We start from the raw sequence: 121,896 nt of genomic DNA on the forward strand, positions 1-121,896 counted from the left end.
GGAACTCTCCTAAGATGTAAATATTCAAGGAATCAGTATCCTTACGATTTATATTGATATTGATTGTTTCCTGGTTGCTTATTTGTACCCTATGATTATCATGAAGTGTTGTACCTTATGATTCTTGATGAACGTATCTTTTCTTTTATATAAACTGAGAGCATATGCACCAAACACAAATTCCTTGTGTGTCCAATCACACTTGGCCAATAAAAAATTCTATTCTATTCTATTCTATTCTATTCTATTCTATTCTATTCTATTCTATTCTATTCTATTCTATTCTATTCTATTATTTGGTCTTGGACCATCTTCTCAAATGGATCCAATGGCACTACAGACAGGTAAATTTCCATTCTTGATCCCTGGAAATATTTTCTCTCATTTAATATAGAATGTGGCATCCATTACAATTCTCTGCAACTCATGCTTTTTACATATAGTACATTGGGGAAGACTGACATTCTAATTCAAGACAGAAGATTGATAAAGACTGCCATATTTAAATAGACATTCCTATGAGGGGAAATATGAGAGAAGTCTGTTCTATAAATATCTTTTAGCTTCATCCAATTTAAATCTAGAATCTACTTCTTTATATTAGTTGTTCTACCTATGTAGATCATTATGTAGGCCTGTGTAGGTTTTGGACAAGATCATAACCCCAGATTGTTTTAATTTGAAAATGTGAACAACTAGTTTTGGCAATCACTACTACTTCCTCCTCCTCCTCTTCTTTTCTACTTTTAGTATAACTTGATTTACCATCCTAATCATTCCTACCCAGCAATCCATTAAAGTTTAATTATTCAACTATTAAATCAGCCCAGAGTATGGAGGACCATTATTACAAAAACAAACACACACAAATAAGCCTCTTTACCTTTTAGGAGGAAAAAAAAAAACACAGTGGACCTGCAAACAGTTGCCTGCCCTCATTACAGTGTTATGCCTAACATTTCTCGGGCAGTTTTTTTTAAAAATAAAAATAAAAAAGGAGCCCATCATTCAATTGGAAGCCAAGAGGAGGAATTGAAAATGAAAATGTCTATTCCTCAGGGATAAGAACTTCCCACAGCAAAAAACCAGCCCATTAGGTATGTCAAGCAGTCAGGTCCAATCTAATTGGCCCTATGTGGGTTTGAAACAAGAGATTCTTCAGCAAGCTGAAATGGTTATCAGCATCTCTAGACTGAAATTGGCACAGGTGAGCCTGTACAGGGAGGGCAGGATAGATTAAAAGTGAGCTCCTGAAAATAGGATCTCAGAGAAATGTTTCTAAGTTTGACTCCTCCTGATATATTTTTTCTTTAGCCTGACTCTGGATCTGCCCATATTTTTCTAACACAACAAAATTCAATGATGAGAAAAATAAAGTTGTACACTTAGGCAAGAAAAAACCAAATGCACAGGTATAAAATAGGTGGTACCTGGCTCAGTAGTAGTAACTGTGAGAGAGATCTTGGAGCCCCAGCGGGTAATCACTTAATCACTTAAATATGAGTGTGCTGCAGCCACCAAAAAAGCAAAGCATTCCTAGGCTGCAGTAACAGAGGGACAGAAACAAGATCATGTGAAGTGTTAGTACCACTTTATAATGCTTTGGTAAAACCACACTTGGAATGCTACATTCAATTTTGGTCATCACAATATAAAAGAGATCTTGAGACTCTAGAAAGAGTGCAAAAAAGAACAACAAAAGTTATTAGGAGACTGGAGGCTAAAACCTATGAAGAACGATTGAAGGAATTAGATAAGTCTACAGTAGTTCAATGAAAAGAAAGACTAGGGAAGACATGATAGCAATGTTCCTAAAAGGTAAGGAGTTTACCAAAGAAGAGGGAGTCAACCTATTCTCCAAAGCATCTCAGGCAGAACAAGAAGCAATGGATAGAAATTAATCAAGGAGAGAACCAATCTAGAATTAAGGAAAAATTTCCTGACAGAACAATTACCTCAGAAATTGTGGGTGCTCCATTACAACCACTTTTCTGAAAAGATATAGATTATCCTGCTTGAGTAGAGGGTTGTACTACAAGACCTCCACAGTCCCTTCGAACTATATTATTCTGTCCTGCTTTTTAAGTAGCAGGAAATCCTCAAAGAGTTATCTTTGGGGTCTCTTTGCCAGATATGTAGTGGGAAAAACAGTGAGCAAGCAAACAAAAACTCGAAGGAAGGAAGGAAGGAAGGAAGGAAGGAAGGAAGGAAGGAAGGAAGGAAGGAAGGACACTGCATCATCCACCCACTAACGTTTAGATGGGCACCTTAACATCTCTAGGGAGTAGAGTAGACAATACAGTATCACTTGCTGTTCTGGTGGAAAAGCTTGACTAGGAAGACAGCAATTCCTTTTAAACTGTCACCTTCAGAGACTGTCTAGTCTGGAGATACATCTAAAAACTAATCCAAGCCATAAGACAGCATTGGTGTTCAAGATTGACATTATCCTGCTTTCTTAGCCACATTTCTTTTCTTTTTCTTCTTATGCTTTTTTCCAGAAGCACAAACCACAATTTTGTAGAATTGCAGGGTTATTAAAGAATCTTAATTCAGATTAATGTCAAGCTGTACACTTTCTATTGTCAATGTGGCATGCGGAGTTACTAGTTACTATTGAAGTATATATCAAACTTCAGAGGCACCCCACCCCCAGTCCTTTATTACCCATTCACTAAGCTGTAAAAAAATAATAATAAATAAAATAAAGTTTCATATTGTACAGTATATGAGCTGCTGGTGCCCTCTTGTGGTCAGAAATTGACACGACTTAGCTCTGTGATTGTGTAATGCTCCACAATACAATAAATTATGAATTTTGCTGATGGCTCTGGTGTACAAATACTTCACAGTGCCATTTTCAAATAACCTAAATAGTTTAAAATGTGTGGTCTTGGTTGACCTGCCTTTAGAGTTCTAGCTGGGTCCTAAAGGCAGTCAGTCAAACAACAAAAAGTTTTTAGAAAAGTCCTAGCAAGGTCTCTCAAAGTTTTTTCTTCAGAAAGATTGTCTTTGTTCGCTTCACATGCAACCCATGTCCCACTTAATGACCTGCACGGTCTTTAACGTCCTCCTCAGGGAGACAGGGATGGGAGTCATTATGCAAGGCAATCATCTGGGTGCCCCACCTAATGGCTGTCATGACTTGCAATCATAATGGCAGGCTCTGTTACGACCATAACTCAAGAACTATCTGTTCTGCTTGGCTATCTGGAGGTGAAGCTTCTATAGGAGAAGTAAGAAAAATGTTCAAGCAATTTGTTTTTCTTAACCTTTGGAAAGAAGGCAAAGAGGGTTGCAAGAAAGTTGTGCAAGGACTAAAAGCACAGGACCATAAAATGGCCTCTCCACTCAGAAGCCATTTTGAAATAAGAACAGTAAATATCTAGTGACACATAACGTCCTTCAATATGCTGGAGTTACAAACATGGATTTCTATAGGTAACCTTCAACTTACAACTGGTTGCATAACAACCATTCAAACATCTAATGGACCTGGAAAAAGTACTTACGTCCTGGATTCTTAGTTCCAATGGCCCCTCCCCCCTACCATGTGACTGCATTTTGGATGCTCAGCAACTCACCCACATTTACGGGTTCACTTAACGACTGCCAAGTTTGCTTAATGACCGCCATGTTTGCTTTACTGCCACAGAAGTTGTAAAATTGGGCCTGGTCAGGTGATAAGACGCTCGACAACTATCATGACTTACAATTACAGGCTCAATTATGGTCATAAGGACTACCTGTACATCTAATCAGATATGTAAATCATGACACTATTTATTTATTTATTTATTTATTGAAATTTGTCAAACAAAAATGAGAACAAGAATAAAAGAATAAAAATACAATGACAGGGACGATAGGCACGTTAGTGCACTTATGTATCGTAAAAAAAAAAAATTCTCACTCCCTTTTTGCAAGTTCATCTGAACTGGATGTTCAGATGAGTACATTTCTGTGAAAGCACAACTTAATTTATTGACAGTTACTGATAACGGGCAGCAGGAAAGAATTGCCTAAAAATTGGTTAGGTTACCTTACAGTCTCTCTTTATAGACATATGCAAATTAAAGTACATTAAGATTTGACAGAGCAACCAAGCATTTCATAGGATAGAACACATCATCTGCTCATGAAGTCAGTGAGGCCATTGATGTAATGGGGCAGGACTATAAAATCAATGGTGGGGTTGTATTAAGGACAAAAAGGCAGTTACTTCATGAACATTTTTTCTTTCTAGGGAGTTGTTTACTTTTGCTTTCCCAGAGCTCTGCTCATCACCCAGTATCTTTTCCTAGTTTATGAGAATTTCTTGGCTTTCTAAATGTTTAATGGCTAAATTAACAGCTTTGCTTTTCTGAGAAAATGTTCTTGGGTTCTCAGGCTTTTAAGTTGGCCTCAAGAATTTTCCTTCAAATGCAGGGCATTGCGATACACTGTATTGTTAGTGTCTGCAGGAAGTTCAACCAAAAAGAGTCTGCTGGAACTGAAGGGGGGAGATTTAAGCCATAATGTAGGGCATTTGATTTTGTTAATACGATATGCAAACCTTGCTTTAGGGATTAGCATATTATTGGTCAAGAAACAGAGATGAGAACTGTACCTTAGAGTCAGATAGGACTGGACAGGGAAATCTTTACCTTTACCTTTATAAAAACCACCCAATATGGCTTATTCAGTAAAAAGCAATTAAACAAATCGTGGTTTAGTGCACTCAATGTAGTTAAATGTGTAATAGGTCACTTATGTGTGACGGTATTTAAGGCTGAGTTTGTATCATTCTTACCCTGCCTCTCTATATGACAACTCCTAGCATAATTGGGAGACAAACATTCTGAAAGAACTCATTCTTACACATTGGGAAGACACCAGATGGAAAAGCCTGCCCTGGTCAGTTGCATCTTCTAGAAAATAATAGGATTGTGGAGAGAAGAGCAGAAACTTGTATTCCAGCCACTTCTCCATCTTTAATTACAGGGGGCTATTTTGTATGGTGTATATTGCCCGGTTCTGTTTAAGGTTACTTAAGTACATAATCCCTACACCAATGTTGACTGCCCACTCGAGATTTCTTCCTCCAACATCTGGCATTATCTCAAGCAGATGTAAAATTTTCATCATTCCAGCCATACAAATTATTCCAAAAGAATTGGCAAGCGTCATCAAGGAAAACAGGGTCACTGATTTACTTACTGTACTCAAATAATTAAACAAATTAAATTATCCCCCCCCATGCCATATTTTTATTTCTATCCATAAAAGTTTTCATCAGCCTCTTCCTCCTTCTCCTTCTCAGTGCCAGATAGCTTTCTAAAGACCAATAACAAATGGCTATGCAATAAGTCTTCCTCTAGGATGTTTCCAAATTTCTCTCCTCTCTTGGAGCTCTGTCGTGCCTTCATCCTCTTCCATAAGGCGGCAACTCAAACCAAGGATCAATGAGCCACGGTGGCGCAGTGGTTAGAGTGCAGTACTGCAGGCTACTTCTGCTGATCACTGGCTGCCAGCAGTTTGGCAGATCGAATCTCACCGGGCTCAAGGTTGACTCAGCCTTCCATCCTTCCAGGATGGGTAAAATGAGGACCCAGATTGTTGGGGGCAATAGGCTGACTCTGTAAACCACTTAGAGAGGGCTGTAAAAGCGCTGTGAAGCAGTATATAAGTCTAAGTGCAATTGCTATTCATGCACAGAATGGCAATACACTCTCTCCTCATTGACTAACCATTTCAGAGTGCCCTTCCTTCACGGGGAGAAGATTATATTTGAGGGGATTCTGTCTACAGCACAGAAACCTGCAGGCTGCTACACCTGCTAGTTCTTTGCCAGGTTTTGCATGCAGGAATTGCACAAAAAGCTTTTTGTAGATTTTGTGGACGCCTCCTCCTGCACAGAAAGGTGTGCTGCCTGACTCTTCCTTGATCCTGGCTCAGGTGTTTATGATACCCTGATCCGGGATCTTCTTTAACAAATTTAACAGATTAACAGAGTTGGAAGGGACCTTATAGGTCATCTAGTCCAGGGGTGGGTTCTACTTACCTTTACTACCAGTTTGCAACGGGGTCGTGTGCGCGCTCTTCTGCATTTTCATGATGTCAGGGTCAGTGGGCGGAGCCTCTCGCCAGTTTTACTACTGGTTCTATAGAACCGGTGCGAACTGGGGGCAACCCACCACTGATCTAGTCCAACCTCTTTTCAAGCAGGAGACCCTAAACCATTTCTGACCATTTCTGACATTTTGACATTTCTTTGAGCTTTGCCAACTCTCCCTTCACCCCCACCTCCGGTCTCTCTTCCTTTCAGTTTTCCCTTTTAGCAGCCAGAAATTTTCTTTAGGATTGCACAATGAAACTCACATTTCTGCTGCAGCAAAAAAAATAATAATAGTCGTCTCCCTTCTCTCTGCTATCTCTGTTGTTTTCTTCTCATCTCTTTCCAGCTTTCCCCAACTTGCCCTTTGGTGTGGCTGTAGCACTTTTACCAATGACAACAGATCTCAGTCAGCGTTTTCTGCAACCGTGCTCTGAGTATGTTATGCAATAGTTTGGGGGTCGGTCGTTCCACTCTGGTTCCTTCTATGGACAAACCTTTGAACAAAGCACCGGATACTTTTTTCCACTTTGGGTAAAGTCTAAGAATGCAAGCTCATGGGAATTAGGTTCAGTTCCTATAATGAGCCAACCAAAGATGGAAATGTTTGTTTTCTCTTAACTAACATTAAAATGCCAGTCACATGATCGTAAGAATCAAGTTCAGCCTTCTCGGATCATATCAACCAACCTATCCGAAACCTCTAGCAAGTAATGATGAACTATTCTGTCTCTCAGCACCTGCTGACTAAGAGTTTCAGTGTCCAGCTTTCAGAATTAAAATTCACCAGAATCTTTTTTGAAATTCTGCAATATCAGGAGCTGAAACAGCTAAAAGAGGTAAGAGATCCATTTATCAAAGGATTTTTTTTAAAGCTTTCCGTTAAAGAGAACTACATGCTGAAAAGGATATCTGTCACTGTCTTTGTATAGTGCCAGAATTGTACATATTTACTGAAGTATCTTTTTAAGGGATATCTCCAGTCTCCAATCCCAGGTAATTTTTGGAGTCACAAATACCAGGAATAAAACTGTAAGAAAAGTTGAAAGGGAATGTGATATTTTTAGGACTTTCAAGGTTTTCATGGTTTAAATTCTGGAAATATCTTTTCACTTCCCAAATCAATCTTAGGAATTTCTTGGTGGCTTCCTATCCCGAGTCTTAAAAAGATCCATCCCTACTTTACCCACGAATGTTGCCACCTCTCTCAGCCTAAAAGGGAGAATTGTTAAACCAGTGCTTTTCAAACTTGGAACTTTAAGATGTGCGGACTTTAACTTCCAGGATTCCCTGGATAGAAAACTGGCAGGGGAATTCCAAAAGTCCACTCATTTTAAAGTTGACAAATTTGAAAAACAATGTGTTAAACTGTATTAATCTGAGAATATTCTCGGGGGAGACTTCTGTTGTATAATCCTGCAGCTTCAATCAGAGAATGGGAATTAATCAGCAACATTTTCCACTTACAACCATCCTATTTTCCTACCCCTTCGTCCAATGTTTTTCTTACCTCACAAAATCTATCAAGGAGGAAAGCTGTGCTATGTGCCTAGTGGGCACATTTGGGATGCAGAGAATATGGTGTGCTACCCTCCCCAATGGTGTGTTTACTGCCCATTTATGTCATTTGTATCTGTATGCAAATATTGTACAATTCCCACAATGCTTTGCTCTCTGATGTGATCCAACAGATGTTCTTGAATAATGAACACTCTTCCAATCAATTTGTCTGTTAAAAGGCATTATTTTTTTTAAAAAATTACAAATTTTTGCAAATTACCAATTACTACTTTACAAATTTCAGGTACTCCTCAACTTATCACTGGTCACTTAGTGACCATTGAAAATTCCAACGGAAAATTCCAACGGACATATCTGGGGGTACTTACAACCCAGATTCAAAGTTTCAACGGTCGCCACCACCTCCATGGACATGTGACCGCACTTCAGGCACTAGCAAACAGGCCACATTTACAGTCATTTGAAGTGTTTCATGGTCACATAACCACATTTTATGATAGTTTTGCCAAAAAACCATCATTTACTTCTGGTAAAAAACCGGCCTATAGTGAAACATGGGTTCGCTTAATGACTGTGGTGTTTGCTTACCGATTGCCATGAAAAAGTCATAAAATTGATTCAGTCACAAGACCAACTCTCTTTACAACTGTCACAAATTGCAACTGTGAGGGGCAGGTTCCATTACAGTCAGGTTTCGATGCTATCACAAAATAAATGAACTTCCAAACTGCCGATCTTTAAGGAAATTTTCTCTTTATTCGAGCACAGCAACCTGATCCTGACTCTTTCGCGGTCAGTACTGACCTTTACCCCCCAATCCCTCCCTTTCCGATCCCCAATTCTCTGCTTCTCATTGGCTTTCTTCCAAGTCACTTTCCTGATTTCTTCTTCGTCAGGTCACAGGAATGTCTCCCCCCTCCCCATCTCCAAGGAGACCGAATCTTCAAAGGGATTTAGCAAGCAAAAGTTCAGGCTTCTCCTCCCTTTTCTATGTCAGTTCTGAGACGCTGACACATAACTCAATGACCATAGGAACGGAAAGATAATACAGGATTAGTCTTGGAGCATAGAGTAGTTGGCCCTCAACCAACCGAAACCTTGCATGCAGTTGCTTTGGGCCAGTGATTCTCTTACAGCAGGGGTGTCAAACTCAATTTCATTGAGGGGCACATCAGGGTTGTTTTTGACTTCAGGGGGCAGGGGTGGGTGTGGTTGGAGTGGGTGTGGCAAGCTCAACGTCACTCATGCCGGGGGCTCCTGTGGTGGCCTGAGAGTTCTGCCAGCGAAAATGGCCTGCTGACAGAGGTGAAATGCTTCCAGTTCAGACCAGATTGCTCGATCCGGTAGCGATGGCAGCGGGTGGTTCGGAGAACCGGTAGCAAAAATCCCTACGCCCCCCCCCCCATTCCCAGCTGAGTCGCGCAATCATCAGAGGCTTTTTTTTTACTTTTAAAGGCATTTTTTCTACAACCTCTTCAGAGGAAAAAATGCTTTTAAAAGTAAAAAAAAAAGCCTCTGATGATCGCGCAGCTCAGCTGGGATTGTCAGAGGCTTTCAAAAGCATTTTTTCTTGCAACCTCTTCGGCTGAAGAGGTTGTAGAAAAAAATGCCTTTAAAAGCCTCTGACGATTCCAGCTGAGTTGCCTGATCGTCAGAGGCTTTTAAAAGCATTTTTTCTTGCTACCTCTTCAGCCGAAGAGGTTGTAGAAAAAATGCTTTTAAAAGTTAAAAAAAAAAGTTGGCCATGCCCACCCAGTCACATTAAACATTACCACCACCACCAAGCCATGCCCACAAAACCAGTAGTGACAAATTTTACATTTCACCACTGGCTCCCGATCTCCATTTTCAGTTGGGACGGCCTCCTGCAACCCTCTCTGTTTTCGCTGGCCGAGGCACCATGGGCTGGTCCTAGGCTGTTTTCAGGGTGGCCCTGTGGGCCAGATCTAAACACCCCACGGGCCGGATCCAGCCCCCAGGCCTTGAGTTTGACACAACTGTCTTACAGCATCACCAACTCCCCACTGGGAAAAATAGGAGAAGGGAGCACTAGGTGTGTTGCTTTGAGCTTTTGGGCACACAGTGGGACATAAATCAAATGTATATCAACATACAGTGTGGAACTACTCTCTGAATATAGTTTTGATACTGGGTGATTAAAGGCACTACCTGGACACAATTGCCATTCACACCCTGTATGGTTTTGTGGGAAGCCCCCCACCCCACCTTCCGAGAAGAATGAAATATTTTGTGAAATATTAAAAAGGCAGAATATTATATTTCCCTAAAGGCGAAATGGAGAAACAGGCTCTTAAAGACAGAAAGCAGATTCAGTCTTTCTTAATAGCCCATAGCAGATGCCAGCACTTAAGAGATAAAGAGCTTATTGAAAGAGGAAGTGAGTATCTAGATAGCTCTGTTCATAAGCAAAGCAAATACTGCAGGCAGAAATCAATTTAAGGCAGGCTATTTCGAAACTCCTTGGCAGAATGGTAGGATTAGAAAGCAGCCCCTCACCCAAGATCCAACACAGGACGAAAGCCATTAGCCACAATAGGAACTGCCCAACACCTTTTCAGAACACAAGCCCCTTCATTGCACCACCCCCAGAACAGTCCAAACTTCAAAGTCACAGAAACCTGGGAGCTCACATAAATAATATGCCCAAAGGTTGACCAGATTAGCTCAGACAAACACTTAGGATTTGCATTTCCTCTTTTGCCTATACTGTAGAGCCAGCTATGACCTCTACGTAACCTCTACGTGATCCACTTCCCATAGGAATCTGACAACAGCCAATAGAATATTAAAGGACAAGTTCTTACACAGGAACAGGAAGCTCAAATACAGAGCCCAAAGAAGGTGTAAAAACCTACTCACTCTCAATTCTCATTTTGTCAGCTGCCCAGAATCACATGTGGTTGGTGGTTCTCCTTCATCAATAAATGGACCTTCTTTTCAAGCCTATCCCTCCCAGCTTTTTTTTTTTTTTTTTTATTGAAGAAATGTCGCTTTTGGAGGAAGGCAGGAAAGGCGTTAAGGAAAGAGAAAAGGTAAGGTTTTGGGAAGCTTGCTGCCTTTTGTGCAAGGGCCCTCTTCCCAAAGCCTAGAGGCAGGAGAGCTTTGAAGTGTGCTCATGGTCACCTGATGGGCGGAGAGCTGATTAGCTAAGAAGCTCCAAAAGGCTAGAAAACTGGTTCTTTTTTTTTTCCCCTAGAAAAGTAGGGCATCTTGGCAGGAGGAAGGGCAGAGACAGAATTAGGAAAGGCAGGTGCATTCAGCGTTTTCCTTCCCCATTGTTTCACAGGCCGGCATGCAAGACATTCAAGAGGTAGGAAGCCTGGCTATCTCGGGGTAGGGGAGGCCTTGGGAGGCCTGAGGCAGGTGGGCTAGTGCCTGCATTATGTAGTGCAGGGCTTTCAAACTCACAGCCCAAGCGCCAGATGCGTCATGCGCTGGCCACGCCCATGCCCGGTTTAGCAAAGGGGGGGGGAAGTCCCAATATGTCACATGACGATGCTGTGATGACGCAAGTTTGACAGCCCTAATCTAGTGCCTGCATTATCTCCCCCATTCCTGCTTAATGACCCGTGCATTCGTTTAATGAATACACTAGAAAGAACACCGATGGTTGATCATTACTTGAGCCAGTCCATTTAATATTGTCCTGACCTTCAAACCGAATGGGCGGGCTCCATTATAACTTGAGGACTACTTGTATGGATGCAGTGTCTCACAGTCACATTTTCACTCTTTGCATCTTCCTGCCAGCTTCCCCCTTGACTGTCCCTGACAGAAGGAGGATTTTGAAGGTTAGAAATGGTTAACGTATGACTATGGGATGCTGCAATGTCATAATTGCGAGCCAGTCACCAAGCGTTCAAATCATGATCACATGACTATATGGACTATATGATGGCCCCAACCATAGGGACCTATGAGGACCTATCATAAGTATCTCTCATTCAGTGGCATTCTAACTTCAAATGGTCACTGAACAAGGGGACATTAAGCAACAACTACCTGTATTAAAAGCTCCGGAGAAGTAGAGGTAGGTATTAGAAAGAGTATCCTGATGGTAAATGCTGCCATCCAGTGGGAAAGGTTGCCATGTTCCCTTTCATCAGTCCTTTTAGGAAAAGCTGAGATGGTGCAACAAAATGCACTTCCAGTCATTAAATTATTGCCAATACAAATCGGCTGCTGACATTTTTAGATTCCTGAAGCTATTTCATTAATACACAGGATTTTTCTGATTTGTAGTTCATTATTTTGCAGGTTTCAGCTATGTGGCTCTACCTGGTTGCCCTGGTGGGCCTTTGGCTCTTTTGTCGATGGTACCTGGAAAGACAAATGGTGGAGAACCTGACAGAGAAATACGTCTTCATCACGGGCTGTGATTCTGGCTTTGGGAAACAGCTGGCCAGGCAGCTGGATGCTCAGGGTCTGCGGGTGTTGGCCGCTTGTTTCACTCCAGAAGGCGCAGAACAGCTGGAAAAAGTCACGTCGGCTTGTTTGAAAACCACCCTACTGGATGTCACCAGCACTGAGAGTGTTGCAGCAGCAACTGAGTGGGTGAAGGAACAAGTAGGAGACAAAGGTACAGTCTAAATACTGTCCTTTCTGCATGAGGCCAATTGGACCTAACCATTTTTATTTATTTACTCCACCTTTTATTATTTTTAGAAATAATTCAAAATGATGAATGTACATAATACTGTTTCTTCCTCTTATTTTCTCCACAATAACAACTCTGTGAGGCGAGCTGGCCTGAAAGAGAGTAACTAGCCCAAAGTCACCCAAATAGTTTTCATGCCTAAGGTGGGGCTCAAAAGTCACAGTTCCAACAAATATCAGACTAAAAAGTTTCAAATAGTCTATGAATGAAAATAGAGATTTTAGAAAAGTACTAATATTTAGTTAAGTAAAAGGGGAGTTAAAGCACAAAAGGAAGATAGGAGTCTATAGATGGTTAGCTTATGTTAGTATATGTTTGTTGAATGCTATACCCTGTATTTTGCTCTGGGAAGTCGGTGGGGAGGGTTGGGGAGGGAGGGGGGAGGGGGGATGGGAAAATATTTGTAAAATTCTTTAAAACTTTTCAATAAAAAAAAAAGTCACAGTCCCCTGGTTTCTAGCCTGGTACTTTAACCACCTAGCCAACTTCCTTCCATTCCGCACCATCCAGTCAGAGCTAAAGAAGCTTCTTGGATGAGAAGCGAAATGTCTTCAAAGAAAAACCAGAAAGTCCAGTTGCCTCTTGAAAAAGCACCTTTGGGATAACCATGTCCTGGATGACTGAGAATCTCCACAGACATTCAATAGAATATTTCAACCACCTTAGAATCAAATTGCCTTTCAAGCTTTGCATAACCTACTGTATTTTTCAGAGTATAAGACGCACCTTTCCCCCCCCCTAAAAGAGGCTGAAATTTTGGGTGCGTCTTATACTCCAAATGTAGCTTTTTCAAAGCTTTTTTTCAGCCCTAACAAGGCACTAATGAGGCGCTAGTGAGTGAAGTGATCTTCCCAGCTTTGCCTGCTCCCTAGACTCTCCGCTGTGCTTTAACAAGGCGCTAGCGAGTGAAGCGATCTCTATGCTTTGCTCTGACTCTCAGCTGTTCTTTAGAAGCTTTTTTTCAGCCCTAACTAGGCGCTAGCCGGGTGAAGCGATCTCCCCGTGCTTTGCCTGCTTTTCTCATTGCTGCTTCCCCTCAGCTGTGCCTTAGAAGCTGTTTTTTATCCCCAAGCAGGGGATTAAAAACCAGCAAACTAATGTGCTGAAGCTGACCAGACTAAGGACGCTAGCCAGATGAATATCTGGTAGGTAGTTTGTTTGTTTGTTTTTTCTATTTTCCTCCCCAAAAAATAAGCTGCGTCTTATACTCCAGTGTGTTTTACACTCCGAAAAATACAGTATTCCATAGTGAAACTAATATAAGCAAGCAAAACTCCCACAATATTGCTCACAAAACTTACTCTAGAAAAATCAGTGGAGTTATCGTATCACTATTTCCCAAGTATCAGCGTCCTAAACTGAACAGATTCCATGGCTACAACTTTGAAAACTACTGAGAAATCAGGCAGAAATAAAATAGCTGTACTCTCACTAGCTTTCCTCCTTAGCACCTCTTCCATAAAAACAATCAAGTTTCAATGCTAAATCCCAGTCTATACCTAGGCTGAGAAAGGTCCAATTCATCAGATTTATCCAATGGCAGTTGTAGTTAGTCGGTTATGTTTTTCTTGAATTTTTTGCCCCCAAAATGTGCTAGTTAATAGCTGGATAGTCTTCTCCTGAGACCATTTTTTGTTCATAAGGAATGATTTTCCAATCTTTTTCAAGACACCTGGAACAATTTCTTTTCTTCAGAAGATCTTAATTTCTTTCTGAACCATTCAGTCAAATGTCAGCAGTTTGAAATACTTTACTTCAGTGACAATGGACTGAGTCTTTAAAAGGTTAGATTAATGACTCAAGCTATCTTGTTACTATCCTCTGCCAGGCCGCTTCAACTGAAAATGTAAAAGTAGTTAATGTTCAGAACATGACACATATTTTAAAGATGTTGTATTATTTCAAGAAAGGTAAAAACCATATTCAGTGACAACAGTGCCAGTAAAACAAGGCTTCTAAACTTGTGATAGTATGACCTCCTAAAATTTAAAATACAACTGAACATTCTCATTGCTTTGAAATCACACTCTCAGAAATCGATTCTAAATAATACTATTTAATAAAAGAGTCTTGAAAATATCTTCCATGTAAATAATTCTCACTAATCTTAGTAATAAAAAATTAGAAAATTTGTTGCTGGCTGCTTTACTCAGATAACTAAAGACATAAGAAAAAAATAGCTTGATGGATCTCTTGAGTGCATGGTGAAGATATAAGCGTCTAGAGAAAATATATATATATATATATATATATAGAGAGAGAGAGAGAGAGAGGGAGAGAGAGAGAGAGAGAGCGCCATCAATTCGATTCCATATAAGAGAAGTAACGAGTCTGTTTCGACAGGTCTCTGGGGCTTGGTGAACAACGCAGGAGTCGCTTTCCCATTGGCTCCCAACCAGTGGCTGGCCAAGGATGATTTTGCAAAGGTGCTAAATGTCAACTTGCTGGGAGTAGTTGATGTGACGCTCCACTTGCTGCCCCTCATCAGGAAAGCCAGAGGTAGAGTGGTCAACGTGAGCAGTTTGGCTGGAAGAATTGCCTTTAGTGGAGGCGGCTACAGCCCTTCAAAATTTGCATTGGAAGCCTTCTCTGACAGTCTCCGGCAAGTCATTCCCTCGGATATTTTTTTCATTCTGTCTCTCCTATGCCTGCTATCACTATGGGAAAGAAGAGATGAGTCTAGAACTCATTTAGCCTCTCATCTCAAAACAAACAAGTTTCAAACAAACATATCACCACCATCTCATGTTTGGACACTGTCTCTTTGGGGGGCTTGGACAAAAGAAACATTCATTTCATGTGCAATAAATTAAGTTCAAGAACATAGAAATCTTGAGCATTTTCTATCCAGGTTTAAGTCCAGGTGCCTTACTTTCAAAATGAACCATTGATAACCCTTGATTTGGTTTCTCTTTCAAATTCTCACACCCTAGCATTTAGATTTCTGGTTCTTGTTGTTTTTTAAATACACGCCGTTTAATGGAAATCCATGTAATTGCATTATTAAACACTTACCCATTAGCAGTAAAAACAAAATGGATATTGAAAAGAAAATGGTCATTCGAGTGATTTGCTTTTAATTTTCTTAATTCTGCTTTTGGTGGTGGTGGTGGTGGTGGTGGTGGTGATGATGATGATGATGATGATGATGATGATTGGCACGGATTCTTTTTTAAACTGCACCCAATTTTGATTGATGCAGACTCAAAAGATGCTGAGTCAGCTGAATTTTTATATCTCCTAATAAGGGATGGGAATATCTTGGTTTGGGAGAAAAAACAGATATAAAGGTAAAATGTACACATTTTTTCAGTGTTTTCTGTTGTTATCATATCCTATACTATTTCTAAATTGTATTTAGAATAGAATAGAATAGAATAGAATAGAATAGAATAGAATAGAATAGAATAGAATAGAATAGAATAGAATAGAATAGAATAGAATAGAATAGAATAACAGAGTTGGAAGGGACCTTGGAGGTCTTCTAGTCCAACCCCCTGCTTAGGCAGGAAACCCTACACCACTTCAGACACTTCAGATTGGTTATCCAATCTCTTCTTAAAAACTTCCAGCGTTGGAGCATTTACAACTTCTGGAGGCAAGTCGTTCCACTGATAAATTGTTCTGTCAGGAAATCTCTCCTTAGTTCTAAGTTGCTTCTCTTCTTGATTAGTTTCCACCTATTGCTTCTTGTCCTACCCTATTTTCTCTATACTTTATTCTATTATTACTTCTATACTGTTTATCAGCGTCCGAAACAGCGCGCTGTTCCAAGTTGCCACAATGTGTTCGGGGTTGCCACACAGGCGCAAATGGGGTGCAAAGGTGGGTGATGGGACTCACGCTGGGAGAGGAGCCACAAAGGCAAGCCAGCTGCAGTCGGTTCAGAAGCCATCCAGGCCCGAAGAGTAATTGCTGAAGCCGGCCAGTGAGCAACAGGGAACAGGAGGGTGGGGCATGCCGAGTCCGTAAAACCAGCTGGCTAGCAGAAGCCAGTAATGCTGGCTAGAAACTCTTTTACTTGTATTGTTCACCACATGCTGAGCCAAGACTCCAGTAAAGAGACCCGTTCTGCTCAGTGTGGCCTCTTCTTTTGCTGGCTTGGCTTGGAACTGTGACATTGTTTTTATTACCTTTACTATTACTAGCATAGAGCAGTGCTCTCTTCTTATACTGTTCTGTCTTTAACTCCCTCCACCCTCCATCTTTTTTTCTTCTTCTTAATTAATACACAGAATGTTAAGCATTAGCACCTTCCATGAAGTGGTTTGTTTTGCTTTGTTGTGCCTCTTTTTTTCCCTGTGGACAATTCAGTTTCTGTGAAGAAAAAAATACTTCCATCTATTTGGCTGTTTCCTATTTGTTGCTAGCGGCACAACTTCCAAAGGGCACATCTCTCTCCCCTACATCTGTTTCACTATTGATTGATTGATTGATTGATTGATTGATTGATTGATTGTATTTCTATACCGCCTTTCTCCCATAGGACTCAAGGCGGTGTACAGTCAAGAAAAATATAGACACACAAACATCATAAAATTGCTAATTAAAATTATTACTTAGTTTGGTCAATTAAATAAAACCCAGAATTAGATAACATTTAAAAAATCATTCACATGTTCATATGTTTAGCCCCGCCTGTTGGAACATCAGGGTCTTGAGGGCATGCGGAAAGCATGGAGATCAGGGATATTCCGTATCTCCGGGGGCAGTTCATTCCAAAGGGTTGGAGCCCTCACAGAGAAGGCCCTCCCCCTGGGAGTCTGTTGCAATATTTTGAGGATCAGACTCAATAAATGATTCAGGAACAAAATATTCAATCAAAGAACTGTTTATTTACAATAGGCATTCTATGTTCTCTGAATAATCACAGATAGAAGCAAGAAGGAGGTGCATACATCTCCTTTTATATCAATAAGGCGGAGTAAAGGATGGGAGTGGTTACATATGAATATATTAAGGAAGGAAGAATAAATTAACCCCTGATACCCTGTGTATGTACATTTTCCTCATTAGAGAATAAGGCATTTACTTGTGACAGAGTCGCCAGTCGGCATAATTTGACTGACAGTACCCTGAGTAGTCCCTCCCTGTGAGAACGAACTGGTCGGTGGGAGGCTATTGATGGCAAAAGACGGTCTCATAGGTACCCAGGTCCTAAGCCATGGAGCGCTTTAAAGGTGATAACTAACAATTGCAGTTTTTATTGGCAACTCTGCTGTGCTGCTGGGGAGAAGCCTTAAATAGGAGGGGGAAAAGGCAGCACAGGTGTCTGCAACTTTTTCAGCATCCTCCCCTTCCACCCTTTGTATCTGATGATGATGATGATGATATTTCTAACCCCACATACCCAAACTTGACTGATCTCAAAAAAAACCAAGTAGCTTTCAGTTTTATGAAAATGTTATTAGACTTTAGGGTGCCACGAGATCAAGTTTTGTTTTTAGCGTATATAGAAACTGAATGTGTTTGCAAAGTCAGAAGAATTGAGTTCAGCTTTAAGATTAGAAGAAGACTTCCTATGAAAGGTAGCCCAGCAGCTGGCATCCAAAAGCCAACTTTGGCTGATCTCCAAAAATTAAGACCTGTTTCATTCTTGGTTAGTAGGCAAATAGCAAATCCACAATGTAGATGATAGTCAAAAATATTCTATGGAAAAATATTCAAAAATAATCAATGGAATATTTTATGAAGGGTATAAATTAAAATCTCTTTCATAATGAGGTTATTATTTAAATGTGTTTGCTGCCATCCTCCAAAGCTGCAAATGTCCTAATTAAATTTCTCTTCTGGATTTTTTGGTTTGCCAATAGCAAATTGGCAGGGCCTGGTGGCTCAGCAGACTGATAGCATTGTGATTAACACCAGCTGTCTGCAATTACTGTAAGTTCGAATCTCACCAGGCTCAAGGTTGACTCAGCCTTCCATCCTTTCTAAGGTAGGTAAATTGAGGACCCAGTTTGTGGGGGCAATAAGCTGACTTGGTATAAATATATAAAAGTATGAAGGCTATTGCTTAATGCATTGTAAGCTGCCCTGAGTCTCCGGAGAAGGGCGGCATATAAATCAAATTTTAAAAAAAATCACTTCGGAGGATAGAAAGGACAGTATCTTTTATCTCCTTCATTGTTTGAGTCACTTTCTTTCATTCAGCTCTTAGGCCAGTGATTGCTAACTTTTTTGCCATCACATGCCAGGAAGGGGGGGGGCGTGTGCACGTGTGCCCACACCCATAATTCTATGCACCCCATCCCCGCGCATGCGTGCATGACCTCCCGCTCCCCCCCCATTCCTGGCACGTGATGACACAGTGGGCCCAGTAGGCCTGTTTTTCTCTCTACCCAGGCTCCAGAGCCTTTCTAGGAGCTTGGGGAGGGTGAAAACGGCCTTCCCCCCCCCCCCCCGGAGGCCCTCCAGAGGCCGGAAATGGCCCATTTGCCAACTTCCAGTGGGACCGGAAAGCCCGTTTTTTTGCTCTTCCCCAGGCTCCAGAGCCTTTCCAGGAGCCTGGGGAGGGTGAAAATTGCCTTCCCTACCCCCCCACCCCCGGAGGCCCTCCAGAGGCCAGAAACAGCCCATTTGCTGACTTCCGGTCCCACCGGACCTGAGCTCGCGTGCCCACTGATATGACTATGTGTGCCACCTGTGGCACGCGTGCCATAGGTTTGCCATCACGATCTTGTGCTATCAAAATCTTGTTTTCATAAATTCTGGCTGAATTCTGGGATTATTCTCGGGGGGGGGGGGGAAGTCTTCAGTTAAAAAAAAGTAAGTAGAAGAAAAGCACGTTTGGGGATCTAGTAAGATGGAGCAAGGAATAATACTAATTGGAGGCAGGAGGAAAATCCCTACTTTTTAAAGAGTTCTTTTTTGTTGTAGACGTGAAATGCATCCTTTTGGAGTCAAAGTCAGCATCATCGAGCCAGGTACATTTTCTACAGGACTAGATAAATGTGCAGCAGAGTTCTTCACAACCCTCTGGAGCAAAGTACCAGCTGATATCAAAGAACTCTACGGCCAGGAATTCTGGAGAAAAAGTAAGTTAATAAAAACGTGTAAAATTTTGTAAACCAGGAAGGTAACATGGCCAGCAAAAGGTAATCTTGCAGGACCTTATTTCCAGTGGTGGGATTCAGCCGGTTCGCACCACTTCCAGAGAACCGGTTGTTAACTTTCTGAGCAGTTTGGCAAACTGGTTGTTGGAAGAAATCATTAGGGCAGAGAACTGGTTGCTAAATTACTTGAATCCCACCACTGCTTATTTCTCATATCATAAGGTTTCGTGAACTACAGTTCATTTCATCAGATGCAAGAATTATTCCTGAGAGACCAATACGTGAGTCTAAGTGGGAGCATATTTCCATTTATGTATCATGGTGGAAAGAGGATATATGGAGTTAGGGGGCTGGTATCTAAAGCAAAAAAACCTGGGTGGCAAGAGAAAGAGAGGGATGATCACTTTTGTCGGTGGTACTTTAGAGCAGGGGTCCCTAACCTGTGGGCCGTGGCCCATTACTGGGCTGTGGCCAGCCAGTGCATGTGTGCACATACACCCACTCACACTAGCATTGCCATTCACGTGTGTGTAAAGGCACCTGCCCCTCCCCCTCCACTGGGCCACCAACCCAGAAAGGTTGGGGAACTCTACTTTAGAGTCACATCTTAGATTCAACCTCTGCTGAAAAGCAAAATCCCACCGAGTACCAAGGGAGTGTTCTGACCTAGGCTTCCCAAGAGCATGAAGCAGACTCCTCGTCTTGATAAAACCTCTTTTATTAAAGGAAAATTCCTCTCAAGCAAAGTCCGGGCAAACAGTCTTTCATGAGATTTCACAGCTACAGACCTTTATTGGGCTTGGAGAGTTGCCAGGCCGATATCTTCCAAAAACCACGCTGTAGCAGTAATTACTTGGCAAGAAGTCAGGACTCTTCACCCTAATGAATTGAACTAATTGTCTCCTGCAAACTCCCCTCCCTGTTCGCTCCTCTTTATTCTGGGAGGGACCATTCACTGTCCACCTGTGCCTTTACTCCCGAGTCGGCCCTTGTTCCTTAGCTGTTCTCTTCTCCTGGTAGCTCTGCGCATGCGCACATTGGGAACAGGCTCCAGCTGTTCTTCTGCCCCACTGATATCTGACTCCGAAGGCAGCTGATAACTGTCGGATGACCCTGGCTCTGTCTCTGCCTCCGAAACAGAGCATTCATCAACGCCTTCCCCAGACTCCAGGACTGGCCCATGTTCCTCTCCAACCTCCTCACTGTCTGAGTCTGCCACCAGCTCCGCTGGCCGCTGGCGGGCCAGAACAGTGGGCAGGATTTTGCTCATAAGAAATGTGTGCAGCTGGTAGAACTGCATGCAACTCTGTTAAGGAAAACCGCACCCTTCTTGGGGTCTTTATGATGTAGCATCCCAGTGAAGTGAGAGAAATGAAGAAATTTGTTTTGTTTTGTTTTTTCAAAACAAAGAGCATCCCACTACCACTGCTGCCATCATGAGGTCTTGCTTTGGCCCAAAAGAATTGGACCAGAGGATCTCCAAATTACCTTCCAACCCATTCATTCAATGGTTCACCAAATAAACATGATAGAACATTTTCAATTGTTGAGGACCATCCCCAGAAAAAGGATGCTGTTTTCTTATTGATTTTCCCCAAAAAAGGTGGTAGCTCTGCCCCCACCCTCAAAGTAAAGCTCTTAACCATATCCTGTATGTTCTGTTAAATTAATGGGTAACTTAAGCATTCCAGACAGTGCTGGTGTAAGTTACTCATTACCATTCAAGGCAAAGCTTTTCCTATTGGCAGCACCACTTTTAATATTTTTTTTTTATCAGCAATACCTCATATGTTATTATACCTGCTACTCTGAGACTTTACTTTGAGTATAGCTTTGCAACTTGATAAAACAGAATTCAAGTGGAAGCATTTTTGTTCGATACAATTGACTAGCCTAACTGCACTGCATTGTTTCTTCAGGCACTTTCCATCTTACAACTAAAGTGCTTTTTCAAGAGACAACTGGACACTTTCTTGTTTTTCTTTGAAGATATTTCACTACTCATCCAAGAAGCTTCTTCAGCTCTGACTGGATGGTGGGGAATGAAAGGACCATCCAGTCTGAGCCAAATAAGCTTTTTAGATAAGAAGCAAAATGTCTTGAAAGAAAAACAAATGAAACCAGTTGCCTCTCGAAAAAGCACCTTTGGGACAACCATGACCTGGATAACTGAGAATCTCCATAGACCTATAACTACAGTAGCACTAGCTCTGGCTCGTAGTTGTTAGCTTGGTAACCAAAGAAATAAAGTGGGGAAGAAGAAGGTATCATGATGTCAGCCAGGAAACAATAAATGGAAAATTATACATTACCTAATTCCTGGTCCCGTCTATTTCATTTTCATTTTCAAAACAAAAGGTGTGTGTATGTGGCTATGCATATAATACTTGTTTTAAAATTGATTGACTGGTTATGTGCCATTAAGTCAATGTTTGCCCTTAGTAATCACATAGATATTCCCCATGACAATCTGTCTCCAATTGGATTCTTCAAGTCTCCAGACAGTGTAGCCATTGCTGCTGTAATGAGCCAATTCACCTTTCTGCTGGTCATTCTCTTCCCTTCTCTTCCTCTAAAATATTTCTTTTAATATGAACATTCTTATTGTGGTTACATGGATTTTATCAATCGTTGCCCTGCTCCAGCTGCTGCAACCACACCAAAGTTTACACTTTATTGTTCTAACGAACTCTGCTTTGCATTATCCTAACTAGGACACAGCTTTAAACAATATGAAAATCTGCAAAAACGAATTAGGCTACAAATGATACTGAGACATGTAAAAAATTACAAGTAGATAGCAAACTTGTTTCTTTGCAGTTGGAAGACCATAGCATAGAGTAAAGGAATTCAACAACAGCAGAGTAACAAATGTTCATCTAGTAAGTAAATTAGGTTTATATGCTATTCAGATTTTAAAACTATGCCCCAAAATTATCATGCTAATGTTATAACTGATCAGAGACCAAAAAATGGGAAGTATGTGTAGATAATACCTAGCATGCATGGATCTAATTTGCATATTAGATTGAAACTTGCAAACGAGGAAGCAAAATAAAATGTACTTTTCCTGTTTTTCTTTCTCCTCTGAAAATTGTGACATTAAATACAATTTAAATCTTTAGATCTTTATTAACTACTTGCACCCTACTTAGAAATGGTGGAAAAGGCCAGTTATTCCAAGATTTACTCAGGGCTCCATTTCCGTAGATATATATTCAGAGGTGGGATTCAGTCCACTTGCACCAGTTCAGGAGAACTGGTTGTTAACTTTTTGCCCAGTTTGGAGAATCAGCTAATCCCACCTCTGACTGGCCCCACCCACCCACCTCACCCCTCCCCTCCCATCGCAGGAGTCCCCCCACGTGCCCCGTTTTGGCTTCCAGGTTGGTGCAGGAGGCCATTCAGGCAGGGGTTGGTTTTACTTAACTTTACTACTGGTTTGCATCATGCCCGCCTGCGCGCTTTAATCACTATTTCGGTTCGCAAGTGCAGATCACTTATGATGACATCCAGGTAAGTGGGCAGAGCCTCCAGCCAGTTTTACTACCTGTTCTATAGAACCAGTCCAAATCGGGGGCAACCCACCACTGCATCCAGGCCCAAAACTCCTGCTCTAGGGTGAGTTGGGAATGGGGATTTTGTATGATCATTATGTGGCGTGAGTTGGGAATAGGGATTTTGCATGATCATTACTGTGGGGTGAGTTGGGAATGGGGATTTTTGCATGATCATTACTGTGGGGTGAGTTGGGAATGGGGATTTTGCATTATGCTTGCTCATTAGTAAGTAGGAACCAGTAAAAGAGGAATCTTGGCAAGTTTAAGATGGGTGAACTTCATGCTGCCTGAGGAATTCTGGGAATTGAAGTCCATGCACCTTAAAGTTGCCAAAGTTGAGAAGCATGAGTCTACACTAAATCTTAGGATTTTCCATTCTTGTTTTAATTAGAGTTTGGTGCAATTAAATAAATCAGTTGTGGTTTTGTTAACAAATAGTGATTAAAGCGATATGAACCATTACTGGACTTTTTGTGAGAAACTGAAATTAAAAGTTGATCTGGGCTTTGATGATTAAATAAGGGATTATGGAAATAATGTAGACAAATGTTAATCTTAGAGTAAGAGTTTGATATATATTTTTACTTATATCTGTACCAAGGAAAGTTGGAAGTCATTCTTTTTCAGTTTTCCTTCTTTTCCTCTTTTTTTCTTACACTTTCACTCTTTTTCTTTCCTGAGCCTTTCTTTTTTCAAATCTGTTTTTTAATTGTTTATCCCTAACTTTGTATTTTTTTGATGTATGAAGGTTCAAATACTCAGCCATTATAATTCGACATTCCTTATTTACAGAAATCATATCACAATTTAGAATAAAATCCATCTCATATAACGCAGGCTCTGAGTCCCTCTAACCAAAAAGTGTTTATCAATAGAAGAGAATATTTGTGGCTCAGGGTTGAACTGTGGGTTCCTTGGTGCTCTCTGAGCTTGATGGTTTTCTCACAGATGTTTCATTACCAAACTAGGTAACATCATCAGTACTAGAAGGGAGTGGAGATTGCTCTTACTTTCATATACTAGTGGCTTACCCTGTCAGTGTTGATTAGTTGCTTCACAAAAAGTGTTTTGAATTAAATTATTAAATTATTATTTAAATGATTTGAATCCCACCACTGTAATATATTAAAGGAGACTTGTACTATTTTTACTATTTAAAATGCTTCAGGTAATGACATCCTAATAGATTATTCACCATAACACCTAAGGATTTCCTACAGAGAGCAAAACCAGCCTTCTGTGCCTTTTTAAAAAAAAAAAACCAGATCCAGCAAATAGCTCTCAGCTTTATATAGGTCCCATATTACCCTCTTGTGGGAAAAGAGGAGTTCAGCTCCATGAATTGTTTTTGCTTTCTTGAGTGGCCTCTATGCCTCCCAAGGTATCAGAAATTTATTATCAGCTGCTCCGTTGTCAAGTCTGCAGAGGCTCCACCTCAGAACATCACATTAATAATTCTATCTCCTAAAAAAAAAAAAAAAAACATTGGAAAGTTTCAGGCAAGAATGTTGAAATCCCCCAAAATTTTGGAATTCTGATACGAGATCATGGGAATGTGATGACTGAAATCTCATAAGATTTGCTGGTGTCCAGAGATTTTAAACACTCTAAAAAAGAATAGCTATTTATACGATAGATGCCAATGCCAAGGCAAGACTATGCAGTGGCACATGAAGATGTTGCCAATCGCTTGCACAACCTAATTTAGAAAGGAATATTAAAAAGGGCAAGATATAACCAGAACAGCAATATTCTGTCAAGTTTTCCAACTCTTTATTTACTTGTTCATTGATTCATTCATTTATCGTATTTAAGAACCACCCATCCCCTTCACAGGGGGATGTACAATAAAATATTAAAACCATAAAAACAATATGCAAAATACTATAATATATAATGTAGTTTCATCTCTTTGGGTGGTAGCTATAGCTGTGGTACAGGAAAAATGTCATCATGGCATGAAAGAAACAGTACTATTTTACAGCCGAGGGATAGATCTCAACCCAGATTGCCAATTAACTGTTTCTTATGCTGACAAACAGATGGTTTGCCCAGTCCAGATACCTGACTTATTCTTTCTTTCTATCCACAGTAAACCAAACATTTGTTGGCGGTAGATGGAAGAAAAAGAACCTCCAGATAGCTACAGACTGCATGGAACATGCCCTAATCTCGGTCTACCCTCATAGCCGTTACACTGCAGGCCGAGATAGCAAATTCTTCTTCATCCCCCTCTCTTACTTGCCAACCCTATTGACAGATTATATTCTGACCTATGGCCACCCCAGACCAGCCAAAAGTCTGTATTGATCACAGACTCATAGTTTGTACGAGAATCAGACTGCACCCACTTCTCATTCAGCAACTACCTCAGTTAAACTGAGCCAATGGACACATTTATGACCAATTTTTACCTGACGATGCATACCAGTGTGTGATATTTGCAGTGTCTCTGTCATGTGTTCACTTAGCAATCATTTCGCTTCACAAACTGATTGTTGGAACATAACAAGGTTGCAAAACAAGAGATGAGTGTATGGAAATGATGAGACACGTGGATTATAGCAAGATGTTGTAAAAAAAAAATTAATCCACTGGATAAAGGCAAATATGCAGTTCCAAGTTGGACATTTGAGCAAAAAAACTAAAACCTATCTCGGTCAGTAGGTTTAATAAGGAACTGAAATTCATTTCCTTTAAAATTGTACATAAACTTGGACCAATCCATTTTTATATTTTCACAAATATGTTCACTTTTATGTCACTCAAATCATTGATTTGGAGTAGAATATCCTTTAACATAGGATGACACCGGACAACGATTACCAAACAAAAAAGGAGAAAAATTCAGTAGATATGAATAGCAAATTTTGGCAGCTGTGTTCCTATTGATCAAGAAATGAAAGGGCTCTGGTTGTAAAGGGTCTGAGGTGGAGGTGACTTCAGAGGACCTTGTGGGATAGCAGCCTGCCTCAGAGAACAGCAGGGAGACACTTAGGGCTGGTTTAGCTGCAGAGCCTGTGAGCAGCTAGAAGCAACAGCAGATGAGGGGGTCTGATTTAAGACCTCCCCCCACATGTCGAAGAAGAGCAGGCAGAGCTGGGAGCTGGAGTCAAGCATGTCATCAGCCTAGAGTTACTACATTCCCACAAACAATCCAAGTCCTCTTCTGTTGACCCTTATCTGGTGCCAATTTAATATTGAACTTTAGTTGACCAGATTCTTGTGTATAGGTTTGAGTGATAAATGTTCTGAAATACAACTTAATGCATGGTCCTGATCCTTTGCCCCTGACACCCCAAGTTCTAAGGCATGAAGGGCTCCACAGAGGAGATCTGCACAGCTCCTTGCAAGGCAATGGTATCCCCACCATTAACTGCTTGTAACTGGTGCGGCTCTATTTTAGAGACACAGCTAGCAAGCAATCTTTCATGGGCACAACTGCTCCATTTACTGGAACCTTTTGTTTTTTGTGCCCTGAACTCCTGCCTGTGGAAACGATCAGGTGTGGGTTCTACTTACCTTTACTACCGGTTCAAAGCGGAGCCGCGCGGGCGTGCTCGCTTCGCTCGCTCGTGCACGTACTCTTCAGCACATGCGCAGAAGCGTTCTGATGACGTCGGGGTGGAGCCTCCAGCCGGTTTTACTACCAGTTCTATAGAACCGGTGCGAACTGGGGGCAACCCACCATTGGAAATGCTTCTTTTGAATCTGGACCAGCTGATGACCTATAGTGGCTCTACAAAAGTCTGGATACTGCTTGGATGACATTTCTGCCTACTGCTTAAAACCTTTGCTCATCAGGAGCTTGCTTGTTAAATTTCCAAGCGATTCTGGACTGTTTGAGATTGTGTGTGCATATCCACATATTGTAGACACTTTGCTGTAATTACTCAAACTTAAGTAAAGCCTTGGACTGGACTCCTTGTGCATGTGTGTGTTATGTGTATCAGACTTTGGACAGAACAGTTTATTCCCAACCCATTATCTTCTAATATCCATCTCTAGCTGAACCTGCACCCTGAAGACTTGCCTTCAGACCGGTTTTGCTTAGGCTTCATTATTATCTATTGTCAGAAGCTGCTGTTAGTTGGGCCACATCACTGCTATTCCAACAGAGCTCTTTGCTGGGCAGCTTGCTGAATTCAGCCATCAGCTCCAGGCATTCTGCATTCTGATCTAGTCAAGACTCAAAATAGCAAATTGTCACATTTGAGAGCTTAAAGAAGGGCACCGATGAAGGGGAAAATTCCCCACATCCCAATTTATAATTGGAGACCATACAATCTGCTCAAGTCAAATTTATTTGAATAGTGATAGGGGCAGACCACAAGGTTCTGCCCACTTAAGAAGGATACAAACAACCTTTAGAGAGTCATATAATACAGTACCTGCTGGCCAATAATGATGTCAAATGCCAATCAACTTACTATGTTTCCCTGAAAATAAGACCAGGTCTTATACTTTGGGAGTCTCCAAAATCAGAGCTTATTTTAAGGGAAACACGATATCATGGTCATCAGCCCGGCAGGGCGCCCCCCCCCCCAGCATACACACAAAAGGCTGTGAGTGCGCAAGGGTCAACATTATCTGGCAGCAGCTGCAGCCCGCTGGCCCCTTGGTCAGTGCACTCCATGAAATGCAGGTGAGTCAATTACCTGTCCAAGTGGCAGACAGTGGCAGAGGCATGGCAGGGGATGCATACAATCTGGACACACCACGCGGGCCACTAGAAAGGTGAAAGTCAGTGGGCCGGGGGGGGTTGGCTGCAGGAGACTCATCTTCATGTCTCTTGGTTTTCCTGCAGCAGTGTGGCGCATCTGGATCGCATGCCTCCCCCCGCCTCTGCCTCCTGCTTGGACAGATAATCAACTCACTTATGGTGCACAGGCTGCAGCTGCTGCCAGACATCGTCAGCCCTCACCACTTCCAATGCTGGCCACGCCCACTGGCTGATGACAACCTAAACTTGGGCTTATATTCAGGGTAGGGCTTATTTTGGGGGAAACACACTATTTTTTTATAATAAAGGTTAGATTTTCTGCTTATAGTGAAAATAAGCAGTTCTCACCTCAGATCACCCCAACCCGGTCCCTTTTACCTCACTTGGGTTGGAATAAATAAATTGTGAAGGAGATTCTGTGCACAATAGACTGTGATCCAATTACGCACACAAACGCACTAAAGCATGCAAGTCGAGAGAGGAATCTTGAGAAACTATTTGTTTTAATAAAAACACATAAAAGCAAAGCCTACGAGAAAACACCAACAGCCAAAAGCTCTCCTCTTAGCGAAGTCCATCAGCTCTTCATGGAGTCTTCCCTCAGCATAGGGAGTTCTTGGTCCTTTGTCTGCTTCCTCGGGAGCAAGGCAGTGACTCAGCTCTTTTGCTCCATTGACATGACTTCAGCCATGGAGGATCTGTGGCGTATACAAGTCTCTATCTCTCTCCTTGTCTGTGTGAGCCTCTTTTGGGCTGGGAATGCCCTCCCTTATATACTTCAAGAATGTCCATTTGAAAAAGCCTGGGAAAAACTTGAAATCAAATACAGCGGCATGATTGGCCAGTTCAAACTTACAAGCTGATAACCAATCAATAGTTACAGCTAATCCTGAGAGAACTTATCTCTCACATAAATGAAAATTTGCTTGCTGTGGGTGGGCATCCAGAATGAGCATATTCAAAGAAAATAATATTGGGAGAAAGAGATGGATGAAATTCAAAGCTTGAAATTCAAATTCAAAGAGGAAAAATGGGGACATACCAGGGGTGAAATGCTCCCGGTTCGGACCGGCTCGGGTGAGTAGGTAGCGATGGTGGCGGGCAGTTCGGAGAACCAGTAGCAAAATTCCTTGCCCCCACCCCCCATGCCCAGCTGAGCAGCGCAATCATCAGAGCCGATCATCTTTTAAATGGCTCTGATGATCCAAGCTCTGACGATCCCAGCTGAGTTGCCTGCTAACCGGTAGCAAAAATCCCTTCCCCCCCGCTCTAGCCTTCAGCTTGCTTATCTTAGCTGCTGGTCGCAATGTCTGCCTTGCTTCGCTTGCTGTAATACCTGCAATCCATTGCATCAGCAAGCAACTGAATCTCCCTGCCTGCAATCAAGCTCATCGGTGAGCAGCTCTATCTGCCTGCCTGCCTTCCTGCCTGCCTTGTACCTTCTATTGCAGGGGTCTCCAACCTTGGCAACTTTAAGACTTGTGGACTTAAAGTTTAACTCCCAGCAAAGCTGGCTGAGGAATTCTGGGAGTTGAAGTCCACAAGTCTTAAAGTTGCCAAGGTTGAAGACCCCTGTTCTATTGGGTAAGTTTTTTTCCCCTTTGGGAGCTTTAAAAAAAATAGTTAATTGGGGGTTTTTTTAGTTGTTCTTTTTTTAGACCTAGCCATTTAAAGTTTAGGAAGTTTTAAATTTAGCTGCTTTTATATAAAAATAAAAATAAATTAAAATAAAATAATATTTGTGCAGCTTTCTGAGATTTAGTGTGTTTCTGTAGTGTTTCACTCTAACTACACAAACACACAAAATCTCATAAAGCTGTATGTGGAATTTTGTGTGTGTAAAGTGTGAAAGTTGTTTTTTTGGGCTTTTTGTGGCAGTGTGAGGTTCCTGCTTGTTGCAGGGGCCATTTTGGGTCTAGCACAGCTGCTTTTACATTGTGGGTGAGCCAGTTGTGTTGTGTTGTGTTTTGTAGGTTAAAAAAGGGCAAAGAAGTGATATTGGCTTGGCCACGCCCACCCAGTCACCTTACCACCAAGCCCTGCCCACTAATTAAGCCACGCCCACAGAACCTGTAGCAAAAAAATTTAGATTTCACCCCTGGGACATACAGAAAAGGGTAAAGAACAAGGAAGCTACCCGACCAGATCTGCTGGCACCGACTAAAGATCACAAGGAAATAAATTGTCACAAGGAAATAATTCTGGAATGGGAGCTATAAAAGATAACTGCCAATTAGCAGGTCACATGCAGGTAGTCCTCAACTTACAACCACAATTGAGCCCAAAATGTCTGTTGTTCAGACATTTGTTGAGTTTTGCCCCATTTTACAACTTTTCTTGCCACAATTGTTAAGTAAATCACTGCAGTTGTTAAATTAGCAATCCAGTTGTTAAGTGAGTCTGACATCCCCAATGACTTTGCTTGTCAGAAGGTTGCAAAAGGGGATCGCATGATGCTGGGACCCTGCAACCATCATAAATATGAACCAGTTGCCAAGCATTTGAGTTTTGACCACAGGGATGCTGCAAAGGTTGTAACTGAAAAATGTTCCTAAGTCCCTTTTTTCAGTGCTGTTGTAATTTTGAATGGTCACTAAATGAACTGTTGCAAGTCGAGGACTACCTGTAATGATCAACACTGAGCAGGCATTGAAAGGAATAGGCAATGGGTGTTGGTAGCAAGGGATGAAAACTAAAGCAATGAATTGATCTCTCGTTTGGAGAGACTTCATAATTTGGGCACATTGCTAGCACATTTTAGCACCTTGTCTCTCCCACACTCAAATACATGATTGCATTTGTAATCCTTAAGCAAACTCTACAATAGAAGCTTTCTAAATTCATGGGTACTGCATGTGTATTATGTGTCTTTTCTTGGCTTTTGCATTTCCACTGAAAGTGTATAAATAATTTCCTTAACCCGCTAAATGCTTCATCTCTCCCACCCTCACTGACCAAAACTTCACACTACTAAGCTTCAGCTGCTCCTGTTTATCTCCCAATGAGTTAGGTAGGTTGCAAAGGAGGTGAAAACACTTGTCTCTCAACAGGAATGTTGCAAGAGGGGGACAAAATGATGGAATAGGAACCAGGGATTGTTAACAGGGGTTTCTCCAGGCTGATGAATTAAAACAAAACCTACTATATCAGCACAGGACAGTAGCCAGTGGACAGCAGCCTGGAAACCAGCAATGCTGATAGATCATAAAAACAGTGATCACTCTAGGAATGTCAAAATTATAATGGTGTAAGCAAAAGGCATGGCTGAGGATGGTAAGGTAAGTAATCTTGAGGCCTCAGCCTACGTGATATTGATCTCAAGAGTATTTCCCAGTCAAGCTGAGAGTTGTATTGCCAATGTACGAGTCCTCAAATATAACAAAGATAATTTTTATTTATTTAGCATACAATGAGAACATGACAGAAGAGAAGTAAACATGTACACATAATCCAGGCAATTATGTACAAAACATCTGGGGGAGGGTTTACAGCAGTGGCCTCATAACTGGATGTTCAATTCTGCTATCCAGGCAATCGCCTCTGGCATTTCTTCATACAATTCTTTTAAGGAGCCAGAGAACTACAAACAGTCAGTAGAAACAGCAGAAAACATGGACAGCTGCCAATGGCAACATAAATTGCAAAATAAAGCTGGCACAATCCAACTCTTTTTCTGGTTCAGTTCAATCCAATCTCCTGGGCACCACAGAATTAGCACTCTCAAGGAGTATAAAGCCCGAGTTGATACAGACTCTGGTAAACTTGGAAAGTGCAAAGCAAGTATTTTGCAGAAACCAGATGCCTGGTCATCCCTGCAGTCAGGCAAAAATGTCCCCTAAGGAGAGGGAGAAAGCAGCTCTAAAGTGGCATGTACTGGCAGATCCTGTTGGCTTTAGAAACCAAATGGTCAGAAAAGCATGCCAAATCGTAACCACAAAAACCCAAAAAAACCAAAAGGGCTATTGGAAGCAGTTCGAATGTTCTATTTTAAAACTGGAATGACATTAAACTGCCTCGGGGACGTTCATGAGAACATGGCAAGAAAAATGGTTACAGGATAAGGGGGAAAAAAATACTTGGTGCTGCACACTCAGACTCAGCTCCTTCTCCAGTCCTAGCCCGTGTTGGGGAATGTGACTGGGTTTTTTTTTTTCACTAGCAGGAAATCTCCAATGCTGGGTGACCAGTACCTTCAGACAAGGAGACCTGAACTCATTGGTAGCCTCAGACTACAACGAACAAAGGCACACATTCAAGTTTGCAGCTACTAAGATTGTTGGACGAGCAGGCACAAAAACAACCAGGGAAGTGATTGAAGCCTGGGAAACAGGGTCTTCGTCAGTCAACAGGAGTGCTGATTTATCACCAGCATATCAAGTACTTAGAAGGTGAGGGCTGGGCAGCACAAGCAAATGATAACCAATGATGTAAAAGCCAACCACAAACACACCCTAATCAGCATCTAAAAACCCACATACAAACAGGTATCAACACAGAGCATCTGCTAGAGAGAAGTTCCGTGAAGATGGGCTCCGGCACATGTCCAAAAGCTGGGATGACAAAAGCTTTGGCCTGGGTGACTGACTTAGATTGGGTCCTGCAGTACCTTCACTGTTTATCAGTCCCTCAAAGTCCTGTGGAAACAAAGAAGATAAGACTTTTACAACCCTATTTACTTATCTTTGCAGCTTTCCATTTATCTATCTATTCGGCCTTCCACAGAATCAATATGCCTACCCTATCAAGAATATGTCAGCCCTTTGCGATGGACCAGAATCCAAAGTTATGAATGCTAATACTACTTTTATTATAAGGTTCCAGGAACAGAATCTTGCAGAGATGGAGGTCGCCACAGTTGACCATAAACATTTATTTGAAGATCAGTGATAGAGCCATGCCTGATGATCCTGATGATAAATACACTTTTAGGTTTGTAAGTTAATTATTAATGTTTTTTGCCTGTCATTCAATAGTGGGTTTCAAAACCCAGCAATACCGGTTCGCTATGGGTAGCGCATGGGCGTGCACATTCACTTCGTGAGCGCAAGGCACTTCTGCGCATGACGTCTGGGCGGGTGGGCAGAGCTTCCCTCAGCCACCATTACCGATTACCCCGAACTGGGGCGAACCGGGAGCAACCCACCACTGCTGTCATTGTAAATATTTTTGTGTCTTTCCATCTAGTAAGCAACCATCTTTCCATAATGGGTTTCTTCATTATTAAGTGAGTTGAGCCATTCTTTACAAGGCCTTGATTCCCTTGCCTCCAACAGTTTATTTCATCCAGGTCTTTATAAGTGAAAGATTTATATGAGTTGAAGGCAAACACAGCACAGTCTAATAAAATACCTGTGGCTATGGCTCAATTTTTTTGTAGCCTCAGAAGTTGTTCATTTGAAACCATATATAACTGTGGCTAACAATGTTTATAAAATAATAAGTATATTTCAACAAATTATTGGTTTACCTCAAAAAAATGTAAAATGTAGTCAGCAGCTCCCATCTCCTCCTCTATTAAAATAGCAATCTAAACCCTGGTTTGGTAGACAGTGTGTTGCAAGGAAAGTAAGGTAACACCCAAATATGCATGAACTTTCTTCTCAGGAAAATTTTTGTACTCTAAAAAAGAGTTAGAAAAAACTTCTCAAGGAGAAGAAACAAAGGCTCAAGGTTGACTCAGCCTTCCATCCTTTCTAAGATAGGTAAATTGAGGACCCAGTTTGTGGGGGCAATAAACTGACTTTGTATAAAATATACAAAAGTATGAAGGCTATTGCTTAACGCATTGTAAGCCGCCCTGAGTCTCTGGAGAAGGGCGGCATATAAATCAAATTTTAAAAAAAAAGTTATCATTAAAGAACTGGACTAAACTCCAGCAGGTTATAAAAATATATATTTCCATGGCCTGTTTAATATACCTTCAAGTAGTGGTTGCTAAATTTTGCCACACACAAGTCCAAAAATTTCTGAAAAATAGTAAAGCCCCTGACAAAGACTAATTTTACCAAAATGTTTAAAATCTAATTCTGCTTAGGGTACATCTCTGCTAGTCCCCCTTTTTCCAATCAGAAATAACACCTTAAGGCTCTTCAAAAAATGGTTTAATTCCATCATTCTTCCTATATACCAAAAAGGGGGTCCTGCAAATTATCTCCTTATTAATCCCTTACATGTGATCAGTAAATCATACATCAGATTTTTGTGTTCTAAACTTTTGCACTGGATGCTTTCTGAGAACAATGTATCTGTTGCGTAATTTTGAGGATCAGACTCAATAAATAATTCAAGAACGAAGTATTCAAACAAAACACTATTTATTTACAGTAGGCATTCTATATTCTCTGACTGATTGTAGATAGAAGCAAAGAAGAAGGAATATGCATCCCCTTTTATATCAATAGGGCGGAGTAAAGGATGGGAGTGGTTACATATGAATACATTAAGGAAGGAAGAATAAATTAACCCCTGATATCCCATGTATATACATTCTCCCCATCTGAGAATAAGGCATTTACTTGTGACAGTATCCTTGTTTGCTCGAGCAAACAGGGTTTAAACCCAGTCATTCAACTGTGGACTAATAGTCAATATTGCACCACCTAGCCAAAAATATAGTCTTCCCAAAGGCAACGTTTACATTGTTTTCATGGACCAAAAGGCCTCCTGTGATTTTATACCATGTGAGAGACTTTGGAGAAAAGTAGCCGGAACCTTGATTGATCACCATTGTCTAAAAATGGCTTATTGGTTTAGGCAAGAAAGTCATGATAATATTGGCATTCTAATTTTTTTAAAAAATAAGAATGGGCATTATGGGATGCGCTGAGGACACAGAGTAAGAGTTAGTCAGGCATAATACCTTTGTTCCCCACACATGTTCTCACCCAGTCAGTTGCTGCTGCAACACTTGGTGCTAATGACATCCAGCAGGGAGGATTTTAAGCAGTCAATGTGACTTTTTCCAGATGTTCTGCCCTTTCCGGAGTGAGACAAGCAGCCAACACCCACAGACCCCAAGCAACCAGTTGTCTGGCCAGCCTGTTCCCAAAGCTAGAATTCACAAGTGGTGATGAATATGTACTATCTGTCTCTCCCACTACCAGTACTAACCACTAAGAAGGTAAAGCCCCACCAGGGCAGCCAGGTAGAACCACATAGCTGAAACTTACCAGGAAAAAGTAATGGATGGGGAGAAATGCACTTAGCAAATTTGTGAAGCGCAGAGATTTTATTGGGAAATTATTGTCAACCCATGTTGACAAGGGAAAAAAATCAGTCAAGAAGAACCTTTACATAATCAATACAAAATGTTTTACAGATGGCATATGCCTCCTGAAAAATTGGCAAAAATGTTTAAAGATAAATCAGCTAAATGTTGGAAATGCCACCAAATACCAGGATCTTATTATCATATGTGGTGGACTTGTCCAAAAGCTAAAGATTATTGGAGCAGAATTAAGATATGGATAGAAGAAATGACTCAACAACACATTGATTTAAAACCTGAGTTGTTCCTACTGGGTATCCTACCAGAGAAAATTAGTAAAGAAAATGTATATTTGATTATACATATAATAACTGCAGCAAGAATAGTATTTGCACAAAGATGGAAAGCAGAAAAAATCCCTTTAGAAGGGGAAGTAATTAGAAAAATTTTGGACTGCAGAGAGACGAATAGATTAACTTTAATGATTAAAGAGAAAGAGGATATGGAATATTTTAAAATATGGGGGAAATTTTATGATTGGATAAAAAAGAGATATAGATAAAGAATTTAATAAGCAAACAGGAGAAATTTACATTAAATGTATGTATTTTGGGGAAAATATTGAAATAGAAAAATGGAATTTATTAAGGGAGAAATAAGAAGAAGAGGAGTAACAAAAAGAAGAAGTCACCGAAGAAACACCGAGATGACACACGGAAGGACTGATGTATTATATGTTTGTTTGTCTTAAAAAAATAAAATAAAAAACTTTTTATTAAAAAAAAAAGAAGAACCTGTACATAACACTTTGGTTTTTTGGAATGATATTAGAATATTAAGAGCCGAGGTGGCCCAGAGATTAGAGTACAGTACTGCAGGCTACTTCAGCTGACTGCTAGCTGCAGTTCAGCAGTTCAAATCTCACCAGGCTCAAGGTTGACTCAGCCTTCCATCCTTCCGAGGTGGGTACAATGAGGACCCAGATTGTTGGGGGCAATATGATGACTTTGTAAACCACTTAGAGAGGGCTTTAAAAGCACTATGAAGCGGTATATAAGTCTAAGTGCTATTGCTATTTTTTTTAAAAAATAAAAATTCTTAGCTGAATATTCTGTGACTATGATGAGGATGATGTTATCCATTCAGTTGATCCAGGTCTCTCCACATCTTCCAATCTTGCCCTTCTTCTTTGAGTTTTTCAATGCTTTGGCTGGTGTCAACTGGTATCAGATTTAATGGTATATTCTGTGAATACACCCTACAGCAAATCAAGTCACATCCCCAGATTCCTTACTCTGTGTAGCCCTGGATCAGTCATTAAGCAATGAAATGGGGGGGGGGGGGGAGGAGCAACTCAGTGTCATCCTGCCTTGGCTGTGTCTGCTCCTTGACCAGCCTGTTTTGAAGGGCAGAGGGTAGAAGGAAATGCAGCTGGAACCACCAAATATAGGGGAGTACTATGAGGTGGCATGAAGCTGGCAAGATAAAAACCAGAAGTTCTCAGGCTCAGTGGAAGCATGCATGTAGACAAGGAGGACATGTCTCCCAGTCTTGAGGCCAGGAAAAAAAATGCTGAATTTCCCTTAATTTGAAAGGCCAGGAAAAAAAGTCCTAGAATCAAAAGCCTGGTAAGGGAATGATGTTGTCTAGAAGGTGAGCTCCTGATCAATTAAATCATTATAGGATTTATTTATTTAACACTTTTATATGACCACTCATCTCCCTGAAAATGACTATGGGCAGCATACAATCAGCAATAATCAGCAATAATTAAAATGATACCATAACTATTAAGACAATTAAAACAAACATAAATAAAAAGCAAGATTGAAGGAGGTTAACACAGACCCAGGAAACTACAGCCTAACATCAATTCCTGGGAAGATACTGGAAAAAATAATCAAAATACAGATCTGTGAACATCTAGAAACAAATAAAGTTATGACTGGAAACCAGCATGAGTTTGTTAAAAACAATTCATATCAAACCAGTCTTATTTCATTCTTTGACAAAGTGACTAAATTAGTAGACAACGAAATGCGGTGTACAAAGTATACTTAGACTCCAGCAAGGCATTCAACAAAGAAGACCACAACCTACTTCTTGGTAAACTAGAAAAATGTGGGATAGACAGCATCACCACCAGATGGATTTGTAACTGACTGATAAACCATACTAAATGAGTACTTACAGATTAACAGAATTGGAAGAGACCTTGTAGGTCATCTAGTCCAACCCCCTGCCCAAGCAGGAGACCCTACACCATTTCTGACAAATGGCAGTCCAATCTCTTCTTGAAAGCCTCCAGTGATGAAGCTCCCACAACTTCCAAAGGCAAGCTGTTCCATTGGTTGATTGTTTTCATTGTCAGAAAATTTCTCCTTATTTCTAGGTTGAATCGCTCTTGATCAGTTTCCACCCATTAATCCTTGTCTGGCTAGTTTAGACAAGGATGCCTTGGAAAATAGCTTGACCCCTTCCTCTCTATGGCAGCCCCTCAAATATTGGAACCCTGTTATCATGTCTCCCATGGTCCTTCTCTTCACTAGACTAGCCATGCCCAGTTCCTGTAACCATACTTCATGTTTTAGTCTCCAGTCCCGTAATCATCCTGGTTGCTCTTCTCTGCATTTTTTCTAGAGTCTCAATATCTTTTTTATAGTGTGGTAATCGAAACTGGACTCAGTATTCTAGGTGTGGTCTTACTAAGGCTTTATAGAGTGGTATTAGTACCTCACTTGATCTTGATTGTATCCCTCTGTTAATGCAATTTAGGATTGCATTGGTTTTTTTGGCTGACGCTGCACACTGCTGACTCATATTTAACTGGCTGTCCACCAAGATCCCTCTCACAGTTACTGCTATTAAGCCTGGTTTCACCCAGTCTATATGTGTACTTTTGGTTTTTCTTGCCTAAATGTAAGACTTTACTTTTCTCCACATTAAATTTCATTTTGTTGGATAGGGTCCAGTGTTCAATTCTGTCAAGATCCATCTGGCTCTTGAGTCTGTCTTCTAGGGTAGTGTTGGCAATCTTTTCAGCACTGAGTGCAGAAACGGGAGCATGCGCGCGCGCGCGCGCACAGGAAAGCACCAAAAACCAGTAGAGTCGCTCCCTGGCACGCATGCACATGCCAGGAAGCTGAGCTCCCAGTTTCCGGTGTGCACATGCGCGCCAGTCATCTGGTCTTCAGGTCTCTCACACGCATACGCACGCAAAGACCAGCTGGCCGGCACGTATGTGCGCACCAGAAACTGGAAGAGCAATTGGCGATGGCTGGCAGGTGTGGAGAGATGGCTTATGTGCCACTTCTGGCATGCGTGCTATTATTTATTTGTTTGTTTGTTTATTATTTATTTATTTATTTATTTATTTATTTATAATTAAATTTATATACCGCCCTACTCCCAAAGGACTCAGGGCGGTGAATAGCCAAAAAAGTAAAATATACATAATATAAACGTTAAAAACAGTATTAAAATACATTAAATACTTTGGCCAAATTTAAAACACCCCAATTATAAAACCAATTTAAAAGCATTTAAAAAGGGAGGTTAGGCCAGACCAGCCTGCTGGAATAGGAGTGTTTTGAGGGCGCGGCGGAAAGTGCGCAGATCCGGGATCCTCCGTATCTCCGCGGGGGGAGCTCGTTCCAGATGGCGGGTGCCCCCACAGAGAAGGCTCTCCCCCTGGGGGCTGCCAGTTGACATTGTTTGACTGACAGCACTCTGAGAAGACCCTCTCTATGGGAGCGTACTGGTCAGTGAGAGGCTATTGGTGGCAGAAGGCGGTCTCGTAAGTACCCCGGTCCTAAGCCATGGAGCGCTCTAAAGGTGGTAACCAAAACCTTGAAGTGCACCCGGAAGACCACCGGGAGCCAGTGCAGCTCGCGCAGGAGGGGGGTCACATGGGAGCGCCACGTCGCTCCCGTAACCACCCGTGCGGCCATATTCTGAACCAGCTGGAGCCTCCGGGTGCTTCTCAAGGGGAGCCCCATGTAGAGAGCATTACAGTAGTCCAGGTGGGAAGTGACGAGGGCATGAGTGACCGTGCGTAATGAGTCCCGATCCAGAAAGGGACGCAACTGGCGAATCAGACGAACCTGATAAAAAGTCCTCCCGGCCACGGCCGTCAAATGCTCTTCTAAAGACAGCCGTTAGTCCAGGAGGACACCCAAGTTGCGAGCCCTCTCCGTGAGGGCCAACGACTCACCCCCAATAGTCAATGATGGCACCAACTGACTATATCGGGATGTCAGAAACCACAGCCACTCGGTCTTGGATGGGTTGAGCCTGAGTCTGTTTCTCCCCATCCAGATCTGTACAGACTCCAGGCACCGGGACATCACTTCGAGGGCATCATTGGGGTGATCCAGGATGGAGATGTACAGCTGAGTGTCATCAGCGTACTGATGGTACTTCACCCCGAAACCACGGATGATCTCACCCAGCGGCTTCACATAAATGTTGAACAGAAGTGGCGAGAGGACCAACCCCTGTGGCACCCCACATACAAGGGGCCTTGGGGTCGACCTCTGTCCCCCTGTCAACACAGACTGCGACCGGTCGGAGAGAAAGGAGGAGAACCACCGCAACACGGTGCCCCCCACCCCTAACTCTTCCAGCCGGTGCAGCATGATACCATGATCGATGGTATCAAAAGCCACTGAGAGGTCTAATAGGACCAGGACAGAGGAGCAACCCTGTCCCAAGTCCTCCAGAGATCATCGACCAATGCGACCAATGCCGTTTCCGTGCTGTACCCAGGCCTGAAGCCCGACTGGAACGGATCTAGATAAGCCGATTCATCCAGGTACTGAGGAAGCTGTCGCGCTACCACACTCTCAACAACCTTCACAACAAAGTGAAGGTTGGAGACTGGACGATAATTAGCCAACACTGCCGGGTCCAGGGAAGGCTTCTTGAGGAGAGGCCTCACCACCGCCTCCTTCAAGGCTATAGGTTCGCCATCACGGTTCTAGAGTGTTAGCTATTCCTGACAGCTTAATATCATCTACAAATTTGATGAGTTCCTCTTCTATTCCCTCATCTAAGTCATTTATGAAGATATTGAAGAGTACTGGGCCTAAGATGGAACCTTGTGGTACCCCACTGCTTACTTCCCTCCATGCAGATGTAGGCCCATTAAGGACTACTCATTGAGTACGGTTTCTCAGCCAGTGTGGGGTACCATAAGGTTCTGTCTTAGACCCAGTACTCTTCAATATCTTCATGAATGATTTCTGATCCCAATTGTGGTCATAATTCAAGGGCTAGCTGTATAAGAAGTTAAGAAAAGGGTGGACTATTTAAAATTGCCATCTGAGATATTCCCCCTCACCCCTGAAAAATATCCAAAGCAGCTGGAAGAGAGCAGAGTCAGATTCCCTTTGTGCCAAATGTGAGCTGTTTGCTCCAGATCTCTCCAAAGAGAAGCTGCCTCTACTTTCAGTCAGAAAAGTCCCCAAAGAAGGGAACCTGGCTATGATGAAGGGGAGTGAATTTAGAAACAAGTGCTCTTTACAGACCAATCAGATTGCCTTATGGGTAATGCTCAACAATACTAACAGAAGCCTGTGGGGATCAAAAAAGGTCACTGCTCTATATTTAAATCAGCTCCTTTGCTGTTATCTGTAGTTTGTTAATCTTGGCAGCTGTTCAAAGTGAAATTTCTTAACATATAATCATCCACCCATTCACAGTATGCTATTTAACATAAAGCAATTTCTGCATACCTTTGCAATCTCTCCAAATTGGGTTTTGACAAGCAGTGTAGAAAACTTGCTAGATTCACCTCACTAGGCGCAAGAAGCACCAAAAGCTTTCAAAATCCTTGAGTCTCTGAAGCCCTTGAGAAGAAACTGGTGTGAAATCTGACACATATGTGATCTCATGAACAGAAGGAGAACAGTCAAGGCAAGATGGCATTATGATTAAGTGCAAACGGGGAAAGGGCCTTTACTTCTCTTTTCCTCGAAATGTAGGCCAGGAAGCATTCCACAGACCACCCCCCACCTTATAAATCATGCATGTGAAAAAATGAATTTTCTTTATATAAAGACCATAAGTAAACAATAGGGTTGGCTATCATAATATGTAAGTCTGCTAGTTTAGATTACTTTAAAAGGGGGCAAATCAAATTTGCAGAAGAAAATTTGTCTGTGGACCAATGGCTAATCATGAAATACAGGTAGTCCTTGACTTTGAACCTGTTCTGTCCCTCTTTCCCACACAGGTAAACACACAACCAGGCACGCCTGCCAAAATTTTATTAAGCAATCAGACTAGAAACCCTTGCAGATAAGAGTTTTGGCAGTAAACTGCGAAATGACTACCAAGTCAGTTTTCACTCACAATCAGCAAGAGAGAATTTCTCCTCAATCCAATTCAGTAGCAAAAAGTCATCCACGAAGCAAGAATTGGCCAAGGTCCAATTTAGATTTCAGGTAACGCGATGTGACTCTCAGGTTTTTAACTTTGACCGTCACAAAGCCTGAAGAGCAATCACACCCACTTTTATTCCTTGTGGGGTGTGGCTCAGTGACTCAGCTCAATCTCTGGCCCTCCCACGTCTCTTTCATTGCTGCGCATGCTTCTCCCTCCGACACTGCCTGGGATCAAGCCAGGATTCATCATCTTCCCTCCCTATCTGTGGTTGTTGCGGTATGCTTTCCTCCTGGCATATCCCAGGCTGTTCCTCTTGGCCTTCGGATGGAATCTGAGGCATTGCCAGAGAGGAGGGTCCTGGAGAGGGAGGCCTTGTCAGTTCCTCCCCATCACCTTCTGAGTCCTCTTCCTCTGTTAGACAGGCTCAGGAGTCGGGGTCACAACAGAACCATTTGTTTAGTGCAGGGGTGAAATGCTCCTGGTTCAGACCAGATCGCCTGATCTGGTAGCGATGGCGACAGGTGGTTCGGAGAACTGGTAGCAAAAATCCCTGCACCCCCCCATGTCCAGGTGAGCCGCACGATCATCAGAGGCTTTTTTTTTTAACTTTTAAAAGCATTTTTTCTACAACCCCTTCCGACGAAAAAATGCTTTGAAAAGTACTTTAAAAGTACTTTTTACTTAAAAGTAAAAATAAAAAGCCTCTGATGATCACGCAACCTCTTGGCCAAAGAGGTGGTAAAAAAAATGCTTTGAAAAGTCTCTGACGATCCCAGCTGAGTTGCCTGATCGTCAGAGGCTTTCAAAAGCATTAGAAAAAATGCTTTGAAAAATAAAATAAAAAAGTTGGCCACATCCACCCAGTCACATTACCCCACCACCAAGCCACGCCCACAGAACCGGTAGTAACAAATTTTACATTTCACCCTTGGTTTAATGGCTATTTGAAGTTACAACGGCACTGAAAAAAGTGATTTATGACCGTTTTTCACATTTACAATCCCTGCAGTGGTTATGTGATCAGAATTTGGATGCTTGGCCACTGGCATATATTTATGATGGCTGCAGTAACCCGGGATCACATGATCCCCTTTTGCGACCTTCTGACAAGCAAAGTCAATGGGGAAGCCAGATTCACTTAACAACCATGTCACCAACTTAACAACTGCAGTAATTCGCTTAACAAGTGTGGCAAAAAAAGTCATAAAAGAGGGCAAAACTCGCTTAACAACTGTCTTGCTTAGCAACAGAAATTTTGAGTTCAATTGTGGTCATAAATCAAGGATTACCTGTAGGAGTTGAATCATTGAATATCCATTGCTGAGTTAACATCAAAGCAGACCTCTACATAAACCCCTATAAAGTATACATGACTCAACAGCCCCACCAGGACATCTGGGTGGTTTGAAAAGTCAGATTTTCCCCCGCTCGCCCACTCTCATCTTCAATATGCGCCCTAAATTTTACCTCTTCTACATCATAATCTGTCTACTTTGACCAGACAAATCTTTTACCATTCAAACAAAGGATCACTGCCTGAATTCTTTCAGTGGAGACAACATCCAGAACAGTAGTTTTTAATCACTTTTCCATTCTGGATGACATTACCCTCAGACCCCAGCCTCTGACCACCAAGGAAGTCCTTTTCCAGAGCCAGAAACACGCTTGTGTTTTCCTTTCAGGTTTTTCATGGTCTGCGTCTCTTGGTACCAGTGGCAAAGAACATAAAATCCAGTTGGACAACAAATTAGAACCACATGACTATAGACTACAAAGCAGAAGTGCCAATGCCAAGAAAAAAAAATAAAAATTATTAATCTGTTAAAGCTGACAGTGGTGTTTATTGGCTTAGCTATTTCCTAAACAAGTAGGTCGGCATTAATGAAAACAAAGTTTTCAGTTGCTTTAGTTCTGTAAAAGAATCTCTACAATTCCCACCCACGGTTCAGGATCGACAAAAAGAAAAAATAAGCACCCACAGATCTTCAACAGAGCTAACCCATCTGCAGTCAATCAAAACAGAACTGAAAAATAAATAGATGCACACAATGTGGAAAAAGTAATATTGTAGTTACAACTGTTTTAAGCCGAGATAAAATTATGCACAGAATAATCTTGTGCAAAGTTGAAGCACAATTCTGTTTAAGTGACTGTATTCAACAACTACTACAAGCTAAAATTAAGGTGTCTGCAGGCCAGGCAGAGGTGAGGAACAAATGTCAAAAGCAGCATTACACTGCCCTGATGCTAGATCCTTTTGTAAGAAAGTCACAACATTGCAAGCAAATGTCACAGGACCGAACTTGTGCAGTTGAAGTCCTACAAATGCAACTAGACTAATCAATTCTACATTGGCAGATGATGGGAGTGGCATATGAAACTACACAAGCATGAAACCAACCCCAAAGTTTTATATTTTAACTTTATTATTTATATATTTATTTGTAATAATTCCTGCTCATACTTACACAGTATCACTCATTTGGTACAGGAAGTCTTCCTTCCCTCCCTCCCTCCCTCCCTCCCTCCCTCCCTCCCTCCCTCCCTCCCTCCTTCCTTCCTTCCTTCCCTTTCCTTCTTTCCTTTCCTTCCTTCCTTTCCTTCCTTCCTTCCTCTTCTTTAGCAGTCAAAAATCTTACTTGGCCAGCTAAGATCTCTTTTTTGAGTCATCCAGCAGCTGTTTATATGACATGCTTTTTGTAACTCCTATCAAATTCTTTGGCCAAATAATTTCTTTTTAAATCCCCTGCTATCCTGATTCTGATCTCTCCCTGAGTCACTACATCAGTTCTGAACATCAGCTTTCCAGGTGTGTCATTCCTGCAGTCAGCATTTTGCAATGTTTACCTCACTCTTGACCATATTTTTTTTACTTCTGTTCACCTTCCCATTCATCCATTAGTCAGGCAATAACTTTGTTACATTGCACTTAAGTTATAATCAGTTAATACAGGTGTTGCAAGAACAAAAATCAATTATTAGACTTTAGTAACGCAAACAATGGCACAATCACACACAAATATTGCCGGGGCGATGGATCATCAAAGGGAGGGAGAAAGAGGAGAGAGGGTGGAATGACATTTGCCTTGCTTGTCCTAGAGTTCTCTGAAGAAGATAGAAGAGATATTCCAGAGTTTCTTCTGGCTTATGGAAGAACTGGAGCAGCATTTGTTGGAGAGCTCAAATCAAAATCTAATAAAAAATAAACCCTCAGGAGAAAAAATCCAAAGAAGCAGCTGAACTAGCATTTCCCAAATCTGTCATTTGTGAAAGTTGATATAAGTAACGTCTTAAAGGGACGTATTTCCTCATTTTAAAGAAACCCCACTTAAACAGAAGTGAAGAAGACAACAGAGGAAAAGGAAGCTATTTCCAAAATTGAATCTAGACTAGTCACTGTAGCTAAAATTCAAGTGATAATTATAGTATATTTGAATTTTATAGTAATCTAATCCCTGCCTACTAAAATTCCAGCGGGCCCTCTTCAAATACTTAAAGTCAATCTAATGTTATTTCCCACTGAAACTAGGCAAATGTCGATCTTATCTGCAATAAAACGCTGCAATAGCATGGAAAATCATTGTATAACTGAGTCCAGATACTTCTTGGAGAAAAAGTTTAAGAAACATTGGTGTAGAGCAGTGATTCTCAGCCTGTCCATGATGTCATGGGGTTTGCGAAGTCTTGAAGAAATGTTATCAGGGGTGGGTTCCACTTATTTTTACTTCCGGTTCACAACGGGAGCGTGCACATGTGCCCACTTTCTTTGCTCGCACGCAGCGCTTCTGCGCAAAAGCATCCATGATGACATCCGGGCGGGTGGGCGGAGTCTCCCGCCACTGCTACTACCGAACCAAATCGGTAGCAACCCATCACTGAATGTTATGATTTAAATTTTGAGTTAAGTCTTGGGGGTCTGTGATCACAAAAGGTACTTAAATAGGGTCCATGATGAAGAAAAGATTGAGAACCACTGGTGCAGAGAATTGTAGATATGATCCTGAAGAAGGCATTCAAACGTATTAGGTAAACAGCAGAAAAAGGAGGGAAAAAGGAAGAGTTCAAGATTGTCCCAACTTGATTCTCTTTGTTTGCTCAGACTTTCAGTATTATTTGCATTGTACAATATTATTGTACTCTGAAACAATGACATAGAGTGGAATTTGTTTTCTGATCCAATCAAAGGGCTGCCACATTGGGATGTCTGCACTGAGTCAACAAAAACAAGATACAGGTCACAACCAGACAATTAAAACTCTGCTGTTTTTAAATCTGTGTTGGATATAATATATAGCCATATCATTTGAAAAGATAATTAATTATTCTTGGTGCCACAATCGATAGTATTCTGTTTCATATTTCACTGTACTTCAAACTGCACCTATAATGTATAGAAGTAAATTTTTTTCCATTTTTCATTTGGAAATTGAAATGTAAAATTATGAAATGTAATGAGTGTTTATTAGAAGCCCTGGAGCTGCTATTGTTTGCAAATCAAAACGTTAATATTTTCCTGTAATATTTGTAAAATATGTTCCACAAACCTATGCTCTTGCACAACAGCTGTATTGTTCATTGTAGAGCTATTGATATATTTCCATTAGGACTCGAAGTTCTCAGATACTCAAAAAAGCTATTCTAAAGGAGCACTGAAGGGAAGAAATGGCAAATAGCAAATATCATCAAAAATCCAACAGAGTAAGATATGGCTTTCTGGAATGGAAAAGTATCTACATTTTGCATATATTGCATAATATATTTGTATATATTGTATACATACAGTATATGCACTGATACCCTAAAGCATGATCATGCAATAGCACATAGACTTACTGTATACACTGCTTCATAGTGCTTTATAGCTCTCTCTAAGTGGTTTACAGAGTGAGCATATTGACCCCAACAGTCTGGGTCCTCATTTTAACAACCTTGGAAGGATGGAAGGCTGAGTCAACCTTGAGCCGGTCAGGATCGAACTGCTGGCAGTACAAAGAGTTAGCCTGCAATATTGTATCAGCACAGCTCATCAGCACAGCAGCAAAGCATTGCTTAAGGATGTAGAATCCATTTGAGAAATCCTTTTGAAGTCAACCTTGTTAAAAATAATATTCAAACTCTGCATATCTAATCTGCATATCTAATCTAATCTGTTTTCATTGAAGATGAAACATATTGCACCATTTTTTCATTAAAATGTTGTAATTACCTTTTCAAAAACAGATAAATTACATACTTCTTGGATTCAGTCCTTAATACCAAGAATAATATCTTTTTCCAGTTTCTCAAAATAATTCTCTTAGCAACATCCCAGGTCTGGTACAACCATAAAAATAGTCAGATTCCAAACTTCTGGGACATAATGTAATATAACATTAAATATTTAAATATTAAATGTTAATCTTTAATAGTAAAAGATCTCCCTATAAATCTACTTTTGTAAGTAAAAAAGTTATTCCAAAAAATGTCAATGACGTTTCATTTTTGTTATAACACCAGCAAAGAAAAACTGACATCTATTCTTTCAGTATATATTCTGAGATGTCTAGTAAACTTGAAATGAAATATTTTAATTACTTTTAATCCTAAATCTAATAAAATAAATTTGACATTTGTAAGACCTCTAACCTTTGATGTTCTTTATATATCTGTAGATGTCATTAATATCAATTTTGAAACATTGTTTAGGATTTTTTAATATAAATATGTTTCAGGTTTAGTTTCAGACATGAGCTCCATCAAACATAAAAACACATCAATTTCTTGGAAACAGCCAAAGCATCTGATCTATTCTGAGCCACAGATATGTGTTTACCCACAAAGTTAGGAATACGTCCCTTTGAATTCTGTGAAAATTAATGAACAATTTTAGGATTTTATTATCATGTGCCTCAAATTGCTTTGGAGGACGATTTTCTGTCATATGTAAATGACTAACCCTGTGATTGATTGATATACATATATCAAAAGAATGTAAATATTATTTCCCTTTTCCAACAACCATCCCCTCATAACTCCTCCTTACCTTGACTCCGCCTCCTTAGTATAAAAGCCCCATCCCACTCTTTCACTCTAGCTCTCTCTCCTGTCATGATACCTGTTAAGAAGAAGAATAGAAACAATAAATATATTTAATAGAAAAGAAATGACTTCTATGAGTTATTGGGCTTGATCCTTGAACCTACGTAACATTTTCTCCTGAGGAAACATTAAATATTCCACTTTCACAAGCAAGCAGGTAGGAAGAAGTTAATATTTAATGGCTTCACCCAGGCATTCACAATGAAAAAATGTCAATTTAATGTCATTGTATTAATCTGTTACTTTTGCCTTTTTTTATTTATTTATTGGTTTGATTTATATGCCGCCCTTCTCCGGAGACTCAGGGCAGCTTACAATGCGTTAAGCAATTTTTTATTATGCCTAATGACAAATTTATCCACAGCAGGGCCTCAGTATTCCTAAGTAAAGGTTTCATTTTGCGTGTTATCACAAATTGTGATTTCCCCACAAAATGTTTCAGCTTACAATATTAAACTGTCACATTTTGGTAGCGCTGTATTATTTATTTATACAAGCATGCATACATACCTAATAAATATTTATGTAATATGAACATTTTTTCTAATATCAATTATTGGCTACAAACTATTATAATATACAGCTGCTGATACAGTTCTACAGAGGAATTATTGAGTCTGTCATCTGCACCTCTATAACTGTCTGGTTTGGTTCTGCAACTCAACAAGACAGACACAGATTTCAGAGGATAATTAGAACTGCAGAAAAAACAATTACTATCAACCTGCCTTCCACTGAGGACCTGTATACTGCACGAGTCAAAAAGAGGGCTGTGAAAATATTTACAGACCCCTCACATCCTGGACATAAATTGTTTCAACTCCTACCCTCAAAACAATGCTATAGAGCACTGCACACCAGAACAACTAGACACAAGAACAGTTTTTTCCTGAACGCCATCACTCTGCTAAACAAATAATTCCCTCAACACTGTCAAATATTTACTAAGTCTGCACTATTTTTAATTTTCTCATCATTCCCATCACCCATCTCCACATCACATCATTCCACATCAGGGCTGGCATATGGCACTTTGGCGAGACAATACCCCACAAAGCAAATGGTTCACTCGACATTACATAAGAAATATTTTGATTCGAAATTGGGAAAAAGTTAGTAAAAAATATTATATTAAAACACCGTGCTGGATATCACCTTTAGAAGCATTGACATACCCTAAACTCTATAATTATGCAAAAAAATTAACATATAAGGACTTGCTGAATGTACAAGGAAAATTAAAATCTAAACAGGAATTGAACTCTCAAGGGGTACAAGTGGACTGGTGGACATATCTACAGATCCAATCTAAATAAAAAAAAGACAGAAATAGGACGGGTATTAATGGTGAGTTACAAAAACTAGACAAAATTTTGATGGGCCAAGAAAAAGGCATGATTTCAAAAACTTATAAGTTGTTGATGAGAATAGAGATAGGTGATGAGATAATTAAGGATACAATGATCGCCTGGGGAAAAAACTTTGCTTATTCAATCCATTTAGAGAAATGGCAAGAGATTTGGTGGGAGAATATGAAATTAGTAGTCTCCACGGCATATAAAGAAAATATTTACAAGATTATATACAGATGGCATCTCCCCCCGATAGACTAGCTAAAATGTTCACTGGACAATCAGCAGAATGCTGGAAATGTGGGTGTGAGCGTGGCACTTATTATCATCAGTGGTGGACGTGCCCGAAAGCAGTAGAATTCTGGGGGAAAATAAAAAAATGGCTAAATGAGATTCTAAATCAAACGATTGAATGGCGACCAGAGACATGCCTGCTCAGCTCCAAACCGGAAGGTATTAAAAGAGATGTATGGTATCTTGCATTACATATTATCACAGCGGCGAGATTGGCGTATGCTCGACTTTGGAAAAATCAAAGTATCCCATCAGAGGAAGCTATTATAAAAAAGATTTTAGACTGTGCGGAAGCAGTTAAATTGACCAAAAAATTACAAGATAGAGATCAAACACAAATATGTTTATCTTGGGAAAAATTCTATAGGTGGCTAGAGAAAAGGAAAATATAACCCAAATTAGAAGAGGAACTATATGTACTGAGAAACTTATATTATACAAGTAAAGTGAGGTTGGATAGACCTAATTGTTTTATAAAGATATGTAAGATGTTCTGTCTTCTCCGGATTATAATATAGATATACAGTACCGAGTACTAGGTTATTAAGGTACTGCTTATAGGTATGCTAGTTTTGTTGGTTTTTGTTGTGTTGTCTTGTATGTTTTGTTTGTTATTTATATAATGTGTCATTCTCTTTTTGTTTTTAATAGAAAATGTAAATAAAGATTATTTTTTAAAATATATTTATATATAACTGTCTGGTTTGATTCTGCAACCCAACAAGACAGACACAGATTTCAGAGGATAATTAGAACTGCAGAAAAAACAATTACTACCAACCTGCCTTCCATTGAGGACCCGTATACTGCACGAGTCAAAAAGAGGGCTGTGAAAATATTTACAGACCCCTCAAATCCTGGACATAAATTGTTTCAACTCCTACCCTCAAAACGACACTATAGAGCACTGTACACCAGAACAACTAGACAAAAGAACAGTTTTTTCCTGAATGCCATCACTCTGCTAAACAAATAATTCCCTCAACACTGTCAAATATTTACTAAGTCTGCACTATTATTAATCTTCTCATCATTCTCATCACCCATCTCCTTCCACTTATGACGGTATGACTGTAACTTTGTTGCTTGTACCCTTACGATTTATATTGATATTCTTTCCGGATTGCTTATTTGTACCCTATGACTATCATTAAGTGTTGTCCCTTATGATTCTTGATGAACGTATCTTTTCTTTTATGTACACTGAGAGCATATGCACCAAGACAAATTCCTTGGGTATCCAATCACACTTGGCCAATAAAAAATTATATTTTATTCTATTCTAATTTGGCAAGCTGTACAGCATACTATATAATAAATAAGTAAGTAAATAAATACCAGTAAATAAACAAACAAACACATAAATGCAGACAGCACACCACCCAGTAAAAACAGAAAAGACAACACAGATCCCAATGCTGTAATTGAGGAATTCTTTTTGTGAAATTCAAGTAAGTTGAACACATATATTTTCATAAATAAATTGCAAGGAATACAAATTCCATCTTATTGTCAGATTTTCACCACTAGAGATTTCCCTCTTGATCAAAAATTCTGAGGTTTGTTAAAAACTGAAGTAGAATTTTGCCAAATTAGAAGGAACTCTGTCCCTAAATGAGACATTTAAATGAAACATGATAACTCGGTTTAACTAAGAATTGACATTTGGATTTGTAACAAGGAAGGTTATTATAATCTTACTGCTGAACCTGCTGGGTAAAAGTTGGAGGTGTCAATCATCCTTTTATAAATGTTATTAAAAGTGTTCCAAAAAACATAAAAAGGAACATAAACTAATATAGAGCAATCGAAGCAAAGAAAGAAAGAGAAAAAAGTGCACAAAGAGAACCAAAAAAATAAAAAAAAGAAGCTTCCAATTTCTTCTACAACACACAGAAGTACATTTACAGTATTAACTCTCATTTTACAGTTACAAAAATAAGTTCACTTATTATGATTGTTATGTATTATCCAGTTTTTTCTAATCATCAAAATCACAAATCATGAAGACATTTTTTTCCTGTTTCTTGCAAAACGTCTATAAGGATTTTCAGTTAGCCATGAATATAGATCATTGCTTTTCTCCAATGAAAGAAGTTAGTTTAGCCATCTCTGTAAATTCTATCATCTTCCCCAGCCACGCCTCCACTGTGGATATCATCAAGCCTTTCCACTTTTGAGAGTATAATAATCTTGCTGCAGTTATCATATATAAAAACAAAGTTCCAAGATTTTTTCCTAGTTGCCTATCCATTAGTCCCATACAGAGATGTTCCCAAGACTTTTCGTAAACTTAGGAGAATTATCAGTATATATTCAGCCTACTAGTGCTTTACAGTAAATCATTTAATAATAATAATTTTCCATTTGCAAGCACTTTTATTGGAATATTTTCATTTTATGTTTACAATAAGGGAAGGTTGTAAAAGGAAAATAGTAATGCTGGTTCCCAACAGTATAAACAAATACCATCTAGCAAAATCTGTGTAAAGGAAAACACATACTTATAATAATGTAAGAGGAAAGATGAAAAGGAAAGAGCCTTGATAGCACAGTGGTTTGGTGCACCCTGTCATTAACACAGCTGCCTGCAATTTCTGCTGGTTCGAATCTCTCCAAGGCTCAAGGTTGACTCAGCCTTCCATCCTTTCTAAGGTAGGTGAAATGAGGACCCAGTTTGTGGGGGCAATAAGCTGACTTTGTATAAAATATACAAAAGAATGAAGGCTATTGCTTAGCACATTGTAAGCCGCCCTGAGTCTCCGGAGAAGGGCGGCATATAAATCAAATTAAAAAAAAAAAAAAGACAAAATGCCCATTGTTTTATCTGTAGATTAGGCAACATATATTTAACTATACTCTAAATAAGGAGGCATCTGCCTTCACTTTAAGAAAAAAAACATCTGTCATAACATACAGTATTATTCTACTGATAATGACTGGCTAAATCTTTAAACTAAAAAGCCTATAAAAGGCAATGAAAAGGCAGCCCTAGCATGGCCTCACATCCAAAGTAATTGTAATTTTGGGTGAAAAAATATAATATCCTTAACCTCGATTGATATCTGGGTGATTTTTCTTAGAATTCCAGCTTGGGAAACAAAGAAAGAAAAAGAAGGGTTCTTATCCTTCCGGCACGTCATTTCTCTATTGTGCAAATCAGAAAATATCAGAGTAAAGTTAGCACTCCTTGCATCTATTTTCTTATTGCATAAAAACTCAATATGCCATTTCACATAGATGATTAGTCCTCTTCAGTTTGAATTCAGTCTTCAAAAGATGCTTGGCTCATTCACACTCCCATTTGCTTAGAAGTGCTTTAGGAAATAGAAGCCAAAACATTTACTGTAGATCTCATTTCATCTGATTGTTAGTCATTCTATTTCAATGTATTACTTCATATATTGCAATTTTTTTGAGGGGAAGGTTAATACAATATCATTCTCCGGATGACTGAATAGGCATCTCTCCTTATGCAGCAAATTGTTTTTGCAAAATCAACAAATAGTTCTGTTGTCGGAAATGCCTGCAAAATATACATTATTGCATTTTGGGTTTTAACCCCTGTTCACCCTGAATCTAATGGTGCCCATGTGGCACAAAAAAGAATTTCCTGTAGGAAAAAATGAAGCCAAAAAAAATTAAAATTAAAAAACTGCCTGATCGCAATTGCTACCTATAAATGAAATCCTTATAGTTGTAGACTTTGTATGAACAAGTATAATGAAACATGAGATTCGTTTTTACAAAATAATTTTATATTTTTTATATAAAAAATAGGTCTTTTTTAAAAAAAACTAAGTTATATAAATGCATTAGAAATATATATGCCCTTGAATATTGTGTTGAATAACTATATATAGAATCGTAACTAATTACTGCTAAAATAATTTACCTTTTTTCCTTTATTGTATTTTTTGGTTTTTAAAGTGTTTTTTTTTCTTTTGACAATATATGTATTTGTATCTTTGTGTGTTATTTTACTTTGTGGTTTGTCATGATTTTAAAAGTAATTTTTAAAAGCTGCCTTGCTATTGTTATTGTTAATGTCCGGGCTTTCCAACTTTCTTGTGCTCGCTTTTAAATTCTGAGGACACGTTTTTGGCAAAATTGGCCAATTCACCACAGAGGGAAGCCATACGGGGCATGCATTTATTTATTGTATTTAGTTATATCCCGCCTTGATTACTTGTAGAAATAACTGAAGGTGGCGAACACGTGTATATACTTTGTAGTTTAGTATATACTGTAATCAATTACCAAAAAAAATATGGATATATATATACACACACACAATCCCAGAGTTAAGTAGGTGAGGGGGTTTTCCGTGTGCTAGAGTGTCCCGCCTACAGGTAATAACGTGCAATAGTGCGTTTTATGGGTCCTGTCGGGGACCTCCGATTGTGCGCAGTTGTGTTTGCGCGCTCCAGACTTTTTTCGCTCGCCTCTTGCTTTTCCCTGCTCTGTTGGATGAATGGAGGCATCTGCTCGCTTGCCTTTGTGCCCACCTCCATTTCGTTTCCAAAAAGAAGAGCCTTTCTCTGAAATAAACTTGGTTCCAATTTGCTTGAGACGAAGTTCAAACAAAGGGAGGAGCTGTTGGCGGCCAATGCGATGGCTCCAGTGTCGCTGCCCGCCTTGTGCACCTTGGGGGGAAATGAGTGGTATAAGTGGGGAGAGGAGCTAAGAAAAGCCGTCGCTGCCTCCAACGACCATCTAAAGCTGCGACTTAAATCAACTGCAGGTGAGTCACACGGACCCTGGCCAGTGGGATACAGCAAATCCAGCTCGCCAGAAAGCAGGACGTTATTTATTTTACACTTTGGGGAGATGCAATCCCGTCGTAGGTGGAGAAAAGCCTCGGGTGTGGAATTTCTATTTGTGAGGATGGAGGGACAAAGTGGGTATGCACGTATCTGTGTATTACTGGGATTTCTCTGCCATTCCAGCCTATCTAACTATTTATTTATTTTATTTAGCTTCTCAAATATGTACGAGATAACAGGTATAAGTATATGAGCTCGTGAAATGAGTACAAATAAATAAGGACGGTAGGCACGCTGGTGCGCTTATGCACGCCCCATTACAACTAGCTCTCGGGTGGAAGGAGAATCCCATCAGGTGGTAACCAGTGGTGAAATCCAAATGCTTTTACTACCGGTTCTGTGGGCATGTCTTGGTGGGCGTGGCAGGGGAAGGATACTGCAAAATCTCCATTCCCATCCCACTCCAGGGGAAGAATAATGCAAGATCCCCATTCTCTCCCCACTCCAGGGGGAGGATAATGCAAAATCTCCATTCCCACCCTATTCCTGGGGGAAGGATATTGCAAAATCTCCATTCCCACCCCACTCTGGGACCAGCCAGAGATGGTATTTGCCCGTTATCTGAACTGCTCAAAATTTCCACTACCGGTTCTTCAGAACCTGCTGGATTTCACCTCGGTGGTTACGTATTTCGATCTCTGCTCTAGAAATGTAAAAGGAAAGTGGATAGTGAACGCAAACCTGGGGAGACTAAATAGAAGGACAGGACAGGCGAGAGAAGAACAAAATGTCAGCATTTGTCTCTTAGAAACCGCGCACCAAAATGTTATTTTAACGAAAGTACACAATGTTCCGAAAACTTATTCAGATCTAGCTGTTTGAGAAGCTTTGGGAAGATGTTTATTTTTAGATGCAGAGCTACAGATCTTGTTGATGATGAATTTATTGCAGGATGTATATATGTATTATTTGGGTCTGTATTGCTGCAATATTGTAAATCACTTTGGATCGGCTAGTTTGAAATGTTGCCTTTAATACATTGAATATGTTTCCACCCCCAAAAATATGAATCTTAAGGAGAGTGTATGTATGTTGGTTTGTATCAAATGTATAGGATCACCCATCATACAAGAAGTGACTCTGGGCAACATACCACAAAAAAAAGTATAAAAACAAGACAGAAAGTTGAATAAAGAGATGGATTTATCTGAAAAATATGAGTGCTGAAGAAATGTACTTGTAACAGCAGTCTTGGATTTTGGTTTTTTTATTCAAAACAATAGTTCACTGAGATTTTGATGGAACAGCTTAGTGACTACTGGTAAATACTGATTGCATCCTGTAGTGACATGGACCAAATTTAAATTATCCACACATTTCTACTAAGCTTCTTCTTTCAAAGCTGTACTGCCAGCTTTAGAAGGGGCAGAGAGGGACAGTTTTTACTAAATTTTTACACTTTAAAAAAATCATTTTTCCATGAACTGAAAATATTAATGGAAAATTAATTAGCTATCCAGGACCCTGGCTTAGAAACACTACTGTGAAAAAATCTGTGAAATTTTAATGTCATCTTTTTTTCTGGAAATCCCTCTTGGAGCGAAATATTGCTGGTGAAAAGACCATCAGCCTGAATAACATTGGGGTGAAAGTGTTGAAGGAGAATTGGGAAAGTGGTTCAAATCTATACATTTGCTGAATGTGGATAGTCTTGTACAGGTGGTCCTGAACGTACGATCACAATTGAGCCCAAAATTTATGTTGCTAAGTGAGACATTTGTTAAGTAAGTTTTGCCCCATTTTACCACCTTTCTTGCCACAGTTGTTAAGTGCATCACTGCTATTGTTAAGTTAGTAACATGGTTGTAAAGTGAATCTAGCTTCCCCATTGACTTTGCTATTGAATGACTGTTTAACACTCAGCCATTTCATCTGAACAAACTTTGGGGGGACCGGAATGAGAGGAGGACAACCCTCCTGGTTCTCTTAGATCTCGGGGCGGTTCAATACCACCAACCGTGGTGTCCTCCTGGACCAAAACTAGGAAAGAGAGGTGGGAAGAGACATTACATTACTATTCAGTAGTTCTCCTCCTTCCTAAAAAGGTGGTTTCAAATAGGAAATAGAGAACTACCGAGAAAGTTCTTTTTTGTGGAGAACCTCAAAGCTTTGTCCAGTTTTTTGTTTTTTTTTAACATCAGCATCAGGTCATTCATCAGCATGGGTTCTGGCATCCTAAGTATGCTAATGTTACACAATTGTACAGCTTGACCTCAGACAACCAGGTAATGCTGTTATCCAGTGCCTGATGACTGTCAAGGTCTGAAAGGTGAGGAACCAGCTCAGACCGAATCACACTTCCAGGTATGATTCAAGGTGCTGGTTGCCAGTTTTAAATCCCTAGGTGGATATCCAGTTGTCTAGTATCAATTTTACTAATAATATAAAATACAAATGAAAATAAATATAATGGAGAAAGGGGAAAGAGGAAGAAAGGGGGAAGAAAAGTGTTAAGTATAAAAATTTCAAAAGAAAAACAAGAAAGTCCAGTTGCCTCTTGAAAAAGCACCTTTGGGACAACCATGACCTGGATGTCTGAGAATCTCTACAGGCTGTAAGTATAAAAGCATCGATCTTAAAGGCCTTCAAAACATCCTAAGCAAACCAAAAGACCCAGCAACCCCAGAAGAAAAAACAGGAGTCATCTACAACATACAATGTAAGAACTGCAACAACCACTAAGTAGGACCAATAGGCAGAAGACTGGCAGAACGCATCCATGAACACCAACTAGCAGTCAGAAGACATGACAAAAATTCTTTCATTTCACAACCTATAGACCCGTGATGGCGAACCTATGGCACATGTGCTACAGGTGGCACACAGAGCCATATCAGTGGGCACGTGAGCTCAGCTCCGGCACACATGCCTGCGCCAGCCAACTGATTTTTGGGCCTTCCGGTCCCACCGGAAGTCAGCAAATGGGCTGTTTCCGGCCTCTGGAGCGGGGTGGGGAAAGGTGTTTATGCCCTCCCCAGGCTCCTAGAAAGCCTCTGGAGCTTGGGGAAGGCAAAAAAACGGGCCTACCGGGCCCACCGGGCCATCACGTGCCAAAAATGGAAGCGCAGGGGTATTGCGCACACATGTGCAGGGGGTGGGGCGCATAGAATTATGGGTGTGGGCACATGTGCACGCAACTCCCCTGCGTTCCCCCCACTTTTGGCACGCGATGGCAAAAAGGTTAGCCATCATTGCTATAGACAGATCTAACTATAGTTTCAATTGGGAAAATGTGACAGTCTTGGATCAGGCCAAGTCTAAAAATGCCAGGGAATTTTTAGAAACCTGACACTCTGACAAATCAGCCATCAATAGACACATAGATATTAACATCATCTATAGACTATGCAAAAGAGACAATCAACCAGCCCAAAAGAGAAAAAGACTCCAGCACCTCTCCACCAGTAATCAGCACCCAGATCAGCGTAGATTATCTCCAAGGTTAACTTCAGACCGACAGTCAAGTAAACAATATCCCAGTCAAGAATCTGCCAAAAAGCCATCAGTAAACAACCCAACCAAAGAATCTCTCAGATGGCCCCACACACACAGACAAACAAGTCACCAGAATATAAACTGACTGCAAGCAGCACTCTTCACTAGCACTGATGATGTTACCTAGTTAGGGTCGTGAAACGCCTGCAAGAAAACAAGCAAGCTCAGAGAAGATCCCTCAAAAGCATCGACCCCCAACTTTTTTCAGTGCAGCAAAGTACAACATAAAATTAGAGCCTCAGTTATTTGCTTAAGAAATACTAACAACAGACTCTATTAATCAGTAAAACCCAACGTCAAGAGTTCACTTTTTCTATATTGAGCACAAAGTCCAGAAGCTGTTTCCAAGTAGGAACAATGTTGAATATGTTCTTTCCTCAATTAAAGCAGTCAATTGTGACTATCCAGATATTTAGACGGCCATCTTTCCCTGTTTTTATTTTATCATTTCATCAGAAAAAATCAGCTCCTTCCAGATCCTGTCTGTACAAGATAGTCTTAGGATCCGGCAGATATCCAGTGTGTCCCTTTACTCCTGGATTTCAGGAGAGGCATTAAGACCTGGGTGTGCCATCTAATGCAGGAAGAAGGTCTGTTTTGAGTGAAGGTTAGAATTCAGCAGGCACATTATTTTGTACATTTGTTATTTTCATACCAATTTTGTTTATATTATGAAGTAGTTTATGAGTTTATTTTTGAAGGGGATTGCTTTTTATTTTATGCTAATCTTGACTATTAAGTCACCTAGAGCCTTCAGGCATAGGCGGCATATAAATTAACAAAAAAATAATATGGTGGTGATTGTGAAGAGGAAAGTGGAAAAAAGCTTTTACATCAAAGGAGAGAAATATTAAATTAACCCCATGGACATTTCCAGCAGGGTAGCTGAATTTCTAAGATAAATGAGCGCCCTCTCTAATGAAGTTTCTTTGGAAGACTGCCTCTGATCCTTCAAACGCTGTCCAATAAGTAGAGAAATGTGGGATAAAATACCAGTACTCATAATTTCAGTTGTCTTCCCAACAAATCAAATGATCAAAGTCTGCTCGAAATGTTTTCTGTCTCTTGTGCTTCTCTCTTATCCAGATGAAGTTAGGATGGAAATCAGATTTTTCAATCCTTGTATATTTCTCTTTTTTAATTCAAAACTTCAAATTCAATACAAAAAAGCAAAGAAAGGGGAGATTAAGGAGTCCAAGCAACAGTAACATTAAAAAAAAGCTTTAAGAATAAAGGAACTTCTGACTTTCTTCTATATAGATAGAAACCAGGGTGGCTTTGATTTAAATCGAGTCGATTTAAATCACTAGTAAAAAGACTTGATTTAAATCAACTCGATTTAAATCATAATTTTTAAAGAGCAACTGTCATCTCTGCTACTCCTTTGACCCTTTGTTGACTCGATAGTCCCAGTGTTGCAGAATATACAGCCTCGTGCTACATAACTAAGCTCCATTTCAGGCTGAATAAACTAAATAATTTATGTATCTTAAATAGAAAACTATCTTACGATAGATTTTTACCCCAAAAGTTTTTTATTAAAATAAATTCAATAAAAATCAAAAAAATCTGATTTAAATAAAAAAAATCCATTTTTTTTATTTTTTAAAAAAAAATCATTGATTTTTATCCACCTTGATAGAAACTATAAATTAATGTCCCTTTGATCTACGGTAGAATGAACTACAACAAACATTACTTCTATCATCATCAACATATCTAACCAACAAAACCCAAAGTTAAAACCTTATTTTCAGTTTCAATCAAAAAATCCAAGAGTAGTTTTGAATGGAAACAAAACTAGAAAGTGTTATTTCTTTAATCAGTCAATTTTGCCATGTCTGCTAACATCCTTGCATATTTCTTAATAAATTATATTTGAATTAAATATTACATTTAATTCAAATATAATGAATATCTCAGCATTTAGTCGTAGTTGAGCTAATCACAAAATCTCTTTCCAAGACAATTGTATTATGAACTTTTTTTAGGACAATGCACAGCTAAATTATTTCTCAGTATTTGTTTAACAAACCTAACACTTCCTGCTAAATTCAAATCCCCAAAATTGTTTAATCTAATCCTTGATCCAGAGAACAGAGGGCAGGGCAGGGATTCCTGACTTTCTGCCTGTTCCCCTGAAATTAAGCCGTAGTGCAAATGTACTCTGACACAAACATATTTTTTTATTCCCTTTTGCCATCTTGTTGCTTCCAGCCCTGTCTGCAAGAATGAGAAGGTCTTAAGTTGCCCAGAGCTATCTTGTGTTAAGTTGTATTTTCCCCTTTATTCAAGGGCAGTCTCAACGTGCATAAAATCCACTCAGCATTTCCTTGAAGGGTGATGCTAGGAATTGATCCAGGAGATGGAAAATAGCATAGCAAAACAGAGGAGGAGGTAAATTTTGTGTTGGTAAAATTTTGTGCTGACTTAAGGACTTAATGGCTGTAAGGTTTTGCGCATGCGCAGAGGGTCTGTACGTGCCCACTCGCTTTGCTCGTGCGTGCGGCACATGCACTTCTGAACCAATAAGGAAGGTAAGTAGATTTCACCCCTGGCTTGGATTCAGGTAGTCCTCAATTTGCAATTATTCATTTAGTGTTACAGTGGCACTAAAAAAAAGGTTAGTTCATCAATGGGAAAAGGTCTTTAATCTTCCCACCAGAAAGCGCAACTAACCAATGATTTCCAAAGGGAAATTCTGTGCCCTCCCAAGCTTGCAAGATACATCTCTCCCAGTGGTGGGATTCAAGTAATTTAACAATCAGTTCTCTGCCCTAATGATTTCTTCCAACAACCAATTTGCCAAACTTCAGAAAGTTAACAACCGGTTCTCCCGAAGTGGTGCGAACCGGCTGAATCCCACCACTGATCTCTCCCTATTCATTCATAATGTTTGCTTCTTCCTGGTAGGTTTCAGCTATGTGGCTCTACCTAGCCGTCCTGGTGGGACTTTACTTCCTTCGTCGATGGTACCGAGAGAGACAGACAGTGGAGAAACTGACAGATAAATATGTCTTCATTACCGGCTGTGATTCTGGCTTTGGGAACCAGCTAGCCAGGCAGTTGGACTCTCGGGGTCTGCGGGTGTTGGCCGCTTGTCTCACAGAGAAGGGAGCACAGCAACTGGAGAGACTCACATCGGACCGGTTGAAAACCACCCTGCTGGATGTCACCAGCACTGAGAGTGTTGCAGCAGCAACTGAATGGGTGAAAACATGTGTAGGGAACAAAGGTAACCAACTCCTTCTATTTATATCGGTGCTCTGGCCATACTTACTGTATGTATGTAGATGGAAGGACTTGGGTACAGGTAGTCCTCAATCTACAATTGTTCAAAGTTACAATGGCACTGAAAAAGCAACTTACAATTGGTCCTTGCACTTATGACCATTGCCGCATACCCACAGTAACATGAGACAAAATCTGGGTACCTGACAACTGGAGTCTATTTATGACTGTTGCAGTGTCTCAGAGTCACACGATTGTCATTTGTGACAAGCTTCCAACAAGCAAAAGACAATGGAGGAAGTTGGATTCGCTCAACGACTACGTGATTCACTTGACTGCATAAAAGATTATAAAATCAGGCATGACTTGCTTAACAACCACCTTGCTTAGCAATGGAAAATGTGGTCGTACATCGAGGACTGCCTACACTTAATTTCAAATATTAGCTGCTAGGATAAAGTGTTTTATGTCTTTGGCAGCGAGTAAATTTTCCATGAGTATCCAGCATTGTCACAATTAAAATAACAAACAAAGGGAGCTAAAGGGAAGACGGACTCTTCCCTTATTTAATTTTCCTTGAAAAGCAGCTGTTGGGAAATTCTACCTTAATCTAAACAGTTTTGGAGAACGGAAGTAAGCCATTTATCTCACCCGTGCAATATTTTCATCCTCCATAATTCTCCAAAGATGTTTTAGCCAGTGGAGGGTCAACACATACTGTGCTGCTCCACTCACTCACACTCACACGTTAGTGGGGTTTATGGAGGGATTTGTCTTCCCCCAGCAGTTCTCTTCACCCAGCTTTAAAATTGTCCCAACTGAAGCCAGCTACAAACAATCCCAGATTAATTCCCCAGACAATGGCCAATTAGTCCATAATACAAACAGCAAGCTGTTCAAACAGTGAGTCCAATAAATGAACATAAACCCCCCCCCCCCCAGGCAAAACTTGAAGTACATCCACATTAGCTCACGGGTTATAGTAATTCAGAGTCTCAGGAAACACAAACGAGCACACAGCCATGATGCAACATGTAACCTTTGTCATTCCTCTGATGTTGTCACGGCATAAGTGTCATCACTTCCCTCCCTTTTTGTTTTGGGGAAATGGGCCATTTTGGTTGTGACAACGAATATTTCATACAACCCTTAAAGCAGTGGTAATAGCAAAGCAATAGCACTTAGACTTATATACCACTTCACAGTGCTTTACAGCGCTCTCTAAGCAGTTTATAGAATCAGCCGATTGCCCCAAACAATCTGGGTCCTCATTTTACTGACCTCGGAAGAATGGAAGACTGAGTCAACCTTGAGCTTGGTGAAATTTGATCTGCCAAACTGCTGGCAGCTGGTGATCAGCAGAAGTAGCCTGCAGTACTGCACTCTAACCACTGCACCACCGCGGCTCTTATCTAATGCTCCAGTTCTGAACATAAGTGGGGATTTAGAATGACAGGGACATCATGACCATGTATTCTTTCTCCTTACTCAGGGCTCTGGGGCTTGGTAAACAATGCAGGTAAAGGTGCACCCATAGCTCACAATGAATGGCTGACAAAGGAGGACTTTGCCGAAGTGCTGGATGTCAACTTGCTTGGGCTGATTGACGTGACGTTGCAGATGTTGCCCCTGGTGAGGAGAGCCAGAGGGAGAGTGGTCAATGTAAGCAGTGTGATGGGAAGATTAGCATGCTTTGGAGGAGGGTATTGCCTATCCAAGTATGGTGTGGAAGCCTTCTCAGATGTTTTGAGGTAAGCTTTAACTTTCTCTTTTGATTAGTTGAAGTGCATGGATCTCTTTTCAGCTCCATTTGAAAGACGACGTCAGGGTTCCAAGTAACACCCCCAACGAAAGAAAACTCCAAGGCTTGGATTTCCTCAAAGTTACTTTTTATTAGAGAAGTCATATTGGCACATCTGGGAAAACCCAAATCTGAAAGTTTCCAGGTTTTCCCACCCAAGTGAAAGTTCAAGTCCCTGCCCAGCACCCTCATGTCCATCACATGGTCCAATCATTCACCGTCCAAACTGAAGACACCTCCCAGTCATCTGACTCCAGGTGCCAGGGCAATGCATCCTTGACTCTCTGAGAAAGGAATGTTATTTTGACTACATATTATCTACACTCTATGCAATCCCCCCTCCCATTTTTCCACAGAAAAAGATGTGACAGGCCTGAAGGCCCAAACATAAAAGACGGCTTCCAGGTCTGACAGAAGTAGATGCACAGATTCTGATAGTCTGAGCTACAATGATTTCTGTAAAATATGGTTGTGTCTGTTAAGGATTGCCTCAAAGATCTGAACATGTACTTACTTTGCTTTAGATAAAAGTGGTGCTGGAGGAACAATCTTTTGGTAGGCGGGCAATATCCAAGTTGCAATAGCAATAGCACTTAGACTTATACACCACTTCATAGGGCTTTACAGCCCTCTCTAAGTGGTTTACAATAGTAAATAAGAACAATTTAAAAATAAATGGAGGAATAGGGGAAATAGGAATGAACAAGTTGTCTAGGCATAGCTGACCCCTCAACATTGGAATAGTGTGCTGTCCAAATAGTAGTAAATGGGACCAGTAGAAAAATTAGATGTGTTTTTACTTTATTTATTTTAAAGCTAATTAAAATGAAATGTGGAAGTAAAGACTATTTGGGCATGCCTTTAGCATTTTTGCCTGTTATATCAAAATTATAATTTAGCACTTGATTTGGGGAACTTCCTGGGACCACAGTTAAGAGTTTCATAGGGCCTTACCTTCTGCACTTTTGCCCTAAACCTTGCTTTGCATGCTGTGGTTTGTTGAATAAGTTATAATTTAACATGCTAAAATCATAAAATATTTATTTTAAACAGAAATAGCTTGGTTCATGGAACATGCTGAGCCAAAAAACAAAATAAGCTATATTATCTGATCAATTAAATGCAAGGAGATAATTTGAGTTTTAAGTCTAGATGCTACCGCATAGTGGTCATTCTGATTTGTACAATCTGGAGCTATTAGCCCTATTCTTGGAGGTCTTTCTATTTTGGTTGTGCTGGTTGAAAACCAAAATAAATTATAACAAGCTTTAAATGAGGTTCTAGGGATCAAGACCTCCAGGAGGAAAGGAAATACACTTATACAGAGACCATTCTGTTGTGGAAAAGGTTAAACTGAGTACAGGTACCCAATGTACGATCACAATTGAGCCCCAAATTTATGTTGCTAAGTGAGAAATTTGTTAAGTGAATTTTGGCCCATTTTACGACATTTCTTGCCACATTGTTAAGTGAATCACTGCAGTTGTTAAATTAGTAACACAGTTGTTAAGTGAATCTGATTCCTCATTGACTGCTTGTCAGAAAGTTGTAAAAGGGGATCACACGGCCCTGGGACACTGCAACCATCATAAATACGAGCCAATTGCCAAGCATTTGAATTTTAATCACGTGACCATGGGGATGCTACAATGGTCATAAGTGTGTAAAATGGTAATAAGTCACTTTTTTCAGTGCCATTGTACTGTTGTAAGTCGAGGACTACCTGTATTACTCTATTGCATTGATGTCATTTTTCATTGTATTCTTATTTATGTTGTGCTTGTGGTATCTTGCCCAAAATCTAACAACTGAGGCAGGTTACATATATTGTTACATTAATCAATAAAAGCATTTCATCTTGACAATTGTTGCCAATAGAAACACTAACAGAGCATCCTGCAAATGCTTTCTGATAGAGGCCCTGTTTTTCATTTCCTCAACCAGCTTTGGAGAGGCTCTGAATATGAAATTCCCTGATGTGACAAGACATTTAATATTAAAATATGCTGACAGCGTTGGCTCCCTCAGCTAAGAAATGGAGATAGGCACTGCCCCCTAGATTCTATTACTGAACAAGGGAAACCTTTACCTTCACCTCTTATTTATAGCCTGTTTAATCAGTTAAATTAAAAGACAGAACGATAAGTTCTGCTTCCCCATGAAATGTTGGTTTCATATTATTTATTTATTTATTTGATTTTTATCCCACCTTTATTATTGTTTATAAACAACCCAAGGCAGTAATCATACCTAATACCCTCCCTCCTTCTATTTTCTCCACAACAATAACCCTGTGACGTGGGACAGACTGAGAAAAACTGACTGGCCCAAAGCCACCCAGATAGTTTTTCATGTCTAAGGCAGGACTAGAACTCACTTAAGCCAGCACCTTAATCACTAGACCAAAATGGCTCTCTTTCTGAAAAGAGGAGCCTTAATGCCTCTACAACTACTCTACAACAATTTTTCATGAAAAAATGGTAATGTCTTTGTCCCATATTTATAAAATGCTGACAGCTTTGATTAAATTCAAGATATTTTTGTTTGTTGCCTTTGAGAAAGGAAGCTGTTTATCAGCTTCAAAATTAATCAATTTCTTCGTTGCCCACTTCCTATTTAAGGTGGCTTTTAAAGTGGTCACATCTTTTTTCTAGTTTACACAGAAGTCTGAAAGATGGCAGGCTTGCTTTAATGAGTAACAGAGAGGGCTGGCCTTGAGGTTCTTACCATTTTTGTAGTGTTATGAACGCCTAAATAATAGGAAAATAGCAGTGGAGCTCATTGGTTACTGGAGGAATTGTTTGTTTGCTTATTTATTACATTTATATTTTATGAAATTTACAGTATGTATTGCCCATCTCGCTGTCAAGCAGTTCTGGGCAGCTTACAACTTCAATGGAATGAATCATTTTCTGGTAGGGTTGAATTTGAAGAGAAAAATGTTCAATTAGATTCCCATTTTTTGTCTTCATTTTATCTCAATGAATCAATGTCCAATCAGAACATCAATAGATCTTCTTTTTTCACCTCTGCCAGCTAACATTTGTCCCTTCCTGCTATACTCTGAAAGCTGGAAAACCCAATTCCTTCTCATTTCCTCCCTCCCAATTGGTAGGAAAGCTGCAGCATTAATCTCATACCCAGAAAGGACACCCACTGCCAAATTGTATGTTAGCTGGCAAAGGATTCCTAAAGAATGCAGATGCCCTTAGCAGATAAAAATGATAGAGGCTTTCTGTCCTTCTATCTATATAGTGAATATAGAAGATGGCCTTGAAGAATAGAGGAAAGGTCTATTAACCTGGCAACAATCGGATAAATGAGCCCAGACCAAAAAACAAACACCGTGTAGATCCAAAGCTACTTTTACTAAAACAGCTGTAGTAACAGAATCTTGCAAGCCTGAATGTGGTTCCCTTCCTCCCTTCTTATTTATCTTCATGTGAATTGGGGTACGAGTTGCTCTCTGAGGTGTTTTGTAAACTCCTTTCTTGGTCTGGCTCAAGCATCGTTTATCTGATCATTGGCTTAGTAACAGGTCTTCCCTCTGTCTTTCAGAGCCATCCTCTGGGCTCACTACAGTTCATGAATTGCAACAATAGTTTTGCAGTGGCCAGGACAGCCTGCTGTTTTTATCTCTGCCTACTCAGAGTGATAAACTTGGCCCCAGACCCCACCCCTCCTCTACCAGCTCTGAGGAGGCACTCAGAGAGCCTCTCCTCAATATTGAACCCCTGCCACACACACCATAGGCTCATTCCCTCCTTTCCTTCTCTGGCATTGGGTTTCTGCAAATGCTGCATTCCCTTCCTACCTCTTGGAGGAGTCGCGGTGGGGGGGGGGCTTCACTTTAATAAGAATTAATATTGGGATGAACAGTAGTCATAAGGAAGACTCTGCTAGCATTCATCATTCCTCTAAGGAACAAATCCACAGAGGCACTGGAGAGGTATACCTAACCACTTTTTTCAAAAGCAGCAGATGACCAATGGAATTCTTCCAGATTTTTTTCAATATGAAAAATGCCGGCTGTATTTTGTCACATGATCATTCCAAGAAGCATCAGTGAATGAAAGGAGAAACTGCAAAGAGATTGGTGTTACTATAAAGCTGAATGCCATTCCTTAATTGTTCCGTATATTTTAAAAAAGGACATGCATTTGCTGTCCAGTCTGGGAAAAGTTACTTTTGGACTCTTTTTTTTTTCATCCTCACATCTGCCAGACACAAAAAATCCTTTATAGCCTTGGACAGTAGAGTGAAATAAATAAGTAAACAGATATCTTACTCTATCAAACAAATGTATGTTTATACATATGGACACAAAACTGATACCAACATGACATATTTTAACTAAAGAGAAAAATAAAAAATCTATAGAAATGTTTATCTTAAATTAAGCAACTTCCCAAAGTTTACCAATTTGTTTGAAAGTGCTTTTCCTTTCCCCCTTATTGAAAAAAAATATAGAAATTGAGCAAGAAAAGATAATTGTGTTGCAGATTTATTCTATGTTCTGTAATGAGTCTTTGACTATTTCCTCATATGCAAAAAGTCTACACTTGGAATTTAGCATTCAAAATAGATTTTTGCAGATTTGTATATTCTTCATTCTGCATCTCCTTATTCTTCCTTTTTATTCTATTCAGGCGTGAACTTTCTCCATTTGGAATGAAGGTCAGCATGGTTGAACCTGGTGCTTTCAGTACAGGCATTCTCCAATTTTCATTAGAGAGCTTCCAGACTTCGTGGAACAAAGCACCCTCTGAAACTAAAGAAGTCTATGGACAACTATACTTTGATAACTGTGAGTTGAAATTTGGGCAACTGGGCTCTAGATTGCATATATATTTGGTTGTGGGTGGATGTACCAAAAATGCAGAACCCACAACAGTTCAAAAAACCATGGAGGACTTGAAAAATATATATTCCATAAAACTAGTTAAGAAGCTCATTATCTGTCTGAAATGAGAAAACAAGATAGTAATGTGAAACTTGACTCCACACTGCTAATTATAAGCATTGACTTATAATATAAATCAGGTCCAAGAGATGACAGGGCAAAATCTGAATTCCATCCTTTAATTGCTTACACCTAATGGACAGAATCTTGCCAATTTAATGCTATAAACTTCTAACTCAGGGGTCCCAAACCCCCAGCCTTCAGCCCATTCGGAAGTGGGCCATGTGAGCAGCAGGCAAGTGCATGCATACATGCAGCTCCACTTACGTGAGCAGAGAACCACCACCACCCTAAATGGGCCACCATGGCCCGTTCAGAATCAGGCTGCATTAGTGGAGGGCAAGTATGCACGTGCACAAGCTCCATTTGCCCAAGTGTGCGAGCAGCGGGCACTTGTGCACAAGGCTCCATTTGTGCAAATGGAGATGTATCTGCCGCTCACACAGAACCATCCCCCCACCCATTGGGCTACCAAACTGGAAAGGTTGGGGACCGCTGTTATAATCTACTACCGTGTTTCTCCAAAAATACAACCTACTCCGAAAGTAAGTCCTACCTTGATTTTACACATACACCCAATATAAGACCTACCCCCCCCCCCTTCAAATAAGCCCTGATTAACACCCTACCCACTCCGGGATGCATGGGCTGGGGCAAGGCGCATGGGTAAAAATTAAGCTAGGGTGAGGATGGGGGGTAGAGCTACCCTACTTACCAGGCCTCAAACACCCTGACACCTGCCTTGCCAGCCCACTTTTTTTGTGGCCACTTGTGCGCGCCGTCCCCAATTGCCGTTTCATTGTCAGAGGCCTTCAGGAAAGGCCTCTGCAGCCAAGATATGGGCTCCGGATTGACATGTGCCTTGCACCCAGCCTCTGTTTCTCCTTCAGAGGCGAAATGGAGGCCAGGGGCAACATGTGCATCAATCTGGACCTTGTTTCTTGGCTGCAGAGGCCTTTTCAGAAGGCCTCTGATGGCAAAACAAGGCCGGGGGTACCACGCACGTCAATCTGGAGCCCGTTTCTTGGCTGCAAAGGCCTTTCCTGAAGGCCTCTGACAGCGAAACAGAGGATGGGGGCAACTCACGCAATCGGTGACAAGTAGCCGCAGAAGTGGGCCGGCAGTGGGCTGCTGCTAGGTGGGGTTGTCGGTGCCGCCACTGCAAGGTGAATCAGTGCAAGACACTGCCACTGAAAATAAGACCTAGTGCCTTTTTTGGTGGCAAAAAAATTTATAAAGCCGGGTCTTATTTTCGGGAAAACATGGTAGCTGTATAGTGAGAGAATCTACGGATGGCTATCTGAACACCTTCTCCCCCATCTCCACATCCAGCTCAAGATGCAGTTTCTTAATCTGGCCTGTCCCCAGGAAAGGTCTGTGTTGCCAAAACTTTCCCCCACTACTCTTCCAAATGCACATTCCATCACAACATGTGTGACAGTGATTTATCGTGGTCTTTTACAACCCAACGTTGTCCCCATCTGTTCAGCCAGAACTCTTTTCTTGAGTAACTGCGGGGGAAAAAATGGCACCAGGTCAGGGAATGCTTGGTCAGAGGCTGGCTCTCAAGGAGCAATTGGTTTCTTGAATTATCAAATGGTTCAAGTGGCTAGTAAGTCATTGTAGAATTTACTCTGTCTTTTTTTTTTTCTTCATACAGTTTTGAAGTCCTTTAAAATCCTCATGGAAAGCAGCAACAAGAACCTCTTCTTGGTCACTGATTGCATAGAACATGCCCTGACCTCCCGCTACCCTCGTGCTCGCTACAGTGGTGGCTTGGATGCCAAACTCTTCTACCTTCCAGTGTCTTACTTGCCCAGCTGGGTAGCAGACTTCATAGTGACCTACTATTGGCCAAAACCAGCACAAGCAGTGTCAGGATGAACCTCCAAACCATAGTTTCCTGTTAAGGGTTTAATATCCTAATACAAGTGGTCCTCGATTTGCAACAGTTCATTTAGTGACTGTTTGAAGTTACAGTGGCACTGAAAAATAGTGACTTATGGCCATTTTTCCCACTTAACAGCATCCCCACGGTCACATGATCAAAATTCATACGCTTGGCAACTGGCTCATATTTACGATGGTTGCAGCGTGATTCCCTTTTGCAACCTTCTGACAAAGTCAATGGGAAAGCCAGATTCCCTTAACAATCGGCGTTACTAATTTAACAATTGCAGTGATTCACTTAATAACTGTGGCAGGAAAGGTCGTAAAATGGGGCAAAATTCACTTATCAACTGTCTCGCATAGCAATGGGAATAGAATAGAATAGAGCTGGAAGGGACCTTGGAAGTCCTCTAGTCCAGCCCCCTGCTCTACCATTTCAATGTTGGACTCAATTGAGGTCATAAGTTGAGGACTACCTGTATAATGCAGAATAATCAATATCTAGAAAAAGAGCCAATAATATTTCATCAGCTCTGAACTGTTGGGTCATACATCTTAAGCCTTGCAACACTAATTGACTTGAGTGGGTCTTGTAGAAATAATAACAAGGTACACTTTGTGCAGCTCTTTGACCTGGCCTAGAAAGGCTTATGAATTCTACAGAATCCTAGCAACAATTTCTAGAAAAGCAATAAACCACCGCACATTTCCGATGACATTTTTGATCAGTGCTTTTGTTTGTAAAAAATGAATTTAAAGAAAGCTTGGAAAAATAATTTTCTGGAGCAAATTTATATTTGAAATGATAAACCTGAATTGTGCTTTGCATAATATGTTTTAATCCTACCTAGTAGGAATGGCAGCGGAACATCCGTACTGTATGGGTAGACCCACGATCCCCTTCCCGATTCCAAACATGGGGTGTGTGCAGAGACAAAAAAAAGTGTACCGTGTTTCAGGCGGCGGATCTGGCCAGGAGGAAAGAGAAGTTGAGTCTGCTGAGAAGGAGGACAGGGGCGCGCGGCTCTGCAATATGCAGAAAAACACTTTTAGGCGTCAGTGCTACAATCTCCTCCCCGAATCCAAAGCACTTCCCAGTTCCCCACTGCACATTGCAGGGAAACTGGCCGCCACCTGAAGCGCGACTCTTGAGGTTTGCATTTTGGAATCCGGGCAGCGATGGCTGGAAAGGAGGAATGTTTCCCTTTAGGGGCTCCCATTCAGCTCGGCTTGGCTCTTGGGTGCAGAGAGGGTTAGGCAGCGGTGGCGGCGGCTCCTCACATTGCTGGGGAGTGAAGTCAGCGCGGCCAGAGGGGTGACCAGCCGCAAATCGTGGCACCCGCCTTGTTCCCCAAAGCTGCTGGGCAGATTCCCCCCCCCAAACACACACTGTCCCGAAGAGGGAGGGTTGTTCCTCAGGCTGTCCCTCCCCCCAGAGCATGCTAGGGGTCTCTGGGGGAAAGCGAGTAGTCCCTGCACCTCTCGCTTGCAGGAGGAAGAGGAGGGCGGCGCCACCTTAAATGCTGGTAGGCAGAGATAAAAAGTTTTTTCCTTGTTTTCCTCCCCCAAAATTAAGGTGCGTCTTATACTCCGGTGCGTCTTATACACCGAAAAATACGGTAAATATTTTAGGTACAGATTAGGCAAAACAAAGCATGAGTGATGATGGATTTATTTCAAGTCTGTTGTTGAGCTCATATTGGTACAGATACATCCAGGAATGCACCAGGCCTCACCGAGAGAAAGCACAGCAAATAAAAACATTCCGTAACATATACCAGGAAAAAAAAAAAATTCCCAGAAGGCTGGTCAGTTTAATCAGACATGAGAGAGACAGAGAATGGAGGTAAAAGACATGTGCAAATTACAAAAGTCAAACCTGCCAATTGCACAGTTCTGAAGCTAACCCCATTGCTTCAAGACCTTTGGAGAGTTGCTTTTTTAATGCCACCGTGGCAGTGTGACTTAAATCACCTGTTCCAGGGCTTCAATAGGTCAATTTGACGCAGATGTGAAAACCTCCTCGGTGCCTGCATTCATACAGTGTGGTGTAAAGCCAAATGCTAGTTAAGAGCCGCAGTACCCTGTGATTTGCATGAAGCCCTCAGTTGAATGTTGAAGTAGTAATGAAACAAAAGACAGCTTTACAGGAGCTGGCATTGCAATGCACAGGTAGTTCTTGATTTATGGCCAATTGCTTAGTAACTCTTTGAATTTACGATGGCAGGATTTTATAAACAATTTTACTGGCCTGGGATCATATGATCATCTTTATAACTTTTCCAGCAAGCTTCCAACAAGCAAAGTCAAAGGGGCAAACCAGGTTCATTTACAACCACATAATTCACTAAAAACCACATGGTTGACAAAAAAAGGTTGTAAAACGGGGTGCAACTCACTTAACTGCCTCATTTAGCAATGCAAATGTTGTGCTCAGTTGTGGTCATAAGTAGAGGATTACCTGTAAAAATCACACCAATCAGAGGTGTGTTTAGAAACAAAACAGTCTCCCCACCACCACCCAACTCTTTGTTTAAGGTAGTCTTAATGTAGAAATGAGTCCTTCCTACCCCAGTCACCTCTAGAGAAACCTTTTTTTTTTAACTTTAAAAAGAATGAATATCTCTTGGCACTCATTAATAGGTGAGCTGAGCCTCTTTGCTGCATGTATACGATGGCTGTCCAACCTTTTGACTTGCCTGGGTTGCACTGAGTGAAGAGGAATTGTCTTGGCTGCATATAAAGTAGTATATAATATAGTCTATTTATATATCCAACCCATGCAAGCTATGGGTTGGACATAACCTCATCTACAACAACAATACAGGTAGTCCTCGAGTTATGACCACAATGGAACCTAACCATTAAGGTCAGAAGTCGGGACAAGCATTAAATGAAATATCTCATGTAACAACCAGCCATCCCTGCTCTCCCCAACGCAATCATTAAATGAACGTGTGGGACGTTAAGTGAGCATGGGGTGCCTCGGGGTGGGGGAAGGTTTTGGGAGACCTAGCACAGGCACAAACCCACCTGTCTCATGACTCACAAGGCTTCCCTCACCCCCTGAGATACCCCATGTTCCACTTCCTGCCCCTTGAGGTCCCAATGCTGCTCCTCACCTCCATTAATGCTTACCTTTTACCATGGACCACCTTCTGAAAGCTCTGTGGCATTGGGAATGAGACCAAGCTGCTACATCCCCTCCATGTCCCTAGTCCACATGGCTGCGGCCCAGAAGAAAGTGCCATTTTCAGACTGGCCATAATGAATTGTGGGCCCTTCAAAATGGTTCTTGTTTTCAGAAGGGAAAGAAGAATGCTACCACGCAGGCCCACCATACAGCTTGTACGGTCTTGCCAGCCAGAAACAATGGGGAAGGAAAATGCTGGGCCCACCTGCCTTTGCTGGTTCTTCTGCTCCCCTTCCTCTTGCCTTTCTAATCTTGTGGCTTGAGGAAACATCGGTCTTTGCTGGAATGAATCCCCTTCAATGGAAGAAACGTCTCTCTCTCTCTGTGTTATCTGGCCAGTTACAATCTAGGAACAGGCAAAAACAAGGAAAGAAACATGGTTAATGGGTAAGATTTACAGAATAAACTCAAGAAGGGCAGGCAGCTGATTTGGATCTATCCCAGGGGTGGTTCTACTTACCTTTATTACTGGTTCGCAACGGGATCCCGCCCATGCGCAAATCACCTATGATGACATCCAGGGCGGTGGGCGGAGCCTCCCACCGGTTATACTACCGATTCTTACGAACCGGTCCGAACCAGGAGCAACCCACTCCTGGTCTAGCCCACACATAGGCCATGCTAGCAGAGCCAGGTTCCAGACTCGCCGAAATGGAAAAGTTGCTCAGACAAGAACTGAACTCAGCCAACCCAGACAATGAATTATCTAGAGCAGCGATCCCCAACCCTTTGGGCACCAGGGACTGGTTCCATGGAGAGGTTTTTTTCCCCAAGGTTTCGCATGCGGACTGCATCCTGCAGATGGGGCTTTGCTCCTTTGCATGGCCCTGTTTCTGGCATGCTGCAGTCCACAGACCAGGGGTTGGGGACTCCTGATCTAGGGAGAAAGCCTCGTAAAACCATGAAGGTGCCATTGTACCTTTGGAGCCAACTGATTGTTGCTGTTGATAAAGTGGCACAGGTCTCTCTTCAAAGCTATTGGACCTGCCGGCCCAGGTTCCATCCTGCATGATCAACAGACAGCGAGTTGGCCAAGAGTTGTCATCCCAGAGGACTCAACTTAAACAATCTACGGCTTTACTATATACCTAACATCAAAAGTTCTATCCAGAACCACTGGAAACAAGGCTGTGGGTGTTTAGCATGGATGGCCCCAAAGCAAGGGTGGGGTTTGCTACTGGTTCGTGCACGCGTGTGCCGTTTCTGCGCATACACAGAAGCTTAAAGTGCTAGTGGCTAAAAAATTGGGCAATGAAAATAATCACAATGTTCTAAGACGAAGCAACCAATGATCTTGAGATAAATCTGATCTGATGAAATATTATCTCATGTTCTACTCTGGAACAGGATAGGTTACTTTATTTCACCTGTACCTGGATTTAAGGACATCTAGTTTCTCCATTCTCTCTCATTCTCTCAAGCAGGGTTCAGCTATGTGGCTCTTTCTGGCTGCCCTGGTGGGCCTTTGGCTCTTTCGTCGATGGTACCTGGAAAGACAAATGGTGGAGAACCTGACAGAAAAATACGTCTTCATCACGGGCTGTGATTCTGGCTTTGGGAAACAGCTGGCCAGGCAGCTGGATGCTCGGGGTCTGCAGGTGTTGGCCTCTTGTCTCACTCCAGAAGGAGCAGAAGAGCTGGAAAAGGTCACATCGGACCGGTTAAAGACCATTCTGCTGGATGTCACCAACACTGAGAATGTTGCAGCAACAACTGAGTGGGTGAAAACTTGCGTGGGGAACAAAGGTGATCGACTCGGTTTATTATCCTATGTGCTATTTTTTGCAGGAACTGTGGAAAAAATGGGCTTGTTTCAAGCCATCGGGTTTTTCCTCTCTAGGAGAAATAATACATTTTCTCATTAAGTATTATTGATTTCATTAATTAGTCAGATGCATATTTAAACCAAACTGTTGATTTATTAATTCTGTACTGGTTTAGTTTGATTCTTAAATTGAGATTATACATATAGGGTTTTTTCCCCCTAATCATTTGGGCAATAAGAAGAGATATAGAAATAAGAACTCTCTCATGAAGGAAATAGCCTTGTGTTTGTGTGGATTTAGCACACAGAGACAAAAAAAAATCTCTTGAGGGATGCAAATTCTTTCTAACGCTTCTCAGATATTTATAAGATATAGAACGGTGATGGCGAACCTATGGAACACGTGCCACAGGTGGCACGCTGAGCCATATCGGTGGGCACGTGAGCATTGCCCTAGCTCAGCTATGGCGCGTATGCGCAAGCCAGCCAGCTGATTTTTTCGGGCCTTCCCGGAAGTTGGGAAATGGGTCATTTCCGGCCTCTGGAGGGCCTCCGGGAGGGTGGGGAAGGCCATTTTTGCCCTCCCCAGGCTCCAAGAAAGCCTCTGGAGCCTGGGGAGGGCAAAAAATGGGCCTATGGGCCCACTGTGCCATCACGTGCCAAAAGCGGGGGGAGTGCAGAGGGGTCATGCACGGATGCGCGGGGGGCAGGGCGCATTGAATTATGGGTGTGGGCACATGTGCGTGCGACCCCCGCTTTTGGCACGCGATGGCAAAAAGGTTAGCCATCACTGATATAGAATGTGCTATTTAAGAGCTTCAGACTTAAGACAAGATATACAGAATCCATAGACAACAGAATTCATTAAACTCACATTCAAAATCAGCTAAGCTGTATGCTGATTAGTATAGTATATAATATAGGGGACTGATAATGAGCAAATTCTGTCTCCAACTAATCCAACAAGGGGAATAGAGGTGGTGGCAGTGAATCAACACAGAGACCAATTCTCAACTCATGCCTGGCAGCAGCTGGAAGTAGCCCAGGTAGGCAATAGACAGCAACCGTGCTAAAGAAGCTTTCCAGAATGGGGCAGTTGTGATTGGCATGTCCATAGTAATAACAATCATCCCTACAGACCCTGGTGCTTCAAACCCATGTACACCTCAAGGAGGAGCTAAATCACCACGCTGCCTTGCATAAACAATCAAAAAAAGTGCAGATGCATCAGACAGACCCTGCCTTCATCTTCTCAGAGGGCATAAATACAATGGAACAATAAAAAGTATAGCCACATGAAAAATCAGCAGAATCCATGCAAATTCTGAAGGGCACCCATTTGTGAAAATGCAGATGCCTCCCTACCATAGCAAAAACCCAAGGCTGAGGGAGTTGAGAAATGTGTGTCATGGTGGCCTCATTTAAAATGATCACTCTTCCTAAATTGATTGTTTTATTACAACTTGCACATTAACAATATGATGGCAAGAATCAAAAGACTGAATTTTCACGAGACATATTATATATTTATATGATGGAAGAGAGGAAATGTAAAAAAAAGTTTTTAAAAAGCATTGCTTACTTGTTTTTAATAGCTGGCTTATTAACCTTTAGGGGCAAAGTCAATGGTGATGGGAGTAGATTTTGGAAATAAAGGAGCTAGGGGACAGATTGAATCTCTTTTGTGCCCCTGTGCGATGATTTAGATTAAAAGGTTGTATGCTCCCGTACAATAATTTATAATGAAAAGGTCCAATACATATTAATTAAAATAACATATGATTTGATCATGATATTATAGGAAACAAACTATAAAAGGAAAAGAATAGAAACAGCAAGTTGTAAAGTGGATCAAACTTGTATCTCCTATTTTTAATTTATCTTATGAAATATGGACTTAAGGATTTAAGTTAAGAATGACTTTGCAAGGTAGCAAGAACACTTAGCGCTTATATACTGCTTCACAGTGCTTTACAGCCGTTCTAAGCAGTCTACAGAATCAGTATATTGCCTCCAACAGTCTGGCTCCTCATTTTACTGACCTCAGAAGGATGGAAGGCTGAGTCAACCTTGAACCGGTGAGGATTGAATCCCTGGCAGTCAGCAGCGTTAGACTGCAACACTGCATTCTAACCACTGTGCCACAACGGCTCACTGTATGCAGAGTAGCATCTGAAGGCAGAACAAGAAGCAATGGATGGAATGCAATCAAGGAGAAAACCAACCAGTAAGGAGAAATTTCCTGTAAAAAAAAAAAAAAAAATTTCCTGTATGTTAGAACAATTAATCAGTGAAGTGGCTTGCCTTCTGAAGTTGTGGTTGCACCATCACTGGAGGTTTCTAAGAAGCGATTCAACAACAGTTTGTCTGAAATAGTATAGGGTATCACACTTGAGCAGGGGATTGAACTAGAAGACCTCCAGAGTCCCTTCCAACTCTGTTATTCTTTTAAGCAAATCACATGAAAACAGGAAACAGACATTTTAAAGCCAAATGGCCATGATTTGGGACTGGTAGTCAAAAAGTGCTAATCAGTGGTGGGATTCAAATAATTTAATAACCAGTTCTCTCCCCTAATAACCAGATGGGTAGGCATGGCTGGGTGATCATGTGACTGAGTGGGCGTGGCCAACTTGACATCACTCACGTCAAGGAGCGCTTTGCCTCGCCCAGCCTCGTGACCGTGGGGATGTTGCAACGGTCGTAAGTGTGAAAAACGGTCATAAGTCACTTTTTTCAGTGCCATTGTAACTTTGAATGGTCACTAAATGAACTGTTGTAAATCAAGGATTATCTGTACAAAAATACAAAAAGCTTCTTTGCTTGCAAAAAGCTGCCTTAAATACCAATCATTAGATTAGAAATACCTGCAAGTCAGAGTTACAAATCAGGTAGGATGCCAGAGTACCTTGTCTCAGTAGTTCCGTGCAAGACGCAAGCAAAACTCAGCAAACACAGTTCAGCTCTTTGCAAAATGCTGGTTTATTCACGTCGGCTTCCAAACACATGCTGGGATTCACAAAAACGAACGAAATCAGCGCTATGGATCCCTGACGGTGAGCGTTTAAATAGCCCGCCCGTTCATTACCTCCATTTCCTCCTTAATACCACGCCCTTGTTATTAGTACCACACCCTCCCTCATCAGCGTATCGGGCTTCAGTGTGATCTGGAGCGTTCTTCCGCAGCAACGTTCATGAACCGCCCTACACCCGTCGCACACGACACCTCCACCGCACACCCCACACACGACTGCCTGCACCCAGTGCCACCATCACACCACCTCTGACCCAGAATTCCCTTAAGCCAACGTCCAAGTCAATAGCAGCTTTACACCATTCGGACAGACGGGGTGGCATCCCCCTATATACACAGGCCTGCCGCAAATCGCGGTCCAGTCCAAGGTGAAACTGGTGAACCAGCATGCATTCAGGCCACCCCCGCACTCTCCCTGCTAACTGGCGGAATTCTTTCACATATTCTTTTGCCGGGCAGCCCCATTGCTTCAAAGCTACGAGCTCTCCTTCTGCCACCTGGGTTCGAGTATCGTCTTCGAACTGCACTCTGAGGCCCTCCAGGAATAGCCCAACATTGGTGAGCTCTCGGGTATGGTCGTTATGCAGATCCGCCACCCAATCAGCAGCCTCCCCCGTCAGAGTTGTTGTAATGGCCACCACCATAGACCATTGGGTGGGATACAAACGGCCATACAGGTCGATATAGCTAAGTACCTGGCTTAGAAAGAGAGCCACCCGATCGGGGTTACCATCAAACGTGGTCTGTAAGGGGGTGGTCCCCATACTGGTTGGGAGCCCCACACCCCCGGCTGCCCCGCCGGTCCTGGAGGTGCCTGACCTGAAATATTCAGGCCCCTGGACCCGGCAACCTGTCCCGGAACTGAGTGAAGCAGGCCAGGTACCGTTCCCATAGTTGTCGATCCAACAGGTTGGGGTGTTGGGTGGTGTGTGGCATGTGGCCAGGAACCACCACCTAGGGAAGGGCCCACCTGCAACTTGGGGCTGGCTAACCGGAACCGAGTCTCTTGTCCTGTAGCGGATGGGTGCCAGCCGGTTGTAGGTTCAGTCCCCGTCAACCACAGTTGCCAGGACTGGGCGTCACGAAAGCTGGCTTCCCCAAAGCGCTCCCGAAGTACTTCTATGGTGGATTGGCCCAGTCCTGTTGAGTAGCTCCACTCCCTGTCATCGTTGTCAACCCAACGTCTCTCTCTCCATCGATAAAACCTTTCGCTGTATGGGGGTGACGTTGGGTCTTTGTGAGCAGCCAGAGCAGCCAAAGCGGGACTTTGCCACCACTCCCCCGATCCTGCCTGGCTGGCCACACCCCTAGCCAGCCCAGCCTCTCTAGTCTCCTCACCCTGACTGCGGCTTCGTCCTCGTTCCTTCGGCCGAACTGAAAGCTGAGGCTCAACCGGAATTTCTTCCACGTCGGGTGGTGACCCCTTCTCCTCCAGGGCCGGTGAAGCAGCGGCTTTATCCATGCCCTCCACCATCTCTAGCCAGAAAAGGGGGGGAGCACTGATTTCCTCTCAGTAGTTCTGTGCAAGACGCAAGCAAAACTCAGCAAACACAGTTCAGCTCTTTGTAAAATGCTGGTTTATTCACGTCGGCTTCCAGACACATGCTGGGATTTGCAAAAACGAACAAAATCAGCGCTATGGATCCCTGTTGGTGAGCGTTTAAATAGCCCATTCATTACCTCCATTTCCTCCTTAATACCATGCCCTTGTTATTAGTACCACACCCTCCCTCATCAGCATATCGGGCTTCAGTGTGATCTGGAGCGTTCTTCCGCAGCAACGTTCATGAACCGCCCTACACCCGTCGCACACGACACCTCCACCCCACACCCCGCACACGACTGCCTGCACCCAGTGCCACCATCACCCCGTGTACCCCGTGTGTATGTATATCATATGTATGTTCCTTGCTGCTGTCATCGCATGGTAGTCGAGCGTGCTGCAAGGCTCGACACCTTGAGGAATTAAAATAGTTAAAATGCAGTGATAACTATCAGCAGCCAACTCTTTCTCATAAAGTAAATTCCTTTAGCAGAGAGGTCATTTAAGCTCTCCAGAAAGTGGGTGGGCATATTTGGGCTACAAAATCCCGAGCTAAAGAGACAAATTAACAAATTATATAGGGGACCCAGGTTCAAGCCTCCCAAGCTTGTCAGGATCACAATAAAATTAGTATATGCCACAGATATCTAAATAAACTTCAAGCCTCATGCCATGTTACTAAGCCTTATTATCATGAGAGAAAACTTTAAACTAAAATTTTAAACTATGGGCCAAATTTAATTATTTTAAATCTATTTTTAATCGTATTTATGTATAAATGTTTTTTACATTGGCTGTTCACCGCCCTGAGTCCGAAAGGAGAAGGGCGGTATAGAAATTTGAATAATAAATAAATAAATAATAAAACTAAAATGATTTGGAAGATCCACACCCCTACCTCCTTTTTTTTAAAAATCTTACTATCAGTGAGCAATCATGTGCCTTGGCCATTCCAAAGCAGTGCAAGAGACTCCTGTCCCAAAGGTGCTTTTTCAAGAGGCAACTGGACTTTCTGGAAATCAAGAAAGTCCAGGTTGCCTCTTGAAAAAAACACCTTTGGGACAGGCATGACCTGGATGACTGAATCCCTATAGACAAGAGACTCCTGTGCTCAATGAACTGACAAAGCACCCTTTCACACCCAGGAGAAGTAATCCTTAGATCCATTTGCACCACTTAAAGATACCAGCTGGTCTCACTCTCCTCACAAGATATCCTAATGAAATCATCCAGATTTAAGGAAAGATCACATGCCTCCAGAAAGGCAGGAAAAAAAGAAAGCTTGCATCCTGCCTCTTGGAAGTACAGCCCAAAAGGACAGTGCCAGGAACCAGTAAAGCAGTGTAAAAAACTTAAAACAACCCTTCCCCTTTAAGAAAGTAAAGCCCCTAATAAAGCAAAGAAAAGCAAAGTACCAGCAAAGAAAAAAAACATTCCAGAGAAGCTCAGGTTCCAGCTAGTTGGGGCGTACTGCCAAGAACCATTAGCTGTTACAATGTAATAAAGCTTAACCAGAGAGGCAGTTTCTGTAATTAGGGCAATAAAGATAAGGATTAGGTTAGAAACAACACCAAAATGTTTCCTTCCTGCCTTCCTGACAGGATTAGGCCTGTAAAGTGAGGAAAAAAGACAAAAGGAGATTTCTTCCAACAACCGGTTCTCGGAACTGCTCAGAAAGTTAACAAACGGTTCTCCCAAATAGGTGCGAACCGGCTGACTCCCACCACTGGCGCTAACTAAAAAAAGGAAAGAAATGGCTCCATTAGTCTTTACCGCAGTTTGATCTGCCACATTTGCAAATGAAGCATTTAATGGAATTTAAAGTGGGCATGATCTAACAGCTGAATTAAAAACACAGCTGTAAAGTGGAGTGATTATTGTGCCCACTTTAGGAGAAATCAGATTTTGACCCAGAGGTCTATTCCTTCTCACTGAACTGATTACTGGCAAATGTTCAGCACTGAACTTATTAATTAGGATCTGTTGGATTCTCTTACACCTTTTCATTCATTATTCAGGAACAGAGAAAAGAAAAGCAGAGCCAATCAATATCCTCTTTAAAGCAGTGATCTGAAGTGAGTAGAGAAATCATTAAAGAAATGACATGGAGGGGCCTATTTTATGCAGATTTATCTTTTTTTTTTTTCTTGAAGAGTCTAAATGTAAGATATCTGCTGCCTAAACAAATTCAGAAGCTTTGGGAAAATGGATATATAATTTTTTAAAAAATTCAGAGATGATGTTGGGCGGGAATATAATTTTTCTTCCATAATTCATTTAAGCCTTTGTTGAGAACAGTTCCTAAATATTTGACATCACCAGTTAAGTTTTACAAATACATTACTGTCAGTGTTGCATAAGTTTCAGAATAAAATCAATATACTGTCAGCAAATTATCACAGATTCTCTGTTTTTAATATAATCCTTAACATTCTTTACGTTTCTTACGTTTGTGAAAATGGATATGTTATGAAAAAAAAATCCAAAGCTGATCTTGGGGGGATATTATTATTATTTTTTTCATAATTCATTTAAGCCTTTCTTGAGAACAGTTCCTAAATATTTGAAATTGCTAGTTAACTTTTACAAATTACATATATGTTATTATCAGTACTGAGTAGGTTTCAGAGTAAAATCAATATACGCTTAGCAAATTATCATAGGTTCTCTGTTTTTAATATAATTCTTAAATATATTTTGCTCATTTCTAATTAAAACATATTAAATTGCCATTGTTGTATTTAAAGCATAGCCAAAAATTTAGATGGGCAATGAACTATAACATATCTTATTTCTGCCTTTAATAAAGTTTTGTTCCTGTGTAACCAATTTCAATAGCCAAGTTACTTAGTCTTAATAATTAAATATGTATATATTTTGTTGCAACTTTAATTTTTACCCTTGAGTTTTAGCAAAGCTGTCTTTCAGTTAACCTTATTTAATCTTGCACTTTGCACTCCTTGTTCCAATTTCCTACCATGATTCCCCGAAAATAAGACCCTGTCTTGTATTTTTTTGAACCCTGAAATAAGTGCTTGGCCTTATTGCCATGCGCTCAAAAGCCCAATTGGGCTTATTATCAGGGGATGTCTTATTTTGGGGAAAACAGGGTACTAGTATCACTTTTCCGTTTTTCTTCACATTTATTAAGGTCCTCATCAGGAACCGAAATTCTCCTCCATTTTATTGTCCCCAAAACCTGGGTTCAATGCCTGGTAGGCTAGCCCAATTAATCACACACCAAGGATGGAGATTAAATCAATTTTATTTTGCAGAATAAGTTCACTTGGAAATTATTTGTAAAACAAGCGACCACAAACAAAAGTTTATACACAAGATCCCAAATACCAAGCAAGTATCACGTAGTCTAAGAAATTGGCACAAAAAAACAGATATCTTCCCAAAAAGCATTTTTTTATCAATAAAACAAGCATTTCTCACACAGGCAGCAAGAAACCACCTTAGATCACTCAAATCAGTCAGCCAGTCAAGGCAGTGTTAGTTTACTTCAGATGCTAGAGAAGCACTTCAGCTGGATAGACGGTTTACAAGATGGTTGATGAAGTGACTTCTATGGCTGTCATTGTGCAAACATTTCTCAATGGGCTGGACAAATTCATCCATTAAAATAGCTGAAAAGTACAAAATGGCCAAGCCCTGGCTCATCAATTCGGACAGAATATAACCCAATTATTCCTCCTTAAATGAACAAATGATGCCAAGCAGGATCTACTATGCCATATTCCACCAGGAGGAGAAAAATTGTGAAATAATAATTGCAAACACTAAATTTTTATCCTGTCGAGTGCAAAACATGCTTCCCTCCACCAGGGGCTTTAATGTGACAGGGTTTTGTGATTTTCCTGCAATCAAAATGCAATTTCTCTCTTTTACAGAAATGCAGGATATGGATACTTACCCAACCATTAACATTAAAAAAAATAATTCTGATCCTGACTATAACTAAAAGATTGGCATGAAGGACAGACATTGCTTGCTTTGTAATAATAATAAATATATAAATTTATTTTATTTTATTATATATTATATTATATATATAATGTAATGTAATATATTATATATTATATATTATATATTATATATTATATATTATATATTATATATTATATATTATATATTATATATTAATAAATATATAAAAATAAAATAATAATAAATTATTAGTATCTTAAAGAATAGTATTAGTCTTTAATAATCCCATAAATTATGATGATAATACCATAATTTAATTCAAATAAGGCAGGGGTGTCAAACTCATGTCATCATGTCGTCACTAGATTTATTGGAACTTTTTCCCCCTTTGCTAAACTGAGGGTGGCTGTGGCCAGCATCCGGCCCGCGGGCCGTGAATTTGACACCTCTGAAATAAGGGTAACAAAAACACTGCATATTTTCTGGGTAGGATAGCTTTGTTATAAAATGTTATTCTTCTCTCTTTTTCCTATCTTCTAAGAAGGCAATACATCCTTCCTTTGATATTTAAACAAAAATGCCTATGCTACGCCACCCACAAATGTTTCATAAAAGTATACAGTGGGATTATTATGCAAAACCTTTGCAGTGTACTGCACTGTATCTTTAAGTCTAATCATTCAGATTCCCAAAGCAAGTTCTCTATGCTTTTTCTTTTCTCCCTGTCCAAAATCAGGACATAAAATGATTGGGCTAAAATTAATGCCATGGAAATATACCATACCATAATTTACCATAATTATGTCTGTTTTTGGTTAGCAAGTTCAATTCAGCATGAATTACTACCCTATGTATTCTTGTGGTCCTGAGATCAAACAACAAGGGGTCGAGAGTCTTGGGCTGAGCCCTAACTGTTTTCCTTAGGCCTGAAGCAACAGTTGACACATTTCAGGTATTGTTCTGACAAACCAGCTTGGAGGGAGGCTGCCAGAGTAAAAAATTCCTAGGAGACCTTAAGGCCTTCCTTCATATTTCACAGGGCCCCAATTATTTATTGACTATTTATTTATTAGATTTTTATCCTGCCTTTATTACTTTAGGGAGGGCGTGATGGCTCAGTGGTTAAAGATGCTGACTTGTCAGCTAAAAAGCTGACAGCCTGGATATGAGACCCAAGTGCCACATGACGGGGTGAGCTCCCATCCTTGCCACAGTTCCTGCCCACCTAGCAGTTGGAAAGCATGCAAATGCAAGTAGATAAATAGGTACACTTTGGTGGGAAGGTAACAGCGTTCTCTGTGCTTCGGCATATAGTCAGGCCGGTCTCACGACCATGGACAACGCTGGCACCCTCGGCTAAGAAACGGAGGTGAGCACTGCCCCCTAGAGTCGAATATGACTGAACAGGGGAAACCTTTATCTTTATTATTTTATAAGTATCTCACAGAGCAAACATAAATAATACAGGTAGTTCTCAACTTACAAATGTTGATTTAATAACTTTGAAGTTACAACAGCACTGAAAAAAGTGGCTTACAACCATTTTTCACATTTATGTCAGCATCCTCTTGGTAACATGATCAAAATTCGGACTCTTGGCAACGGACCAGAGGTGGGTTTCAGCAGGTTCTGACCAGTTCTGGAGAACCAGTAGCGGAAATTTTGAATAGTTCGGAGAACCGGCAGTAAAAATTCTGACTGGCCCCACCCCCATCTATTCTCTCCCTCCTGAGTCCCAGCTGATCAGGAGGAAATGGAGATTTTGCAGTAACCTTCCCCTGGATTGGGGAGGGAATGGAGATTTTACAGTATCCTTCCCCTGCCATGCCCACCAAGCCACACCCACAGAACCGGTAGTGAAAAAATTTGAAACCCACCACTGCAATGGACTCATATTTATGACAGTTCCAGTGTCCCGTGATCACGTGATCACCTTTTGTAACCTTCTGACAAGCAAACTCAATGGGGAAGCCAATAGTAGAGGGCTAGGACAATTGAGCGCAGCTGCCTGGCCATGCCCGCTTCACTGCAGGGTCTCCGCTGCAGCAACCCATTGTGGGCATTTATCCCATTTGCAGAGGTGGGGTGGGTGTGGCCTATTCTAAATGTAGGAAAAACAAAGGAATCATTGTTGATTTTGGAAAAGGCAGGCACATCCATACACCTCTGTGTATTAAGGATTCATCTGTGGAGGTGGTTAGTAATATTAAGTTTCTGGGTGGGCAAATAACGAGTAGGATAGTTTGGTTGCTTTCTGCGTCATATGAGCACATCTTCCTTCCCCTGTCCTTACCACTTTTGATAAAGGAAGGATTGAAAGCATTCTGTCATATTGTATTACTGTTTTATTTGGACAGGAGGGCTGTGGTGGGAATGGCAAAAAAGATTATTCGAAGTTCACTTCCTTCTATGTATGTATGTATCTACATACGTGTACATACATACATGCATGCATACATACATAATATACATACTTTGGGGGGGGGCATCAGAATTTCATTTTAATATGTGCCAGTATATACCCAGCAAAAGTGACAATAAAGGTTATCTTATTTTATTCTGTCTTATTCACATGTTACTTATTTAACAAGTGCAGTGATTTACTTAACAACTGTGGCAAGAAAGGTGGTAAAACGGGGCAAAACTTACTTAACAAATGTCTCATTTAGCAGCAGAAGTTTTCGGCTCAATTGTCATCATAAGTTGAGGACTACCTGTACTTCTTCCTCCTCCTATTTTCAACCCTGTGAGCGTGTTGGGCTAAGAGAAAGTACTGGCCCAAGGTCACCCATACAGCTTTTGGGCCTACAGCAGGACTAGAACTCAATGTCCTGGTTTCTATACCAGCACTGTCAACACTACACCATACCTGATTCGCCATCCTTATGGAATGCACACCTTCTAAAGGTCTAAAGACAGGTCTTTTCACAGAAGATTGGCAAATATCTGAATAAAAAGGTGTGGAACAAACCTCCCTCTTGCTGACTTTCATATTTGGGGGAGGGTGTATTAACAAATTTTATCTTTGGGAATTATACATGGCATAAAAAGCAGAACTGAAGGAACTGGGGTTCCAGCTAAGATTATTCCAAGACAGAATCATGAAGATCAGTGATGAGTTGCCCCCGGTTCAGACCAGTTTGCAAAAACCGATAGTAAAACCGGCGGGAGGCCCCATCCACCACCCCGAATGTCGTCATCAGCAATCTGCGCATGCACATGCGCAATCCTATTGTGAACCGGTAGTAAAGGTAAGTAGAACCCACCCCTAATGAAGATCCTCCTGAATCCCACTTTTTTTCCCCTCACAGGACTTTGGGGGTTAGTAAATAATGCAGGCATAAATTATCCGATTGCTCCCAATGAGTGGCTGAAGAAGGAGGATTTTGCCAAGGTGCTGGATGTCAACTTGCTTGGGCTGATTGACGTGACGCTCCACATGCTGCCCCTGGTGAGGAGAGCCAGAGGAAGAGTGGTCAACTTGTCTAGTGTGGTGGGAAGACTGGCATCCCCCGGAGGCGGGTATTGCCTCTCCAAGTTTGCTGTGGAAGCCTTCTCAGACACTCTGAGGTAAAATGGAAATTTAGTAGCTATTTTTCTTTCAGGATCTAATCTGTGTCGGTCACCAGGACCAGAGGTTTTTGTTTTCCAAGCTTTTGGACTTGTGCTGGAGCCCATCTTCAGGGAACTTCTCTCTCTCTCTCTCTCTCTCTCTCTCTCTCTCTCTCTCTCTCTCTCTCTCTCTCTCTCTCTCTCTCTCTCTCTCTCTCTCTCTCTCTCTCTTATTTATTTATTTTTTTTAAATAAAAATTTAAAATAAATTTTTATAAAATGATTTAATGTTGGCATATGACTACAGAAAAATTGTCTTTAAAATGTCTAAAGGTACTTCCAATCTATGTTGGAAATGTTGGCAACACGAAGGGTCATTTTATCATGCTTGGTGGACTTGCAGAAAAGCCAGACAATTTTGGATTCAAATTACACACAAAGATACAAAGAATTTTAAAGATCAATATTCAGTTGAAACTAGAACTGGATAGACAATTAGAAAAGAGTCGTGGAAGATTGTTTTATATATGATAACTGCTGCGAGTTTTTACATGCACAAAAATGAAAGGTCTCTGAAATACCCACAATGGAACTCAAGGCAGCTTAAATATTACTTCAACCTCCTATTTCTTCCATGACAATAACTTTCTGAGTTAGATTGACTGAGAGGGAGTAAGCAGCCCAAGTCCCGAAGGAGCATTTGTGGCTGGAGTAGAGTAAGAGCTCAGTCTCTCTGCTCCTAGTCCAAGACCTTAATCCCTCCACCTCACAGACTCTCCTTATGCAAAAGTAATCCTTTTATTCCAATACAGGCGAGAGCTTTCTCCTTTCGGAATCAGAACCAGCATCATTGAGCCTGGAGGCTTTATCACAAATATGCTCATTAACCCAGATAAGCACTTACAGGGTGTGTTCAGCAAAATACCCCCACACGTCAAAGAATTTTATGGACAACCATACCTGGATGCCTGTGAGTAAAAGAAGAACCCTAGAAGGGTATTTGTATGTGTATGTGTTATCCAGAAGCAGCAGGAGCAGGAATCATAAAGTTAACCAAAGCCAATACAAGATATTTGGCTGCCTGAAATAAGTCAGGAACGGTTGCCCTTCATCCCCTCGCTGATGGTCAAAATGCAAACTAGCCCAGTTATTTTTCTATATTCGGTAGAAAATCCCATGTTTCTCCATCGTCACACAGTTCAAATAAAATAACATGATAAATAACGATTTAATACCCTTTCAGGATGCTTAATTCATCCTGCTTGAAGTGATTATCTCAGTTTACCTCATGACAGGCCCGAGCCTTGAGTTGACACACCCCGAGCCTTGAGTTGACAGACCCTACCCATCTCATAGCCATTCCACTTTTGAAGCATCATAAATATTTTCAGCTACCCGTTTGGGCTGAGGAGAGAGGTTTCCATTGTTTGCTCTTTGTTGTTTGCACACAACAAGAGTACCTGACACCTTGTCTGCCACTCTACCTTTCTCCCAGAACAGAGAGTTGGAATCCTCATTTTTTTCCTCTATATAAAATATAGCTTAGAAACTACTATAGAAAAATAACCCATTGACTGATTTTTGCTTCATGTTTTTTAGATTACAAATATATCTGCACAATCGTGAAGATGAGCAGCAAGAACTTGTGCTTGGTCACCGATTGCATAGAACATGCTTTGACATCTCGCTATCCTCGTACCCGTTACTCAGCCGGCTGGTTTACAAAATTCATCCTTCTGCCTCTCTCTTATTTCCCAGCTGCAATAACAGATTACATGTTGAGCATTCTTCTTCCAAAGCCAGCACAAGCAGTGTAGATTCTATTGCAGAAAATATATTACAGTTGTCCAAATGAGCAAACAAATTAATTTCAGTATTAGTGAAAACTGGTAAGACAATTTCACTGACGCAAGAATAATGCATATTTTCAGCCCCGTTGTTTAAGAACTAAAAAGTCTTCAATCTTTGAAGTAAAAGAACAGAAAGATTTGCAAAAAGTTGTTTGTTTGTTTATTGCTCTTAAAACAAGACGATAGGAAGTCATCCATTGTATCTAGTATGCTTTCATTTGGATTTCTGGATTTTTTTATTTTTTATTTTATTTATTTTTATATGCCGCCCTTCTCCGGAGACTCAGGGCTGCTTACAATGCGTTAAGCAATAGTCTTCATACTTTTGTATATTTTATACAAAGTCAGCTTATTGCCCCCACAAACCGGGTCCTCATTTTACCTACCTTAGAAAGGATGGAAGGCTGAGTCGACCTTGAGCCTGGTGAGAATTGAACTCGCAGTAATTGCAAGCAGCTGGATGTTAAATGCTGCCTTAGTAGGAGGCATTAGCCTCCTACGCCACTCAGGCTCTGAGTGGAGTGGGTGTTGGAATAGATGGTCTAAATGCAGGGGTGAAAGGTAAAATGTGTTACTACCGCTTCTGTGGGCGTGGCTTGGTGGTGGTGGGGTAATGTGACTGGGTGAGCGTGGCCAACTTTTTTTTTTTTTAACTTTTCAAAGCATTTTTTCTAATGCTTTGAAAAGCCTCTGGTGATCAGGCAACTCAGCTGGGATCGTCAGAGAGTCATTTTAAAAAATGCCTCTCTGCCGATCAGGCAACTCAGCTGGGATTGTCAGAGACTTTTCAAAGCATTTTTTAACCACCTCTTCGGCCAAGAGGTTGCAGGAAAAAATGCTTTGAAAAGCCTCTGAGGATCCCAGCTGAGCCGTGCGATCATCAGAGGCTTTTTTTTTTTTTTACTTTAAAAGCATTTTTTCATCGGAAGGGGTTTTAGAAAAAATGCTTTTAAAAGTAAAAAAAAAAAAAGGCTCTGATGATCGCACGGCTCAGCTGAGCATGGTGGGGGGGTGCAGGGATTTTTGCTACCGGTTTTCCGAACCACCCACCACCATAGCTACCGGATTAGGCGATCCAGTCCGAACTGGGAGCATTTCACCCCTGCCTAAATGGCCCATGTGATTCTAGGAAGGGAGGTACCTTTGCAATAATATTCCAGACGGTCTACATCATCAATAAGGCCAAGAACTGCCTGAGAAATCAAGTCCATTTGTACAGAAGCCAAGTGATGTGTAGAGAGATAGTCTTTGAATTTAGCAAGCAAAAAAGCATGGGCCAGGCAGAGGATGCATGACAGCATTTCAATGGCTAAATTAATCTGCCAAACCATTTGGGCTGAGGTCAGTTTTACAGTTTTACAGTTCTGAAAGACCATGGCAAACTTTTCTTTCCCTTGAGGGTCACACCATAATGACTTGTAATATTTGAAATATGATTTTTGTAGTATATTGTTACATTGGCTAGCTAACATGGGTTTTCTTGTATTTTAAAATTTCCTTTTGCAAATGTATTGCCAGTAATTAGACATAAACCTTAACCTTCAAGAAAAGGTTGGAAACCATAACTGGCAGGAAAGCATTCCATACATTGTAGATAAAGGTTTCCTTTTCATCTATTTTCAAGCCTCCATGAACAAAGCAAATATTCAAGCCCAAATCTGGAAAGTGCTGGGAACATATCTTACATTCTCACATTTTTCTCTCTTGCAAATGTTTGTTTTATTTTTATTCAGAATACAATGTTCTTTTCAATCCTAAATGCTTACATATAAATTCTTACGATGTAACTGGACAGATGATTATTTATAAACCAATCAACTTTTATTTTGAAGTTCTTAGTTGCACTAACTATAAAAGTAAATGAAAGCCATTTTTCCAGGTTTCCCCTTTTCAGAGGGAGACCCCACTTTATTGGAATACTCTAATAAATTGCTTTTAAGTGATCTTCCGTCTCAATAGCTTATTGGAAAATGTAAACCAAGACAGAACCTGTTGTAGCGCGGGAATAACGAGAGGCACAAGCAGGCTAGTAACAACAGCTCTTTAATTCAGGGTGAGACTTCAGCAAAAACTCACAGGCAACAGCCCTCTATATATACTTTCCAGAGGCAACCAAGAACCAATCAGGATTCATTGTACATTTGAATTTCCCGCACAAAATAGATACATACACAACACCCCTCCCCTCCCAGAAGGCACTTATTCTATCTATTTACATATTTACATACAAAATCACGCAGATGACCAGGGCGTGTCTTAATCCTGGTTGACCTGTGCAGTTGAGTTGTTGGCGAGGCGTCGAGCCGGTCGGAGGGACCTCCCGTCTCTCCTGGCTCCGCCAATGGAACCTCCTGGATTTCTCCGGAGGTGTGGCTATCTCCGGCTGGGAGTGTCGGCTCGCTGGCGAGGCGCTGGCTCAGGGTTGCCAGATAAGTATTCCGGCTTACTCGGGCTTCAGGTAGCTGTGTCAGGAAGACTTGGATAGTTAGGACACGAGTTTTCGTTTGGTAAACGTTTACGCAATTGATCTATATGTCTCCTCCAGATTTTACCATGCCCTATATCAACTGTGTATGATTTTGGACCGGTAATTCCTATGATGGTTCCCTCTACCCATAAGGGCCCTTTAATGTAGCTTCTAGCAAAAACTGGTGAACCTACTTCGAAATGCCTTAGTCCTCCCCCTTCCCTGGTGAAGCTATCGGAGGAGTAATTAGGATGCAGTCTGTCTAGAACGCATCGTAGCTTTCGGCCCATTAAAAGCTCGGCTGGGCTGCGGCCCGAAGTGGGGCACGGGGTGGCATGCTGTACCGCTAAGAACTCATCTATTCTAGCCTGCCAGTCCCCTGCATTGAGTCGGGAGAGGGCTTCTTTGGCCGTTCTTACAAATCTTTCAACAAGGCCATTAGAAGCCGGATGAAAAGGAGCGGGTAATGCATTTCTTATGCCTAATTTGGCTAGGTAGCCTTCGAATTGAGTCGCCATGAATTAGGGCCCATTGTCGGATACCAGGGTGTCCGGCAACCCGTGTGTTGCGAATAGTTTTCTGAGTACTTTGATTACAGCCTCAGAAGTGGTAGATGGCATTAAGGCGATTTCGAGCCACTTAGAATATGCATCTACAATAATAAGAAAATTCTGGCCATGGAACGGGCCAGCGAAATTGATGTGAATTCTCCCCCACGGTCCCTTTGGTTTTTCCCATTCCCAAACGGGTGCTATGGGAGGATCTGGGCGGGACTCCTGGCAGGGCCTACACTTCCCATTGTCGGATACCAGGGTGTCCGGCAACCCGTGTGTTGCGAATAGTTTTCTGAGTACTTTGATTACAGCCTCAGAAGTGGTAGATGGCATTAAGGCGATTTCGAGCCACTTAGAATATGCATCTACAATAATAAGAAAATTCTGGCCATGGAACGGGCCAGCGAAATTGATGTGAATTCTCCCCCACGGTCCCTTTGGTTTTTCCCATTCCCAAACGGGTGCTATGGGAGGATCTGGGCGGGACTCCTGGCAGGGCCTACACTTCCCCACCCACTCAGTGACATCTTGGTCGAGATGTGGCCACCAAACATAGCTACGAGCTAGGCCTTTCATACGAACAACACCAGGGTGTCCCTCATGCAGCATTTCTAGAACTCTGTGCCTTAACCGCGAAGGAATGACCACCCTGTCTCCCCACAACAAGCAGCCCCCCAACATTGACAGTTCATTTTTTTTTGTTGGAAAATTGGAAATCACCACCATCCATCTTGGTAGGCCAACCCCTCGTTACCCAGCCCATTACTATGCGCAAAACAGAGTCCCTGGCAGAAACCCTCGCCACCTCGTTCAAAGAAATGGGGCCCAGGGAAACAATGTCAAGCAGTAAAATCGGGGCTTCCAGGGTCGGGCTGTCCAATAGTTCGGGCAAGGGACATCGGCTGAGGGCATCAGCATGTCCTAAGGTTTTGCCCGGTCGGTGGAGCAGTCTGTACAAATATGCGGCCAAGAAAATGGACCATCTGGTCATCCGGGGGGATAGAGCCACCGGGGTCGGTTTATCTCCAGCCAAAAGTCCCAAAAGAGGCTGGTGGTCTGTAATGAGTTCAAAGTTGCAGCCAAACAAATACTCGTGAAATTTTTTGACCCCCGCTACAGCCGCTAGTGCCTCCCTATCTAGCTGGCTATAGTTCCTTTCAGCACTAGACAGAGTGCAAAAGTAATAGGCGATGGGCGCCTCTAACCCATTCGGCAGTCTATGGCTTAAAACCGCGCCTACGCCAAAGGGTGAAGCGTCACAGACCAATACTAGAGGTAGTTCAGAATTGTACTGGATGAGGAAACTATCCTCAGACAAAAGTCTCTTAACTGCGTTGAATGCGGTCGCTTCTCGCTTGCCCCAAACCCACGGAACGTTTTTTCCCAGGAGCCTGTGCAGAGGCTCCGCAACGGTGGCTTTGTGTTTCAAAAACATCGTATAGAAATTGAGAAGGCCCAGGAAAGCCTGCAGCTCGGATTTCGACTTGGGGGTGGGCGCGCTTTGGATAGCCCTAACTTTGCTTTCTGTGGGGTGAATGCCAGTGCCGTGGATTCTGTAGCCTAAGAATTCCACTGATGGAACCGCTATTTTGCATTTATTTCGTTTGAGTTTAAGTCCCGCTTCTCTGAATCTGGTTAAGACTTGTCTAACCCTTTGGCCCAGCTGCACTTCGTCCTGTCCGCTAATTAAAACGTCGTCGAAATATGGGATGACACCTGGGAGGCCTTGTAGAAGGCACTCCATTGTGCTTTGAAAAAGTCCTGGGGCGATGCTGACCCCGAACTGAAGCCTGGTGCATTTAAAGGCACCTCTGTGAGTTACTATTGTCTGTGACTCTGCCGTAGTGTCATCTACTGGCAGTTGCTGGTACGCCTGCGCAAGGTCTAGTTTCGCGAATAGCTTGCCAGGCCCCAGGGAGTGTAGTAGATGGTGGACTATTGGAACCGGATAGGCGCTCTGCTGCAACGCCTTGTTAATCGAACACTTATAGTCAGCGCAAATTCTAATTGAGCCATCCGATTTGACTGGCATGACTATTGGGGTTTCCCACTTAGCGTGATCCACGGGAACTAGCACCCCTTGCTTAATGAGCTTGTCGAGCTCCGCATCAATTTTGGGCTTTAAAGCAAAGGGAACTCGCCTTGCTTTCAGTCTAATTGGCGCTACGTTGGGGTCTAAATTAAAGGATATAGGGGTCCCCATGTACTTGCCTAGAGTCTCTTCGAAAATGTCCCAAAACTCGTGGAACAGGGTTTCTTTAAGTGATGATCCGCTGATGCTGTGAACGCCCGTGAAGCCCATGCCGAGGGCCCGGAACCATTTCATGCCCAGTAGACTTGGTAGGGGCTTGCTAATGACGGTCAAGGGCAGCTCTTTCTGGAACAAGAGCCTTGTTAGTACAGGGGTTTAAGGCACCCTGTTATTAAAGCTGCTTAAGACCAGCTGCCTGCAATTACTGCAGGGTTCGAATCTCGCCAAGGCTCAAGGTTGACTCAACCTTCCATCCTTTCTAAGGTAGGTGAAATGAGGACCCAGTTGTGGGGGCAATAAGCTGACTTTGTATAAATATACAAAAGGATGAAGGCTATTGCTGAGCACATTGTAAGCCGCCCTGAGTCTTCGGAGAAGGGCGGCATATAAATCAAATTTAAAAAAAAAAAAAAAAAAAAACTCGCCATAGGTGACCCGGAATGTGCCCACGCCTTCAACGGGAACTCGGTTTCCCTGGTAGTCGAGTAGGCAGATTTTCTGACGGAACAGCTGATTCTTCTGAAGCTTGGACAGGAGTGCCTTGAGGGTTGACCAGGACATGATCGATAGCGTAGACCCGGTGTCGATTTCCATTTCGCAGGATTTGCCGTTGATTTCTACTTTCGTGTAGACTTTCTCGTCATCGGTTGTGCTGGCTTGGCCGATTCTCGTGCTGTAGGTCTCCCGCTTTTGAGGTTCGTGCCGTTTTCTCGTGCCGTCATCTTTGATTGGCTATTTTGAACGAGCCGGTTCTGGTTGGTCGCGGTAGTCACGTGGCTTTCGACTACGCAGAAATTGAGCTCTGCAAACTCGCGCTAAATGGCCTTTCCTGTCGCAACGCCTGCAAATGGCTTCTCTGTATTTACACGATTGTCTCTCATGATCCCCGCCACAGCTAGGGCAGTTCTTGTGGCGGCGGCTTTGTTCATTCAATTTCTTGTCTGTATGGAAGACGTCCTCGTCCGACTCTTCCTCTGTGCTGGTTCGCACCTCTTCTCTGTGGACGGGAGCTGTTTTCGGCCCGTCTTTGCTTGAACTTGGTCACTGCAGCACTTCCGAAGCTTTCGTTGAGGCCTCGTGTGCTCTGGCTTCGTCTAGCGCACCGGCTAGCGTTAGGTCTGGCTTGGCTAAAAGACGCCTTTGTAACCGGGTGTCTCGAACCCCGCAAATCAGTTGTTCAAGCAATGCGTCGTCTAAGTCTCTATAGTCACAATGTGTTGCGGCTTTTCGAAGCACGGCTACATAAGCACTGACTGGCTCCCCTTCTTTTTGAACTCGTTGCCGGAGTTCGTAGCGCTGAACGAATTTAGACGGAACTGGAGCGTAGTGGGCTCTCAGGTTAGCCTGAAGGACGTCCCAGGGAACCATCTGGACTGGGGTTGGCTCGCAAAGGGACTCGGCCATCTCAAATACATCTGGCCCGCAGTGGCTTAAGAACAGAGCCATTTTTCTGTTCGCTGAAAGCCCTTGCATTTCACTCGCTTCTAGGGAGCACTCGAACCTGGTCAGATACGATCCCCACTTCTCTCGGGTCGGGTCGAAGGGTTTTGGCGGAACATAGGCAGACATGCCGTGTCTCCGTGTTTGCCCGTCACCCTGGCTGAAACTCCAAGCTCTTTTTGAATTGCCTCTTGTGGCCTCTATCCCACCTTCGTCGCCAATGTTGTAGCGCAGGAATAATGAGAGGCACAAGCAGGCTAGTAACAACAGCTCTTTAATTCAGGGTGAGACTTCAGCAAAAACTCACAGGCAACAGCCCTCTTTATATACTTTCCGGAGGCAACCAAGAACCAATCAGGATTCACTGTACATTTGAATTTCCCGCACAAAATAGATACATACACAACAGAACCGCAGGTCTTTTCTCCTCATACAGTATTTGTGTGCAGCATGGATGAGTAAATGGTTCTAATTAAAAAGCTCTGGGCTTCTTTCTGTAGGAAGCACCCCCCTCCTAGAAGAATGAAATATTTTGGGAAATATTAAAAAGGCAGGATAAACTATTTTCCCTAAAGGAGAAACGGAGAAACATGTTTTAAAGATAGAAAGCATCTCCCACTTTTTCTTAATAGCCCACAGAAGATGCCAGCACTTAGATAAAGAGCTTATTGAAAGAAGAAGCCAACTATCTTCTAGATCTATTCTAGATAGAATGTTTATGAACTATCTATTCATAAGCAAAGCAAACACTGCAGGCAGAAACACATTCAAGACGGGATATTTTGAAACTCCTTGCAGCACAACTAACAAAGGAAGAATGGTAGGATTAGAAAACAGTCCCTCACCAAAGATCCAACACAGGATGAAAGCCATTAGCCACAATAGGAATTGCCCAAGTTCAAAGTCACAGAAACCTGGGAGCTCACATAAACAATAAACCCAGAGGTTGACCAGATTACCTCAGACAACACTTAGGATTTGTATTTTCTCTTTTGCCTACAGAGCCAGCTATGACCCCTACATAACCCCTATATGACCCCCATAGGAATCTGACAACCAATAAAATATTAAAGGACATGTTCTTGCACAGGAACAGGAAGTTCAAATACAAAGCCCAAAGAAGGTATAAAAACCACCCACTCTCAACTCCCATTTTGTCAGCTGTCCCAAAATCACATGTGGTTGGTGGTTTTGCTTCATCAATAAACCAATCAGCCTCCATACTGTTTCCAGCATCTTTCTCCCAGCTTGGCAAAAGATGCTGGAAACCATATGGATTTTTCCTTCCAACATTTCCTTCCATTCCCCTTCATAGCTATTTCTTGTAATTGTTTTCTCATCTTCTGGTCAGCCTGGATCAAGAGGGTTACTTCTTCCTTTTAGAAATACTTTACTGAAGTCATTCATACTCCCTCTGGCAAGAAATGTATTGTGGGGTCCTTGATGCTCTCTGAGCTTGGTTGTTTTCTTGCAGATGTTTTACTGTATTTTTCGCACTATAAGACACACCGGACCATAAGACACACATTAGAGAAGGAAAACAAGGGGAAAAAAATTGCCTCTGCCTCCCAGCATCCATCCGGTATTCATCTGGCTAGTGTCCTTTCCTTGCAGCAAACAGCCTGGTGAGCTTCAGCACATTATTGCAGTCCCAGTATGTGGCTCGTCAGGGCTCTGCTCTGTTGCACCCACCACCGGTCAACTGAGCTGAGCTGCTACCGTTGCTGGGAACCAATGAAGCCTTCCCTGCTGAGCAGCTGATTGGTACAGTAGTTGGATTGGCCTCCCAGAATACTGCCAATCAGCTGTTCTAAGCTGTGGGGATCGCCACCTACCACCGCCAATTGCTGCCTATTGCCATTGCCACTGATCACCATCACCATAAGCTTCATCATAGTCCAATTTGAGAACAGTTGTTGTGTATTAATCCAGATAAGATGCCTTTGAAAAGAATAGAGCTGAGATATGTGAGATTCTGTTTTGTATTTGCATTATGAAATATTACCTTGACTATGTATATTTCATGTCTGCTTTATGTTTTGCAGCTAAAGTTATTGTTTTGGTTTGTTCCTTGTAGAATCCACCTCATTTGTATGTCAGGGACTGCCATCCTGGTACTAGTCCCTAATCATTCTTTTTTCCATTTTCCCCTGAGTTCATCACTCTCTTGGTATCCTGTTCATGGCACCCACTGTTTTCCCTAATCTGTATATCGATACAATCAAAGTATTGATTACAGATTAATGATGGGCTTGCTTAGTTTGGTGATATGGAATGTATAGTTAAAGGGAATAAATTGCTAATTGAAATGTATTTTGGAGCTTGTCTTTTATAAAGAAGAAATGGTCTCTTTTTGTGATGTTAAACTTGGATTTTCTTTCAGTTTGTTTACATTAGGATATTGAGAATATATTGTGCCTTTTAAATGTGATTTTCTTATACTTAACAGTTGAGGTGTGGAATGTTGAATTGTATATATGTCAATTAATGTTAAACTCTTAGAGCTTTTGTCAGGCAAAGTAATAAGAACAAGAGTTGAGTTCAAAGCACTAAAAGTTTATTTCCATGCTACCGAAACACAAGAATCTGATCTATTAACAGTCAAGCCAAACTGGTGCTCGATAAGGATCAATGGGATTTGCAGGGGGCTGGACATGAGTCTTTTGTGGCTGTGCAGCAATTCTAAACTGATAATGCATTTAACCCCATCTTCCTCAGGCTCAGCCTGCTCATAGCCTAGAATCTGGAAGGGAGGGGGATATGGCAAATTAGGAGGTAGTAGCTTGTGTTAGTTGGAGCCATCCCAGATCTCTTCTAAATGTGAGTCAATTACAATTCAGGTTCTGTAGATTTGATTCAGGGTCTGAGGAATTCCCTGCCTGATGAATTCATTTGCAATTCTATCATTCATCTGATAGCACATCTGAATTGTGCTATCGGGGAAGGCTCATTCCAATTCAAATCTGCTGCAACTAATTTGAATTCTTCAGTTAGCGTCTTATTCTCCAGTTGCCTTCTTGAAGTTTCTGCATTGTGCGTGTGGCAGTGTCTTCTTGGATGAAATTTCCAAAATATTGTCCATAAGTTTGCTGTAAAGTTTTGGTGGCTATCCATGATCGGTCATTGTGCTAAATTATAGGGAACACCCATCTGGCGGCTGATGCTGTGAAGAGGCTGACAGTGAAGGACACTTGTGATCTGATAATTGGAAATTACATTGGTCTGGTGCTGATGAATAAGTCGCATGAGGCCAAATTTTGTCTGAGTCTCCTGCAAACCTCTCAGGTAAACAGTCAGGGGTTCTCTGTGGCAGGGCATCGACTGCCATCAGTGGAGTAAGATAAGGGTCAACAGAATTCATGGGGTTGCTCGACTTGGTTTATGGTGGCTGTGCAGGGATCCCAAATCAATGACGCATTTAACCCTCCCCTTGGGCTTAGCCTGCTCACCTCCTACAGATTTTTTGGGATCTTTTGCTGGTACAGGTAGTCCTCAAATCACAACCATTTATTTAGCAACTGTTCTAAACAAATGACTTATGGCCATTCCTCCCATTTGCAACTGTCACAGCATCCCCAAGTCACATGATCAAAACTCAGGTGCTTGGCAACCATCACTTATTTATTTATTTATTTATTTATTTATTTATTATTTCATGTATTTATATGCCACTCTTCTTCAGAAGGACTCAGGGCAGCGAACACAAGTTAAAAACATGTACAACAAAATCCCATTTTAAACCAAATTAACTAATAAATAATAAATAATAAAACCCAGAATCAGAGTCAGCCTATTTGCTTGAACAGCCAAGTCTTCAGATCCCAACGGAAGGAGCGGAGATCAGGAGCCATCCGGAGCTCGGTAGGTAATTCATTCCAGAGGGTGGGAGCACCCACAGAGAACACTCTACCCCTGGGCACCGCCAGATGACATTGGCTCACCGTGGGAACCCTGAGGAGAGCAGCCCTATGTGAGCGAACAGGATGGTGGGAGGCAGGCAGGAGAAGGTCCTGCAAATATCCCAGACCTAAGTAATGTAGGGCCTTATAGGTGAGAACCAGCACCTTGAAGGGGACCCGGAGAACCACTGGTAACCAGTGCAGCTCACGCAGGAAAGGTGTTATATGGGAGTAACGAGGGGCTCCAGTAACAACCTGTGTGGCTGCATTCTGGATCAGCTGGAGTCTCCGGGTGCATCTCAGGGGCAGGCCCATGTAGAGGGAATTGCAGTAATCCAAGCAGGAAGTAACCAGGGCATGAGTGACAGTGCGAAGGTCATCTCGGTCCAGGAAAGGGCACAACTGGCTCACCAGGTGAACCTGTGCGAAGGCCCCCCTGGTCACGGCCGTCTTCTAGGGACAGCCAAGCATCCAGGAGGACACCCAAGTTGCAAGCCCTATCAACGGATGCAAGTTTTTCCCCACCCATCAAAAGTGATGGGGCTTCTGAAACCCGAGATGCCGGCATCCACAGCCACTCAGTCTTGGAGGGATTGAGTCTGAGTCTGTTTCTACCCATCCAGGCCCGTACCGCCTCCAGGCAACGGGACATCACGGAAAAGGCATCTCTGGGGTGGTCTGGGGTGGAGATGTATAACTGGGTATCATCAGCATATTGATGATATCTCACCCCAAAGCCATGAATGATCTCACCCAGCGGCTTCATATAGATGTTAAAGAGCAGGGGGGAGAGAACCGACCCCTGAGGCACCCCACAATTTAGGGGCATTGGGGTAGACCTCTGCCCCCCCGCCCATACAAACTGCAAGTGACCTGAGAGGTAGGAGGAGAACCACTGTAAAACAGTGCCTCCCACCCCCAACCCCACAAGTCACTGCAGTAGGATACCATGGTCGATGGTATCAAAAGCTGCTAAGAGGTCAAGTAGGACCAGGATGGAGGAACAACCACCATCCCGAGCCAGCCAGAGATCATTCACCAGAGCGACCAATGCCATTTCCATGCTGTGCCCACGTCGGAAGCCCGATTGGTACGGGTCTAGGTATTCCATTTCTTCCAGGAACTGTGGGAGCTATTGCGCCACCACAGTCTCAACAACCTTCGCAATGAAGCGAAGGTTGGAGACGGGATGATAGTTATTAAGTGAGTCTGGATCCAGGGAAGGCTTTTTGAGGAGAGGTCGAACCACCGCCTCCTTAAGAGAGGCGGGGAAGACCCCCTCCTTCAACAAAGCATTGACAATTGCCTGGATCCAGTCTCTAGTCACCTCCCTGGCAGCTGAAACCAAACAGGAGGGACAAGGATCCAATAAGAAGTGTAGGAACCAAGTTTACCCATAATCCTGTCCACTTCCTTGACAGAAACAGGGTCAAACTCAACCCAGATATTACTCTCAAGACCTACCCTAGTCTCCCCATTGGATTCTGCCCAATCAGAGTCCAATCTGATCCGGATCTGAGCGATTCTATCATGCAGAAACTGTACAAAATCCTCAGCTCTGCCCTGTAAAGGGTCTTCCCTCGCTCCCTGATTGAGGAGGGAGCGGGTCACACAAAACAGGGCCGCTGGGCGGTTTTCTGCAGATGCAATGAGGGCAGCGAAGTAATCTCGCTTCGCCACTTCCATCGCCACTAGATAAGACGTAATATGTGTTCTTAACTGTGTTCAATCAGAGTCAGACCGGGAGGACCTCCAACTTTCCTCTAGGTGTCTTTTCTGACGTTTAATTTCCCGGAGCTCCATGGAAAACCAAGGAGCGACCCGGGATCTGCGTTGGATCAGAGGCCGCAAAGGTGCAATTCTGTCCAAGGCGTCGGTAGCCGCCCGTTCCCAGGATGCCACCAGAGCCTCAGCCGAATCGCAAGATTGAGAGGTGGGGTATTTCCCAAGCTCCGTCAAGAACCTCTCTGGGTCCATCAGGTGCCTGGGGCGGAACCATTTTATGGGTCCCGCCTCCCAGCGGCAAGGGTTGGTAGATTGAAAGTCCAGTCTAAGGAGGGAATGGTCGGTCCATGACAGGGGGGCAATGGAAAGTTCCCCACTACCACGACCATTTATCCACTGCCCAGAGAGAAAAACCAGGTCGAGTGTGTGTCCTCCACTATGAGTTGGGCCCTGAATAACCTGAGTCAGGTCCATGGCTGCTATGGAGGCCATGAACTCCCGGACTGTCTCAGATGACTCGCCAATCGAAGGCAGATTGAAATCTCCCACAACCAAAAGGTTGGGGAGTTCAAGTTCCACTTCAGTCAAGACATCGAGCAGTGTGGGAAGGGCTGTGGCAATGTAGCTGGGAGATAGGTATGTGACCAACAAGCCCGACTGAACTCCAGGGTCCCACTTCAATAGAAGAGACTCACACCCGCCTATCTGAGGGACAGTGACTTCCTTAGGACTAAGACTTTCTCTAACAACCACCACCACCACCCCGCCCCTTCCCTGGTGTCGCGGCTGATGCAGCACACGAAAGCCCGAGAGGCATAAATCAGAGAGAGGGATTCCCCCCTCCTGCCCCAACCAGGTCTCCATGGTTATAACAGTTGTAGCATCCGGAGATCATGTGATCATCAGCTTGCAACAAGCAAAGTTAATGGAGGAAGCCATAAAACCGCATAACAACTGGTTAACAACAAAAGGTTGTGAAATCAGGAATAGCTCACTTAACAACTGCCTTGTTTAGCAACAAAAAATCTGGTCCCAACTGTAAGTCTAGAATTACCTGTAACTGACTGAAGAATGGTATTACTTATTCAATTTGCCTGTGGTTAAAAGATGGGTTATGAGATGAAGGGTTTTGTTACTGAAGAGGAAGTGAAAAAATCACAGAATTGTTTATTCTTGCCATGGTGATAATGGGAGGTCGTTTTCTTTGGGGAGCGGGTTTTTTTTATAATTTTTCCTTGCATTTTTTTTCTTTCTGTCTAATTTGTATCTTTTATAGTTGTATTTAAGAAAATTTAATAACTTGTGATAGCACAAAATTGGAAACAATCAGACACCCCTCTGGATCAAATCATAATAAAAAAAATATACGAATGTGCAGAGATGGACAGATTATCTCTGGAAATGAAGGAGAGGGAGGACACCGAGTACTATTTAATATGGAATAAATGGTATTCCTGGCTGGAGAGTAAACATAAAACTTAAGGGATGTTTTTGTTATGAGATCAAATTGTAAATAGAAATCAAGATAATTGAAATAAAGATGTAAGTTTAAGATAGAGATATTTAGAAGTAGAATTTGTGTAAAGAGGTTAAATAGGTTAGAGATACTGATGCAGAAAAGTTGTTATTAGTATTGAAATTTTGATATGTTTGTTTTTGGTTGTCTATATTTTTTGTTTTGTGTGTGTGTTTTTTTCTTGCTTTTTTGTGTATTATGTTTCTTTTTGTACTGTGTATTTTAACCTTTGGAAATTTAATAAATATTATTTTTTAAAAAAAATAAAATTAAAAACTTTAATAAAATTATTTAAGAGAAGAAAGAAACTGCCCCTGAAGACTTAAAGCCATCAGTAGGATATAACCCTGAACAGCTGGGTGCGCCCGAACTACAGGGAATGTTACATTCTGGAAGTTGGTTCGCAAGGAAGCTCTGGAAAAGAGATAAATCTCACAGCATTCCATGTATGGAAGCTAGAACTGATGTTCCTTGTCTGTGATAGCAATGCACGGTTGCGTAACCTGAGGACCTGATCCCCTGTAAAGTCACTGAACAACCAGGGCAAGTGACACTAATGCCATTGAAGCTGGGAGTAAAAATGTTCCTAGATATGTAAGGGCAAATGTATCCCTGATCTGGACAGGTACTGAAGGCATAGATCTAAGGTAAGTGGGTAGGTGGAGGGCCTTTCAAAACCCTGAAGTAAAAATGCTCCCCTACTAACACTTGAAAGCCCAGGCCTCTCTACAATGGTAAATCAGAAATGGATCAGTAGTATATCTACTCTGAACTTTGTGATGCCTTGCCACATCCAGGTGTTCTGATCTTATCATTTTATCTCATGATCTACTTTGACGCAGGATAGGTACTGTATTATTTTTGACCTGTATATTACATATCCTGAACTTGGATTTAAGGACATCTAGTTTCTCCATTCTCTCTCATTCTTCCAAGCTGTTTCTGGATGCCCTGGTGGGCTTTTGGCACCTTTGCAGATGGTACCTGGAAAGACAAATGGTGGAGAACCTGACAGAGATATATGTCTTCAATCCGGGCTGTGATTTTGGCTTTGGGAAACAGCTAACCAAGCAGCTGGATGCTGCAGGTGTTGGCCTCTTGTGTCACTCCAGAAGGGGCAGAACAGCTGGAAAAGGTCACATCGGACCGGTTAAAGACCACTCTGCTGGATGTCACCAACACTCAGAATGTTGCAGCAGCAACTGAGTGGGTGAAAACCTGCGTGGGGAACAAAGGTGATCAACTCTGTTTATTATCCTTTTTATGTGGGTGCAGTGTGAAAAAAATGGGCTCGTTTCAAGCTATCAGGTTTTCACACTCTAGGAGACATAATACATTTTCTCATTATGTATTATTGATTTCATTAATTAGTCAAACGTATATTTAAGCCAAACTGTTGATTTATTAATTATATATTTGTTTACTTTGTTTCTTTCCCCATAATCATTTGGGCAATAAGAAGAGACACAGAAATAAGAACTCTCTCGTGAAGGAAATGTCCTTGCTTTTCTGTAGCTTCAGCACACAAACAAAAAAACTCTTGAAGTTGATAATGGAGTTGGAAGGGTCGGGACCTTGGAGGTCTTCTAGTCTAGTCCAACCCCCTGCTCAGGCAGAAAACTATACCATTTCAAACAAGTTGTTGTCTAGTCTCTTCTTTAAAACGTCCAGTGTTGGAGCATTCACAATTTCACAACAACTGCAGGCAAGTTGTTTCACTGATTAATTGTTCTAATTGTCAGGAAATTTCTTCTTAGTTCTAGTTTGCTTCTCTCCTTGATCAGTTTCCACCCATTGCTTCATGTCCTGCCCTCAGGTGCTTTAGAGAATAGCTTGACTCCCTCTTCTTTGTGGCAGCCCCTGAGATATTGGAACACTGCTATCATGTCTCCCCTAGTCCTTCTTTTCATTAAACTAGACATGCCCAATTCCAGCAACCGTTCTTTATGTTTTAGCCTCCAGTCCCCTAAGCATCTTTGTTGCTCTTCTCTGAACTCTTTCTAGAGTCTCCACATCTTTTTTACATTGTGGCGGCCAAAACTGGATGCAGTATTCCAAGTGTGGCTTTACCAAGCATTATAAAATGGTTTGGGTTTTGCTTGGGGGGCTTTTTTTTGCATATGGCACATGTTAGCCAGGGATCACCAAGGGGGCTGGCTGCCTCTGTGAAAGGAATTTTTTCGGGCGGTGTTATCTTTTATCCATGGGATGCCTGAATGCTGGTAGGCAATCAGGGGAGGCTCCTTTCTTGTCCCTACATGGTTTATTCGCTCATGTGAATTGAGCTGCCGACCTCAGCGGTGCGCAGGACCACCATCTTTCCATGTGAGTCACTGGGGCCCCCTATAAATAATATTGTTATAATATTGTTTTAAATTTTGTATCTGTGTATTTTATTTGCTGGCTGTTCACCGCCCCGAGTCCCTCGGGAGAGGGGGCGGTATATAAATATAATAAACTAACTAACTAACTAACTAAATATGAAGTATTAACACTTCAAGTGATCTTGATTTTATCCCTCCGTTAAAGCAACCTAGAACTGTGTTGGCTTTTTTGGCAGCTGCAGCACACTGCTGGCTCACATTTAAGTAATTGTCCACTAGGACTACAAGAGCCCTCTCACAGTTACTACTATTGAGGCAGGTACCATCTATACCTGTGCATTTGGTTTTTCTTGCCTAAATGTAGAACCTTACTTTTTTCACCATTGAATTTCATTTTGTTAGATAGCACCAGTGGTGGGTTGCCCCCAGTTTGCACCAGTTCTATAGAAGGCAGGAGGCTCCACCCACTGACCCCGACGTCATCAAAATGCTTCTGCGCATGCGCAGAAGAGCGTGTGCACCAGTGGTGGGTTCCTCCTGGTTCGGCCCGGTTCGGCCGAGCCGGTAGCGGTGACGATATGACATCACCAATCCGGTTCTCCCCCCCCGCCCTCCCACCCCCCCTACCCACCCACGTTATTCTTACCTTTTATTTGGTCCCACCCCCAATCTATTGCTGCCTCCTGAGTCCCAGCTGATGACTAGAGGGAAAAAAACTGTTTAAACTCTTGCCATGGGGCTTCAAAGGGCCGTCCTACAGCTGATAAGTGTTAAAAGCAAACAAATGAGTCGGGTCGTAAGTGCGAGGACTGGTCGTAAGTGCGAGGACCTTCCAGAAATGACTCTGACCAGCTAGCCACGCCCACCTAGTCACATGACTTCCAAGCCACACCCACAAAATAAGCCACACCCACAGAACCGGTAGTAAAAAAATTTAGAACCCACCCCTGGAGCCAGGGCTTGGCCATTTTGTACTTTTCAGCTATTTTAATCAATGAACGTGTCCAGTCCGCTGAGAAAAGTTTGCACAGTAACAGACACAGAAGTCACTTGGTCAACCGTCTATCCAGCTAAAGTGCTACTCTAGCATCTGAAGTAAAGTAACACTGCCTTGACTGGCTGACTGGTTTGAGTGATCTAAGTTTGTGTTTTACTGTCCTTGTGAATCCAAGACTAGAAGACCTCAAGGGTCCCTCCTAACTCTGTTATTCTGTTATGCAGAATAAAAAATTCTGCATAACAGAATTTTCTCATGAAAAGAGAAGACAGAAAATTTAAAACTAAATGATGATTTGGGACTGGCGGTCGAAAAGTGCTAACTAAAAAATAAAATAAAATAAAGAGCTTTGTTAGGTCTTTACATTACATTTTGTCCAAATTGATGAGCCAGAGCTTGGCAATTTCGCACTTTTCAGCTATTTTAATGTACAGTATGAACTTGCCCAACCCACTGAGAAAAAAATAGCATTATGTCTCCTAGAGAGGTAAAACCTGATGGCTTGAAACGAGCCCATTTTTTTCACACTGCTCCCACATGAAAAAGATAATAAACAGAGTCGATCACCTTTGTTCCCCACGCAGATTTTCACCCACTCAGTTGCTGCTGCAACATTCTGAGTGTTGGTGACATCCAGCAGAGTGGTCTTTAACCGGTCCAATGTGACCTTTTCCAGCTGTTCTGCCCCTTCTGGAGTGAGACACGAGGCCAACATCTGCAGACCCCGAGCATCCAGCTGCCTGGCCAGCTGTTTCCCAAACCAGAATCACAGCCCGTGATGAAGACGTATTTCTCCGTCAGAGCCAGAAAGAGCCACATAGCTGAACCCTGCTTGGAAGAATGACAGAGAATGGAGAAACTAGATGTCCTTAAATCCAGGTACAGGTCAAATATAGTAACCTATCCAGCTCCAGAGTAGAACATCATGCAAGATGTTAAGATCAGAACATTTGTATGTGGCAAGGCATCATAACAATTAGAGTAGATACACCCATTGCTCCACTTCTGAGTTACCACTGTAGAGAGGCAGGACCTGATTTATAATGTGAGTAAGTTGAGAGGACACATGACCCCCTCCCCCTTTGAGAGTCAAGAAACCATACAGCATATTTCCTGAGATAGGTAATTCTGTTCTCCTTGGAAAGCATTATGGTATGTTGTTGTGCAGCAATCCACCTTAGTATAATCTTTATATAGGAATAGCCAGCAAAGGATGTTGCTGTTGCTCTTTCTTGCTTACATAACCATAATATTTGCACATCGCAAAGTGAGGTAGTCACTATATAAACTAAAATGCAAGTAAACATTATACACATATGCTGTTTCAAAAAATAGAATGACTATCAGAGGCCGTGTGTGTAATCACGGTAAGCTTGGTGATTCCATTACATGTCAACGTTCAGTGAACCAACATATCAGCACAGAAGAGCATCAGGTAGCCAATAGGAAGCATGAACATTTTCATTCATGCTAGCCTAGAGGGCTTTTGAATAAAAAGACAATCATTAGCTACAAATGCAGAGAATTCTTTCTCCACCAATATATTGTACATGAAGTGTTCTATTCAGTGGAGCCTAATTGTTGCAATATTTTTAGGATCAGACTCAATAAATGAATTAAGAGTTAGTTATTCAAATAAAGCACTGTTTATTTACAGAAAGCATTCTATATTCACTGAATAATCACAGATAGAAGCACGGAGGAAATACATGCAGCTCCTTATATATACAAGGGGTGGAGCTAGATATAGGAGTGGTTAAATATGAATACATTAAATAGTTGAGAATAAATTAACCCCTGATACTCTGGTCATGTACTATTTACATAATAAAGAATAAGGCATTTACTTGTGACAAATCCCCCTCTAAATGCCGATTCGATATACGACAGTAATTACATTCAGATTCAGAACAATATAAAGCTTGTAATTTAGAAGTTAAGTATTTGTGTTGTTTAGAAGGTAAAGGTTTTGTTAAGATATCAGCTATTTGCTCTGATGTCTCGCAATGAACTGCCTTAATAAATCCATCCTGCGATAATTGTCTCACATGTTTGAATTTTATATCTATATGCCTGGACCTTTGTCCAATAGCATCAGATCTAGATATTTCAATAGCAGCTTTGTTATCTTCGTGTATGATATAAGGCAAAGAAGGTTTTTTCCAAGTATTTGACAACAAATCATTAAACCATACAAGATTATTTGAAGCTTTAGATAGGCAAACATATTCTGCCTCAGTAGTTGAGGTAGCTACTAAGTCTTGTTTACCAGTGTACCAGTAAACTGGACAATCGTTAAGGAAAAATATGTAACCAGATGTGCTTTTTCTGCAAGTGACATCGCCAGCCCAATCCGCATCGGCATAACACGTGAGAATGGGTTCTTTAACATTATTAGGCTCTAATAACAAACAAAAATCTAGACTATTCTTTAAATATCTTAGTATTCTCTTGACAGCTTCCCAATGATACAGTAATGGTTTGCTAACATGCCTGGATAACAGGTTGAGAGGCAAAGCAATATCAGGCCTAGTCCAGTTAGAAATATATAGAAGGGAACCGATAACAGATCTATAAAGTGTGTTATCTTTAAATTCGGGGGATGACTCATCAGTGTTCCTTAAAAAATCAGTTTGCATGGGAGTGTCACAGGGTTTTGCATTATTTAAGTTACATTTGTTCAAAAGTTCTATAATTTTATCCCTTTGAGAAAGTTTGAAACCTCTTTTCGTTTTACTAATTTGAACTCCTAGATATTTATTTACCTTTCCCAATGACTTCAAAGAAAAATGTTCATTTAGTTTTGTTACAAAAGTTTCTCTTTTCTCTTTATGTTTACCTATGTACAAAATATCATCCACATAAATTAACACAAATTCTAAAGAGTCATTTTCCTTTTTTACAAAGAAACAATTGTCAGCAGTAGTGGCATTAAAGTTCATATCTTTGAGTACTTTGACTAAATATTCATACCATCTCTTGCCAGATTGTTTCAATCCGTATAGACTTTTGTTTAGCAACCATGTTTCATTTTTGTTTGTGTACTGACTATGAGGGGCTCTTACATATATGTCTTTATCTAATTTTGCATGTAAATATGCAGTTTGTATATCGTATTGGAATACATCTAGCTTAAGTGCTGATGCTATAACTAGAGCTGTTTTAACACTCTCAGTTCTTACTGTGGGAGAGTATGTGTCTGTGTAATCCTCAGGATATTTTTGAGCATAAACTTGTGCAACTAGCCTAGCCTTGTATAAAGTATTGCCTCCCTCTAAGTTTTTGACTTTATAAATCCATCTAGTGCCAATAATGGTTTTATCCTTTGGTGCATGTGTGGGTGTAAATACATTCAACTCTCGTAAACTGTTCATTTCCTTAGTCATGGCTGATTCCCACTTTTCTCTTTCTTCGGGGGGAAGTTTCAATACTTCCTCGTATGTGTTTGGTGTTGATATTTCTCCATCCATATACATTACATAATCTTTGTATTTGTTTGGTACCTGATTTCTATTGCTTCTGATTGCTCTTACTGGTTTACTATCATTATCATGTAAATACCTCGCTTCCTTTTTCGTTAATGAATCAGTTTTTATTTTATGTTGACTGTTTGTCCATGTTCTGATTTTGTTTTTATGTAAGTTGTAATTGTTTTCTTCTCTAGTAGTTTTATCTTGATGTTTAGTGTCTGAATTGGTGTTTGGGAATATTTCATTGAGATGTATTTTGGACCAGTTGGCCTGTTCATGAAATACTGCTGTTCTTGAAATTATGAATTTATTATTATTATCAATAAATCTGTACCCTTTTGTGCCTGTCTCGTATCCCATGAATTTAAGTCTTCTGGATACGTTTTCACCTTTACGCCTCAACTGTTTAGGTATATGTACGTCTGCAGTGACTCCAAATATATGCATATGTGCTATCTTTGGTTTCCTACTATACATTACTTCATATGGTGTCTTATTTACAATGCTGGACCAAGTCCTATTTTGTGTATAATTGGAGTATTGTAAAGCTTCTGACCAGAATTGTTTACCTAAGCCAGCATCTTCTAGTGTGCATCTAATCATGGTTTGTAATGTTGAGTTCTTTCTCTCTGCCACTCCGTTCTGGAATGCAGAGAAAGGACTAGATGTGTAATGTAACATCCCTTTGTCCTTTAACCATCGGGAGAATTCTTTTGACATGAATTCACATCCCCTATCTGTCATAATTTGCTTTATTCTAATGTTATGTTGCGTTTCTATGCGTTTGTAAAATTCTTTAAATTTCTGAAAAGTTTCATCCTTGTGCTTTAATGTATAGACAAACCCATAACGACTATAGTCATCCACAATGGTTAAAAAATAGCGTTTTCTATATGTGATTGATGGTGTCAATGGACCAACTAGATCCATGTGTACCAATTCAAAAATTTGGCTGGTTGATCTGGTTGACTTTCTAGGTTTGGGACTAGTTTTAAGTTTTGTAGATTTACACACTGAACATTCTAAATAGTTTTTACAATTTTTTATTTTAACACCTTCAGCATGTTCAATCATTTTTTGTACTACAGGAAAACTGGCATGTCCTAATTTCCTATGTAAGACATGAGCACACTCATCATGGATTGGTTTACCTATTTTAGGTTTTTTACCATTGGATGTATCTTTGTTATTATGAATTGTTTCATGTTCCTCATTATCACTATTACTATTATTTTCATCTTCTATGTCATTGTTATCTTCCATATTGGAATCAATGTTGTGTAAGCATCTCTCTTTTGTCATTAAGTAAGGCAGGCCTCCTTTGATAATCACAGTACCTATGTTTGTTTTATTTTTCTCCAATGTTGCACTTCCTTTTGAGAAGACTATATTTATGCCTGAATCTCTGCTTAGTTTTATTGCACTAAGTATGTTATGAGGTATTTCAGGTATTAACAATACCCCCTCTATTTTTCCTAGACCAGGTAAGGATATATTCCCTCTACCTAAGACTTGAACCTTTTCTTGATTAGCTACTTTGATTACAAATTTATCTTCCACAAATGAAGATAATATATTTTTATTATGTGTAGTGTGATTTGTTGCTCCAGAATCGATTAGCCAATCGTTGTCTTCTGATTTATGTATGTTAGTGTTGTTATGTTTGTCTAACCCATTCAATGAACCAGATCTTCTATCCTTTGAATTATCCCTGCCCCCTCTATGTTCTCTATAGACGGGTGGACTTCTATATCTATATCTATCAATGGATGATTGTCTGTTGTGATATCTATCTCTATGATCTGTCTTTTGTTTTTCCCTAAGTAATTTGGGACAATCTCTTCTATTATGTTCCTTGGATCCACAGTTGTGACATCTAATTGGTTCATGATATCTCTCTTGAAATGTTATTTTCTTATATTGTTTATGTTCCATGTGATTGTTACAACGACTTCTCCTTGAATTATCTTCAGCTATTAGCCTATTGGATAGGCCTTCTATGGATAAATATCCTAAATTGATTGTATCTAAATGAGATATATAGTTATCCCATGATGGGTCTAATGAATTAATAATAACACTTTTCATTGTTTGATCTGAAATTATCTCTCCCCTTAATTGCAGTTCTGCTCTGACTTTGTTTAAAGATATTAAATGTTCACTTATGGTAACCCCTGGCTTTATCCTAGCAGAGAAGAAATCCTTAGACATTCTTGTTGTAGTGGCTACACTTTCACTATGAAACAATTTGAACATGCATTGAACAATTTCTGATACAGTCAGATTTGGCTTAATACTATGGTACATGGCAGGAGATATACTGGAAATTAGTAAGAAAAATGCTCTATGGTGTAGGCAGTCCAATTTTAATGTCCAAGGTCTTTTGGGGGGTTTGGTGATAAAAAATAATAAGTTTTCCTTTAGTAAGACAACCTGGAGCTGTTGGCACCACTCTTGTAAATTAACACCATCTACTCTCAGTTTTGGGAAATCATTGGGTAAATTCCCAATGTTGTTAGATCCATTACTTACAGCTGGGGGAAGTCCGTGATCTTCTAAATGTTGGTAATTGCAGAATGGCGTGGGGATGCTGGCGACGATTCTGAATGGCTCTCTCTGTCCCTCGTATCCTCCGAAGCTGTCTGCGTAGTCTCGCACATGCGCGTTGTCCATTTCGTTCCTGAAGCCGTCGTGAGAGGTTCTCGCTGCTGCAGCTCCCTCGTATTGCTCTTCCTCCGATGACTCGGTCTCTGGCTCGATCTTGGGAGTCCTGGTGGTATTGGACGTTCGCTTTCTTTTGCTGAGAACGCTGCCTCCTGGGATCGTCTGCGGTGTGGGTTGGTATCTGCAGGCCTCTCTAGGTTCGGGCGTCGGTGCTCTCGTCGTTTGAGTAGAAGCGGGTGGATTCTGAGAAGCTTGCTTGTTTGCTAATCTTTTCTTTATTTTTTGACTGCCGTCTTTTGCTGATTCTTTCGTGATTTTCAACTTTGATCCAAAAGTTGCAAAGAGCGTTTTCATTGCAGATTCTACTTGCATTTCTACTGTAGCTTCTTCGATTTCTGTGTCTGATTCTTCTGAGGTGTAAATTTTTTCTCTTTCATTTTTTGCATCGAGCAAAGCTTTTCGCGCCAGATATTTTGAATCTTGCCTTTTGATTGGCTCTGCTTCGCTCGTCTTGGGTGTTTGTTGAAACCAAGATGGCTGCCATTCAAAAATTTGCGCGGGACCGTTACTTTTCTCTTTCGCTGTATTTTTATCTGTAGGCAAATCGCTCACCGTTTTTGGGTCTTTATGTTCATCTGTAACGATGTGCTTTTCTCTCGCTGCTCTGTTGTTTTTTAATAAGTCTTGGAGGTTCGCGATGAGGTTTTCATCGTTCTTTTGGCTTTTTAAAAGTTTTAGTATTTCTGACCTGAGATCGTTGTTTTCTATTTCGTTTTCTTTTTGGTCATCAGTTTCATCCATTATTTCTTCGTTGTCTGTAGTGCAGTCTTCAGATTCTCTCGATATTTCAGTCGTGTATTCATCAATCATTTCTTGATCTGCTTCCATTTCTTTACTATATGCCCTGGTGTTGGGTCTTACTTTTTTGTTCCTGGATTTTTCTCTCTCAGACATATTTAAGTTTTTATTGAGTCAATTAACCATCCTCTGCTACCAGATTGTTGCAATATTTTTAGGATCAGACTCAATAAATGAATTAAGAGTTAGTTATTCAAATAAAGCACTGTTTATTTACAGAAGGCATTCTATATTCACTGAATAATCACAGATAGAAGCACGGAGGAAATACATGCAGCTCCTTATATATACAAGGGGTGGAGCTAGATATAGGAGTGGTTAAATATGAATACATTAAATAGTTGAGAATAAATTAACCCCTGATACTCTGGTCATGTACTATTTACATAATAAAGAATAAGGCATTTACTTGTGACACTAACATTTCTCAAGCTTTCACTTTACTTGTTCCTCCCTTTAACCAAACTTCCAACATAGCCAAAACCTTTCTGTCTCCTAGTTGTTTCTTGATCTGGAGGTGAGGGAAGTGATCTTTACTACTCATGGGGTGACGATCATCTTATGGAGATTTGATTGACTTAATTGAACAATCTTCTCCCCAATATCTATATTCATGAGCCATGAAGGCACAGTGGTTAGAGTGCAGTACTGAGGGCTACTTCTGCTGACTGCCAGCTGACTGCAATTTGGCAGTTCAAATCTCACCAAGCTCAAGGTTGAATCAGCCTTCCATCCTTCCGAGGTGGATAAAATGAGGACCCAGATTGTTTGGGGGCCATATGCTAATTCTGTAAAACTGCTTAGAGGGGGCTGTAAAGCACTATGAAGCGGTATATAAGTCTAAGTGCTATTGCTATTCAGGTCTGGGTTTCCTAGGTGTTAGTAAGAGATACATTTGGTAATGTATCCTTCCCCTTGATAATCAGGCTTTTGAAAGCCACACACACCCCTTAGCTTACATCTATGCCTTTAGTACCTGTGCAGATCAGGGTTATATTTGCCCTTACATATCTAGGAACATTTTTACTCCCAGCTTCAATGGCATTAGTGTCACTTGCCCTAGTTGTTCAGTGACTTTAAAGGGGATCAGGTCCTCAGGCTGGCTCCTCTGGGACCATGCATTACTATCACAGACAAGGAGCATCAGTTCTAGCTTCCATACATGGAATGCTGTGATATTTATCACTTTTCCAGAGCTTCCTTGTGAGCTAACTTCTAGAATCTAACATTCCCTGTAGTCAGGATTATATCCTTCTGATGGCTTTAAGTGTTTAGGGGCAATTTCTTTCTTCTTTTAAATAATTTTATTGAAGTTTTTAAATACAACAATAAAAGATACAAATTAGAAGGAAAGAAAAAAAATGCAAGGAAAAAATTATAAAAAGAACCCCCTTCCCCAAAGAAAACAACCTGCCACTATCATCATAGTGATAGTGCGCACAGTCACTCATGCCCTTGTCACCTCCCAGTTGGACTATTGCAATGCTCTCTACATGGGGCTCCCCTTGAAGAGCACTCGGAGGCTCCAACTGGTCCAGAATGCGGCCGCGCGGGTGGTTATGGGTGCAACCCGTTGCACCCACGTGACACCCCTCCTGCGCGAGCTGCACTGGCTCCCAGTGGTCTTCCGGGTGCGATTCAAGGTGTTGGTTACCACCTTTAAAGCGCTCCATGGCATAGGACCCGGGTACCTTCGAGACCGTCTTCTGCCACCAATAGCCTCCCACAGGCCAGTCCGCTCCCACAGAGAGGGTCTCCTCAGGGTGCCATCGGCCAAGTCATGTCGGCTGGCGACACCCAGGGGGAGGGCCTTCTCTGTGGGAGCCCCAGCCCTGTGGAATGAACTGCCCCCAGAAATTCGTAAGATTTCTGACCTCCGGGTATTTCGCTGCGCACTTAAGACCCTATTGTTCCGCCAGGCTGGGTTAGCAACATGATTTTTAATTGGATGTTTTAAATTTTCGGGGTTTTAAATTAAGCCAAATTATTTAATACTTTTAAATTGTTTTAAATTGATGTTTATTCTGTTTTTAAATAGGCTGTACACCGCCCTGAGTCCTTCGGGAGAAGGGCGGTATAGAAATAAAATTATTATTATTATTATTATTATTATTATTATTATTATTATTATTATTATTATTATTATCATGGCAAGAATTAACAATTCTGTGATTTTTTTCACTTCCTCTTCGGTAACAAAACCCTTCATCTCAGGGGTGAAATCTAAAATTTGTTACTACCAGTTCTGTGGGCATGGCTTGGGAGGTAATGTGACTGGGTGGGCGTGGTCAATTTTTTTTTTTTAACTTTTAAAAGCATTTTTTCTACAACCTCTTCAGCTGAAGAGGTTGCAGGAAAAAAATGCTTTTAGAAGCCTCTGACGATCAGGCAACTCAGCTGGGAAACCTCTTTGGCCAAAGAGGTTGTAGGGGAAAAAATGCTTTTCAAAGCCTCTGACGATCCCAGCTGAGCCGCACAATCATCAGAGGCTTTTTTTTTTACTTTTAAAAGCATTTTTTCGGCCGAAGTAGTTGTAGAAAAAATGCTTTTAAAAGTTTTTTTAAAAAGCCACTGATGATCACGAGGCTCAGCTGGGCATGGGGGCGGGCAGGGATTTTAGCTACCGGTTCTCCGAACCACCCGCCGCCATCACTACCAGATCGGGTGATCCGGTCCGAACCGGGAGCATTTCACCCCTGCTTCATCTCATAACCCATCTTTTAACCACAGGCAAATTGAATAAGTAATACCATTCTTCAGTCAGTTACAGGTAATTCTCAACTTACGGCTACAATTGGGACTAGATTTTTTGTTGTTAAACAAGGCAGTTGTTAAGTGAGCTATTCCTTAAAGATTTCTTTCCTTAAAGAAAAAGATTTCACAACCTTTTGTTATTAACCAGTTGTTATGCGGTCTTATGGGCTTCCCCCATTAACTTTGCTTGTTGCAAGCTGGTGATCACATGACCTCCGGATGCTACAACTGTTATAAATACATGATGGTTGCCAAGCACCTGAGTTTTGATCATGTGACTTAGGGATGCTGTGACAGTTGCAAGTGGGAGGAATGGCCATAAGTCAATGTAGGCTGGTGGCCCCCAGGGGGAGGGCCTTCTCTGTGGGGGCTCCCACCCTCTGGAATCAGTTGCCCCCGGAGATAAGAAGAATCCAGGACCTCAATGCCTTCCGTCGTTCCCTGAAAACCCATCTTTTTCAGCAAGCCGGGTTGGCTTAGAAGAAATTTTTAAATTCTTTTAATTAGTTTGTGATTCTTAAATTTGGGCCAAAATTTATATATATTTTTAAATGTTTTAATATTTGTATTCTATGTTTTTTATCTTGGCTGTACACCGCCCTGAGTCCTCAGGGAGAAGGGCGGTATATAAATTGGAAATTAAATTAAATTAAATTAAATTTGTTTAGAACAGTTGCTAAATAAATGGTTGTGATTTGAAGACTACCTGTACCAGCAAAAGATCCCAATAAATCTGTAGGAGGTGAGTAGGCTAAGCCCAAGGGCAGGGTTAAATGCGTCATCAGTTTGGGATCCCTGCACAGCTACCATAAACCAAGTCGAGCAACCCCATGAATTCTGTTGGCCCTTATCTTACTCCACTGATGCAGCTGATGCCCTGCCACAGAGAACCCCTTGACTGTTTACCTGAGAGGTTTGCAGGAAACTCAGACAAAATTTGGCCCCATGCGACTTATTCATCAGCACCAGACCAATGTAATTTCCAATGATCAGATCACGAGTGTCCTTCACTGTCAGCCTCTTCACAGCATCAGCTGCCAGATGGGTGTTCCCTATAATTTAGCGCAATGACCGATCATGGATAGCCACCAACACTTTATAGCAAACTTATGGACAATATTTTGGAAATTTCATCCAAGAAGACACTGCCACACGCACAATGCAGCAACTTCAAGAAGGCAACTGGAGAATAAGACGCTAACTGAAGAATTCAAATTAGTTGCAGCAGATTTGAATTGGAATGAGCCTTCCCCGATAGCACAATTCAGATGTGGCCTGAATGATAGAATTGCAAATGAATTCATCAGGCAGGGAATTCCCCAGACCCTGAATCAAATCTACAGAACCTGAATTGTAATTGACTCACGTTTAGAAGAGATCTGGGATGGTTTCAACCATCGCAAGCTATCTACTCATCTCCCATATCTAGTCCTCACTGCCCTTACATCAAATGAAGCTGATCAAGGGGGAGAGAAGGCTATGCAAATTGTTACAGCCGGACAATGCCCATCCACAGAAGAACGGCAGAGGCATAGAGATTGAGAACTCTGTTTCTACTATGGAGAATCTGGGCACATGATCAAGGACTGTCCCAAAGGTGCTTTTTTTTTTTTTTAATTTGATTTATATGCCGCCCTTCTCCGGAGACTCAGGGCGGCTTACAATGCGCTAAGCAATAGCCTTCATTCTTTTGTATATTTATACAAAGTCAGCTTATTGCCCCCACAAACTGGGTCCTCATTTAACCTACCTTAGAAAGGATGGAAGACTGAGTCAACCTTGAGCCTTGGCGAGATTCGAACCCTGCAGTAATTGCAGGCATCTGGTCTTAATAACCAGCTTAATAACAGGGTGCCTTAGACCACTGTTTTTCAAGAAGGAACAGATTTTCTGGTTTTTCTTTGAAGACGTTTCGCTTCTCATCCAAGAAGCTTCTTCATGCATCCCATCTCTCTTGCTGACAAACTAAAATGATCTTGGAAGTCAATGCCCAAGAGCCAACACAGAATGGACATGCCCTCAGCATCATGGTAGCCAATATTTGTTAGCAGACAACAAACCCTACCATGGCAGAGGGAGAGACAGAGAGATATTGTATCCAAGGTAAAACGTGTCACAATAGCCTCATTTAAAATGATAACTCTATCTAAATTGTGTCAGGGTTCCAAGTAATAGACCCATAGCAAGCAAAACTCCGAGGCAGGAAGATTCCTCAAAGAATAGTTTTATTGGATATATTATATTGGCACAGATCTGGTGAAAACTGACTCTGAAGGTTCCTGCGATTTTCCCCTAATCAAAAGTAAAAGTTTATTACTTTCTCAAAATAATCAGTCACATGATCCAATCACGGCTCTATCTGGTTGCCTGGTGACATCACTCCTCCTTCCTCTGACCAGGTGTGAGAATATCCTTGGTTCCCAAGAGAAAGTATTTTATTTTGACTACAAATTCTCAGCTATCTCAAATCCCCCCTCCCTCTCCCTCAGCTCCAGTGTAGCAACACTGAAGCTCCAAGATGGCTTCGGTCAAGTCAGCTTCAGGGTCAACAAATTGGTTGTTTTATTCCATTTTGCGCATTAACAAAATGATATCAAGAATCAAAAGATTGAATTTTCAAAAAATTAGGTGTATTATATATTGATATATATGATGGAAGAGATGAAAAGTAAAAGAGCAAAATAAAAAATATTGTTTACTAGTTTTAATAGTTAGTTTACTGTCCTTTAGTGCTAAAATCAATGATGATGACAGTTAAAAATGAAAAACCTTGGTCAAATTGGAATTGGGATCCTGTTTATGCTTTTCAATTTGACAATGTAAAATAATTTCAGTTTTTAGTTTTATGTTATGAAGATGCAAGGCGTATTCTTATTGTTTGCAAGAAAGACATCATTGTACATCATTGCTTTGCAAGACAAACTATTTTTTAATGGTGGGATTGCTACATCTTTTCCGGAATGAAGTGATGGAATGTGAACATTTGTCCGGGAGTAAATTCCATCAGAGAGAAACCCAAATTAAGAGTAGTCTGAGCTGGATTAGGGTGGTTCAGGGTAGCCACACTCTAGAATCTCTCCAGATATGTTTAGTAGATAAGAAAAGTGTAGCTTTAGTTTGACGAGATTCTGCTCATTAGATGTAAGCAAATAAAGAATGGGACTTGATTGGATTTCACTGTTTCATCCCTGAGCTTGGGCCTGACAATTACCTCTTCATACTTGTGCTGTTATATATAATGATTACACGTAATCCCGGGTTACGAGCGTTCCCTTAGCGAACATTCGAACTTATGCAATAAGTGCCCCCTAGCGTTTGCAAACAAGAAACTACTCTGCAACATTCATCTTGCATGTTGCAGACCTAAAAGGAGCTTCCGGGGGGGTGGATCTGGCCCTCCAATGCTCCATTCAGCCCTCCATGGGTCTCCCCCGGCCCATTGCAGGCCGAAATGGAGCCTCCAGCTCCTGGAAGCTCCATTTCAGCCTGCAACGGGATGAGGGAGGCCCACAGAGGGCCAAATGGAGTGTCGGAGGGCTGGTAGAGGAGGTCAAGGAATTCTGGCTGGTGGGGCCCAGGAGAAAAGGTCTTCTCTGCCATGGCTTCTGATGTTTGGAACATCTTGCCTCCTGGGGTGAGAGCTGACCCAACCCTCCTGATCTTTCATAAGGGCCTGAAGACCTGGCCCTGCCAGTTGGCTGGGGCCCTAATAGTGGAGTATCATGTTAGAGATGGTTGATGGACTAATAGTAGATTGCACCACCCCACACACACATCCTGCCTTCCCTCCTCATCTTTTAAATATAATTTGTATTTTATAGTTATTAGAAATATTTATTTTTTGCTTTTACTGCTTTTAACATTGTAAGCAAACCAGAGTCACCTTGTGGCAAGATGGGTGGCAAGTAAATTTAATAAATAAATAATGATGAAGTTGTTTCCTCCAGAATCCCTCTTTTATTTCTCCTCACAGAACTTTGGGGGTTAGTAAACAACACAGGCATTAATTGTCTAGTTGCTCCCAATGAGTGGCTGAAGAAGGAGGATTTTGCCAAGGTGCTGGACATCAACTTGCTTGGGCTGATTGACATGGCACTCCACATGCTGCCCCTGGTGAGGAGAGCCAGAGGGAGAGTGGTCGATGTGTCCAGTTTGGCGGGAAGACTGGCAGCCTACAGAGGTGGATATGTCCTTTCCAAATTTGCTGTGAAAGCCTTCTCAGACACTCTGAGGTAAAATATAAACTCTATATGTAGCTATTTTTCTTGTTTAGCAGAAAATGTTGTTTAGCATTACATTTGAAGCAGCAAAGCCAGGGGTGGGTTCCACTTACTTTTACTACCGGTTCACAGCGGGCAACGCTGGAACACAGTCCATTTCGGGTGGTAAGTCGTTCTCGCCTCTTGTTGTGCTTCAAGCCTCACCTCCCGATTCTGTTTTGTTAGGTCCACCTATAATAAAACTTTTGTCTGGATGGTTTGGTTTGGTCTCTGCTGCATGTAAGTGTGTCCTAGTTCTCCACCGACCCCTTAATTGGTCAATGTGGCATCGCCACATTCGTCCATCTTCCAGCTCTAGTTTGTAGGATCTGGGGCCTGTAATTTCTGTGATTGTCCCTGCCAGCCATAGGGGGTGTCCCGAATAATTCCTGGCATACACAGAGTGTCCTGGTTGAAATGTCCTAATTTTGGATGTGGAGTCCCTGGGCATTTCAGGAGAATATGTAGGATGCAGTTTGTCCAAGTTTGTTTTTATTCTCCACCCCATCAACAACTCAGCTGGACTTTGATTCGTTTCTGGACATGGGGTGGCATGCCATATCAAAAGGTACCTTGAAATTTTAGTGTGGCAGTCCCCTGGTCCCAATTTCGATAAAGCCTCCTTAACTGACCTTACAGTTCTCTCAACCCAGCCATTACTCGCAGGATGAAAAGGGGCCGTGAGGATGTGTCTTATGCCTTGCCTGGCCAGGTATACTTCAAATGGTCCAGCCATTAACTGTGGCCCATTGTCAAAGAACAGAGTGTCTGGAATCCCATGGGTGGCAAACAGGGCTTGGAGACCTCTGATTAATGAATCTGAATCTGTGATAGTGGAGGACATCAGCTTCACTCCACTTTGAATAGGTGTCCACCCCTATTAAAAACATTTGGCCTTGTACTGGGCCTGCAAAGTCTATATGAATGCAAGACCAAGGGGCTCTTGGTTTTTCTCACTCCATAGGGGGAGTTTTAGGTGGATTTGCCCTAGATTCCTGGCACTGTCGGCAACCAGAGACCCAGTCAGCAATGGCCTGGTCCATCTGGGGCCACAGACATAGCTTCTGCCAAGAGATTTCATGTGTACAATTCCAGGGTGGCTATCATGCAGGGTTGTTAAGATTTGGTCTCTTAAGGCCCCGGGGATGACTACTCTGTTTCCCCACAGTAAACACCCTCTCTCTGGCCTGGAGGGCCAGCCTCTCTTAACCCAGTTCAACACTGTGGAAATTTCTCTGTCTTTTGCAGAGTGCTTAGCCACATCTGCTGCTGTGAGTAGGCTTGGTAGATTCTCAATCAGTAGCACTGTGTTAGCAGGTGCTGGGCAGGGGTGGGTTCTACTTACCTCTACTACCGTTTCGCATGGCCTCTTTATCCCTGTAACTAGGACTAGGGCTTCCTTATCTACTTGTCCATAGTTTTGTTCTGTAAAAATAGGCTAAGGGTGCCTCTACTCCAGTTGGTAATTAATGACTCAGCACAGCCCCTATGCCATAAGGGGAGGCATCACATGCCAGCAAAAGGGGTAGTCGTTCATTATATTGTAGAAAGAGGCTTTTTGAGGTTAGGAGGCTTTTTACTGCCTTGAAGGTGGCTGTTGTGACCTAGGCCCAAGTAGCTATTACCAGACACAATCAGTCCTAAACAAACATATTTTATTAGAACAGCTGAGAATTACTTCCTTCCCATCTTAGTCCAAATTAAATCCAAATTAAGTCTAAAACAAATTCTTCATAAACAGTTCTTCGGCCTTATCACCAACCTTAACTTCTTTGGCACCCTGCCAAAGGCTTTTCTTGGCAGAAGTTCAGAAGCAAGAGATTCCGACACGAAACAAATGTAGCAAGACAAGAGACAATTGTAGCAACGTTGTTTTCCTACAAAGATCCCAAGAGTGGTTGCTGCTCTTTTAAGCCTTATGGGAGTGGCCAATCATCTCCTGGCCTTACTCCCGAGTCATCCTTTTCGTTTTAGCTGCTGTTGCCTTCTGGCAGCTCTTTGCATGCGTGCACTAGGAACAGGCTCCTCCTGTTCCTCTGCCTCTCTGCTATCCACCTCTGGAGGCTCCAGAGTCTGTGGATCGCTCCCAGATGGCCCTGGCCCAATCTCTGCCTCCAATGCAGAGCCCTCATCCGTGTCTTCCCCTGACTCCAGGACTGGTCCATTGTTTTCCCCAGCCTCCTCACTGTCTGACTCTGCTGCCAACTCCACAGGCTGCTGGTGGACCACAACAGCGGCTGTCTCTTTTGATCCTCATAGCCAAGGTCACTTAGTGTCTAGAAGTCTGTGTAGAGGCTCTGCCACTGAAACCTTGTGGGGCAAAAATAAACTGTAAAAATTAATAAGACCCAAAAAGGCCTTTAGCTCTGTTTTGGTTTTGGGAACTGGAGCCCCCTGAATGGCCTTTACTTTTGTATTGGTATGCAGTCCTGAGGCATCTACCCTATACCTCCTTTACAGCCAAATTGCATTTTTCTTGTTTTAAGGTAAGCCCTGCTTTTTGAAATTTCTGTAAAACAGCTCGGAGGCATTCAATCAGTTAGGCTAGGTTTTCTGCAGACACCAGGATGTCATCGAAATAGGGTACAACCCCTGGGATGCCCTGGAGTAGCTGTTCCATCAAGCATTGGACTGTCCCTGGGGCACCACTAACACCGAATTGAAGTCTATGACATTTAAAGGCCCCTCTATGT

At 41.6% G+C, this 121,896-nt stretch overlaps 3 protein-coding genes and 2 pseudogenes across 8 annotated transcripts; 4 read left to right on the forward strand and 1 right to left on the reverse strand.

The window, feature by feature from the left end:
* Positions 1 to 6,621: 6,621 nt before the first annotated feature.
* LOC117662718 (retinol dehydrogenase 7-like) lies at positions 6,622 to 26,175 on the forward strand. 5 transcript variants are annotated; one of them, XM_087886824.1, is made up of 5 exons: positions 6,622 to 6,933; positions 11,894 to 12,215; positions 14,637 to 14,895; positions 19,173 to 19,330; positions 22,910 to 26,175. In XM_087886824.1, exons 1-5 carry the CDS (start codon positions 6,808 to 6,810, stop codon positions 22,966 to 22,968), a joined length of 924 nt encoding a protein of 307 aa, XP_087742950.1. In that variant the 5' UTR covers positions 6,622 to 6,807; the 3' UTR covers positions 22,969 to 26,175. The 5 variants fall into 5 exon arrangements, with proteins under 5 accessions (XP_087742950.1, XP_060544897.2, XP_087742949.1 ...); XM_060688914.2 differs by having other exon boundaries at positions 6,697 to 6,933; positions 11,879 to 12,215; XM_087886823.1 differs by lacking the exon at positions 6,622 to 6,933 and adding an exon at positions 11,351 to 11,427.
* Positions 26,176 to 53,338: 27,163 nt separating this feature from the next.
* LOC117662719 (17-beta-hydroxysteroid dehydrogenase type 6-like) lies at positions 53,339 to 69,971 on the forward strand. 2 transcript variants are annotated; one of them, XM_034412267.3, is made up of 5 exons: positions 53,339 to 53,693; positions 60,184 to 60,505; positions 61,994 to 62,252; positions 66,952 to 67,109; positions 68,926 to 69,971. In XM_034412267.3, the coding sequence occupies exons 2-5, from the start codon at positions 60,193 to 60,195 to the stop codon at positions 69,147 to 69,149; spliced, it is 954 nt and encodes a 317-aa protein (XP_034268158.2). In that variant the 5' UTR covers positions 53,339 to 53,693; positions 60,184 to 60,192; the 3' UTR covers positions 69,150 to 69,971. The 2 variants fall into 2 exon arrangements, with proteins under 2 accessions (XP_034268158.2, XP_087742961.1); XM_087886835.1 differs by lacking the exon at positions 53,339 to 53,693 and adding an exon at positions 59,647 to 59,667.
* A 3,732-nt stretch (positions 69,972 to 73,703) lies between these two features.
* Positions 73,704 to 88,172, forward strand: LOC117662720 (retinol dehydrogenase 7-like). The gene is made up of 4 exons (XM_087886836.1): positions 73,704 to 74,094; positions 85,935 to 86,193; positions 86,988 to 87,145; positions 87,775 to 88,172. Exons 1-4 carry the CDS (start codon positions 73,782 to 73,784, stop codon positions 87,990 to 87,992), a joined length of 948 nt encoding a protein of 315 aa, XP_087742962.1. The 5' UTR covers positions 73,704 to 73,781; the 3' UTR covers positions 87,993 to 88,172.
* Positions 88,173 to 94,029: 5,857 nt separating this feature from the next.
* LOC148115343 (uncharacterized) lies at positions 94,030 to 94,866 on the reverse strand (annotated as a pseudogene).
* An 8,007-nt stretch (positions 94,867 to 102,873) lies between these two features.
* LOC148115344 (retinol dehydrogenase 7-like) lies at positions 102,874 to 119,180 on the forward strand (annotated as a pseudogene).
* Positions 119,181 to 121,896: the final 2,716 nt, after the last annotated feature.

The sequence above is a fragment of the Pantherophis guttatus genome, chromosome 2 (genome assembly GCF_059756535.1).
Source record: "Pantherophis guttatus breed Tessera chromosome 2, ASM5975653v1, whole genome shotgun sequence".
Taxonomy (NCBI): Eukaryota; Metazoa; Chordata; class Lepidosauria; order Squamata; family Colubridae; genus Pantherophis; species Pantherophis guttatus.

Coding starts and splice junctions, on each gene's coding strand:
- LOC117662718 (XM_060688914.2), top strand. CDS start 6,808: ATGATGAACTATTCTGTCTCTCAGCACCTGCTGACTAAGAGTTTCAGT. Junction 6,934..11,878: donor AGCTGAAACAGCTAAAAGAG/GTAAGAGATCCA, acceptor TCTGATTTGTAG/TTCATTATTTTGCAGGTTTC. Junction 14,896..19,172: donor GCCTTCTCTGACAGTCTCCG/GCAAGTCATTCC, acceptor TTTTTGTTGTAG/ACGTGAAATGCATCCTTTTG.
- LOC117662719 (XM_034412267.3), top strand. CDS start 60,193: ATGTGGCTCTACCTAGCCGTCCTGGTGGGACTTTACTTCCTTCGTCGA. Junction 62,253..66,951: donor GCCTTCTCAGATGTTTTGAG/GTAAGCTTTAAC, acceptor TATTCTATTCAG/GCGTGAACTTTCTCCATTTG. Junction 67,110..68,925: donor ACAACTATACTTTGATAACT/GTGAGTTGAAAT, acceptor TTCTTCATACAG/TTTTGAAGTCCTTTAAAATC.
- LOC117662720 (XM_087886836.1), top strand. CDS start 73,782: ATGTGGCTCTTTCTGGCTGCCCTGGTGGGCCTTTGGCTCTTTCGTCGA. Junction 74,095..85,934: donor AACTTGCGTGGGGAACAAAG/GTGATCGACTCG, acceptor TTCCCCTCACAG/GACTTTGGGGGTTAGTAAAT. Junction 87,146..87,774: donor ACAACCATACCTGGATGCCT/GTGAGTAAAAGA, acceptor CATGTTTTTTAG/ATTACAAATATATCTGCACA.